At 43.6% G+C, this 132,234-nt stretch overlaps 3 protein-coding genes across 3 annotated transcripts in view; 1 reads left to right on the top strand and 2 right to left on the bottom strand.

Moving 5' to 3' along the window:
• The window catches only part of LOC307230804 (cytochrome c oxidase subunit NDUFA4), a gene marked incomplete at both ends in the record, with an annotated part of 5,807 nt that extends 3,127 nt beyond the window's left edge, over window positions 1-2,680 (top strand). Inside the window, 3 exons of the mRNA XM_080001248.1 lie at window positions 101-186; window positions 1,506-1,569; window positions 2,624-2,680. Of these exons, the coding sequence (XP_079857374.1) occupies window positions 101-186; window positions 1,506-1,569; window positions 2,624-2,680 (207 nt within the window). The remainder of the gene's footprint in view (window positions 1-100; window positions 187-1,505; window positions 1,570-2,623) is intronic.
• Window positions 2,681-11,311: 8,631 nt separating this feature from the next.
• Window positions 11,312-54,248, bottom strand: shmt2 (serine hydroxymethyltransferase 2 (mitochondrial)). The gene is made up of 12 exons (XM_080001430.1): window positions 54,147-54,248; window positions 30,277-30,450; window positions 26,854-26,933; window positions 26,023-26,223; window positions 25,750-25,831; window positions 23,455-23,577; window positions 19,873-20,012; window positions 17,317-17,479; window positions 16,389-16,488; window positions 15,907-16,062; window positions 13,734-13,841; window positions 11,312-13,390 (listed from the first exon to the last, which is right to left on the bottom strand). The coding sequence occupies exons 1-12, from the start codon at window positions 54,177-54,179 to the stop codon at window positions 13,263-13,265; spliced, it is 1,488 nt and encodes a 495-aa protein (XP_079857556.1). The 5' UTR covers window positions 54,180-54,248; the 3' UTR covers window positions 11,312-13,262.
• A 3,724-nt stretch (window positions 54,249-57,972) lies between these two features.
• nxph4 (neurexophilin 4) lies at window positions 57,973-102,158 on the bottom strand (the record flags this gene model as incomplete). Its single annotated transcript, XM_080001261.1, has 2 exons — window positions 57,973-58,776; window positions 102,105-102,158. The coding sequence occupies 2 exons, from the start codon at window positions 102,156-102,158 to the stop codon at window positions 57,973-57,975; spliced, it is 858 nt and encodes a 285-aa protein (XP_079857387.1).
• Window positions 102,159-132,234: the final 30,076 nt, after the last annotated feature.

Genomic DNA, 132,234 nt, shown 5'->3' with positions numbered 1-132,234 from the left:
GCTGACCACTTATACATACACATAATTGTTTACCTTTGTGTGTCTCTCCGTGGTCCAGGGCTAACACACTCTTGTTCTCCCCCTCTTCTTCCCCTCTCAGTTAATTCCTCAGTTCTTCTTCACGGCGCTGGGATTAACCGGAGCCTCGCTCTACCTGCTCCGTCTGGCCCGAGGACCTCACGTCACGTAGGCCCCTCCACTGTTTCCACGACTTCTTACGCCGACCCGAATAGAATGTCCTCAACACACACTGTAAAACTGGTGCAATCCAGTTATTTCGACTCGGAACTGGAGAATTAGAGCAACAGTTGTGCAGCCACTGAAGCAAAGTACAAACGACGTTGTCGCTTTGAGCGTTTTCCATTCTGTGAATGTAAAAATGTAATGGTCTAAATTCAGAGTAATGGATGGGGTTTATTTAAGTACTTAAGTACAGATTATGATCCGTGTATATTTATTTTAAAAAGGCAATAGCTTTTAACAGAATTTTAATATTTTAACAAAATAATCTCGGCCTTTTTCTTCATGACAAACGTAATCAGGATCACCGCAAATTTCTGAGACTGAAAAATCGGGAGTTTGGCATGAGCGGTGGTAAGGTAACATTTTTTTTCTCTCATTGTAGAGAACAGTGGAGAGAGACAGGAAACGAGGGATGGAGAGGGAGAGACACGCAGCAAATGACCGCAGGCTGGATTCAAACCCGGGTCCCTGCAGGCGCCCGGGGTTACATTTTTTATTTACATCTTATATTCAGACGTACGCGCCTAGAAAACGGGTTTACTTAAACTCTGGACTGGACTCTACCCGCCGGTCACACATGCTTACACTCAAATTGAGTTGTTTGTTTTTCGAGTCGCAGGGGAGTATATTCCAAGGATTTCTAGAATCCGCCGAACACATAACGTCGCAGACCGAACCGTGGCGCATGCACGGAGCACGCGATCCAGGCCAGGAGGGTAATTTCCAAGGTCTGTATTAAGTCAGTCTGGATAATGTTGAGAGTTTACATAAAGTAGACTATGCAGTATGTGACATATTTGTATGATGTCGCCGCAAAGGAATTAAAAACAGCCAAAGCTGTGGTAAACCTCATGAGAAGTTGTCCTCTCAAACATACGATGACGAAAACGTCCCCATGTGCTCCTTGCTGATCGTCCAAACGTGTTCTGTGCAAGCGACGTTGTTGTTCTGCAAACCATTTGTTGACGACTTCGACACCTGACCCCGTGGTGACTCTCCGTGGCACATTGTCCGAAGTGCGAGAGAGAGAGAGAGAGAGGGATGGTGTGTTCACCCCTTCCCCCTCTTCGCTCTCTTTTTGTTTGTCTCTCCGCCGGCGCTGCTCGGGCCAGCAGGAGGGTGGAGGGGTGGGGCAGCGTAGACAGTCTCCCTCGCTCTCCCTCTCCTTCTCCCCACCTCCCCCGGTCTAGCAGACACAACATACGTGCACATTTCTAATTCACAATCCATTTCCTTTCGCTCTCTCCTTTCTGACCTGGCAGCTTGCTGGACAGGAAGAACAACCCGGAGCCCTGGAACAAGCTTGATCCAACTTATCAATACAAGGTGACTGTTCCCGAAATGCCACGAGGCTGATCACACAAACGAGTCTCAACGTTGGCCCCCCCATAGTGTAAATAACAATCAACACAACGACACAATTGAGGAGAGTTAAAACTATTTATGGTTTAAACAGTTATTGGAAACATAAGCAACAGTCTTCCTCACGCACGCACGCGCGCACACACACACACAGTATTACATTTACTCACCTATACATTTTATCATCATTTTACGTGATCAGCTTGAAAGACCTCCCAGGACAAAAACGTTTATGTCCAACCAATCAACCAATCAGCCAATCAACCAACCATCCAATCAGAATTATGACTGATGCTGTCATATGGTTTGTTTTTCCTCACGTGTTCAAAATAAGCATCTTTACTAAAACACTGAGGGCAAAAAAAAAAAAAAGAATTGGCCTTCACCATCAGGAGCTCTCCTCAACATAGACAGATGTCCGGACGCACTAATGAGAACATTATCGATGCTGACCATTAAAACCTGACAGGCCCCAAGAGAAGGGATCTGAACGAGGCGGGGATTATTATAATTTTTTTTTTTTCTCGTATTTTCGGAGCTTTTCAAGGCTCTGTGGCTTCGCCAGCGGAGCGAGAGTCACTTGCAGACAAAAGGTCAGGACATGGCATGTTTAATTCTTGATCGCAAGACAAAGGTCTTGCATCAATATTCTGCTGTGGTCCAAGCAATGATCATAATGGAGGGCGGGGGGCGGGGGGAAGAATGCGGAGAGGGTTTGACAGTAGAACCAATCAAGACATACAGTATGTTCCCTGAGAAAATCCGAGGGATGGACGGAAAACATGCTGGAGGGTGGCATCGCATATGAATATTTATGCAGCCGCTGACACATACACTGTATATATGTATTCATATTGACTCCAGTATACATTTGTGTGTATTTGTGTATGGACTATTTCCCAGAACCTCCACTCAATGTGTTTCATCGCTCGCCGTAAACGACTTTTGTGAAGACGCAAACCGATGATTTTTAATTTAAGCAAAACATATTTAAATGAATTCATCTCGCCTCCCACAGTTTGTGGCCGTCAACACGGACTACAAGCGCCTCAAGAGAGAGGGCCCTGACTTCTAAAGGTCCTCCACGCAACTCCAAGGGCCCTAATTTTGGCAGTGCCTCCCGCTGTTGTGGCGAAAACACTCCCCCTCTACGTTCCTCCGCGTCTGGCGCCGCAACCCTCGGCACGCTGGCTGTAACTCTGTAACCGCGACGGCAAACAAGCTATTAAAGATCATAAGAATACACCTGAGATTCTGTCGGTGGCGTATTTGTGTGTGGTCAGCTGTTGTCTGCCTGGGAACCAGGTATAGCGCAATTATTTATTGTATTGGAGAACCATGTCATACATGTAACCTGATCTACATGTCCTCGGACACGTAGAATGTTAGATGCATCTAGTGGAGAAAAAGATGGAATTTAAGTCGATCCATGTTCCTGTGTTCTGCAAGCATCAGTCAAAGTGAAGGATCGTATCGGTTCTCAGTAAGGGCCAACGCCCAGAGTTTTTGGAGTGAAAAAGAGACAATGGGGCCTCGCTGTATTTTTGGACACACACTCCCATATGTTAATCTATGGGACACCTGCTCGTCAGTGGTAGACATTCCAGGTTCAAGAAAGTCAAAGTCCTCTTCAGTACACAGCTAATAAGTGAAATCAGCCGTCTCTATGCACGAGTGGAGCAAGAAAATGGCCGGATGGGAATTGTGCACCGATCTTAACAACGGTAATTAAACGATCCTAAATGACTTTCAAGACGTCAAGACGTGAATGACTGTTTGCACATTGAAATACAACTTTCTTAACGTTCTTTTAAAGTAAAACGGAATTACGTGTAAACAACTGACACTAAAGGAAATGCACGTCATACCAGACCTGGCCACGAGGGGGTCAAACCATAACGACATCTATTCAGTGTCCTAGAATGAACCAACTTTGTACCTGCTTCTACTTAAATGTAATGATGCGACTCAAATTCTCATTTCATCATTTTTTTTAAAAATATACTTTGGCTCCAACAATACTTGTGAAACGGTTGTCGAAATCGGTGAGCGTCGAAACCAACAAGGAAGGAACCGAAGCAGAGTTGTTGCTTAAAAGCAGGTTAAAATATGGTCCCCAACTGAATCGGTTGACATAACTGTGGGCACCCAGTGAAGATCCCAAGCGTTTATGACTTGTTCATTTTCTACAAAAGGAAAGCGTTTCCTGTATTTATTAGGCTTCATATCACATCATCGCAAATTCAGTGTTCGGGCCAATATGTCACACGCAAACTCCCGTGCTGAGATATGAATTTGAAGATGAAGAGGACAAAAATAGAGAGTCAGTCATCAGAGATGAATATGTATGTGGGTCACAGAGCTCCTTCAAACCAGTTTCCAGCCCCTCAGAGAGCAGACGACACGCAGTCCAGAGAAACAGCTCATTGAAATGTTTGATCGCTGTTTGTCTGCGAGGACCAAAACAATATTTTAACCTGGGCAGAGCTTTTCCAGTAAAATGACAGACCCACAATCAATAACTTCCCCAAATACGCTTCCCGGTGGCACAATGCACCTGTGATAGAGTCCATTTAGTAATGAATGATGAATGTGGGGTTTTCTTACGTGTGTGTGTGTGTGTGTGTGTGTGTGTGTGTGTGTGTGTGTGTACATGTACCCGTGTTTATATCCAAGTCTTTGAATTGACATTTTCCACATCATCTGTGTATATCTATACAATCTCCCTGTGTCTATATTGTCGTGCTGCTGCCACAATGATTGCAATTTCACCCCACTGACAATAAAATGGCGTCTAAAACAAATATAAGCATTTGTACGAGTGTGTGGATCTAAGTGTGTACACGCGCCGGTGTGCGATTGGACACAGTCGGCATCACACCACACCTAAAAACAAGCCTAACTCCTCAATAATGGCAAACACATTGCAGCGATGTCGTATTGTCTCCTCCTAATTCACTCCTTAATAGACAATCTTTGTAGGAAGCATCCAGCAGTTTATCTGTCGCCCCCTACCACACACACACACACACACACACACACACACACACACACACACACGGCAGGAATGAACCACTGGCATGGCAGGTCGAGGTGGGCTGGGTGGCTGGGAACACTGTTCTCTTTAAACAGCAATATTCCTCCCTCAGCTATGGGGTGCACTGCCCTGTGGGTAGCGTGTTTGGCTGGATGATGTGTGTGTGTGTGTGTGTGTGTGTGTGTGTGTGTGTGTGTGTGTGTGTGTGTGTGTGTGTGTATGTAATGTCAGATGCCCAGAACCTGCTGACAGGTAATCAACTGGGCTAAAGCATCACACTAGGGCATAATCACAAGGGCACATACTTAGGTGTACGTACGTACACACACACACACACACACACACACACACACACACACACACACACACACCACACACACACACGAGGAGTTGGGCAGTTATTATCATACCTGAACAGCTTCGTATGTCATTGTGATATCCTGCCTCCAATTGTTAGTCTTTGTGTGCGCATACATCAGTGGCACCGCAGGGACAATTTACCAGTGGGCCGCAGCGCACACGCACGCACGCACACACGCGCACGCACGCGCACGCACGCAAAGAAGATTTTGGGAGGATGAAGGAGGAATGCGTTTTATGATTTTTGTGCCTCACCTCACCGTGACGACACCGACGACACATTTTCAGGAACACATGAGAAAAACGTACATGTCAGTTTGTTATTAAAGCTTCTTGTTTAAAGAGACAATAGACAGATGTTTGCCTTTTACTTATCATCATGAAGTTAATGTTGATGGAACAGTTGAATGGCTGTAGAATAATGACACCATCTGTGTTTAGATCGGTTCCCTATAAGCCTCCATATCACTATACATTCACATTGCCAGCGGGTACGAACTCCCAGGAAAATGATGGATTTACGGCGGAGCGCCACAGAAAGTGCGTCAACCAACGCACATCCAGTAGCAGAGAATGGCGGCGGTGGAGCAATGTTCTCCAGGTAGATCATAACCCCTTGAATATGAAAACGACTCATTGAAATCGGTTGAGAAATGTAAACGTTACAGTGCTTTTCATCCAGAAAAAACGTAGCTCCCCCGTTTACAGGCAAGTCGCTCCGATATGGTTGTGACGTTGACTTATCGCAGCAATGTCCAACGCAGTTGATGTGGCGTATGTTTGCGTCAGTGTGTATACACCGATCAGCCATAACAGTATCTGGCACCAAGACCTTAGCAGCAGATCCTTTAAGTCCTGGAAGTTGCGAGGTGGAGCCCCCATGGACCAGGCTTGTTGTTCCAGCACATCCCACAGATGCTCGATGGGATTCAGGCAGGGCGCATGTGGCCATTGCCATGAAGGGCTGTACTGTGCCCGGACCCAAGAACATTGTTCAGAGGATCACACTGCCTCGCCTTCTTCCCATAGTGCATCCTGATGCCATCTCAGGTAAACTACACTCCACATGATAAATGGAAACGGTAAATGCACTGCATTTATATAGCACTTTTCTTTTCTAGCGATCACTCAAAGCACTTTACAGTACATGCCTCACATTCACATTCATACATTGAAGGTGCACACCAGCTCATCGAGAGCACTTGCTGCCAGGAGGAACCGGGGATCGAACCAGGAACCACTGATTACTGGACGACCCGCTCAACTGCCTCTAAGATCAGACCAGGCCACCTTCTTCCACTGCTTCATTGTGTCGTTCTGATGCTCACCTGCCCATCGTGGGGGCTTTTGGCACAGCAAGCTGTGATGCACTGTGTGTTCTCACTCCTTTCTATCATCGCAGGATTTACCTTTTTCAGCAATTTGTGCTACAGTAGCTCTTCTGTGGGATCGGACCCTCGGGCTAGACTTCACTCCCCATGTGCATCAATGAGCCTTGGTTGCCCATGGCCCTGACGCCGGTTCATCGGTTGTCTTTCCCTGGACCACTTTTGGTATGTACTAACCACTGCATACCGGGAGCACAACACAAGACCTGCTGTTTAGGAGATGCTCTGATCCAGTCGTCCAGCCATCACAATTTGACCCTTGTCAAAGTGGCTCAGATCCTTACGCTTGCCCATTTTTCCTGCTTCCAAACACATCAACTTCAAGAACTGACTGTTGACTTGCTGCCTAATGTATCCCACCCCTTGACAGGTGCCGATGGAACGAGATGAGCAATGTTATTCACTTCACCTGTCAGTGGTTTCAATGTTGTGGCTGATTGGTGTGTACTAAAATTGTGACAATTTCAATTTTCCTCTTCGGTGAACATGCTTCTTTCTTCTTTATTTCCAAAGTGGTGTTGATCATTTCCACGGTGCGCTCTGAGGAAAACGTAAAGCGATCCGGTTGTCTTTGCAACAGCGGCGCAAATATAATAATAATAATAATACCACTTGGAAACGGGGGGAGGGGGGGGTTGAAAAGATGTCTATTGGACCTTTAAACTCGAAATCAATTTTAACACTAAATGTCACACGGCGGATCTGAATTGTCACACTGCCGCCAAAGCTCCTCGTACGTCACACATCGACACCTCGCCGTCTCGGGTAAGTGTTTTGGGTACGGCGCCGAGGAATCTTAATTCCTGTTTCACTTTCAAAGACATCCCCCCCACTGAGGAAGCCTTTCAGTCCAAAGGCTCTTTATACCTTAAAGATATATATATATATATTTCTCATCCACAGATTTCTTAAGCCCACGGGACCGAGACAGACAAAGAGATAGAGGAGAAAAAGACACAGAGAGAAAGTCACCGTTACGACGACGTCCTCCTCGAAAAGCAAGAGCAGATATTTTCAGATAAGGGTTCATTTTAATGGATGAGATAATCACCTAAGTTGCTGTCGGAGGTGGAGGAAGGATAAATAAGTAAATAGGACATGGTGCGACAGGAGGCAGATCCGGGGTTCCGCCCTGGGCAGATCCACTGATCCGTGGGAGATAGCGGCAGCGCTGCGGCCTTTCATCCTCACTTCCTTGTTCTAGAGGAGCTCGTCATCCTTCCAGCCGCCGCTGCCGCCGCCGCGCACGCACCACAACAGCTGGGAGGGTGACCCGGCACTGCGGCGACATCAGGCACCATCCACATGTTTTTTATTTATTTTATTATTATTTTACATTGTTTTGTTTGTTCGCTCTTCTCCAGATCTGGAACTCCCCACCAACAAACCGGTCTTAAAACTTCTTCTTTGCCTTGGTGTCGTCCACTCGGGGCGCCAGTGGGAACGGGTTCCACGTCGGCCACGTCGTTATTAATTGTTCGTAAAGATTAACGGAGCTTCCAAATGAACGGCATTTCATTTGGGATCTTCTCACTGTGTGGTTTGTTTTTTTTCTGACGACGTCAACAGTTTCGCCGGCACAAACCTGAGCAGTCGCCAAAGAAGAGCCTTTTCATGAACTATGAAGGTTTTGCTGGTTATGTACAGATAAGCGACGGCCGCCCGGCGAAATTCCGGCGACGCACTGAGTCGACCGGAGAGTGAAATCACGATGCTTATGCAGCCAAACGTGAGGGTATGGAAATATTTTCCACTTGTTTTTCTCCGGATTTTGTTTTGTGTTCCTTCGGGGGGAGATTTTGAAAGTGTATTAAGGGATATCTGCAATGCAAATCAATTAATCAGTCTTCATCGCTATTACGTTTCAATTGAAAACCCTTCGATTGTCAGTGTCGGAAATAAGCTCGAGAGAGAGAGAGAGAGAGAGAGAGATCGACTCCACGAGGAAACTTTTAATCTCAAATTAAATCTCCGTCTGCAATACTCTTCCACAGACTCCCCGCCCAGTTCGCTTTCCAATAAAAGACGTTTAACCTGTAAGACATACAAGCCACTTCCTGAACACGACACAAAGAAGCCATTCGGCTGCAAATACGACCCAAATAAAAATATCTCTGCGTACCAACTCTGTTTCTCTTTTTCTTTTCCCCCTCCTCCGGGGTTTCCATGTTTACAGTACAGCACGAGAATTGCTCATAGGGCGCCGAGAAGCAGGACAAAAGATTTGTGCTGCGTCGGCAAACCTCGTCCCATAGCATCCCTGTTATTGTTCCTGGATCGCCGAGACTTCCCTAATGGAGAGAAGAGGAGGAGGAGGAGGAGGAGGAAGAGGAGGTGAAGACGGCTGCTTTTGAGAGTTTAGCGGGAGGCTTATTGTGGGAGGACGGGAGCCGGTGCAGAGAATGGGTTTTTACCTCTGCCTTTACCAGACACGTTGTGCATGCAGAGAAATATGCAGATGGCCAGATTGACTGACACACACGCACGCACGCACGCACGCACGCACGCACGCACGCACACACACACACAGGATTTCAGACAATACGGGGGCTTTTTGTTTTGTACGATTTTTTTTTTTCTATTTTCAAGGACTTCATGCAAAACAAATATAATACAATTTCAATCTGATCATTATGAATTCAAATATAATATAATCTCAATGTCATTGTTTATTATTTATATAAGTAAATCTGTTTTATTGTCATCTACTATATCTGTGTATTTCCGACCATGCTGAATTAAATGTACATTTCCCTGGCATAATGCCCGCCACCAAGCTGTGATTGGACTGTTGATTCCATTTCGGCACAAAATTCAATTTGGTCCCATTCAACGCGTCCCCCTACCAGACCACAGGGAAATGCAATAGGCCTGTTTGTTTTCCTCGCTTCTGATTTGGCACAAACATTTCATGTCACAATGAAAAACAATGCAATCAAAATAAATAAAAAACACAGTAAGCAAAGTGTATGGTATTTTACGATACGTTTTGCATTTAGTTATAACACAGTGAATGGGCATAAATGTGTATATATATATATCCTCATAATCATGTTTTCACATAATTCCCATGCTTGATTTGTATTTCATTTAGGTGTAGATCTGCTTCCATATAAACTGTCGTAAAAGCGGTTATGGAAATGTTTTATTATGTTACGATTTGAATGACAAAACCAGGGGGAATATTCCAGGTTTTCAGTGATCATGTTTTGTTTTGCCCCCAAGGACCTTTCAAGCACTTCAGCACAAAATGGGCTATTCTCAAGGTATTCCATTACCTACATTTCTAAGGAGAAAATTCAAGCACCTCAAGGACCTGGTAAGAACCATGACTGACTGACTGACACACAGACAGACAGACAGACATACAGACACAGGCTCCCGTTTAGTGGCTCTGAGCCGGGACTGTGAATTGATGAGGGAGCGATTTCATGTTCCCCATCAATCAAATCTCATCAATCCAGCGTGGATGCATAGAAAAATATGGACAGACAGATAATACACTCAGTCACTCACTCTCGTTCCCTCTCTCTCTCTCTCTCTCACACACACACCGATGACAGAAAGGGACTGCAATTCCCCAATGAGGACCACTTAGGTTTCATTATGGGATAATTACTGCACATGAGCGAGGCTTGGATGTTCAAACAGGACCTGGAATGTTGTCGGAACCCAGACGGTGGAGGCTCCTGTGTGTGGATGGAGATAATACCACATCATGCCGCGTTCCACCACCGCTGGAATTCGTGGAACGCGCGTGGGCATGAGCGCACGCATGCCCACGCGCGAGTACACTGCTTTGACAAACTGAGTACATGAATCCAATTAATGCTGACAATGTCATTTATTGCTCTCCTCATTAAAGAGACATGATTTATTGTCAAATCAGCCGCCGAGGGAATGGGGTTGTGCGTGTGAACGCTTGCGTGTAGAACAGTAGGGGGCACAATAGCGGGAAGTTCCTGAAGCTTTGAAACATTGACGACATTACCCGGAAACGTACCAGATGGGCAATTATACTTGCAATAACATTTTTGAAACATACTTTTTCATTCTACTTTTTTTGTTTGTTTGCTCAGATTTGACGGATTTTGCTCGTAACAGATATGTGCTATCCAAACACACATTCATTTGAATTGAGGATAAATGGAGAAAAAAACCCCAATCACTCCCAGAATCATAACTAATTTTCTGAGAGTTCCCTTTGAATGCACTCCTGCATCATGATCTGTCTTTCACGCAGAGGAATTCTGATATTGACATAAATCACACCGTTCAGATTATTTAGTCTTTCGCTGTAATCAAACTCCCTCTGAATGGATGCTGCTAAGTATTACAGCTGTCAGTGATGAATTTCCTTCAATGGAGACAGATGGAGAGGGCAAATACAATTACAAAATGAAACAAAATCAATTTCGATGACATTATGTGCTATATTGACTGTTTCATAGCAATCATGGGGCGGGGTGAGGCATATATATAGACAGACAGATATAGATAGACAAAGTGCTTGTAATCTCTCTCTGTGCAAAGTGCTTTGGGTACATGGTCAGGATTTTATTTTTTATGAAGTTGTTTTCTACCAGACTTCTTGTTGCTGCTTCACTAGGTACAGCAACCGACACCGACGCCTCCCGTCCACACCCTCATAGATAAGCTGCAGCCGGACAGATGCGACGCCCAAAAGCCGCACCCACATCCCAACAAAACGAGCACCGCGCTCCTTAACCATCTGTTCCTGCGACAAATACATCAATGCGCCCGTGCCAGATATTTCACGATACCTGTGTAAACATCACCACATTTCTGACAGAATGACATCTTCCTACACAGTAATTATCAACAGCCTTGTTCAAACCGCGTGGAAAATGTGGAAAAAAATTGACAAAGATTCACATAAATAACTTGAGCCAAAGTGCGATGAAAGTACTGCATAAGGTTTATTGGGATTAATCTATTTTCTGTCAAAACAAAGTAAAATCCAAATTTGCGCCGATGAATGTACTTTATGCAGATGATGCTTCAGAGAGATGATGAAACAGAAAGGCGTTCTGAGAACAATGCAGAACAGCAGTAGGATTTTGGCAACAGGTCGTCTGGCTGAGAAGAGCTGTAGAGCGGAAGATATTAGTGCGGTTTGGATTCTTCAAAAGACCCACTTTAACTGTGCTGTACTCTGACGTACCGAAGGTTCATCACATTAATGGAACAGACATTGTTCCCCTCACTGATGCAGTGATAAAAAACACCAACTACCTCCCGAGTTCTGAACCACATAGCAAAAAAAAAAGAGGAAAAACCATCATATGGAACCAAGCTGTCCGAGTATTTGGCAATCAAAACCAACTGTACGGAATATTTGATTTGAATGCGTTATTCTTTTAAGGTGAACAAACGCAGGGGTTTCAAAGGCCCCAGCGACAGGTAACACTGGCAGAAATGACAGGTGGATTTGTTTCAAGAAGACATATAAAAGTATATTCTCTTTACAGACATATGTTGACGACAGGGTTATTTGTTTAGTTATTTGCCATTTACTATAACATTTAGCTATTTTTCTGTCAAAAAAGGTGTATAATAAAATAAATATATGCTAATCAGTGGGTATTAAAAGTCTAATCTACCAGATGCAGAGGAAGAGAGAGGTGCGCACAGGGGGAAGAGACACCTCCCGTTGTGGCTTCTCACACTATTTATTCAAAGCCTTCGAGTTGGACCCTTCAAGTTGGGAGGAGTGTTCCAGAAAGCACCATTCACACATCTGACACCGACTTGAAACCTCAGTCATTTTAAAACTAAGCACGTTTCCATCTGTAATTTGTAAAGCGCTGTGGTTGATGTTCAGGTGGTTGTTGATGCTTTGTGTTCAGGTAGCATGGATCCACTAACTTTACACACATTCTGAATGAATCACCCAATGAAATAAATCTAAGGTTTATTTTGAACATCGAGTTAACTTTAAAGAGCTGCTTTGTGGAACACACCTCCATCAGCGCACACACACACACACACACACACACACACACACACACACACACACACACACACACACACACACACACACACACACACACACACACACACACACACACACACACACACAGAGTCAACATGTGTACCAAGTCAATACAACCTACAGTACGCAAGTGATTAGTTGAGATGTTCTTTTAAAGCGGTAAGATTCTCTGGTATAATCAACTCAAGTCAAATTATAAAGCGACTACGTCTTCCAGGTTTGGCCAGACAGGGAAAACTGGAGCTGGGTGCTGACGTGCAACAAATGTAAATACTGTGAAGAAACTGAAATACGTTTCCGACATTTTATCTCAACTCTACGCGAAGAGACATGACTTGTACATAAACGGAGGAATTGGTAAAAGTAGAAAAGTAAAAAAAAAATGTTCTCTTGGACCTGAGTCCTTGTGACGCCAGTGTTCCCTGTCAAACCACCAACCGCCGCTGTTCCCCCTTCCTCTCTCTCATGGTATCCACATTTCTATGACTCCGCCTCTTCAACCATGAACCCCGTTTACACCCGGCATTACCATGAATCCCGGCTAATCTGTTGTGATAGGACAGCAAAGCAAAACGAAAATGGAAACGAATAAATGAAAAGTGATGATAATGTGATCACTCGAGACTGCCAACCTCACGCGGTTTGAGACGCAGTGGAGCTTGCTTTACAGTTATCAACCAATTATGAACGTGTTGACGTGTCAAATGACGTCGGCTTACTCATCTCCAGCCCAACTCCCCGGTCTTTACAGAACAACAATGTTCTGAAACGCATTTTAACTCCAACTCTAAGTTTCACGAGGCCGATGCTCATCTTGGGTCGGATCTAAACGGGGCGACGGGGTTCTGAGGGCGGTCTAGTGGTCGTGGAAGCCGGGCATGGGGAAGGGCCTGGCGAAGGCCTCGACGCGTCGCCGCAACTCGGCCATGCGCGCCACGGTCTCCGGATCCTCCAGCAGGAAGTCCTTGAACTCCTGGAGCTTCCCTGTTGCAGGCGACAGAGGGGAAGGGAAGAAAATAGACGGAGAGGAATGGGCAGAGCTTTGTGTCGGGCAATTCCTTTGTTTTTACTCCCAACGTGTTTTGCTTCCGCTCATGTTGCCGGGGCCTGATAATTTAATCATGTTGCGAGGGCAGGTATGTGCTTGTTGGCCTAAAGTTATGTGTAGTCGTTGGCAATAAAGTAAAACTTTGTTTTGCTGAGGGAACAATGCGCATGCAAGTGTACTGCATTCAAGAAACAGGCATGGGTCATATACATATTTCTTTCCTCGTAATCAGGCAATATTGTGCAAAGACAACATTTTCTTTGCCCACCAGGGACTCACCAGTCTTTTTCTTGACATCCATGGCAATCTTGAAGCCTTCATCCATGAGTTCCACGACTTGCAAAAAGTCAGATTCTTTGAACTGCCTGGAGGTCAGAGCTGGAGCGCCTTGGGAGGAAAAAAATGAGACGCTGCACATTAAAACTCAATGCAAAGGATTATGTAAACATCAGAGGCTAATTGGTTCAGCACAGTGGCTGAACAGTCGAATTTTATGAACCAGCTTCATTGGCTGTTTCATAAAATGTGAAGTTAGATTACAATGTCATTTAAGAGACACCTATGTCCAAGCAGCATGGATTAAGAACATTTGTATGTAGCAGTAACACCTTTAATAAGAACATGTGATATTAGTGTTGAGTATGGTGCTTTTGATGAGTTGAAGAGAAAAATGTATTAAGGTTAAAAGGGGAGAACATTGGACAATGACTTCTGACTGGTTCAGATGTTGAAGTCACCCGGACGCATATACGTATATACAGGAATATCTGTGTATCATTCCATCATTTCATATCCCAGTTAGAACCCAAAATCAGAAGTTATTGACTTTTTTTGCCCGCATGGGGGCCGTGAAATGTTTGAAGTGTGGGGATGGCTCCTTGGAGAGCACAGCGGAGAACCCAAACGCACCACGCCGGGATCCGAGCCACTCCAGCACCGCCCAAAGCCGGGCTCCGAACCGGAGGAGCGTCTCCGCTCACCATCGCCGTAGGACTGGTGTCTGCACCGGCGGCATGGATACTCTGTGCTGCTTCTACTGTCGTGTTGGGTTGTTCGTGAACGATCCGAACGGCTCAAAATAACTCTCGTGTTTTGTTCCCAATCACACCGACACTCTGACATGGCCCTTTTCCGGTGTGTTTGTGACATGGAACGTGACCCACCAGGAAAAAAGCGGCATTTCTCCTGGCAATAGGAAAGGCGTCGATCGCCTAAAATAAGCGTGTTTATAAAAAAAACAAAAACTAAAAAAACAACCCTGGGTAAAGCTGCAAATTTTGGTGTAAAAAGGGTATAAGTGTAATGGAGCTCTCCCTCAGCCGGGTGGGAGAGGACGGTGGGGATGTGAGAAAAGCAGCAGAAAGAGTTCTCTGGTGTGATCCTCATCTCAGCGCAGTCATACAAGGAAATTGGAGGAGGGGGATGAGTTTCCTCTGGTCATTAAAAACCTATTCCTGCATTATTTGGAAAAAACCGCAGTGTTCCACAATAAAGGACAATTTTTCTATCGGCATTGTGAAGAAAAATGTTGCCGCATTCAATTCTGACCATTAGCAGTAGTTGAATTAAGTGCTTCCATGAGAAAGAAAAACTGCAGAATTTTCCTCAATTGTAACGGTTTCAAACAGATTTGACTGAAGCTGGTGTTACTGCGGAACGCTGAAGAACATAGATGGATTCAAATAGGCAGAAATTATACATATGAGAAAGTAAAACATTTCAGATTAATGATGGTGAGGTATGGCAAGCCTAAAGGAAGAGTGTAATCGCTTCCTGGAAGAGTGACTAAATCAAACAGATTAATTAATTATAATGTACTCAGTGCTTGTGGCTTGATTGGTTGCTTGCTCATTTGCATAGATAAGCCACATATTTGAATTCCAAGTAAAAGTGTGTTTGTATTTCTTTCACTTTGGTGGTAACTGCAAGATGAGTGTGACATAAAAACCTCCTATTTGCTAAATACACGATAGAAGTAAGCGACTCGAGAATCAAGAATCGCAAATTAAGCAAAATAGGTCACCTACATACGTCTCGACATGTTTTATTCCTTTTCTTTTGGGAGACAAGTCCTCTTTCATTTTGAATATAATATTGCCTTGTAGAAGCAGATCATGGAGTAGTTGGATCTTATAACCCCTCCCTAATCTGAAGTCTGTCTGCTCTGAGCCAGCCAACCCCTGGCCAATTTCTAACCTTCCCTTTCTCTGTACGAAAAACCCCGAAAAACTCCCCCTCATACTATACTGTGACTTTGCTGACACGACTTGTTTTTATTAGAGGCTTTGCTGACGATAACTACAGGGTACAGTGGGGATGAATATCACTGACAGTACTAAATCACTTTGGAAAATAGGCGTCGGCAAAGTGGAAATGTGGTTGTGAAACAAGGCCTGGTCTGTAATCCCTGCTACCAGGCATGGATTTTGGGCTGTGAGGAGTCGTGCTGTACCTAGCCTGAGGCCTCCAGGAGTCAGAGCGCTCCTGTCCCCTGGGCACGTGTTCTTATTGGCGGTGATTGACACAAGCTCCAGCACGCGCTCTGCCCGGGCACCGTCGATGCCCTTAGGCCGCAGGTCCACCAGGACCAAGTGGTTGTCTGTCCCACCTGAAATATTCAATATAAGTTAGAAAAATTACATTTCTACAGATAGAAAGGTGGTCTTTCATTATGGATGCTTTTTTTTTTAAACCAAGTCCCCTATATCAGATACAGTAAGCGCTGGCATGGTAAAGTTGGAATAGTGACAATTGTGCAGGTTTCTTTTGGTATTCGCTGACATAAACTGTCCTTGTGAAAAAGTACACAATGTAGTTTGTCTTGTGCCAACAGTAGGCTGAGATGTTTCAAAACTCAAATAATGATATGATGATACTGGTAATGAGAATGTAGGGACTGAAGGAAAATAAACCGTTTAGTTGAAGCGCCATTACCTGAAACCAGGGTGTAGCCTTTGCTGATGAGAGCGGTGGCCATGGCCTTGGAATTCTTCAAGACCTGGCCAATGTACTCTTTGAACATAGGAGACTGAGCCTGACGAACAACAAACAAGCAACATTAATTTGCGGTGGTTACGACTGCCCAGGTCAGCTACTTCCAAAATAAAAAACTGCGCAAAAAGCAGCAGTGTGTCGAAGTGGGGCATGAGCCGGTGAGCTAGACAGTGTTCACAAAGCATCTTATTGAAACTCACAAATCAGAAAGGATAAAGGCTTAAAAATAATGGGTGTCATCATTATAAAACGCCGAAATGTTTTGGCTAAGAGTAGCCTGATTCATAAAGCATTTCAGCTCTTAAACCAGTAAAAAGTGAAAAGCTGGATTTGAATATGGCCACATGATTGTTGCCTCCCACTACTGTATATTTGTGATGAATTTGCAGACTGGTTCCATACTGTATCCACCAATCACTGTGGACATAAGTACAGCAAGTAAGGCGTGTTAATGAAATGCCATGTCGTGCATAGCAACAGGGTCAGATTTCTGAAACACAAATGATCACATCACCACACCAAAAACCATATTATGGCTACCACCCTTTTGTCACAACCGATTCTTTTGACTTTCACTTGTGTTAACTGTTAATCAAGATTCAAGATTTTTTTATTTGTCACATACATATACATACTTTCATACATATATGCAGTGAAATGTAATAATCGTGTGGACTGTTGTAGATACTGCCATAAAGTCTATTTATTTTAGGGAACTGCAGACAGTTGATAGAATATATTTTCAAAGGGAAAGTATCATCATGATTTGATCTCCCCCCCCCCCAATGTTTTCTTCTACTTAAAAGCAAAATTCTTTCCTATTTTCCCCAGCAGCACAAGTCTTTATTTTTTAATTCTGTGTCCTGACCTGTTTGAGTGCCACAGCCACACCAGCGATGGCGTGGTTGTGCGGTCCTCCCTGCAGTGAAGGGAAGACGGAGAAGTTGACCCTGTCCTCCAGGTCGTACGCGATCTCTTTGCCCTTCTTGTCCACAGAGCGCACGCCCTTACGGAAAAAGATGAGCCCCGCCCTGGAAGAGGCAGAGCCAGGGAGAACATTTCACTCATCACATCTCTGGTTTTCCTAAAAAACGATCTGTTTTCGAGCCAAGTCTATAAGCATGCACATGCTGAGTAACAGGTGGTTTTATATATCAGAGTCTGTGATTGGAGTCTCATTAAATCAATTCTGTTAGTTACCTCAGTTCTGTTTTAATACCATAATAATTTGAATAACTAAAGAATGCTCTTGGGCAATGATTAAATATAGTGTGGCATCCTGTTACAATTATTTTGAGGCCCATTGAAAACTTTTGAGACTATGATTAAGTATTGTTTTTTAATATATTGGCCACTGCTGGTTCAATGTCAAGGCATTAATGTTTCACTAAACAATGCTTTCAAACCCTGAGATCAAGTTAAGTTTTATTCGTTTATTAACATTATTAATAGTAGTAATAACAGCATCATAATGAAAGAAGATAGATTAGAAATTATTTGCAACAAGCTGCTTGACTGGTAAAGTGGACAATATACAAGACAAAGTCAATATGTTTTCATGACTGCAAGTCCAGAGTATCAAAGACAATTTTTATAATTTATCTATTTAACCAGGATATTCAATTTGACTTCTGTAGTAATTTCCAAAATGTCTTGAATCAACAATAAATTTATAAATGTAATTAACATGTGTACTAAAACAATATTATCAGCGTTTCCACTGGTAATGTGGTGTAGCTGTGTCTGGATCCCAATATTCAATGCTACGATCAAATGTTTTGACCTATTCACACGGTCTGACATAAAAACGTGAGATGATCAAAGATTCAACATTTTATTTGGTTCTGCAACAGTTGGAAGAAGGCAGAAAAAATGTGTTACCTTACTCTAAATCAAGTTCTATGATCTTAGGCAAAGCCCTCTAGCGACGTCCTTATTGGCTGCCCCTGCGCACCTTGCTGAACAAAATGAATGGACCATTAGCCTATCATCTGTGGCCTGCTGCTATAAAAGGGCCTTTCACCCGCCGCTCCGTTCCCCGGGGACCTTCAGCGACCGTAGGAAGACAGCAGGGATGGAAAAGCTAGAGGGTTCACCTATTTCACATAGGTTCTGCCCTCTAGCACCGCCCTGTCGGTTGATACAAGCCGCTTGGTTGTCTATCTTGAAGAGAACGTGGCGGTTCCTTAAAAAGGAGACACTGTTGTAGCACCAGAAGGACTGTGTTGAGTTCCAACATGTTTATGTGTTCGGACGGAGGACTCAGCCCCACCCCCCCCGACTGCAAAGGGGTGGCATCTCCCCACCCCGTCAGAGATGCATCTGTGAATAGATAGTCACATGACTGGGCGTCCTTCCCAGGGGCATGGTGAGGGACAAAATGCCAATGCTTTAGATCGGCACCAATCGTGGCTGGGCCCGTCAACAAATGTGTTCTGTGGTGCACAGAATCCACTTTGAGGCGAATGAACCATCTCTGGATGGGTCTAGTGTGTAGTCTGTCCATGGAATTAGCTGTTAGCTCTATTAGCCAAACACACCACAGAGCTCTGATTCTCACCGTAACTATAGTAAAAGCATGAGAAGACGCGCTACGTTGTAGTCAGCGCTGGGTTCAGTTTGTCATTTGCAAAACGATCGTTATACATACAGTACATCATCATCATCCTGGGGAAGATCTCTGTTCTTCCCAAACACGTTATCTATCATCCTCGGGGCGACGGGACGCCGTCACTCTCGAGCCCTGTCGGTGGCCGGTCCGGTTGGTCCTAGCACGTGGGGGACGGCGATACTGAGGGGGACCAGACCATTTTTCAGGCGCCTAGGGAGGGGAACGGAGGATGCCCTTCCTCACTGCCGCTAAGCGAATAAGCGGCAGGAAGTCGTTGCTGAACCGTCAAACCGTGGCCACGGCAACTTCCAACGCCAGTGAGATTACTGAGGCTCTGCGTGAACAAGCCTCCTTGTACTCATCCGTGGGGTAACCCATCTGGGTTACGATAGATGAGCTGGCGGGGGGGGGGGGGGGGGGAAGAGAAGGACGGGGGCAGATCCAACTCCCCCTCCCCTGCCCACAAAATACGAGGGCGTCCTCCAGTGGAACAGTGTTGTTGAAGTAGAAGTGAGTGAGACGGTGGTCTCGCTCACCCTTCAGCAGGGCTGCGCATGCTGCTCAGACCGCTGGATCTTTGGCTCCCTGTTTGGCGTGGAGGGTGCCCAGGCAAACTAATCTTCACTTGTTATCGTCGTTCTTTAGCGAATGGTTGGCGGCACACAGCTGACAGGCTGATGGGCACATAAAATTAATTCCGTCAACGGTTCACATGGGAGGCCAATGAGGACGAGGGCAGAGCCTATTTGAAATAGAACACTGTTAAAGATACAACAAAACACATTTGATATTCTCTAAACACTTTGTTTCTACCTGGCGCCTCGCAGAGACTTGTGTGTGGTGGTGGTGACCATGTCAGAGTGCTCGAAGGGAGAGGGAATCGCCTTGGCTGCCACCAGGCCGCTGATGTGCGCCATGTCAGCGAGCAGGTAGGCCTTTACCTGGGTGCAAAGCTGGAGGAAGAAGAGAGAGGGCAAATGGCAGAATTTCTTACAGGTACAGGAAAACAAATGTACTTTCTGATACATGTGGCACGCAGCTGGAGGATAGTGCCGCTGCAGTAACAAGGGAACAATTACCTGAAATAGGGTACAATATAATTTTTTCCATTAAACCAATTTTGCTTGTTTGCCTTTTTTATTATTATTACTACAGTGGTACCTCAACTTACGACTGTAATTCCTTCTATAAGAACGGTCGTATGTTAAAACAGTCGTATGTCGAAGCAGTTTTTCTCATATGAATTATGAAATCATGAAGGGTGAAAATAAACTAAATACACAGCACAAACACAGTAAATATGAAAAAAATATCGATAAGCCACGAACTACGTGCACACACGATGTAGGTCGCCCGCTGACTGACTGCCGACTGTCGTAAGTAGATGCAGTCGTAAGTCGAGGTACCACTGTATTGCTACTACTACATGATTGCCTTCTATAAAACTATTTCTAGACACTGAAGCCGCACAGTACGTGTGTCATCTGTTACGTTACCATTCCTCAGTTGGTAATCTGTAGTACCCATTAGGGCTGCCCCCAAAATGTCAAAAGTTAGTCGATGAGAAGAGTCTTAGTTGACAAGTTTTTCCATTGGTCCGTTGGTCGCAGGAAAAAAAAATCAACTCTAGTCGGGAGTTGCGCCATGTGAAAATTAACCTTCAAACCTAGCTGGCTGGTTGAAATAATTTATTAAAAACAAATGTTCAGTCCCTTTGCCGTTTGTTCCGACACATTCGGAATCATTACAGCTTTAAATGAGCAGCTTTTGCCGGTGAAATTAACAAGCGGCTCACTTCGTGCACGCGGCACTTGTAAATAAAATTTTGATTTTAAAGGCTGGTTATTAGGTTTTGTATTTATCCATACTGTAGCACAGTGTTTACAATTTTGGTTATAACATTCTTTCTCAGCCCTGGCTAAAACCATTTTGTGATGCCCCAAAATAAACAGTATATTTAAATAATTAAATAAAAACCATAAACGCACTGCAGCATTGAAAGTCCCAGAATATTACCACAAAATTCAATAAATCGCACACACACTAACCAGCTTCCTAACATGCAAATGAATGCAATACAAATAAAAAGGATCGGAGCAGTAACTCGTTTTTTCAGAGCTCTAATAAACCACACATGAACCGGATCAGCACATTTATTGGATTAAAAGACAAGGAGTGGCAGGTTGACTTGAGGGGGTATGGAAGGCACGGCAGCAGCATGCGGCAGTTCACGGGATGTAGATAGAGGTTTAGAGAGCGGAAAACTAGTCAAGAAGCGCGGCTCTAATTTAGGTGTACCTGACCCTGAAAAACCGGTTGGGAGCCCAGCTCCGGCAGCCTACGCCATTAAACAGTGAACAGTTCCCCAAACACGTGCCGGGGGAGGAAATATGGCCGCACTTCAGGCCTAGCAACGGAGCGGTTAGGGCGTTTGATAAGCACGTGGCTCCGCAGCGACGCGGCACTTGACTGGACGCCGTCGGCTAAAGTGAAACGGGGCAACAATGAGGGAGGGAATCGCTGCTGCACAAAACAGACGCGCCGGTGTGCCCTTGTTGGTGCATGGTTGCATGGAGGATTCAGTTGAATAGGTGGGGTGAAAAAATGTGTGTGTGTGTGAGAGAGAGAGAGAGAGAGAGAGTTTGGGATAATGTAAAGAACTGAGACGATAAAGGAGAGGGTGTATTTGACTGCAAAACATCAAAAGAGAGAGACTTCAATATAGAATAAAAATGCTGTGAGATATCGCAGAATGTAGTCCTGACTAAAACCATCTTTTCTGGCTCGTGGCATTATGTTTTAATCGGTTATTTAAGTTATCCCTATCGTAAAACATGACATATTTCACAAGATAAGATAGAGTACAATACGTGTAAAGTAACTTAGTCATAGTAAGTAAAATACATTTGAGGAATTCTGTATTCTGTCCCTGTTTGCAACAGGTCTGTGAGAACAGATAAGTGCAGGAAAAAAATGCATAAAATAACCCAAGACATCATGGGTTTTTTAGCTTTCTTCATTTTAAGCTTCCTTTCAAGTCATGCCCAATTTATCAGAATCCTGACAGATCTTTTGTCTACCTGTCTCTCTCTCCAGAAAGACTTCTGCTCTCAATCTCTTTCCTGTTATCAGATCCGACAAACTGACAAGTGAAAATCTACCTTCGCCCGTTGACGTATAGGTGATAACATTAGTTTCGTCATGCCAGCACAAGGTTACCATTTATCAGTTATGGCTGTCTTAGCTGTATTGGTTCCTTCGCATTAAAATAGTTGACACACTCACGCTTCTCCACTTGACTGTAAGGGACTCTATTTACGTTTTAACAGTCCAAGAAAATGTTTTGAAATCAATGTCTCTCTACAGTTTTTTCCTCAGGGTTGTCTTTAGTGTTTTTCAAGGTTAATTGATCAGTGACCAACTGTAAATGCTTGCTTGATATGGAAAAAAAAAAAAAGGAAATTTGAAATTGAAATTTAGGTGATCACAATTTCCTAGCAGTCAGAAATCAAGTGATTACAAATTGACGTATGAAACTTTGGTGCGGACAGTTCAACTTTTTTTCCCCTCAAACAATTTAACAGGTTGAGATTGAGTTCTTCATAGCTTTAAATGTATGGGTAGTTGGCAGAGACTAGTTTAATTTGTCAGCGTCACTGGCTGGATCGGGCATGCTAGCCGCCTAGTAACCATGGTTGCTCCATGGTTACTAGGCGGCTAACATGCCCTAATTGAGACAATTCAGAAAAAAATATTCTACTTTGTGCCCATAAAGCAATCAGTTGTAGCTGCAGCACTGCTCTACATTAACACTGCCAGGGCAAGTCCCCAAAAAAACCCCAATGATTAAACACAATACAGACTAAATTTAAAGATACAATTTTTCTATTTTGTTCTGCACTGCGTTTGATTTTTATACTTTATGCCTTTTATCCTTGTCAATTTTAATGTATCTATCGCTTTTAATTTGTTTTATCGTTTTTTTTGTTGAATTGTCTTTTATGCATTTAATTCTGAAAGTCGTTCATGCACTATGTAAAGCACCTTGAATTACCTTTGTGTAGGAAAATGGGCTATATAAATAAAGTCGCCTTGCCTCCCTTGGCTTAAATGAAATAACCAGCCGTAAAACAACCTGGGCAGCCGACTTCTAATTCTCGGTGCAGGATGAAGTCTGGTTAAGGCTAAACTAGCAGCACAGGAACAGGTGTGCATGACAGCCCGGCAGTAAAGGTTGACTGGCTTTTATAAACGGGAAAAGAGACATTTCTGACCTTCCCACTACCAGAAAAGGAAAGGGGAATTGGGAGGACAGGCGGGGGGGGTAAGCGGGAGATAGAGTGAGAATGTCAAGGTTGGCTGAGTTTTGAATAAGAAGAGGGGGGCTCTATGCACCTTCTTGATGCGGGCGTAGTCAATGAGGCGGGCGTAGGCACTGGTGCCAGCGATGATGAGCTTGGGCCGGAACAGTGTGGCAGTCATTTCCAGCTGGTCGTAGTCGATGAGTCCTGTCGCAGGCTAGAGAGAGAGTGAGAGAGAGCAAGAGACGGAATGTGTGTTAGAACATAATATACTGTATAAGAGAGCAAAGGATTTATGCGTGAGAAAAATGACGAAAAGGTTAAAAAATGTGAATAAATGGCAACGACAGAGATGAGAGCTAAGTGTTTCCACTATATCTGCTTAGATTTACTTCAGCTGCCTTAAAAAGGAAAGGCAATGTTTGTAGTTGCGCATCAAGAATTGTTGCAACAGTGCTCCACTGCTGATGCCAATTTAATCTTTTAATCTTGCCAAGATAATTAGAAAAGGAAGTAACTGATCTGGAGTTGGTTGGGGACTGCTGGTATTTTCTTCAAATAAGCGAACTTAAAAACGGCGTTGGAAAGTGAATTGTTTGTTGGACGTGCTCCAAGCAACATGAAGCTGAAGTCATTGCGCTGCGAGTCAGGCAACCCGCTGGTGTTGAGCCAATGCTGCCTGCATTCCTCAGAGCCCGCTGCAGACACCATGTCAAAGTTTTATGCGGCAGACAGACAGAGAGGACTAACGATGACTCGCACTGACCAAGATACAAGAGAAACAGAGAAACGGTGACAGGCACATAAGAGTAGGAAGCAGAAAGAGAGAGGAAGGTGGGAAAGCTTTATTTAGACAAGCAGATTATCTCCCTTCTCGAGAGCGCATCTCTGGATGGCCTCTCACTCCATCATGCCGCTCATTGTGAGGAGGGAACCGGTGGTTCTGGCCAGCCTGTCGATTTCCCATTATCTCCCTCCGAAGGGGTCCTGCCCGCCCATCCATCAGCGAGCCAGACACGCGAGGCATCGATCAGACACTGCTACTGCATCACCCGCCATAACACATGACCAGTGCCATAGAAACACCAACGTTCCTATGTTGCACGAGTGTACGTATGTGCATCGTATACAACTTTACAAGAAAAATGCTCAGTCTTACCACTGTGGGACTTCCACAAACTAGGACTAAATATTAGTTCAACGCTTTACTAAAGCGTCTAAAGACATCCGCTCTGCTGAGGGGCCTGGAACATACCTTTCAGAGGCATTCATGTTGAAAGACGTGAAATTCTCTTTGGTTTCCGTGATTAAAAATTGCTTCCATGTCGCCCAGCTCTACCTGGGTTAAAGCTTTATTGCAAAGACTCCAATCCACAGAAAACTAAGAAAAGACATTTAACTATACTGTAGCTGACCTCTTACTCTGCCCTCCAGATTCAGTGAGGCACAAGGAAGGACATAGAAAGGCTTCATTTCCTTCTTTCTGAACTATTCTCTTAGCATGTTGGCAAAATAATTTTCCAGTTACCGTCGCTTGGGAAATTCTTGGCAGGCCAACACAGATAACAGCATGGATGGTACGCAACGATGGCCACCAAACAAAACTTAAAAAAGTGTAAAAACGATCAATGCGGTCGGTGCAATCGGTCTGGGAATGGTTAAAAAAAAAAAAAAAAAAGTGCAACCTTTATCTAGACACCAACTTTAAACAGTTTCAACTCACAACTCCAGGATTGAGAACAGGTACAGAGTAACACAACATGTTCAAGGGAAGCAAAGGCTATAGCATGATGGTGGTAGACAGAACTGAGCGATAGACCCCGGTCTAGGGTGGGGGCTGAGGAAGAACACAACAGCGCTTTACAACAGCAGACGTCTGAGAAGAATATGGAGAGAAATGACTATCAGGCAACAATCTGAAACTATATAGACAGACAATTTATCCAACACCTGACAGAAAGAGCATTTGATTATTATAATTCCGTCGGGTCAAATCAACAAATAAAGACTACCGTTCTGCAACATGGAGTACAGGCAAAGTGGGGCATCTAACCCATTGTCAGGAAAGCTTTCAAACATTGCAAGTATTGACCAAGCAAGGCTCCCATTATAACGTTCCATGTTGCAGAACCTATCATTCAGGCATCTAGGGAGGATTAAATGAAAAACATTTTCCTATGCCAGGATACCATAACATTGATTTTGTACTTCTTGTTCAACTGCGCCACTTTTAAAGTGGTAGCCCGTTGGATTATTTTGGCGAACTAAATCCCATATTTGAGCCAGCCAACTCCTTTGAAAAGGTTCAGCACAGCCTTAAGAGAGTGGACCAGTGGCCAACAGATATCAGTGTCTGAGGAATACGGCAAAGCAGGGGGTCTCTACCTACATCAAGCTTGTAGGGCATGGACTCAAAATAGATGGAGGTGGCCGAGATCCTCTTCACGTCAGACATGTAGCCGTGGGTCAGACTGAGGAGACAAGATAGGGACACGTAAACAGATGAAAACTCAAAGAGGCACACACACACAATTAAACCCAGTTGTAATATATTATCTAATGTAATATCGACTGAAACATAAATAATCAAATAATTAATACTGGAAGACATGGAAGCAGCTTAAAAAAAAAAAAAAAAAAGTATATGATGTCAACAACTCACTGTCCCCCATCGGGTAAGTCCAGACCCATGATACGGTCATGGGGGTTTAGCACAGCTGTATAGGCGGCAAAGTTTGCTGGGGAGCCGGAATACGGCTGGACGTTGACCCCCCACAGTGCGGGGTCCAGATCGAAGGCGTCCAGGGCTCGCTTCTGACAGAGAAGTTCTATCTTGTCCACCACCTCAGCTCCACCATAGTACCTTCATATAAACAGATTAAAAAAATGATAATATTTTATCTGATCAAATATATTGTTTTTATAAACTTCCTTTAAGTATTAAAAAAAAACAAAAAAACAGGGACCGATGAGTGTTTAATAGGATAAGATTTACATGATGTTTTTGCAGAATTTAGCACAGTTCTACCAAGGTATAAGAACACAATCTAAGACCAAAACACCCACACCAGATTTGGGGCAGAAAATGCAGGAGAGTTTAAAAAGGAGAGGATTTTCTCTAAACCAGATACTCCGAACGACCAGCACCGTTTGAGCTACATTTTAAAACATGTCTGCACTGATTACCGCTGACAAATGAGAATTACTCAAAATGAAAATAATCCATAACAAAAAATTTAAAATGAGATGGGCATAAAAACAAAATCCCTCAGTGAGCGTTCACCTCAGAAGCCTTTTTTGATTGTCCAGACTCCAGATTAGTTACTCTGGTGCGTAGGATTCAGTAAATCTTTATGTGGGCTCAGATTTTGGGTGTGTGTGTGTACTTGCATGCTCATAGGCATGTGGAAACGGACCTTCTATAAACCCATTTTAAAACACAGAATATCAGCAGTGTTAATGCACCAGGGTGGCTTCGTGTACACCGACTCACCTTTTTCCTGGGTAACCTTCTGAGTACTTGTTGTTCAGACAGGAGCCCTGGGCTTCCAGGGCGGCTCGACTGCAGAAATTCTGTGCAAAGGACGCACGCGCACGCACACGCACACGCACACGCACACACACACACACACACACACGCACACACGACAATGACGGCAAATTAAAGTCTGGTAAGTGATAGTGAGAAGTTCCCCTCTGGCTAAAGGCAGTAATTACAGTATTGAACCCCTGAACTTCCATGCACTAACACCCTGCACTCCACAATGTATATTACCTCTGCTGCGGGAGGATACGAGATGCCGCCACAGTAAACATTACCGCCAAGGCCAAATTGTGCGATTGCACTACTCTGCTATAAATAAGCGGAGAAAGACAAAGTCAAAGCTCCTTGTTTTCACAGAGAACCTTTGCTTTTTTTTTGGTCTGCTTTCTGAATTCTTGCAAATTGGCGAAGAGGAAAGTCTTTCTGCAGAGGTGAACATAAAGCATACATTGACACCTTCAATGAATAGAGTTTAGCATCGTGTATTGTATTATCGTGTTTATCATATTTTACAATACATGGGGAGGCATGACTACATTTGAAGTTTATCTAGCTGAAAACATTTTTCCAAACTTCCGGAAATGTAATTTTGGCTCACAAAATGACAAGTTTGGCTCATGTCATCATCAATAATTTTGACAACCCCCCCCCCAAAAAAAAAAAAAAAAAAAACCCCACAAATAAAAACAACAACAATGTGGATTCCATGATATGACTTCATTAATTTTTTGACAACACAAGAACCACTGAACAGCAACAACGCCAGCATTACAGCATTGTTATGACTGGCATGAGGTACTTAATAAATTGTATTGTATACTGATATGCACATGTTATCCACTGACTTTTGACCATTGGCGGACCCAGACACTGTGTGTGTGTGTGTGTTTGTGTGTATGCGTGTGTCTCTCTCCAAGGGTTGAACGGTTGCCTCAATGTGCAGCAGCTTGGCGTGAACGACGAGTCCATGGATCCGGAGGACGGTCACCACGGGCTAAGTCACACAGTTTGCCCGTCCCCGTCCACTTTCCCAGGGAAAGGTCAAAGGTTTTACGAACCGTCAGTGTTATATAAATATAAAACTTAATAACTTAATAATTGTCAGTCCGCACAGCCAATGACCTCGGGGTCCCCCTTGTGAACCCCAGGGAGGCCCCCGTCACGTGGAGATTCACTACGGGGTCTCCACGTTAAGGGGTGGGGTGTGTATAAATTTACATTTTTTCCTCATTGAATCTTAATATTACAACTTAGATATGATGACAGTTGATTTAATATATTTCGCCCTACAAAGTTCCGGGCCCGGAAAAGGCCGGGGCCTGCGGATTGTACATGGGTACGATCCTTAGATCCGATGCCATCTGTGGTTCAATGCCAGTTTTGACCACTTTATCGCTATTCCCGACAACTTTTAGTTGCTTCTTTCGATATGTTTTGAGTAAAATTGGAATGATGGAACTGTTTTTGTCAACATTTGTAGCGCCTTAATTGTACAATAAATTATTCACCATTTCACCAAGTTGCTTTTGGAGTGCCGTTTTGAAAACCACCACGGACTGCTCGTTCTGCTGCCTTCTGATGCCGTGACACTAATAAGAATAATAATAAAGTCAAAATATAATTTCCAGATCACTGGAAAGTCTGGGCCTGACACCCCTTATAAATTTGCTTCAGTTGCACCAGCTCTCTGAAGACAGTCACAGTCACCCTAACCATGTGTGGCTATTGGCACGGTGTTTTTGAATTGGACGCTATTTGCAACGAGGCTCATTTGCATAGAAAGGGGACAATTTTGCACCAAATGCATGAATAATACCTAATTGAAATACACGCAAATAGCACTGGCGCACCAAGACGCCATTTTGTGTCGCAGCGCACTTAGCGGTGCATTTTAACGTTTGTGGCTGCTTTGTGAATTTGACGATTGCTTTTTCTGTTATTTGTGCCGGTTTAGGTGCCGCAAATGCCGGGCAATTGCTTTGTGAATTCGCCCGAGATCACCTTTTTCCTTGATTCCGACGGTTTATGTGAACATTGACTGTAAGCCACTGACCCGTATCTGCATGATTTTATTCGTTGCACTGCTCCCAGACGATTGGCTGATTAGATAATTGCAAGAAAAAGGAGGTGTACAGGTGTTCTTAATAAAGTGCTCAGTGGGTGTATATATCCAAGTGCTTTCAAATAGCGTTAAAACCCAGCTGAGCAATTCCACATCCCCTCCGTTTGGATGGTTCAGGATGCAAAACCATGAGGCATGCCACAAACCCTGACACTCACAGCTTTATTTTCAATGCCACACACCTCACTAGTCAGGGGAGTATGCTAATACTTCACCTGGGAGCCAAGGGGAGATCAGGGGAGATAACAGCTCCGGTAGCTCTCGATTATGCCCGTCTGCCATGCTGAGCACTGTGCATGCATTAGCATTGGAATGAGAATGTAGATATCATATATTTATATGGAGTGGATGCACATGTGCACAAAAACATATGGGGGACCTGCCTGGACTTTACTGCAATGTCCCCTGGCAGGGTGATGAGGGGAGAGGGAGAGAGAGAGCGCGTGTGAGTGAGTGAGTGTATAAAGAGGCAGTATGAAGTTATCAGCTTTATCTGGCACAGGAGCAGTCAGGCTTTGTATTGAGAGAGCAGCGATATACTCCACTGAACAACTACTGTGGCCAAGAAGACGCGAGAGCAGAGGAGGGTGGGTGGCCTGTTGGGGTGGGGGTGTCAACACAGGATGAAAAATCCTCTTTTTGAAAGAAAAGAAAAACATTTCAAATAATACAGCCTTGAAGTGAACATGTCTTTGTAAAAACTCTTTAATCTATTAGCTGGTTGATTGATGGGTCTATTGTCCAAGCTTAGTCATTGGGCCAACATTGCATTGATGGTCTATATATATATATATATATATATATATATATATATATAAAATCTTTTTTTATAATAAAAGTATGATTTCTGACGGAATTCCTCAGTTCCCCGTCCTACAAATAAAACAAACTAAAAACACACTCTTTTGGAGGAACTGGGCTTATTTATAATTCCTCATTGAAAGGTAACCCTGTGCATTTCTGTAAGCTTCTGACTTGATTTATACTGTAATGCACACTGACTGGAAAAAATAAAAAATAAAACACTATTCCACTTGAAGAATCCCAGTCGATTTGACAGGTCTCCGACGGCGACAATTTGATTCGTCGACGGCAGCCCTAGAAACTAATGCCACTAATCAAAAGGGCAGCTCAACCTGAATGCATTTCAATGGGAGAAAAACTAGACAAACCATTAAAATATCCACACAATTTTTGGAACGCAAAATAATTTAATCTAAAAATTACTTCACCCGCCCCAGCCCCCTTACCTCTGAAGCAATGAGCTCTAAGCCGCGGCACTGCCTGTCCTTCTCCTTCAGCAGCAGATCCCACATCTCTGGGTCGTCCTGGGAGAGGCTCTCCTGCCCGGTCCACGCACGCTCCTCGTCTAGGGTACGGGTGGCGGCGTGTTGCCTGCGCACACTCAGCGCCAGTGGGGCACGCTGGCGAGAGAGGAGGAAGGAACAGCGAGAAAATAATTGAAACCCGAGGCCCGTTACTAGTGGAATGTTAATCACAATGTTTTGCGATATTGAAATTGCGATAGTGATTCTCACCCACGTTTGAGACATAGATTTGTAAAATCTAAATATATTTATTTTGGTCTTCGGCATATCAGCAAATGAATTGACTAAAATTACTTGCCATATAAAAATATTTACAATAACAAAATCCTCTTGTTTTTACAATAATAACGCTTTAACAGCTTAGTGCTCTGAAATAGAAAAACATATGTAGAGTCTTAAATGGATGACTGAAATTCATTATTTATGCAGGGAAAACTCACCGAGAACAATCTATTTTTCAGGAGTGCGCATCAACAGGGTTACACAGTGGTACAGCAGGATGAACAACTAAAAACAATCCCATTCAATATTTGGTAATGGTGCAATGAGTGAGGATGCAAGTGCCAGATGTACAGGAGTTTATTCCAATTTATATGCCACAGAGGCAGATTTCCTTTAGTTTTTAATCAGAGTACCAAGCGTGGTGTAATGAATTTCGGCTCTGAAGGAGAATAGCAACATATGCCATTTTCCTATGATGTAAGGCCTGTCTAGGCAGGTGATGCAGGATATTAACCCAAGCACATGGTTAAGTAGAATGAGTATATTAATAAATATACACCAATCAGCCACAACATTAAAACCATTTCCCAGTGAAGTGAATAACATTGCTCATCTCATTTCATTGGCACCTGTTAATGGGTGGGATATATTCGGCAGCAAGTGAACAGTCAGTTCTTGAAGTTGATGTGTTTGAAAAAGGAAAAATGGGAATACGTAAAGATCGAGCGACTTTGACAAGAGCCTAGTGATGGCTAGACAACTAAGTCAGAGAATCTCCAAATCGGAAGGTGTTGTGGGGTATTCCTGGTATACAGTGGTTAGTATCTACCAAAAGTGGTCCAAGGAAGGACAACCGGTGAACCAGTGACAGGGTCATGGGCGCCCATGGCTCATTGATGCACGTGAGGAGGGAAGTCTAGCTTGTCCGGTCCAATCCCACAGAAGAGCTACTGTAGTAGAAATTGCTGAAAAGGTAAATGCTACTATGATAGAAAGGAGTCAGAACACACAGTGCATCACAGCTTGCTGTGTATGGGGCTGCATAGCTGCAGACCGGTCAGAGTGCCCATGCTGACCCCTGTCCACCGACAAAAGCGCCTACAATGGGCACGTGAGTGTCAGAACTGGATAAAGGAGCAATGGAAGGAGGTGGCTTGGTCTGATGGGGAGAGATGGCACCAGGATGCACTATGGGAAGAAGGCAAGCTGGCGGGGGCAGTGTGACACTCTGGGCAATGTTCTGCTGGGAAACCTTGGGTCCTGACATTCATGTGGATGTTACTTTGACATGTACCACTTACTTAAACATTGTTGCAGACCAAGTACAACCCTTCAGGGCAACGGTATTCCCTGGCGGCAGTGGTCTCTTTTAGCAGGACAATGCTCCCTGCCACACTGCAAGAAGTGTTCAGGCATGGTATGAGGAACATGACAGAGTTCAAGGTGTTGACGTAGCCTTCAAATTCCCGAGATCTCAATCCAATCGAGCATCTGTGCAATGTGCTTGAACAACAAGCCCGATCCATGGAGGCCTCACCTCGCATCTTATGGTGTTTTCCGTCGCATGGAATTGGCTCAACTCCACTGTACTCACCTTGGTACAGACCACTTTGGTACCAGGTAATTTTCCACTGCAGATAATAATCATGGCGACGCCGCAGGAAACTGCTGTGACACCGTCTTCAACGCAACCCACAGAGGGACAATGGAAGCTGTCGACTGGATGGTGTTCTTGATTCTCGGTGTGTTGCTAGATAAGCTTTTCTGGTTTTCTCTGCGTTCCTTTTTTTGAAGACCCCGAGGATGATAACTACCATAACTAACCATTAACCTTCAGAGAAAAAAAATAAAAATAAAAATCCCCACTCTTTAATCTCTCTACTCAGTGATGTCTGAGCGATCCTGTGTGTCCCCGTTCCCTGTTTCTCCAAACAAAACAAATAACAGTGTTTTTTGTATATTTATTATTATTATTATACATATATTTTTTTTTACATCATAGATGTATTTATTTTCCTTATTGAATGAAAAGCCCCATGTGGGGAGACGTCTCGTTCTCAGTCCTGTTCTAAGTCACTCTCTTACCCATGTCACGCAAAGATGACACAGACGCAGTTACTATTCTCTCTGACCAATGAGTAGTCTACTTAGAAGTAGTAGTAGTAGTAGTTTTTCCACATGACATTTTAGTACTGCCTCAGGTCACTTGGCAGTACCAAAATAACTACCGGGTACTAGCCACAACTTTTGCCAGATGGAAAACCAAAAAGGCAAGGTGAGTGGAGTTGAGACGGTTCCATGTGGTGGAAAAGCGCCATTAACAGGACTTAAAGGATCTGCTGCAAACGTCTTGGTGCCAGATACCACAGGGCACCTTCAGAGGTCTTATGGAGTCCATGCCTTGACACGGCGGAGCTGTTATGGCGGCACGAGGGAGACCTACACAATATTAGGGGGGGATGGTAGCTCAGGAGGTAGAGCTGCTCGTCTAGTAATCTAAAGGTTGCTGGTTCGATCTCAGGCTCCTCCTGCTAGCATGCTGTAGTGTCCTTGAGCAAGACACTTAACCCCTAATTGCTCCTGATGGCTGCGTCCGTCTGTGTTTGAATAATTGTAAGTCGCTTTGGATAAAAGCGTCTGCTAAATGCAATGTAATGTAAACTAGGACGGTGGTTTTAATGTTGTGGCTGACTGGCTGATCGGTCAATGTATATATAAAGTAACCAAATAAATATGCCAATATATTGAAGATTATGTGTGTGATGACTTGCAGTGTCCCTCACATGTTGCATCTAGAGCCCAATCGAGAGGGTAAACCCCCCCCCAAAAAAAACAAGCTTGATTCGTGGGCTCTAATGTTGCTTCCATGGGCGACTTCCCAGCTGAGCATATTTTAAAGGGGACCTATCATACAAAACTTACGGTTTCAGTACTTGTGGACACAGACAAATGCACAGACATCTGGATCACTGATGGGTTCACTAACACACAAATGGTGAAATAAGACAACCCAGTCAGTGTTTTGTGAGCTGTCGATTTCAGAAAACATGTCCTGAAACACCCTGTTCAGATTTTTGATCCCTTCATATGTCACAGGTAGGGATGTAACGGTATGAAATTTCTCAGTACAGTATCTAGCAAAATACCGCAGTATTCGGTATTTCACAGAATTAATGTTTCCCCCTTAGTTTTCTATACACTCAATTAAAAAATATTTTATATTAAAAAAGAAAACCCCAACTTATTTGCAAAACTGAAGATGTACATTTTAATTGACCTTATGTCGCTACTTTGCAGTAGCAATTTTGGTGGGCACGGTATTACAGGGGAAGGCAAACTGTTCAGAACCATGGTTGGTGGACACCGCGGTATACCTTAAAACGGTATACCGTTACATCCCTAGTCGTAGGGCCAACAGTAGAATTAGAACCGCCCTCCATCTGAGACCAACTCCACCCACGGCTGGAGAAATAACACGGAGAAAAAGAAGCGCCACTGGGAAGCACTGCACAAACATTTTAAAATAAAGAGGAATTAATACCAACTGTCCGTAAAGAAACTGCAGACAATGTAAGTGTAAGTATTTAAAAATAATTCTGTTTCTTTTTCCTTTCCAAAAAAATAAAAAATAAAATTAAAATAAACTAAAAATAAATAATAAAAAAGGTATGTGGTAAATAGATTGTAGGCTGCGGCGCGCTATCCGCTGTGCCTTTCTCCAAACAAAATCAAACAAAAGTAGTGTTTTTATTGTCGATGTATTTATTTTATTTTCCAACATTTACATCTCACAAATTATGCCTGCGGTGTCCCGATGCGGTGTCCCCTCACAAGCTTGCAGAACAACAATGCGAGTCGGAACAAACTCTTAAATTAGCCCTTGTAGATAATATCTGAAGATTGACTAACTGGATTGCTTATTTCTCGCCTCATTTGTTCAGATGGTAAAGAGGCATGGCTGGCACAGGGAATGGCTAGAATGCATAACCTGAGTGGTATTATCAAAAAAACTTCAAAAACATTTTGGGGGCTTCCGAGAACTATATTAACTTGTGTAAGAAGGAGCATAATCCACTTTGGGTCCACTTTAAGACATTTGATGCTGCAGAAGATTGACTTTTTAAATTTCTCTTCCACACCGTGGCGCTGGTGATGATACGGTGGTGGTGCGGCAGAGGCACAGGATTAGGTCGGGTTTTTGTTAGGATTAAAAATCATATTCAGTTAGGTATTCTTAAAAAAGGGGGGGGGGGGTGGTAAAATATTGCAATTATTTCTGAAAATGCTGGTCCTTAGATAAAGTTTGACAGCTGGTGTGGGAATGTGGAGTGGATGTGTCTGTCATCTGTGGAGGGAGGGAAATTAATTGAGGCTCCAGACGTAAATGAGAGCTAAAAGATATGCAAGACATGTTCGATAGAATGCGACTCCTCGGTGTGTCTGATGATTTGTCACAGTCAAACAAACACTCAGTGCTACTACCAATTTGTCCAACATAAATAAGGCAGCATTTCAAGTGTCTTCCCCTCCTCGTCCTCCTTTCATGCACTCCAACATGTCGCCGGTTATAATTACAAGCTGGCGTGTTTGTCTGATATCAATAATCAGCGTGGTTGTTCAATTATGGCTCTATCAGCAGTTCCACCAGCGGAGGGACTGGCTTTTACAGCCTAAGTGTTCTGAGGAAGGCACAGAGAGAACAGACTGAGCTCTTCTTGCTTATCTAATCTGGACGGGGGCTGGAGAGTTCTGCTCTTTCCCAACTGTGTGATTATGTGACTGTGCAGAGTGCATTACATTTCTCTTTAATATTTTAATGTTTTATTATTGTTTTGTTTTGTTTTTTTAAACAACAGCTCGGAAATGAATCCCATGATTATTTTTTTGGATGATTATTTTAATGGTTCTGCGCTAGGTTGCTATTCTACGTGTTTTTTTAGGTTGATACATATTTCATAATCTTTTATTTTAAAAGGTTGTCATTTTTATATTATAAATAAAAGCTGAGTTGGACGCTGGCTTTGATATGCACAGAGAAAAAAAGAAAAAAAGGCTGAGATTTACGCAATTCGCTTTCATCTGTTCCCCATCAAACTGTAACACTCCCAGGCAGTAAATTGGTGGGTAACAAGACAAGACTTCTATTTTAATGGCAGGGCTCAAGACTGCGACCAAAATGGTCGCATATGAGAGCGTGCGAGTTAAAATTTCGCATAAGTTCCAGCCGCCAGCCAAACAGCCAACTACTCATTTAAGTCCAGCCGGGTACTTTATTATATTAATTTTTGATTCTAATAAAATAGTTTTGATCAACAAGTTGCGATGCGTGAACATTTAAAAACCACCTGCCTACGCTTCAAAACATTGCGTGCAGGATGATAGAGAAATGTGCCCGTCTGCCGAGTAGGGCGCAGAGAGCCGTCTTCAGTGAGTGCTACATGCCACAGACGTTTATTCGCTTAGTGGGGACCTCTTATGAAAATCTCTCTTTTCCAGTTCTTGTGCAAATACATTTGGGCAACTGATTGGCCTAAAATAAGGAAAAAACTGTAAAATAAGACAACCCAGTCTTTTTGTGGGCGGTGTTTGTAAGAAAACATGTCTTCAAAGACCCCGTTCACAATTTTAATCCCTTTGTACGTCACAGAGCCCTTTGGACATTTGCACAAAATGTTTTCGATAAAATTAAACAAATACAAAATATAATAATAATGATAGCTACAGGCAGCAATACACAGGGTTCAGTTTAGTCGTGTTAGGTACGTTTTCGTTTTCCGAGATTCCATCAAAAACATAGTTTTATATCCACATCAATTTCAAATTGACAAATTTTTCAATCTCAAATCTTTTTTTTTTGCAAAATACAAAAGTTGGCCAAAACATCAAAACAAAATATCACAGTATTTATAAAGATCACATGACCGGTACTAACTTAGTAGTAAAAATATTTAATTTAATTAAATTTAGAAAAAACAAACAAAAAAAGGCAATCTTCAGAAATTCAAGGAAACAGTTTCCGACAAACAAAGTTGTCAAATAAAACAATATTTATAAAGATCACCAGATATGTAATTGTTTTAGTAAAAAAACAAGGCCATCTTCAGGAAGGAATAAAATAATCTGTCATTCATCTTAATTTCTTTTGCTTCTTAACTTTTTCAGCTTTCGTAATATTAGTCATCATCCTCCAAAGGTTCTTTAGAACTTTCTGCAGTGCGAAACAGCCTTCTGTGACCGATTATGGTTTCAGGGTTTTGCAAAACACAGCACGGGTTACAGTTTTCCGAGTTTCCTTTAAACGGAGCATCAGGTTGTCTGTGAACGCTATGCAATCCACAAGGCGCAAGTACCTGGATGCGAATGACTTCCAAGAGACGAAGCTTGGACTTATAAAACTTCCGATGATTATGTCACAAAGCGTCCCCCTCCTGAAACTAAACTCAAATTGCGACAACATTCTTCTACTTCTGGTAAATTTACAATGTTTCTTTACTAATTTCCAGTTGCAGCAGTTGCAATACTGTGGAAAAAGGGCAAAAAACGGAAATAAACGATAACTAACGTACTACTACACAACATAAACTAGAACCCCCCCCCCATTAACCACAAATATGTTCACTTCAAACTCTTGCAAAGTTTCCACATCCTCACACACCACATCCTAAATGTGAAATTATATTATTGCTAATCTATATTGCGATAAGCCTGCACTGTTCCTTTAAGAGTTTAAGTCACCTGTTGTGGTGGTAACCCGGACACAGAAGACAGCGCAGGAAATTAACAGGTGTGCCACCAGACCAGACCAGTTATTTATGACGTTACGGTGTTTATGAATCCTACGAAAGAACAAGTAAAAAATGTAAGACCTTTGTAAACAAAACTCAATACTTTTAAGGCCTTATGTTGAGAATATTAAATTCAGGGCTTGAATAACTTTAAGACCCCGCGGGTACCCTGTTAATAGCTATTTACAGACTGTGTGCGCTAAAACGCAAAAGAGGCCTAATTCTCCTTTACAATAATTCACAACATGTTTATAATCAGTTCAGCAAAACTCATCAAAATATGCAATAGTTAAGATCAGTGTATATGATGGGATAGTGGCATTACAATATGCCAGAGGCCACCAAATTTGGGCTTTTACGGCCACAATTGTTCTCACAACTGTTGGATAGCGGCAAAAGAAAAAAACCTTTTCCAGCTTAAGACGCTTCTACTTACACGCCAACCAGCGCAACGCAGTAAAAACTGCATAACTGACAAATTCTCTTTGTGAACTGAACAAATTCTCTTTGTGAACTGAACACAAATGTGTGGCAATTAGTCCATTTTGCTGATGTCATGACTTATGTCTTTGGAGGCTCCAACTTTGTAATCATTAAGGAGGTTTTCATTGAAAACCAATTTGAGTCCTCCATCTCTTCAATATGAATATAGTCTGATGTTGCTTGTAATCCTGTAACTGCAGGAGGCGCACAGTTCTTCCTCGTCTCCTTTGTTTTTGACGACTAAGAGTTACAGCTAAATCATTAACTAACAGTATTATCAGTTGTGTAAATTCAGGACACACAAGGATTGAGATGTACAGCACCACATATTTCGAACCATCTCGATCGTCTGCGTTTTCGACCTGGAACATAGATTTACACATGGGAAATCTATCGAAATAATGTGAATACTCGGGTGGCGATAGCGGCGCCGCCCCTTGCGGTCGCCTGTGCCGGCGCTCCGGTCGTCTAGGACATATTGTGTGTAATCACCCGGTGCGTTGCATTACATTTCACTGCATATATGTATGAAAGTATGTATATTTATGTGACGAATAAACCTCTTGAATCTTGAGTACCCAAAGTTATAATCCCCATTGATGGAATAAACATTATTCTTCAGTGTTCAAGGATTCCTAAGTTAAAAAGTAAAGTAAAAAGAATTACTATCATGAATGTATCATCATGAATTAATAAAATGTAACGATTTTAGTTTTACAGTAGAGAGACTGGCTGCCTACAGCAAATCCGGGGAACCTGGCATTAGAACAGAAGTATCAGCCAATAACTCTGAAAATGACGGGGAACCCCGGAACCTTAAGATGCCTTTGGTACGTATTCAGCCGCGGAGCTAAATGAACAGCCTACATGGCAAACTCACCCAAGAGCGTGTGAATATGCTTGGGTTTCCTGATAAAAATGCCTCAATATCATGTGTGCTATGCAGATCAAAAAAGAAATAAAATAAAAAAAGAATTGTATCTATACACTGCGTTCCAAATTATTATGCAAATGATATTTTTCTCTGATTTTCCTAAATAGTCGATGCAAATGACAGTCAGTATAATTTTCAGGTCATCAACCGTTAGGGTATAATTTGAATGTTATTGAACAGACCTCCCAATGATAACAATATTTTTTTCAAAAATAAAAAACTCAAAATGCACTGTTCCAAATTATTATGCAAAACAGAGTTTCAAAACAATTTATACGTTGTAAAGAACTAAAAATGGTCATTTGTTGAATTTGCAGTATTAGGAGGTCATATTTACTGAAATCAAAAGCTATTCCAATCAAAAACATCTTAACAGGCCAAGTGACATGTTAACATAGGAGCCTTTTTTGATATCACCTTCACAATTGAAGTGACATTCACAACCAACACATCCATTGAACTTGTGAGCTTTTGGAGTTTCTGTTTGAATTTCTTTGCAGGATGTCACAATAGCCTCCCAGAGCTGCTGTTTTCATGCAAACTGCCTCCCACCCTCATAGATCTATTGCTTGAGGATGCTCCAAAGGTTCTCAATAGGGTTGAGGTCAGGGGAGGATGGGGGCCACACCATGAGTTTCTCTCCTTTTATGCCCATAGCAGCCAATGACACAGAGGTATTCTTTGCAGCATGAGATGGTGCATTGTCATGCATGAAGTTGATTTTGCTACGTAAGACACGGTTCTTATTTTTGTACCATGGAAGAAAGTGGTCAGTCAGAAACTCTGTATACTTTGCCGAGGTCATTTTCGCACCTTCAGGGACCCTAAAGGGGCCTAGCAGCTCTCTCCCCATGATTCCGGCCCAAAACATGACTCTGCCACCTCCTGCTGACGTCGCAGCCTTGTTGGGACATGGTGGCCATCCACCAACCATCCACTACTCTATCCATCTGCACCATCCAGGGTTGCACAGCACTCATCAGTAAACAAGACTGTTTAAAAATGAGTCTTCGTGTATTTCTGGGCCCACTGTAACCGTTTCTGCTTGTGAGCTTTGGTTAGGAGTGGCCCAATAGTAGGTTTATGCACAACTGCAAGCCTCTGGAAGACCCTACATCTTGAGGTTCGCGGGACTCCAGAGGCACCAGCAGCTTCAAATACCTGTTTGCAGCTTTGTAATGTCATTTTAGCAGCTGCTCTCTTAATCCCATGAATTTGACTTGCAGAAACCTTCCTCATTATGCCTTTATCTGCACCAACCTGTCTGTGCTCTGAATCAGCCTCTTCACAGTACGATGATCACGCTTAAGTTTTCCTGAAATATCGAATGCTTTCATACCTTGTCCAAGGCATTGCATTATTTGAGGCTTTTCGGCAGCAGAGAGATCCTTTTTCTTTCCCATATTACTTGAAACCTGTGGCCTGCTTATTAATGTGGAACGTCCTTCTTAAGTAGTTTTCCTTTAATTGGGCTCACCTGGCAAACTAATTATCACAGGTGTCTGACATTGAATTCAGTGATCCAAAGAGCCCTGAGACACAATACCATCCATGAGTTTAATTGAAAAACAAAAAATTGAATGTTTAGGACTCTTAAATCCAATTGGCATAATAATTTGGAACGCAGTGTGTGTGTGTGTGTGTGTGTGTGTGTGTGTGTGTGTGTGTGTGTGTGTGTGTGTGTGTGTGTATATATATATATATATATATATATAAAAATACTTCCTCAGTGGTACAAGTAAATTAGCAATTTATATTTCCACAGCCCTAGAGTTGAAGCAATTTATTTTTGAGAGAATAATGTTTTCAAAAGCTGAGCCCTCTTTCTTTTTGTTTAAGTAACTGGGTTATAATAAAGTTGACGACTTTCATTGACTGTCATTTTCTTTCATTTATTGAGCTGTTAGGCAATTAGCCAATCCATTTTATCAAATGCAGTGAGGCTATGATGGTTTTTAAAATAAATAATCAGGCCCATCTATTTCTATCTACTTGGCCTAGGTTGTTTAAATGCCTTCACTGGGTGAGAAAACTAGCTATGACGGAATTACTTTTAATAACTATTGATTATAAATGTGTTAATTTAAACCAGCAAATCCCTAGATGAAATTTGAATATCTAGTGACTGCACCTTACCGTTAACTTGTTTACATTCACACTCATGATACTTACCGTTAACCTGTTACATTTCTAGTATTTGTACATTTGGTTGCACCTTACAGATAATCTTTCATTTATGACTGGTACTGTAACTGCTACTTTTGGCATTGTGTGTATTGGAATTGCACACTACTGTTTAACTTTTGTTTTTTTTAATGATACCTACCATTAGCTTGTGACACTTCTGGCTGCACATATAGCTATTGCATCTCACTGCTACCTTTTTAACACTTATATTGTTTATTTGGGGTATTTGCACACTATATATTTGCACTCCTTTCCTACTTTATACTGCAACTGCTACACAATAATTTCCCTAGGGATAAAATACCTTATCTTATGTTATCTTATCTTACAACCAGCACAAACAACTCAGTGAAATGAAATTACAGAATAAAAAAACGCATGGATTCTCTTGGCTGTCACAACTGCATATGATTGAAGACCAGTGTTTAAGACCCTATAAGAGTTCAAACAATGAATGGTGGTATCCATTTAGAAGAAAACACTAATGAAGGAATTCACACCATGTGATAACAAGCAAGTAGCCATTCCAAGCTTACATTTGCATTAGGGAATTTGCAATACAAAGAGAGACCATTATTCTGGCCGTGTTCTACAGTTCAAATGTATTCACTATTGAAAGATGCTATAGTGCCTGCAACCTGCCTCTGAAGGTGAGGAATTGCATTACATTATAGGCACATTCAGCATTTAGACATTATGGTGGAGAGAAATCCATTTGGTCTGGCTGCAAATGGTTTCCCTTACCACTAACCAGCTTTACAGGCTGCCAGGGCAAGACCAACCCCACCCTGCTGACAGAGTTCTTACAAAAAATGAATCTTCGACTGAAGTCAACATAATGTGTTCAACATAATGGGCTTAGCGCGTTCAAATGATTACCGCTAAAGAGGCAGCTCCCTGCATCAAATCATTATGTGTGAAATAGGGCCTGAGACATTACATGTTTGCCACGATTGGCAATACAGGTGACAATCAGTTAATAAACAATATATAAGTACATTCTTTCATCTATATTCAGCTCAAGAAAAAAACAACAACAACCAAACAAACAAACCAAAATAATATGCTGAAAATAATAACGACCTTCTTCTTACCACTGCATAAACAATATTATGCTTGCGTTCTCTATGTCAAGATCTCACTGCCTGACCATTAAAGGAGAGCCACCATCTGTACTGGTGTGCAAGGGTGTGAGGAACAACCCCCCTATAGTAGCAACATTAAAAAGCGATTAATGCTCATGGCTGGTTGAGGTCACTCAGATGAGCTAATGCAATAAAGCTTATCCTAAAATCAAGCCCATTAGAGAAAAACAATAATAATAATAATTTTATATATATATAAAAATCTAACTTTCATTTCATAATCTCTCATAATCTTTCATTATTTCTTGATTGCAGTGGAATTATAGTTTAGCTTTAGGTAGAAATCAGGATTGTGCAACCCCTATTTCATTTATGTATGTTTATGTAATCGCCATTGAAATGATCGTGCCAAATAGGATGCCGAATTGAAATCTGGATTGGAATGACAGGATGATGCATTTAAACATATTATTAATACACAGGATTTGATATCACTTGTGCTGATAATAAGGGGGCTAAACACAGAAGCCCAGTTTAGCCAAACAACTTCCCACACTTGTCCCTACACTTAAGGAGACCTCAGACAGTGGCATAATAGATCTCCATAAACCACCTCCAAATGGTTAAGTTTGCTACCGAGCTGTGACAACCACTATGAGGGCCATCTTGACTATTTCACTGATATTATCAATGAAATAAGTAAATAGATGAAACAGTGTACCGCTTTCATCACTGTTTCAAGAAATTCATCCACATGACACCTCCAGATGGCTCAACGGTGAGCTGTGACGTCCCGCATCCTCTTCACACCACTATTCTAGATACTGGATACTAGATAATCCTTAACTAGCGCCACTGGAAAGGTGTACCCAGTAACTGCCCTCCATCCTCCACTCCCGCCGCCTGCCCAGTCACTAATCCCATTGGTACTGCCAATGCATACTCATTGGCACCGATTCTGTCTTGTGGCCATCATCTTCTATCCCTTACTATCATAACGGACTGGTTTCCCATTCCTCATCCACAGCCACTGACTAGCGCTTTCAGTTGTTTCAGAAAAATCCTTTACAGCTGATCTCAGAATGACCTTGAATACCAAATTACATTTCACTGCATATATGTACGAAAGTATTGTTTGTTGGGTTAAGAGTTGTTTACCCTTATTATAGAACCCAGAATCGCGATTGTGGCGCCGCCCCTTGCGGCCGCCTGCACGAGCACCACGTGTCGATTACGCACATTTGAGTATTTTTCGAGCTTATAGAGCTTGTGCGTAATCACCGGGTGTCATGACATTTCACTGCATATATGTACGACCGTATGTGTATGTATGTGACAAATAATCTCTTGAACTTGAACTTGAATGTATAAGACGAATAAACCTCTTGAATCTTGAAATTCTAAAATAAATGACATAGTTCCTTAAGTTCGGAAGTCACATAAGAGAAAAATGACTGTATTCAATCGAAAAACATAAGTATGTAACAATTTCAGTGAATTTTTTTATTATGTATCCTTTAATTCAAATTCCAATTCCGCATTTGGTTTGCTACCTCTCTTCAAATTCAAGGATTTAATTGGAATCAGCATTCAGCAAATAAATTCCGAGAGGCGCCGAATCCCAAAGTAAACCCTTCCAGGATTTCAGTCAGCGCACAAAACCATTGCATTTCGGTCCATCGTCCCCGCTCTCTCCTATTCCTACGACCATCCCTGCAGCAGCTGAAGGGATAGGGGGTGGCGTGCCAAGGGAAAACGTTGGCACATAAGTGGCTAAATTTGAGAAGCCTCTTCCCCTGCCTTCTGTCACCGTTGGCAGTGGGCAGAGAGGCATCTCCCTAAGGTTCCGGGACAGACGAGGGCCTGCGGAGACAGGTCGTCCCGCCTCTGAGAAATCACACGGGTCATTAGACCCTGACGGGAAGCGTCCTTCGCTGTCGGCAGGAACACACCGAGAGCAGAGGTAGGAAAGTCAAACACCGCTGCAATGCTTATACGGATACTGATGACTGCGGAACAGACAAGGGTCACCGTCCAATTGGGGAGCGGGGGGACCTCCATCTTTACCTCCACCTTTGTCCTTTCTTTTCCACTGAGCCCCCCGCCCCCCCCCCCAACTTTTCTCCTTTCATCCCCCCCTCATGTCAACATAAGCTGTTGAGCAGGTGCGGTCGTGTGGCACTTGTGCAGAGTTTTTTTTTTTTTTTGTCCCCAAGATCCGTTCCATATCTGCAACGATGACAGCGTTGTACCCTGCAGCCTTGTTTACCCAGCGTTGTACCCTGTCGCCTTGCAGGTAGAAAACTAGGCTTTCTACCTGCCCGGCTGTGTCCCATCCCAGCCTACGTCCCTATGGGAGATTAATTAATAAACACATGATTAATTGATCCCAAGAAAAGTGAGACTGTCAACCACGGGACTATTTTTAGGCAACAGATTAGGGCGTCTTTTGAAGGTGAACTAGATGAAAACCTCGCAGCGAGAACGGCGGCATCAACCTGGGCGCGGCGCACAAAAAGGAATGCACCGTCACAGATGGGCCGCCACGCGACATTGATGAGGTCGCACGCTGCGGTCTGTCATTCTTGTCAAACATCTGTGACCGTGGAACAATGAAAGAGAAAAATAAAAAATAAATTATAATAAAAGGACAAGAAAGAGGAAATCATTTAATTTGTCCTAACTGTGTATTATTTTTGGCCATTTCCTGTATCGGCTGCCAAAGGGAGTCGAATTTACAGACGACTCATGTCCATCAGTTGCTTTCTAAAATAACAGTCTGCCTTGTAACACAAAGGAAATCAAAAAAAAAATAAAAAAGAACGAAGCAGGGATACAGAATGAGGGGGGGGGGGGGGGGGGGGAGAACCATGAAGTCAGGTTGCTGGAAAAAAAGGAGAGAAGTGTCAACAGGGCAACGGCATCTGTCAGTCTGACACGCTGCTGCACCCTCTCGCTGTCACTGACTAATAGGAGCACTGACCGTTACAAATTGCTCTGTGATTCAGTCTGGATGAAACCAGGATAAGAAATGTGGCCCCGGAGAAGCCCAGGGGTGAGGGCTGTGTCCAAAACCACTTCACTTCATTCAGATCAAGAGGTTTTCCCGACAATCAAAAAGTAAAGCGTTGTCCGCGACAAAGCCAATCTCAAGGGGAAGTAGGATTTTGAAGCGGTTATCTTTCCACACAGAGATCAGGAGTGGAGTCTTTTTGATGTCAAGGAAATTGACTCTACTCAGTAATTTGGGCAGCTCATGGGGCTAGGGATTATGCATACTATTTTCAATGTTTACCTTTACACAGGTGAGCTGAGAACTCTGCATAATGATGAAGGCTTCATGGCTAAAATGTCCATATGTAGTGAGAGACTTCCGAGTACTGGTTTCCTTCATTCAGATTTGAACTTATTGGGAATTGATCAGCTCAACCACTTTTTAATCCACAAAACATGATGAACCCAGCACTTATATATTTCACTCTAAGTAGTTATTGTTTCAAAAGGCAGCTAAAATATTACTTCCACCATAATGTTTCATAATAAATTACCTGTGACAGTGACATCCATAGTGCAAAGCAAGACAGAGAATTTAAATATAGTAAGACTGAAATGTAAATACATATTTAAAATGCTACCCAAATTAGATATTAACTAGTTGCATAGCAACTACATGAGGTGAGTGACCAGTGCTGCCCACATTAATCTGTTTAGAGAACGAGAACTGCACTTTTAAGAAAAACCGCTGGAATTAACAGTCTCATAGATTGACTAGACCTTAGTTCCGTCCACACGTATATGGGTGTTTTTAAAAGTGGTCTTCCGTCCACACTGAAACAGCGTTTCAGGTCACTGGAAAACTAAGCTTTTGAAAAACTCCTTCTAGGGTGGAGATTTTTCAAAACTGAGTTTTCTGCGTATTTGTGCGGACGGGTGAAATGGAGGCTTCACCAGACGATGACGACGTGCCCTTGATTGACACATGGGAAATTGTTGTTTCACACACTGAGCATGCACCACAAACCTACAGACAACGGCGGACTACCAGTGTGTTTATGTGTGGCCAGTACCGTTAGGTCTAATGTTGGGCATTTTCCCATAAATATCCCGTATTTTTAAACCTTTCTAAAAAAAAATAATAATAATGAAAAAAAAGCAGCACCGTGATCTCTGTGTGGGCGATCCGCTCTGCGTCCCCGCTTCTCCAAACACAACCAATAATAGTGTAACAACAAACAAGCGTAACAGGAAGCTTGAAACCGGAACAATCCCGGACAACGTCTAGTAACCGTAGTTTAATTCTACTTGTTTACAAGTAGCGTTAGTTCATCATTACACCGCCGTGCCAACGCGTATAAATACACTGCCCAAAGTACGGCAATGCCATGCTGGGTTGTGTTGTTGTTGTATTCGCCGCTCAAGAAGAAGCCCATCAATGTCCACGCTCCCAATGTTCTTCTGTGGTGTTTGACATAAAGTATTATCGCCACCACTGGCCTGGCATGTTTATCGGAGCATTATCAATTGTTTTTGGGTTCTCTTGTGCACAGAGATGTTTTCAAAAAACACTGTTGGCGTGGACAGGAATTATTTTGAAAACGGAGGGGGAAAAATATGTTTTTAAAAATACCCATATACGTGTGGACGACATTGAGTTTGACTTAACTTCAAAATATATATTTAGAGGAAAATCGGAATAAAACAATGATATTGTGGGTGGGAGACCGGCGGGTGATGGACAACATAATCTCACTGGTCAGAAATTAAATGTTTTCACAGGAATATCTTAAAGGTGACCTATTATGCAGAACACACTTTTTCAGTGCTTGTGCACATACATTTTGGTCTCTGATAGGTCTACAAACAAACTGTGACATAAGACAAACCAGTCAGTTTTTGTGAGATGTCCGTTTCAGAAAACATGTCGTAAGACAATCCGTTCAGCTGTGTCTCGGTACTACGTAGCATTGAGACACGTTAGAATTAGAACCGCCCTCCATCAGAGTAACTCCACCCACAGCTGGAGCGTGAAAGGACACGCTAGCATCAAAGCTAAGAGCTAAGCAAGGGAAGTGCTCTGTTGGCTTACAGACCAGCACAAATCTTGTATAAGAAAGAAGAATTAATACCAAGTGTTTATGACAAAACTGCAGAGGAGGGAAATACAAGTATCTGCTGTGTGTTTCTTTCTGTGTGTGTCCAAGGTAGGTTGACTGTACTGTGGGCTGCGGCGCGTCATCCGCTCTGCGTTTCTCCAAACAAAACCGAAAATCAGTTTTTTACTTTACGACGTTTCGGTAACGGAATCAAACAAAAAAGCCCCAAGCCCTGCCGTATTCCACGCTGCTCAGTTAAAGACTAAACTTTAATATCAGGCCTTGTAGATCTAATATGAGTGAATATTCAGCAACTGGATTGCTTATTCCTCCCCTCAAATTTGTTCAGAAGAGATTTTGGTGTATTGATGAGGTGAAATCAGCAAATGTTTACAGAATAAATAAAACGGAGCCCAGACTAAAGCTCAAACCCCATTGCTCAGAGAACTAGGGGCCTGGCAGCTCATTTACATTTAAAGCTACACACATAGAAACGGCCCGTTTTGGAACACTTTGGTTTTTGAGGCATGTTACAATGGCTGGAATGCATAATCTGAGTGGTATTTCTCAGCAAAAAACTTGAGTTTTAGTTTAAGTTTAACTCCAAGAGATTATTTGTCACATACATATACATACGGTCATACATATATGCAGTGAAGTGACATGACACCCGGTGATTAAGCACAATAAGCTCTAAAAATACAAAAATGTGCGTAATCAACACGAGGTGCTCGCGCAAGGGGTGGCGCCACAATCGCGATTCTGGGTTCTAGAATTATATAATAGAATATATTTTGGGGACCTCAGAGACCATATATTATTTACCATTATTACCATATATTAACTTGTTGAAAAGGAGCATAATAGGTCCCTTTTAAGACAGCAATTCATAACGATATAGAAATATATGATAGCCATTTAATAACTTAGATGTTCTGCTATTCCCATTTGACAGTAAAAGTTGCATGTGTTTTCTTTCTTTCCAGCCGACATTGAAGAAAATGTGGCCAATGGTGCTCATACATAGTACAACCCGATCAGTTTATCTATTCGGTCAACATGAATTTATAAACTCCACTGGTAAGCCAAAGGGATGATATTGGCAAAGAAAGCTGAGAAATAATTGCCACGTAACTAGGGAAGCTAATTTAGGATGAACCTCATTAACCGATCATTAACCCACAATATAAAAACATCAGGCCACTGTCCCTCAAAAAAAAAAAAAAAAAAAAAAAAAAACGGGACATGGAGAAACTCGTGCCCCCTCCCGTCAAATATTCGCATTGAACAGCGGAATCAGATTCAACTGACAAAATTCTGAGTTGGGTACAGCCCTAGAAATAATAATAATGGGACACACACAAAAGAAACCTGCTATATGTTTAATGGACTGTGCCTTTCAGTGACGAGCGGAGCGACTGAAAAGTTTCTCCACAAGTGCTTGAACATAGGATGGAAGACAGTCAATGACATAACTTAACAATGACTGTATTTCAAATCCTCCGATAACTTTCACCAGCAAAAAATGAAAAAAATAAAATAAAAATAAAATAGTAAACAGTATATATATTTTTTTGCGGTGGTGACGTTATTGAGCCCTATTTGCACATGTCGCCACCATGAGTGGTATTTAAGAAAAATATTGTACAGCCTATTATTCTTTTACCATGCAACAGACTCTTTAAATTTTTATTTTTTTTAACCGTTAGTATTAATCGGTCAAAATTCTTATTGTACACGTAACACAGGTTTTTTGTGTCCTGTGAATTCAAATTGACTGCAATCCCCTAGTAATCTATACTTAATTTAAAGATTGGATAAGGAGTGCCTCACTGTTAGTAATTAGGTTGTACTTCTGCATGACTGTACCAATTTTGGCTCTTTTAAAATTGTTAGTACATTATTAATAATAATTACATTGAAAGATTGTAAACTGCATAACAAAAAGATTATTAATATAATTCAGGATTTATCAGTCGAATCAGATTCGTCTGTTCAATGTGAATATTCGACTATTGGGCGGGGGCCTAATCCGTTAAGAATAACGGAGGAACAGGGCACGAGTGGTGCCGTTCCTCTATGGCTTGTTCCTCCAAATAAAACAACTTAACTCAACAACAATTTTTTGTTTTATTTAGAGGAAAGGGCCTCGGCTCTCCGTGATTGGGACGCACGGAGAGCCGTGTTCGCGTACAACACGGACAATTCACACATAAAAATATATTTATGATTGACTTTATTTATAATTTATCGTTCAAATGTTATCCCTGTGCATTTTGCAAGCTTCTACCATCTGTAAACTGAGGGAGTGTTCATTTCCCACTGCTCTCATTGGCTGCAGTCAACGACTGCACTCGCTAAACATCAACCCATGTTGAGCAATCAGTGACGGAAAACAACTTCAGACTGGGCCGTAAGTAAGACAGGCTCACTGTACATCACATCAGGGTTTTTACAAGAGGGGTCTCAGCCAAACATGGAAGACATTGAGTTGCGTTGCACGCTGTTCTTAATCTGTTAATATTTAGATGTGTTATGTTGCGTAAGCATTTTAAAGTAATTTTAGTGTATTATAGGCTCTGTAAAGGTAGGGATTAAAATTGACAGGAACCTTCAAATTCACTTTTAAATAAAAATCTAACTTCCAATTCTCTACTCTTATTCTCTGTGATTTTGTGAGATTGTGATAATGAATATAACTATTACGGAAAATGAAGGCAGATAACTTCAATGTGATAGTAGACTATGCCTAGCTCCTCATTCTGGGTAAGCAATTCAAACTGAGATTGTAGACTTAAGAGACAAAATACGAAAAATCAAAAACAATCTAGCAGACAAAATTAACTTTTTGCGAGTCATGGTGAATGAAGTTGTGGACACCGCTTTGAAATTTGATTTTCATCACCCATACCAAACTTTTGAAACTATAATAATAATAATAACAATAATATAGCTGCAGGCAGCAATTCACGGGGTACAAGTTAGTCATGTCTGTTACGAATTACAGTTTTCAGAGTTCCCGTGAAACGCAGCATTAGTTCCTACCGACAGCAATTCAACACCTGGATTCCCATGGATCACAGCATAAGTTTGTGCTGTCACTCATCTTTAACCGGGGCTGTTACATTTGACAAAATAATGACTTCACATAATGACGAATACTTTGACTAGAATGTATTAAGAATAATGTTATAAATAATTTACTAATTCAAGATGACATATAGCCAACCTATACAATTCACCATGACATGACCAAAATAATTGTCTGTAACGGAATACAAAGTTATAATGGCAAGAAACTGGCTTTGACTATGAAATATAACGTTAATGTAGACTACCATTACTTCAGAATTTGACTTTCTATCGAAGGACTAATATAAGCTTATGTAACCGCCTTCACAAATGTGTTTTTCCATGTAATTCTCCTCCCTGTCCCCACTCTTAAATGCCTCCTGCCTTTTCAAAAGAAGCTGTCTGCGTATGGCTGTAAACCAGGGCTTGTCATTGTTATAACTCCCCGTGGTACATGTGGGAAAAGAGCTGTGCTCTCAGGAGGCTGATACATAACGAGTCCGCCTCGGTGATCCAGACTGTGATATGAGTTGTGGAGGTAGGTGTAGCAGTGATCCACTGTGTTCTCCTCTCTGAAGACAGTTAACAAACTGCTTGTATATCAGGAGTTTGCGTCTTATATCCCCTTGTGTGCCATGTCGGACAATGATAACGCAGTGATGCAATGACGAGTCTTGAAAAATTACAGTTCTCCGAGTAATGGTGACCCGCAGCGAGTGTTGCCAGGTCCGCGGTTTCAGGCTACTTTTGAAATGTTGCTGTGGGTTAAATTTTTTGTCCGCTGGTTGGGTAGAACCATTTTGCATGCAAATTACATTAATAATATATATTAATAAAATGCATACTATCACTTTGATAATTTATTCATACCCAAATCCTACTAAACTGACTCAAGATCAGCAAAAACACATGTGTTCCGCCTGGCCGGCGCCCGCCTGCCTCTCATCATGACACCCGGTAAGTGGATAAAATACAGGAAGAAATACACAAAGAAATGAGAAACGATGATGCAAACAAGGCTTTTAAATGACAAACATTCATATATTTTCATAAATTATGTGGTGTCAATTGATTGGGGGAAAGAGCAACAAATAGAAAACAGTGTAGGTGCAGATGAGTCAGATTAGAATATGTAGATGTATTAACTTCTGTTGAGCTTCAGTCTAGGGGGATTGTTGTTCTATCTGGTAAAGCAAATAGCCTAGATATTTGTATTGAGACACTTTATCTAACACACTATCAGTTATTTGGGAGTGAATGCATTCTTTAGTTTTGTTGTAATTAAATGTATTGGGCTGGTTTTGATTGGCCACTGGTTGTGTCATACAGACCTGGCAACACTGCACGCAGCATTAGTACGAACACAAGGTACAATTTTCTGAGACCCATGGATTGCATCATCAGCTTCTAGAGTCTGTATGTTACAACTGGCTCAAATGCCACAAAATAAGGAGGGACACGACACCGGCATAGATGTGAACAGAATGCGTTTTATTAACAAAAAAGGCAGAAGAGATAGTAGTATCAAACGAAAAGCTGGGTGTTGTCAGGTTGTCTTGCAAATCCTGCACGAAGCAAACACTACGAACCGATGGAGCCTACACCGCGTCCCATGCGAAAGCCCCCCCAAGAGCAACAACCTGCACAAATTGGATGATGTTACAAAGCGCCTTTGCTCCACAAACTCATCCTTCTCCATCACCTTACCAGAAGTTGTAGAACAGTGTATATCAGCGATACACAACTCCCAGTGGTTTTGCAGCATTTTTTCCACTAATTCCTGCTCCAAATGTAGGTCAATGTGCATCATACTTGTTCAACAAGATGTCTGAAACGCCCAAAATCCAATGACACCTCATTCAGGTTTGGCGGTTGCTGTGGGCCAGACACTTTTTGCCGGAAAAATGCCAAGAAGAAAGAATAAAAAAAATCAGACCAAAAGCAAGAGTTCCAGTCTTGCGGGCTGGATCCCTAATAATAAATCAATATTACTATTTCCCAACTGAAACCAAATCAGAAACCTTACCTTTAGGGAAAGAAAATCTGCACCTTGACCTTGCCTTTCATTATCAAAGCATGTGACTGCTGGCAAAAAGATAAGATAACAAAAAAAGTTATTAATCCCTGGGAGGGAAATTCAGGAAAAGATTAACTGTTGAATAAAAGCTAGGGTGTCATTCCTCCTATAAGCACTTAGTTACCCTTATTGCAATATAAAAAATAAAAAATAAATGACTTAAATAATAAGCCGCTAAAAATAGTAAGTCACTGGAATAACTTGCTTAAAATACCAACTGACAAATAAACCAAATCCTCTGTAAAACTCTGGATTCTATCAGTGCACCCAAAGAGGTTTAAAATAATAAGGTTTCATGCAGCCAACTGGAAATTAGGCCTAATCAAAATGTGCAATAGGAAACACGTGGAAGCATGTGAATCTCTCTACTTAATAGGAAACCTCAAAGACACTTCACTAATTGTTTGAAAACTTTATAATAAAATGGCAGAAGGTTTTAGCACAAACCAACTCCACTTTTTAAAAACAACTTTTTAAACCTTTCTTACTTTATGCAACATTTGTCAACTTGTGTATCAACTTTATATCAATCAAACCAATTGATTATAAGAAAGCAACATCTTGATGTGTGTAACAACTGATGCATGTTGTGTTAAGTGAAATAGTTTTAGAAACTACTTAAAAAAACAAACACCTAACACATTTATGGAACAGATAAATGTTAAAAAGATTGCTGTGTTCAGGGAGTCATGGAGTCTTGACACCATGACTCTCCTTATCACAAGTCAAAAGACTGTTTATTGTTTTTATAGGTTATCTATTCATACAGGTACATTTCGATTGAGATCAGCATCTCTGAAAGGAAGACGATGTCCACACACACACACACAAACACACTCACAAAATGAAGTTTAAGTTCAAAACCACTTGCTTGATGAATACTTTTAAATACATTAAATTGCTGTGCAAAAGTCCAACCATGTAACTGCTACCTTAACAAAACACGTTAATACACGTCCATGTTCTTACTCTATTAGAGTACAAAGTAATTGAAGTTGTAATTCGAACTTGTGACTGATAATGCCATATCACACACATATATATATATATATATATATATAGATATAGATATAGATATAGATATAGATATAGATAGAGGAGAGGAGAGCGAGAGAGAGAGATAGAAATAGAGATCATAACCTTTACCTCATTATTTAATCAGTGGTTTAACCCAAATTATTGCATGGCATTGTGGAATAGTTATATAGACATATTGTTCAATAGTGCAATCAGTTATTGCTGATGACCGCGTCTATTAATGGCGTCCGTTGCCAGGGGCAACCACTCCAGCGATTGGTTTCTCGTCCCTCGTCAAACTATCGCTCCTCTCTGGAACTAGTCATGGTAGTTATAAAAACAAATCCAACTCTTCAAATATATATTCCGGCTCAATGCATCGTTGTACCAAGCGCGTATAGCCGCCCCGATCGCCCTGTCGGCGGGTTAGCTTGGCTCAAAATGACCGTGTGGCTGCACCTTATCGTCCCATTATCCCCGCCACGTAACTCCTCGGAGCTGCACATGACGAAACACAGCCAGCGCTCTTGCATCATTGCAGGGGCTGACAGGGCAACATGGACTAGCTGCCCTGCTAGCTAACGCGCTACCAGCTGTTGACCCGGCGAAACGTTCCCGACACCCGCAGCCTAAACGCGAACGCGGACGGCCGCGGTGCCCGTGGGACTCCGCGTCCCGGCAACAACCGTTTAAGTGGAACACGCTCCCATTGACGAACACCCGCGCAGCGGCGTGAACTAGCTAACCGGCCGGGTCGCTGCCGCCTCACACCGAGACCCTTATTGCTCGTCTAAAACAAGAGGGACGGCGCTAATACACCCCCCGCGACGAACTCACCCGTGCGAGGTGTCTGAACGTGAACGGCAGCATGGCTCCTGGTCTGCGGACGAGGCTGGAGCGCGGTGGGGTGAGCCGCGGCTGCACGGCGGAGGGACTGGCGCGGGGAGGCGGGGCGCACGTCGGAGCGCTCAGGCGGTTCGCGTCCGGGGCAACTGAGGCGTCGGTCGCGAACGAGTCGACCAGCCGAGCGCAGATGTAATCCGCGCGACGGCGAAACGACATAGCGTCTTTGAACAGAGCAGAACATTTATTTTTGTTTGTTTGTTTTGTTTTATGTTATATCGTGCAAATTCAGTCGGGATGCACGCGTCTGTGCAGAGCCGTGCGATAATTTATGAACCATGCTATTTCATTAGTCGGGCGTTGTTTTGGTTGTAGAGCCAGGGACGTTGTTCTTTCACCAGCAATATGACGGGAAATGTAAAAAGCGCTGTTTCGCATTATTTAAGGTTTTAATACCAGACGTGATGTACCAACGTGGTGTTCTGGACATTAAGACGCGTAGTATAACGACATTGAACAATCGAAGTGATATGTGTGCACGCGTAACAATCAGGGGTCGAAACATTGCGAAGTTTGGCCAAAGTATAAAAGCCAGTAATGGAACAAAACGAAGGGGCCGAGGGGGCCGGCTCTTTATGCTGAGCTGATCCAAATGATCCCACTCAATTAAAAGAGCCGGACTTCCCATTACCAGTCTTTAGCCCGAAGTGCATTCTGGGACTTGAACCGCTCCGGCTCGGTGCGCTCTTAATGTCGCTCTATTAAGTAAAACATACGAATAAAACAGATAGATAAGATATAAAACGTATATCTTGTTGCGATCTGTGAAATAACGTTTACACTTCACATCCAGGGTACAAACAACAAATTGGGGCTAAACAAGAACATGTCTCACTGTACTTTGATCCCAGGCAGCTGTTATAATAACCCAGAGCAGGGGGCTCCACGTGGATTATATAGAAGTGATGATGCATTTAAAACCTTTTATCCCCCATAAATAAAAAAACAAACAATCAATCAATTACAGCGGTGGAGGAACGACTCCAAGCTTTTACTAATATAACAATGGATGTCATTACTTAAATAAATGAAAAAAAATACCCTGGCACAAAATCCCTCTAGTAAAAGTGGAATCACCAGATTGACCTTTGTACTTAAGAAAAAGTTTTGAAGTATTTGCTCCTAAATGTACTTTAAGTATTATGTCAAAGGGTTGCATGATGATGAATTTCAAAACATATTAAAGCAGATCTTTTATTGAAATAAATAAATTAAAAGTAAAAACGAATCATTCAGGAACTACAACGTGCTTTCAAAACATATTTATCCGTCAACATTATTTCCAGGAATTCCGAGTGTCCTAAATAATCTTGTTTAAAGAAGAAGAAGAAGAAGAAGAAGATGAATTTTATCTATCTTCGAGGTGCAATTGCAATTCACACACACACACACACACACACAAACACACACACACAGGGACTAGTGACTGAACAAATGTAGCTTCTACATTTTTCCCATTCCTGCTTTCCTCCCTCCAGGGGCAGCTGGTAGCAGTGAGGGAGCAGGAGCAGCCCTCACTTCGTCGACCAATTCCAGATGATGGATCCATGTCGTGGTCAGGGACAGGACAGGGAAGCGTCCTGAGAACATGTAACATGCAACATGCAAAACTCACCGAAAGGCCCCTAATCGGGCGGTAACGCACCTGAGGGCGGTGTCAACAGTGCCCCAGGCTGGAAATCGAACCCAGGACCTTTTTTGCCGTGAAGCAGCAGTACAAGCACCGTGCCACTCTTGGTTATTGCTCATAATCATTTTTGTATTTCCCCACTAAAGACCTTTAATGGATGCTCTACATTGCTCACGCAAAATAGTCTAATGGATGTCATTGTTTATCAATCATACATTTGCTGTGGATATCAGGCAGGTAAACTCACACTGTAGGCGTTGGTCAAAACATGTAGGGCACATGGACACGCACTCACAAAAACCCAAGATCAGCAAAACACGGGCACACGCACACACGCACGCACACACACACACACACACACACACACACACGCACACACATGCACACACACACACACAGGGATAAACAATGAGTCACAATATCAGGTGATTCTTTACTCAACCGCTCGAGTGAGTCTGTGTGATAAAGAGGGAATCTCTAGAGAATGTGGGTTGCAGCGAGTCCATCAATCTCTGTGTCCTGAATGTCCACGGCCACTTCCAGAAGATGCATGGACCTCCCTGAGCCTCCATCTGAATGCCATTGATCAACAACATAATAGGGTATCGAGCCAGGGCGAGATGAAGATTCAATTAGCATCAAATGTATCGTGTCTAATTAAATTCTCGCTACCGTTATGTTTATATCAGAGGTGCAGAGAGAAAAGAGCCGACGGGGACACGTGAGGAACAAAGGAAGACAGAGAGAAAGAGAGAAGGTGAAAACCGAGCCGAGGTGAGACACCGGAAGGGAAGATGGAGTGTGCGTAATGGGCAGTGTTAGTGTTAAAGTTCACAAAATGTGCTTCTGGCAGTTATGTTCCAGGTGAAGCCATGTAATGAAGGAGGAATTTAACCCCAGAGATCCGCCGTATTGTTCCCTGCTTCCTCGTAATTATCCCGGAATTGCGTGCATTTAATAACACATTTCTCGTGTCTCCATTTCTTATTGTCTTCCATATATAATTATGATGTGCGTTCAAAAGAAAATGACGCTGAGGTAAATACCATTCGGGCAGAGAAGAGGTGCCTTGGGTGCCAATGCAAATGGGGTTTTGAAAATGAGAGAAAGACATCTGGAGCATTCAGACGCAACACAACTCAGCTGTGCAAACGCTCGGTTCATTTGCATCATCAAACACACACAAAACATAATTCATATAATTTCAAATCATTGTCATATTCACTTAAAAATATATTGGAGAGTATAAGCTTACTCTTTCAGAAGATGTATTACCAATAGTAACAGTGTCCATGTTTTTTTGGGTGATAAACAGCGTCCTATTTCCTGCGTAAGACACCACCATTTACTTAATTTAATGCCTTGAAAATCAATTCTATGCCATGAAATTGTATTTTTCACTATATATATATATATATAAAGACGGGTTATGAAATGAGCGTAGGAACTCTGCACAGAAAGCTTAGCATCTGTTAAATGACAAAAAATAATTTTCCTAGTAAGAGACAGACAGCCAAAACAGTTAAAGAGATTTTAATGTGCTTTTTCATACAGTATATTGTATGCATATCTAGCATAGCATTTCTCAGACATATAACTTTCTTATATCCGGGGTTTGAAACGTAGAGCTGAGGGGATGATTAACAGTCAGTCTACCATAACATAATGTCTGCCATACCGCAGTGGCATAGTGCAGCCGTTCCAGAGGTTTGCTTTGAACTCGGAGGGCATACTAAAATACCAAAATGACTTTTTTTTTTTTTGCAGTTTTTTCAAAGAATTCTCCAACTGACAAAAGTAATAACACTGTGAATCCAATGTCTAAAAGCAATAGTTGTTTAAAGTATTTACAGGAAAATAAATAAAAGTGAACATATACAAATTTGGAAAAAAGTTAAGGATGTCACCCATATCCGAACCCATCCGAACCCATTAAGTTGATTATACTTGTTTTTTATTTCTTTTCTTTTTTTCATATCCACATCTCAACAGCAGTTGAGAGCGGCAAAAACTGTCCCCTTCTTCACCCTAATAATCAATATCATCACCAATATCAGAAGAATAATTTTTAATAATTTCCCTGCTCATTTCTCTCTCCTTTTATTTTTTTGCAGTTCAGTCTCGCTTACTTTATCCAAAGTAAGGGTGGTCACTTTGGAAGTTATAGTCCGGGCACACTTTCTGAACCAGCTTGTAATCAATACTAAAGAAGGAGATGAAGATGCAAATGACCTTGAAGGGTTTGGCACAGAGCCAGGCGGCGTGGGACTGGGTGTGCTCCGTGAAGCAGGTCTGGGAGGGATCATACAGGCAGGGCTTGGGCTTCTTGGACCTGTTGGTTTTCTCGTACTCCACCCGGCAGTTGAAGGTCTTGACCTCTTTGGGATCCATGGTGGACTGCTGGGTCTGCTGGACCTGCACATCTGGCTGGGCGTGGGGGTGGATCTGCTGCTGCAGGACCTCAAACTCAACCACCTTAGTCGGCGGCACGATGCTGACCGACACGTTCCCCAAGCTGGAGGAGTTGTGGCGGAAGTACACGGTGAACGTCCCGTTGATGTGGTCCACGATCTTCCCCGTCACCAGCAGGCTGAACTTCATGGTCTTGACGTTGAAGTAGAAGTCCCCCCAACCAAAGATCTTCTTGGTCTTCATGGCTGTCTTTAGCGAGGGCTTGCGCTTGGAGCGGTAGCCTGTCTGGTCCAGGAGCAGGGACTGGTTCCGGGCCAAGTCGTACGGGTTGAAGAAGCTGTACGTGGGCGGCTTGGTCTTCATGGGCGTCTGGTCGATGGAGGTGGAGTAGATACGGGTTTGGTACGGAGGCTTGACCATCCCCCCTGTCGTCCCCCCGGCCGCGCCGTACGGGAGCGTCTTCATCACCGACCCGACTTGGCCCACGTCTGAGAAGCCCCCCTGCTTCTCCAACCCCTGGACCTGGATGGACAGAGAAGGAGAGGAAACAGACAAGAGGGCGAGATGAAGGGAGGAGGTGGTTGAGACTACATTCCACACAAATGTCCAATCCAATCACGCATTAAAACCAGTGTTCTGTCCGCGTGTCAATTATAACCATTACAGGAATAATCTTTAAAATTCAGCAGGATTTTTTTTTTTTTAAATTATATTTTATTTTTCGATAATGCACTTTCATATTCTTGTCATACGTGGTTCACAGCAAAGCAGTGATGGATGTGAGGTACTGGATGCGAGGCTTGAAATCGCAATCCCGTGACCTTCACCCTCTTGCTCACACTCATGTAGGCACACAAACATGTATGTATGCGCACACACACACACACACACACACACACACACACACACACACACAGACACGCATGCGCGCACACACGCACGCATGCACGCACGCACGTACACACACATGTATGCACACACACACGCGCGCGAGACTTTCAAGACTGAGCTGGGAGCTGTCATGTGGAGTTGAAAGTGAGAGGCATTACAGCCGTTCCAAAAGGTTACCAAATGCCCTCCCCGTGGACGCATTTGGAGGAAGCTTAAAACTATCCCGCAAATAAATAAACGAAACGAGAAAATGTGTGGAAGCAAAAAAATAAATAAACCAACGTGATTAGATTGCACTCTTGGCGTCCACTCCGGCAAAAAAACAGTTTCTGTCTTGTTGAATTCCTATCTATTACGCGGGGACAGACAGTTTAGGCCTGAAGCCCTCCTCAACTTCATCAATCATTGAAGCCGATAACAAGTCGATGTTGCTATTTGTTGAGGCTCCAGCGCCGTGCTCGAAACACCCCCTCACACATTCACTCATCCAATTAACGCATCTGTTTCTTTTGGCCATTCATTAACTTAGCCGCAGAGGTTATTTCTAGGTGGATTGATCTTAGGTAAATATGATTGAAAGTTTATCGACCGCCAGAGGAATAAATTAAAGCTGTTGATTCATGACCGATAACCGGATAATGACCAAGTCTGAATTTTCTGCAACCGGCCCAGTTTACCCTCGATTCTGACAGTTCTGCGCAGCAGTCTTCAAATTAGTCTACATGCTTATTGCATAATTTTCAAAGTATATAAAATGAAAGCATCATACCGGCGTCATATCTATTTTCAGCGCGTTCGCCAGTTAGCACACATCACATTATTTGTCGTAACCGCTGACCAATTTCTTCTTTAGTTGTGTCCAAATTAAAAATCGAAAAAAAAAAAAAGTGAGCTATCATCAGGAAAATAAGAGAAAATCAAATTTGGTAATGAGGTAAAGTGTCAGGGGTAATATAAAATTAGTAAACCGTCTAAAACCCGATTTGACAACAGTCAAGTCCTATAAATGTGCCACGCTACTCTTATCATATATATTACAAAAAAATAGAATGTGAACTAAGATAGAACTGATTTCCTGTAGATAATACTGTCCTTAGTCCTGTAAGCTCACTCTACATAATGCCATCTGTCGAGCTGCCCCTGTTATATTTCCTCTATCTGACGGTACTGAGCGTGAACATGCAGCATCATCATAATAATTATGACCATCGTCGCCTTCATCATCACCTTGCCCCGGGGCTGTGACCTGTGACCCTTGACTGAAAGTGAAACTTGCGCGTAAGAAACAAACTAATTTTGCATGGTGACCCGTGGGTCAGCACGGCATCGGTCTCCATGAGGCTGGAAACGCCGCCGTACAGAGTCAGCGTATTTGCCAAACGTCAGTATAATGGAAACGGGCGACGGCTGCTTTTTCCCCGAACGAGGGATGTAATAAAATGCCAACAGGAACCGATAAATAGATGGGCTTTGCGATTAGCATAAATATCCCTTTTTTTCACTTGACAGTAAATCAATTGCAAGGGTGTGGATTTGTTAGAATAAACATCAAATATTTCCTCCTGACGTGAAATCCATAAAGTTGAGACTTTTTGCAGTGGAGCAGATGTTTCCTGGAAGGTCACATCAGGCGGCTGCGACTGGCCAAAGATTGATGGTTTGAAAAATACAGCTTCTGCCTTCTGTTGTTTCTTACCGTTTGTTAAATCAGGCAACATGCTAAGACACACTCACACTCAGACACACACACACACACACACACACACACACACACACACACACACACACACACACACACACACACACACACACACACACACACACACACACACACACAGGATGGATACACAAATGAAATGTCCAAAAGGAGTTTTGTAACAGGTATGAGTTTCACTTTTTGAAAGAATTTGTAGTCTTAATTATATTTTGTGTAAATTTATTATTAAGTATATTTGGCAGTTTCGCCTAGCAGCCACCACACGGAAAGACACAGACGACGGGGTTTCAGACACACAGTTGATGGTAGAGAGTGGGCTAGGTGGAACAAGCCCTGGAGCAGATGGACACGTGTCATGACAAGGGCTCCTCCTCCCGTCGTACGGTATATCATCAATAAACATATTTCTACACCACGACAAACCATGAAGACAACTTTGATGATTTATTTGAGCCTGTTTCGGTCTATTTGGACTTAACACAGAAATTAAACAACTAAATATATCGGTAGTAGTAAGTAGGAAGTCAAAACTTGCTTTTGATTGGCGGAGCTGGTAACAGAAGTAACAGCAACCAACAGGAGTATAATACAGTAGAATATCAGTGAGGCTTTAGAGCAAGTGATGCAAATTGGCTTTGGACCGGGTTTACTGTACATTAACAAACACCAGATGCTGGCTACATTTCTTATGTTGACAAGCAGTGCAGATGGCCCATAGCTGCCAAGCCCCACGTATGAAACCAAACTGTGCTTTACTTCACATCTACCTAACTGGTACATTTCAAAGAAATCACAGACAGAAAAAAGTTGCAATGATTTAAAAGCAACTAATGCCCCTTAAAAAAATGTGAAACAGTGAAGAGACTACCTGGCTGAAACCCCCCCCCCCAAAAAAAACCCTTCGCTTACATATATAAAGACATAATCACATACACACTTTATTTACATTCACTTTACTGCACATATCTGTATCTACAAATAGCCTATCCCATATACACAACTATATTCCCTTTACTTCTATTTCGTATCCCCACTCTGTTTTACCTTTTTTGAGTCTTATTTTATTTTTATTTCATTTTATTTATATTTATATTCACTAACTGCATAACGTTTTAGGAATCAATTAATTTCAGTTAGCTTAGTAGGAATTAGGTTAGTTATGTTCGATTTAGAACTTATTGTGCATAATCTGCGAGTGCGTTGCAAAGACATTTCACTGCATATATGTGTGAACGTATGTATATGTATGTGATAAATAAACCTCTTGAATCTTGAATATGACTTGAAAAACAATGAAATGAAACATAAACAAAACTAAATTCAACAATTAAAGCTCTACAATCAACCAACTTCCGAGTTTCTTTGCATTTAATTCCGATAACAAAGTAAGTAATCCGGCGAAGAGCACTATGATGCAACATATTTACCCACAAAGGCTTAGTTAATACCAAAGCTGAGCGAAATTACATTCACAATGATGAATGTTCTGCCATTTCACAATGAACCTGAAAGGCACTTAACAGATACGGTCAGCCGGGCTTTGCCGTTGTCTCCGCCGAGCTGTTTGGTTCCTGTGCGGCGGAGCGGCGGCGGGGACGCCGGACGAAGAGCGGGAATACGAGGCAACGACATTACGGAGCACGGGAGATGGCAGGAGATCGCAAGGCAAACGTTATCAGAGGAGAACTGAGATGAGAGGAGAAGAGAGTAAAGGAGAGCGCGCGTACGTCTTCTAAGGCACCGGGCGTCTTCATCGCCTTTAGCTTGGATTTTTTTTTTTTCTTCCGTGCCGGCGAAACGCGTCCCGGGTTGCCGGGTTGCCAAACGTGTCCCGGGTTGCCGACGACCCAGCCGAGCGCGAGCGCAAAGCTGAAGCGGGCCGGATGAGGGGAGCAGAACGGCAACTTAGTGGAAAAAGAGAACGAGAGAGAGAACGGATAAAGAGAGGGACGCCCGGGCACGGGCGCGCGGAGGGTTAAAGCGGCCCCGCACTAACTCATCCACCGCGGGAAGGTCAAGTGTGCGCTGGAATTGACTCCTAAATCCCGAAATGTCACTTGCCACAACAATGAAGATCTCTTGTCATCATTAAGGAAGCCTTAGATCAATAGTGCTATCTCGCTCTCTTTTTCTTTTTTTTTTTTTTGGCGCTCACGGTCCCCCACTTTTTCTCCCGCTAATGGATTTCTGATCCCCCGCCGCCCCCACGCTCCCCGGACTCACCTTCACCCGCTTCCCTCAGGGGGAGAGAGCGAGAGAGAGAGAGAGAGAGACAGAGAGAGAGAGAGACAGATAGGAGTATTCAGAAGAGAAGGCGTCTCACCCGCCGCGCCCCCCTCGCCTCCCTCTCTCTCTCCCCCAGGGCTGATGAGAAAATGAGCGCCGCTTGTCTCCGCGCTCCCCTCCGAAGGCCTGTTCCTTTATTTAATTGGTGTTTTATTGGTGACAATCAATTCATTTCAGTCGGTGCTCCCGGCCGCATTGATCCGCCGTCGCCGGGAAGAGCCAGACGCGCGGCTTCCCTCCCGCGGCCGGGGAGTTATTATTTATTTTCGGCTTACACATTTCCCCGCCGCTTTTACGTCTCAGCTCGCGCACGCAAAGTTTGATTCCCCCGCCAGAAGAGCGGCGAGAGGCGAATATTTTTGGGCTAACTATTTGTGTTGGCTCCGGAGATGAAGTGAGTGGAGATAAAACGGCGTGCGGCCGAATACACACATCGGGGTGTACTTTGAAGTCGGGGCTTTACTTTTTTCGAGCGAGCGGTAAGTGGCACAGAGTTTGCGGGTCGGCCCGCGGTGCCGAGGGAAATGTCTAAAGGAAATGATCTAATTTCACCACGGCGCCCAACATCAAAGATCCGCGTCGCGGGATTACAGGTAGTCCGTTGGAGCGCCGGCGGCGTCACGAACGCCGGGGTTTTTCATGAGGTGCGACGGGGAAAATCTACGGCCATCATTTCAATCATCCCGGGACATTCACAGTCCACGCCCGCGTGTAATCCTCTTACCGGAAAAGCTGCGGACAATAAGTCGGCGGGTCATGTCTCGTTCAAAAAGATAAATAAATAAATAAATAAAAACCCAAACCGGATCTGCGGCTGGGATAAACACACGCCGGCCGGTACCGCACCGTGGGAAGATCGAAGGCGTGACCTTTTTTTGGTAACGGGACTTTTTTTTTTCTCCCGGCAATCCAGCCGTCCAAAATATTGAGCGCTTGTGTTCGTGTTTGCCACGTTTGTTCGTAGGTTTCTCCGGAAATCCAAAATCCAAAAAGGCAAGAGGGACGGAAGCTATACATACGGTATTTAACTATTTTTGAATGTTCCTGCGCTTCGACAACGACATGTTTCATTTCACCGGCAGGCACAGAAACGGGGGCCGGGAACCCTGCTCTGTTTTGACAATGATCACACAATATATATATATTATAAAAAAAAAAAAAAAAAAAAAAAAGAGGAGAATTTTCTTCCCAAAAAACGCAGAGTTGAAAATGACATTTAATTACAGAGAGCAAAATAAAGCCCGAAGGAGAAAGATAAACCAGTAGGAAGGGAGGGGTTGGGGGGTGAAATATGGAAGAGAATGGGGGAGTTGGGTGGCAGAGAGAGAGAGAGAGAGAGAGGGAGAGAGATCGAGAGAGAGAGAGAGAGAGAGCGAGAGAAAGAGAGAGGGGGGGGGGTAAAAATGATTTTGCAGTCCAGTGGCGTCGCTGGATTATCATGAAAATGAAAGCTACTGAGTCAGGGAGTATCAGAGAGCAAAGAAATGAAGCCGAGGCAGATAACTTGTTAAGGGAGGAGGAGAAATGAAGGAAAAAAGGGGGAAGACTGTGGAGAAAAGTAGGAGAGTCTGTAAGACAATATGAAGTGAAGGAGCGAAGAAGGACAGAAGAGGTAAAAAGACAATATATATACAACACGCACTGAGATTATGAGTGCGCTGACACACAAAAAAAAAAAAGACTCACTTCACCCCATGGAGTATAATCAGGGGCTTGGTGAGAAGTAATATCTACATTATTGTTTCAAGAGGACCAGCTCAGACTCTGTCCAGTGCCAGATTACATTATATTTTCATAAAATAGACCAAATTAAAAAATATTCCAGTCACACTTTCAATGAATCTACACGGGGGAAAGTAGTTTGTATAGTAGACTATGCACTGCTGTTGCTTCCTTGTAAGAAGGAAAGCCAGAGAGAGAGGGAGAAAGAAAGAAAGAAAGAAAGACAGAAAGAAAGAAAGACAGGAAGGAAAAAAAATAAGAAAATGCGCTCTGCGCTCACGTTGGCCCTTCGAAGCATTTGAAACAGGATTCATGATGATATTGTGAACGGGCTTAAAAGTAATACACCGACAATATTGCAGAATATTGCAGATGCCACTAATATTGGAGAGAGAGGAAAGGTAGAAATCCCTTGTTCGCGGCTGTGAGGCCTGGAATATCGATTAGCTGTATAAGACTGTCTCCAATAAATAATTGACTGTGCAGGCGTTCGATGTGAAAAAGAAACATCAAATCATCTCAAAGAATACACCCCGATGTACATCACATCCACAGTGCGTTTCTTCCGATTCACAATTCAAAAGGGGTGTGGTACCTACTAATAGATTAAATAGCACACTGTTGAAAACAACCTTGTTGGTGGCTCCTATTTCTCTAACATGGCCGTGGAGGGATTCCCAGTCAAACGATAGTTTTAAGATAAGATGATGGCAGATAGTTTGGCGCTCCGTAGCACCGATGGGATGAGATGAGATGAGATAACATGAGATAACATGAGATAACATGAGATAACATGAGATTAAGAGATGACATGCGATGAGAGGACATGACATGAGATAACATGAGATTACATGAGATTACATGAGATTATTTGAGATTACTTGAGATAACATGCGATGAGAGGACATGACATGACATGAGATAACATGAGATGACATGCCATGAGGTGACATGACATGAGGTGACATGACATGAAATGACATGACATGACCATGACATGCCAAGACCATGACCATGACATGACCATGACATGACCATGACATGACCATGACATGACCATGACATGACATGACATGAGGGTCATCACGGATATGACAAGACACGATGCAAGACAACAGGAGGCGACATGACATGGCACAGCACAACACGAGATGAGACGAGATGAATTTCCACTGGAAACAATGCAACGTCAAACGTGATTGATGGCTCCTGCAGCGGCAACAACAGCGTCGAGGGGATGTATATACATTCAAACATGTCATCTCAGTCCTTAAACAACTGCTAAGCAAAGTGTTTTGTTGTCATATTTACTGCTATTCTTGTGTATTAACAAACTAAACATTTGCAAATGAAAAGACGATGCCTGCATCATTTCATGGACTGTAAACCCAAAAGGGAGTTTAAAGGACTATACCAGTCTCAAAATGAGTTTTAGGCTTTACATTCAACACATTTTACCCCTGATCATAGCTGATATTTATTTACGTTCTGAAAATTTTGAATTATGTAGTGAGATTTCCCACTGCCATTTACAATAACGCATTTAAACAAAAAAAATCAAAGTTACATTTTGTATTTTGTTAATTCCATGTTAATTCCATTCCAAGAAATGGAGCTTCTGCCTTTTGAAATGGAATTAACAAATACAAAATACAGCAAAATTAAATACAAAAAACACATGGGACCAGAAGATGATGTTGAGGGGTTATTTTCTCACCATGTTGTTCAAATAACCCTAAAAAATGATCAAGATTTACCAGGAAAATGGTAAAGGGTAATGTAGAATGTGTGCGCTAACTAGTAAACAGGCTAAAACTCCATTTGACACCGGCTGAAAACCTGGTATTGAAGAATAGGTATTGAAGTGGGTCTTTGTCTCTAATCCATGTGATTTAGTAAGTACATTATCTCTACTACAGCAGTACTATTTGTCTGAGATATAGGACATACTACTTTAAAAAGACAGCAAAGTCAATAGTGGAAGAACTGGTCTAGACAGTAGGATAAAGCATCTTTATCTTCTCAAGTCATCCCATCTGTTTCGGTCAAAACATCCCATAAGCATCCCACTTACTGTTTTTTTGGCATCTTAGAGGGGATGAGAAGAAGAAATTCTAGCTATGGTGGATCTTAATCCAGCAGCTATATGCTGAAATTTAAAATGCTGACGTCTCAACCACAAACATTCTCTCCACAGTATTACTTAAAATATTAATTTGTATACCCTGGGCTTTAAGGGGAGAACAAGGCATTCTCATAAAAAGTGCCAATAAAATTGGAATTGAAAAATCTGACCTTAAGAAAAGCAATAATGCTAAATCCTGCATTGGACGGAGTGTGCCATAAAGTGATTAAAAATCCCATTATTGTGCTTTGCAGCTTTTGTCTACTATAAAGTCCTTGTCTGATATTGTGAATAGGTATAGAATGATTAAAGTGTTAACTTTTAAAAACTGTAGTTGTTTAAATATCAAAAATATCTTGTTTGGGGTCCCCGAAGGGTGGGATTACTGTTGTTAATGAAAAACTGTGGTCTATGGATATCATGTATCCGCCGCACACACAGACATGATGAATAAAATGTATATTGGGGGCAGTCCCAATATGCCGTCATCCAAGCTTGATCCATATTGGTCCATTATTGTTGAATAATTTGGTAAAAAAAATTTTCATCATTTCTGCAACGCACGCGCATGCACAAATGACAGCTTGCACAGGCCACATGATAGCATTGCAGTCTAGTGATTGGCCAACAACCTCATCCTCACCAAGATGACAGCACGTGCAGATGTAGCTCACGTCGGACCTTTATGGATGTCATGGATCCCACGAACCCACAGACGGTCTGAATAAGATTTGTATTCTGGGCCGTTCCAACATGGCGTCGTTCGAGTTTCATCCAGATCGATTCGGGATTGCGGGAGAAGTGATCAATTATCGTAACCTCACCAAGATGGCGCCACGCACAGCACTCATGCAGAAGTTGACGGAGCTATTTTGTGCGACCGTGCCACCATAGTGGCACAGTCGCACAATATAGCAGTGCATTGCACTGCTGCCTCACAGCAAGAAGGTCCTGGGTTCGATTCCCACCTGGGGAGCTGTTGCTCCGGCGGGTTATCTCACAAATAAGAGCCTTTCTGTGTGGAGTTTGCATGTTCTCCCCGTGCTCACATGGGGTTTCCTCCACCAAACGTCAGTAAGGACCCCCCCCCCCCCCCAAAAACATGCACACCTGGCTGTGCCCCCGGAGGAAGGACAAGCCAGGATGGGTTAAACGCAGAGGCCTCATTTCACCGCCACCATCCAAAGCATATGCATGTATGTGTGTGTGTGTGTGTGCGTGCCTGTGTTGTGGTGTGGTGTGTGACAAATAAAGATTGTTCTTCTTCTTCTATTGTTTTATTACTATTGACCCTCATTATGTTTGAAAAAAATTCTGTTTAAGTATTAAGTATTAGTATTAAGTATTACCAAAAGACTATTGGATTAAACAAAGCGCAGGAACACACTGGAACAGAGAGCCAAAGCGCACTCGTCCATTGAATTTTAACCAAGTGCCGACTACCCTGGACCCCGCGTATTGCTGCGTGGAGCTATATTTTAATCTATTTTCATTGTCCTATTGCTGCAAACAAATGTAGAACACATTGCATGTGTATAATCTATATAAACTAGAGAAGTCAAAAGCTTTGACGGTTTTGACATCACTGATATTGATGCAACGTGCGCTGCCAGCTGATCATATGTCTTGTCGAAAATGGAAAGACAGTGATGTCTGGTATTGCGTGGCAGCTCTTTCAGAACAGTATTCCAGGTGGGGGATGGTTTATATGCATGATCCAGCGCTGGTATCGGTTTCTCTAACAGGTGGGCAGTCTGGCACATAGTCCGGTCGACTACGTGGTTCTCTGATTTACACTGATCCAAAGCTGGTCGTTTTAAAGTTCGTTGTTCCTCACCAATCGCACCTCCCTTGGAATACACCAAACCAAAAGTGACTATGTGAGTTGGCATTTAATAGATGCTCTTTGAAGGAAAATGTGAGGTTTGAAGCAGGGTCAACAAGGTTATTCGGCGTCTCTCCTCAAAGGGTCATTTTTGGGAGCGTCTTTGTTGACAGAACTATGACGTCTTGGAGGGCATCAAACAGAGATTCGCTGGATGAACCAATCCGTGCATTGTCGATGACCGGAGGAAAATGGTGCAATTCACCCTGTCTGTGATCGTCCGCCGCCCATGGACTTGAAGACAACCTGAGGAAACCTGGCGCTGTGTCTATCGAGAAGCATGTTTCAGCCGTGGGACGGGGCCCGCACACCGGCTCCTAACGTCCAACCCCATCAAAAACATTTTTTTGTTTGTTTCTGCTCTCAGGAGGGTCGCTTGAGTAGCCCAAATGCAACGTTGAGCGGCGATCATATCTTTCCCGAGCACATCAGATGGGCATTCGTGAGGCGCGGCTCCCCAGCTGGCTCGGAGGGAGGGGGGCACCACCTCCACACCCCCCACCCGTGCCACTTCACCTGATCAATCACCAGGCTGCACCCCTCAGGGAGAGACCAAGGGGAACGGCTGGAGAGAGGGAGAGAGGGCGAAGGGGACAGAGAGAGATTGTATTTGTGGCACCGGTGGTGGAAGGGCAACTCTTTTGCATGTGAGGTGGCCGGCGATGCATCAGAGGATGACATATATACCATTATTCCTTAAAGAAGAGTGGCAACACTTGAATCATTCATCGAAATTACTGCTGCAGAACGCCTGGCGGAGGGGGGTGGGGGTACACCAGGCACAATATGAGAACGTTCGCTCTCCCGAATTTTTACATTTCTTAACATGTAAACATATGTTGACCAAGATTGCCCACGCGCAGATGTGTCGGCCCCCCTCCGCCCCACCTTTTTTCTTCGGAAGATTTATGTATTGAAAAAAGCTTTAAATTCAGCGGTTAGGGGAGGCGGGCGGGGGGGGGGCTACGGGACGAGAGGCGGGGGGAGGGAAGAGAACGGCGGCTTTCTTTCTGGGCGCGGCGGGATGAGCGACGCCCTGAGCCTCTAAGTGACAGTGATTGATGCCCTCTGTGTTTCCCCAACTTATTGAGCGCATATACTCGCAACCCGCCACCAGAGATAGACGGCGAAAACATCGGCGATAAAAACAGAAGGGATTGGGATACAAATGGGGGAAAAAAATGAAAAGAGAAACACCGTATAACAACAAAAAAAAAAACGCAGACCTATCTGCATAATGAATAGTTGAGAAAGAGGAGAATGACAGAGAAGTGAGAGGAAGAGACGTTCCCAGCGGACGGAGAGGAGGGCGGGGCGGCGTGAGCTCGGAGGGATAAAGGGACGCGCGGGCCTCTGACGACGCCGACAAGTCACCCAGGCGGCAAAATAAAGCCCGGCTTCCTCAGATGTGTTTCCTCCGCTCATCAGTAGGAGAGTGAGGTGAGGGATGGAGCGGCGCTGGGCGCCACGGTAACGTGTCAGAGTCACTCTCCGTAATAAAGACCGGAGCGTCTCCTGCGCTTCCCTTGTTTGCCTTCTTTCCCGTGTGATGACAATATGCCTGAATTAACTTGTTCTTTCAGGTGACAGACTCTTTCCATCTTTCTTTCTTTCATTTATTCTTTCTTTCATTCTTTCTTTCTTTCCTTACTTCTTTCTTTCTTTCTTTCTTTCTTTCTTTCTTTCTTTCTTCCTGTGTGCCCTTCCTTCAAAGGTTCCGCAATATATCAATATACATAGCATCGATATTGATACCAGACTAGATAATCTGTCTTTTAAAAGAACTTTGCAATATTTCATTTTGTCTATATCGTCCAGCCCTACTTCCATCCCTCCTTCTTGGTCTCATCCCTCCCCCACTCCCTTTGTCCGTTCCTTCCTCCCTTCCTCCCCCCTTCTTTCGGTCATTTATTCGTTCATTTGTTCGTTCCTTCGTTCCTCCCCTCCTTCCTTTCCTTCCCCCCTCCCTCCCTTCTTTCGGTTCCTTGTTCGTTCGTTTGTTCGTTTGTTCCTTCCTTCCTCCCTCCCTTCCTTCCTTCCTTTCGTCCTCCCCGACTTCCTTCTGTCCTGTCTTGCTGCTTTCTTCTCCACACCTGCATCCCCTCTCCCTCTCCTCACCTGGTCCTTCCCATTCCCGACCCCGTAAAGCGTCACGTGAGAATTAAAATTGTTTTTTTTCCCGCCAGGCGGCTGGTGAGCGGTGGCGGGATGTAATTAGAAAAAGATTGGATGATTAGAAAAAGATGAAGAGACAAAACCTGTTTAAGCCTCCTCCCTTCCCACGGCGAAGGGAGGAGTTTCGGAGACCGGGCCGAGCCGGGTCGGGGCGGGGGAGGAGACGGGGCGGTGGTGCGAGGCCCCGCCGCCCAGGGCGAACGGGGCGGGGCGGCCGAGGCGGAGCCGATCGCTGAGTTAATTGGAGGCGAAGCGATGGGTGGTGCTGATGAGTATAACCCTCTGAAGTGCGGGCGGCTCGGCGCGGGCACATTCCTCCTTGCTCTTTGAGGTCCTTCACATACGCGCCCGTGCGCACTTAAATGGGGCATCTGTCATTTCGTTTCTTCCTATTATCTACAGTACACACAGAGTCACACACTCTGACACTGCGGCTGACAGGGCTTCATCGCTGTTTCGAGAAGCAAAAACAAAATTCAACGACAGCCTTAAGATTAATTAGGCAAAACCTGTAGGACAGGAACGCAAGCCAATATGCCATGTGTATTAGCGTGCATGCACACACACACACGCACGCGCACGCACACGCACGCACGCACACACACACACACACACACACACACACACACAGAAACACACACTCTTTCTCCCTTCCTGCTTGCCTTTTGGATGCCTTTGCCAGTGTATAAATCACTAGGCTTCAAGGACACTGCGCTGGGACCCCTAACTGGGATCTTTCACATGCACCATCTGGACATGGAAAGCCAGAACGCTGACCAGCACCTCCCGCTCTCTCCCCGCTTCTTGGGAAAAGCCAGGCGACGGGGAGGGGGAGGGCGCAGTGCGGGGATAGAAACCTAATCAATCCAACAACTGAATAGTGTACTTGGCTTCATAAAGATTGTCTCTGGAGATAGACGGTGAGAAGAAGAAGAACAGTAATGGTATTTCAGAGGGAGAGAGAGAGAGATAGAAAGAGAGGGAGAGAGAGAGAGAGAGAGAGAGAGAGAGAGAGGAAATCTGTCAGTGTCTTTACTCATCCAGAACTGTCCGCAGCACTTGCTCACTCATGTACTCCCCCTCTCCACCCCTCCCTCTCCCCCTCTCTCTCTCTCTCTCTCTCTCTCTCTCTCTCTCTCTCTCTCTCTCTCTCTCTCTCTCTCCTCGGGAGAGCCTGGTCTTCCATCATTCCACTTGGTTTCACACTCCGAGACCCAATATCAAACTAGATATGAACAGAAATGAGAAACACAAAATTGTCTCTCCACAGACAATTGTGTCCAACGTGGTTTTTATGTCCTTCTATCCGCCCTCGTAAGAAGACCTTTCACTCTAGCAGAGTCCCTGTCTGCCTGCCGCTCTTTCTGTCTGTCTCTGTCTGTCTGTCTTTGACTGCTATTTGGTCTGTCCGTCCATCTGTTTGTCTGTCTCTGTCTGATATTTGGTCTCTCTGTCTGTCTGTTTCTCTTTTTCATTCATCATTTTCATTTTCTTCTAGTTACAGCATTTTTATTACTCTATTTATTGAACTTTTTTATTCATTTTATTTTCTTCGCCTGTTGCTCTGCGTCCACTGGGGTAATTGCACCTGTAGGGGGCGCTGGTCAGGAGTCACCGCTCCGTCCTCCTACGGATGTGTGCCCCAGCGGATATCTGTATTCTCTGTTCTTCTCTAAAGAAGGACTTTCTGGCTCTAAAAGTCACAGACACTCATGCGCAGACATCTGTAGTGAGATCCAGGCAAGCATACAAACATACAGGAAGTAGGATCCATCACATCCCAGAAATCACCTGTTCGTGCTTTGTGGTCGATTCCACATAGGGCACATTGCCGGCGTGTCGACACACTATCTGTCAAAAGACACTCCAAAACAATTTCCGCTCGCCTTGAATACAAACAGGACATAGAATGGATGGAGATAATATAAAATTTAATGCAACAGAATATAACAGGACCCAACCACACAGTGCAGTACAGAACTACCCTAGAAGAAAACAGAATAGAAAAAATAGAACAGAATGGAATTGAATAGAATAGAATTGAATTGAATACACTAGAATACAATAAATGAATGGAATAAAAATGATATAATAATAATATAATATAATATAATATAATATAATATAATATAATAAATAATCAAAATAAAAATAAATATAATATAATATAATATAATAACAAGGAGCATGTTAGAATAGAGTGAACAGAAATTAATTGAACATAATTCAATCTAACAGAACATAATACAGTAGGAACGAATAGAACAGGAGCAAATAGAACACAGTGGAATAGGATAGAACAGAATATAATAAAAGAGAACAGAATACAAAATAATAGAAGAGAATAGGAGCGAAAAGAATAGAATGGAACATAACTGAATACAATGGAACAGAACAGAATTGAATCGGAATAGGAGCGAATAGAACACAATATAATATAACAGATTTGGATACAACAGAATAGAATTTAAGAGAACAGAATAGACGTGAACAGAATATGATGCAACACAAGACAATAGAATTGAACACGATTGAATACAACAGAACAGAATAGAATAGAATAGGAGTTACTAGAATAGGGGCGAATAGAGCACAATAGAATTTAGTAGTAACATATTTTGATAGAATAGAATAGAATAGAATAGAATAGAAGAGGAGCGAATAGAACACAGTAAAATATAATATAACAGAATTGAACAGAATGGAATAGACGTAGGAAAGAATAGGATGAAAGGTGCAGCGCTGCTACATCTGTATTACAAAGCCGCTCTCAGACAAACTGCTTGTTTTGATACAACAGCGATAAAAGGCTGTGGACAGAGCGAGACTTGTGACTAATGGTCCAGCAGAATCTGGGCTTCAATTACTGTGTGGGGGAGTTCTGCTCTGGCCCAGGGCGAGACGCTTAGCTAGAGTAGTTTCAGTGCACGCAAAACGCACGCACCCATGCACGCACGCATACACACACACACATACACACACGGACACACAGACACACAGACACACACACACACACACACACACACACACACACACACACACACACACACACACACACACACACACACACACACACACACACACACACACACACACACACACACCCATCCATCCTCATGCACAGTCTTTTATAAATCTGATGCCACTGACCAAAGGATATCAACAGAGATACATTTCTCTTCCTCCTTCTCCTTAAAGATATGTCCAGAAGAAATGTATTGGGAGATTGGATATTGGTGCTATCTAAATGAATGTTTTCGGGTCCCGGGGAGCCGGGACCCGCTGTACCTTCTAGATCTTTAAAATTCAGGGGACAGCTGATGAAAAGGTTGGGCCGTGGCAGTTTGTCCACAATGCCAAACGACCAACAACAACAACAAAGCACACAGGAAATGAATCATGACCCCTGGAAGTTAATTCCGGCCTTTCCAGGAAACTATGCTGATTGTGAGAGAATGTTAATGGATCTCAACTGAATTGATAAAGTCTCACTCAGTTTGTGAAGCGGCTTTGTGTCTAGGGTGGAATTCAAGGACTACTAAAGTATGTTTTCCATTTGCTTTATGCATAGATGTGTGTCTTTGAGCAGTGGGAAAAGCACAATACACATAAAAGGTTTTATTATTTGGGTTATTATTATTATTATTATTATTATTATTATTATTATTATTATTATTATTATAGCAGTATAATTTTGTCAATAATATATAATTCTCTAGTTATGTTATTACATTACATATTACATTAAACCAGGGGTTCTCAAAGTGGGGTCTGTGTAACCCCACCCCTTCAAGAGGTTCCCAGCAAAATGATTACGTTCAACTTAAACGTTATTTTATTTACAAGACTTTACATAACACTATTAGAGAATGTACCATCATGACTGTTTTGATCCTGGTTCACTTTTCATAGATCACTGTTATCCCCCTAACTGTAGTCAAGACCAGTATGGAAGTCATTTATTCACAGTACGAATCTTCTCAGGTTGGGCTCCAGAGATTAAAGCTTATCAAATGCTGTCCGTGGCTTAATGCACGAGAATCACTGCGTTAAACCCAGAACCAAATAAAAAGGTACGTCAAGTAAATAAAAAGGAAAAAGACGGATTAATGACATTAACCGCAGTAAAACGTGTGATAAAACAGCTAAATCAACCAAAGACGCTTGACCTCATAAATACTGCCAAAAAAAATACAGATCCAAGTACAAACATAAATGGCTGTGGAAAAAGGATTCTTTTTAAGCTTTCCTAAGTCATCAGACCCATTCCACACAAGCACAGTTTGAACACCGGAAAGTGCGCATACACACACACACACACACACACTCACACACACACACACACACACGCACAAGCACGCACGCACTCATGCACACACACACACACACACACACGCCCATATCTTAAGGCTCATTTACAGAAAATGAGCCTTAAGATGTGGCATGTAGCCAGAGCAGATGGATGTGCTGTGTGTGTATGTGTTTTGTGAGTGTGTGTGTGTGTGTGTGTGTGTGTGTGTGTGTGTGTGTGTGTGTGTGTGTGTGTGTGTGTGTGTGTGTGTGTGTGTGTGTGTCTGTAGGGATTTGGGGGGGTGTATCTGTCATTTCTCAACAAGCTGGGAGACTGGGTGTCAGGGCAGGTCGGAGACATGGACAGACAGGCACGCACACGCGACGCCTACTCCTCGGCCTCGCGCAGCCGTCACATTCCAACTGTGGTGTTGCTGTTAATTAGAGGAAAAATTAACGATCCGGGCGAGGGAGAGGCAGTGTGCGGCTCCCCAGTCAGCACTCCAACGCTTCGCAGTCCTATCCCCCTTTTGCCCCCTCCCTCCCTTTTCGGCTTTTTCATTTTTTCTTTCCATTCTATCTCCCTCTAGTCAGTAACTAAGTAAAACTTTGTTTATGTGGTACTGTTGTTGTTACAAAGCTCTTGACAAACAATAAAATAAGGAGGGAAACTAAAAATACTGCACAGCGCCAGATAGGAAAACGGGAGGTAAAAGAAAAATGGAAGCTATGTGAAGTTAAAACACCAGGTAAATTAAACATAGCAACAAAAAAAAATCGACAGCCAATTATAGAAATATCTTCCTAAACTGGTAGGTTTTTCCAAACAATGTTGGGGGCAAAAACAGTTAAAGCACGCGCCCCCGTTCTTTTGAACCTAGACAGTGTGCAAAATACCCTACGGCCCTGATTCTCCTTGCTCCCACCACACACACACGCGCGCGCACACACGCGCAGGCACGCATGCACATACACACACACACACACACCTAAAAAATATTAAAGGTAAATGTCTGCAGCAGCAACTTTAACATCAGTCTAAGTCTGAAACAACATCCTCTTGATGCTGCTTCATTGTAGATAAGTATCATCATGACAAAGAGTCTCGTAGATCAATGTGTTGATAAATGATTTGTGTTTTTTTCTCCTGAATTGGTTATTCTCAGCAGACGAGTGGGGATGAACTTATCAAGGAAGTAAATGGCAGGCACCATTTTGTTTTTTAATTGGGAGGAGTTATATGGTAAATGTTTTGGCCACGGCGGATTCCAAACATTTTTCCTCAGAGACCCCCTTAACCAAACCAAATTCACCCTGAGACATCCCCCATTTCGACATTTTAGGCGCTTTTGACATTTTATTTTTCATGTATTTAATTGTGGTCAGCGGCCGTTTTTGTCCGAATTGGTTTCTATTTTCAGGGTAGAGAGAGCAAGGTTTTTAGTGCATACAACACATTAGAACATTTAGTCATGGGTTTTGTAAGCATTTAAATATGAACTCATGGATTTTTGAACCATTCCAACCGTTATTTGACAACTGGTAAACAGATTCCTCAAAATCGTCTGAGGCCCTGTGACCTCTCTGGCGACCCCCTGTGGATGTCTGGCACCCCAGGTTGGGAACCACTGGCCTAGGAACTCCTGTGTTTCGACCTCTCTTCTTCTCTCCGCCCTGTATGTCTTTCGGTCACCGTAGGATATAACCAGAAAAAAATATCCAGGTCACATTTTCTGGGTGAATAAATCCACCCTGCTCATCAATTCACAGTCGAACGCGGTTAGTCCTGATGACTGACAGAACATATGCCGAGCCCTCCGCCAAAATCGAAACAATACAGACTGAATTTTAGGTGCTGTGTTTTCAGGCTGAGCAGAATTCCTGATTTTCCCAATTGTATGTAAAATTAAAAACGTGAACATAACTCAGAGAGTTAGAGTTTTTTCTCCTCTAGTCAGTCTAGTCTAGTTTTCCTGTGCTTTTATTTGAGATGTATTTGGTTTCCGAATGATATGCAACAATAATTTTTTCTTAAACAACTGAGTTAAAGGACTGTCCCGATCCAGTCCCTTAACTCAGTTGTTTTTAAAGATTTTGAGGAGAGGGAGCCTGCGTCTCCAAACGAAACAAATAAAAACAGTGCGTTTTTATTTCAGATGTATTTATTTTGGTTCGTTTCCTCCTTGTATGTAACTACATTTGGGTGTGTTTCCTGCGTGCTCCATCCAGGAGAGTCCATTTGCCTGTCCTTGTGGCTTCTTGTTGTATCGCACTTTAATATGTCGCCTCTGGCGTGCGCGATGAGTACGTACTTCCGTGTCCTCAATTGGGTTGTGGTGCGTTGACACCTGTACTTGGAGCTGTGTACTTGGAATCGGATCGCCAAAGACGCATGTCATGCCGGGTGTAAACAGGGTCTTGCGTGTCTCTGCGCTGCTGGCAGCCTTGGTCTTGCCGCCGGCATTTGAGTTAAGCGCTGCTGCAAATTATCAGTGCATAACTTGAAGTAACCACGGGGGATCAGAGTCGTAACGCGGCGCATCCCCTCGCGCTCATTCCCTCTGAGTTGTACCTGAGAATGAGTTGCTTTGTTCTGTGATTTTATCTGTTAATGTTTCACAAGGCGCGGCGATGAATTCCGGATAAAAAGCCACAGAAAACAAAAACAAACTGGCACTGGCAGCGCCTCCTATGCGGTCCGAGACATCTTGCCCTCAATGCATCGGTGCAGAGAGCTGACCTTGGGAACCAGGCCTAAGGTCATCATGAAGCACCATCGCTCCTAGTTCCGATACCACCAGGCTAAGAATAGGAACAAGGCCCCCAACACAATCACTCACATCCAGGTACCTCTAGCCTTCTCTCTCTCTCTCTCTCTCTCTCTCCCTCTTTCTCCCTCAAAAACTCTTAAAATTAGGACAGAATGCTTATTTTTTTTGCTATTTGACAAACTACAGAACAGTGACAAAATAAACCTTGTATTTACCATATCAAGAGAGAATGCACCAAATTTAGGTTTCATTGTGAAATTGAAAAAACATGTATATTAAAAAATATAATTTTCTTTCATCCTGCATCCACTCTCTGTATTCTAGATTCCTTTCTGTTACTGGTGTTGGCTTGGGCACACATAGAAATATAATATAAATAAATGTACTTTTTACCTTTATTTCATTAGGTTGTCCTGTTGAGATAAAAATCTATTTTAATGGAAAGACCTGAGAACAAATTGCTTAAAAAAAAAATAAAAATAAGCCTTCTCTGTAACTATCTGCTATTGGAAAATCAAGCAAAACACACTAAAACCGTTGTGACTGACAACAGATAAGCGGTAGAGGGTAATTTGCGAAAGAAAATTGTATTAATGTTTTTATTGAATAAATGACTAATGTGGTTTTGAGGGAATCACAATCGAGGACATTTAGTAGTGATGTTGTTCTGCATGTAACCCAGAGAAAGACAAAGAGGGAAAAAAGAGAGGAAGAGAGAGGGATGGATTGAGAGAGAGAGAGAGAGATAAACTGCAAAAGAGAGGGAGACACAGAGGACGCGTTAAAATCCTCCGTCTCTGTTTCCTTCACTTGAGTATGAGCCAAGGGGTTCTGGCCGGTAATCAATACCTTTCACCACTAAGCCAATCTGCAATAATAAAGGCATTACAGGCAGAGAAAAATAACACAAAATCATATTAAATATAGGAGATCTCTTCCTGTCTCCTGTTGCCTTGGTAAGCAGCGAGGCGTTTCATTGGACGGGGAGGTGCGGGGGACTTGATCCTTGGGCACTGTTCCGTCTGTGGGACGACACGGTCGGATTCAGGGGGAGGGTGGAACCTTACTGCCGCGAAGAAAAGCAACCAAACTTGAAATTGGGAGTGACCCGTTCCCTCTGGGTGATTTTAAGGTTGCAAGTGCACTCACACTCCTTTCCACTCGTGTTTCTATGTCGTGTTACCATGGATTCTGAATAGTATAATTTGTGATTTTATATATATATATATATATATACAGTATATACAGTATATATCTAGGTCTCCTACAGAACAGTTTTGATCTCGATCCGTGCATTTACATGCACACTTAAGTTCAGATTCTCTTCCTAAAAATTGTCCTGTGAAACTGTCCTGTAAACATTGTATTTGTAATATCAGGATGTGAATACTGTATACATATTCTACACGTGAACTAAAACAGCGATTTGCACCACCCGAATTTAACCCCAGAACAGCGGATTCACAAGTTGAACCAGAGCATGACGCAAACGCGCGTAAACACCTCAAAATACCCTCTTATTAAAATGTGTTAATGTAAATGTACCTAATGACACTACCTGACGCAATGAATAATTTAAATATTGCATGTCACAGTGAAAGATGCAGCTAAGAATTGTCTTTCCCTCCTCTGCTTTATATATTTAATAATATTGTCTATTAGATTATTATTAATATACTTATATTTATTATATTTTTGTATTTCTATTATATTTGGGCAGCTGCTCAATTGGCTAGTTTCACGGGATGACGTGTGTCTATAGTGTGGGGTACACGTCCAGCCCAGAGATGCAAGATACAAGAGAGAAGACGGCTATGTTTTAAATGGTCTCACGCATTTTTGTGCTCCTAGTCGCAGAAAATTAATCAATTGAATCGTGTCCCTGAGCACGATTGTAAGACTTTTTACACGCTACACATCACAAAATGTAAACCAATGCATTTCAATTGGGAGATTTTCTTCGACTTTGGGGGGGGGGGCTAACATATAATTCAGGGATTTGCAAGTTACATATGTAAATTCTGACAACACAAGTATATTCCCCCACCAAATTAACCCATTTTTCACCAATAACTTGCAGTTTATAATAATATAACTACTTTGCGCATGAGACAATTGCATCAAGATGCACGGAATTGTAGTTTTCGTAGTTGGCAAGGGTTAGGGTCTGAAAGGTTTACAAATAATTGCGTAAATATTATGCAATGTATATAATAATTTGTTTTTGCTCCTGTAGAAGCCACAAGCCCGTATGATATCTTGTTTTGAGAAAAACATTTTTTATTTGTGATGGCATGGAGAAGAACACTACCCACAATCCTAAATTGTAACAGCAACGTCTCTGATTAGTGGAGCTCGCTGTTAACATGGAAATGTTTACCGCACTAGCTGATGGGTACATTCAAATTTCCAAGGCGCACATTTGAGCTATAAATACATTATATCATAAATAAATGCTGACATTTCGATCCAGTTAAATTGTATCTATGAATGAATTCATACTGAGGGTATGACCCTATATCCCTATTCTCACCCAACATTGAATTGAATAGACCATTCAATAGAGAAAAAGCGAAACCAGTATCCTGCTTTAATTTTGTGCAAGTCAGAAGAAAATATAAACCCATGCATTTTAGATGTGTTAGCAGTGGTTTAAATGTTGTTCAGTCCAGCATGAAAAAAGTCTGAGGAAATCTCCCAATTAAAATGCATTGGTTTACATTTCGTTCTGTGTAGCACGGAAAAAGTCGGACAATCATATTCCGGGACATGATTCAATAGATTAATTTTCGCGACTATGAGCACGAAAAAGCGTAAGACCAGGTTGGAAGATACCATCAGCGATGTACATCGACTAGTACAAGCAGCAAGCTCAGCCCCGATGAGCAAAAGGTAAAAAGGGTTCAAGATGTATATATTTAGTTACATCGACAACTATGAGGGTAAGTTATACAACTCTGGTGACTAGCTTACTTTGACAACTTGACAGGCTATTTGATCCAGTGTAAAATGTTTTAATGGTGTACAATTAAGTGTATGCACAACATGAATGACGTCCAATTCCCCACAGTTTCAAAAAAAGACTCGCGTGGGGCCGCCTGTTACAGGTCGGTGGGAAAGAGTGACAAGCCTCACAACCTCAGATGAGGGAGGAAAGATAGAGTGTTTATTGGTTCAAAGCCTCCATTTCGTTTCTTCCTCAAGTTCATGTTCTGAGGTTTTGATGTGGCTAGGGGAGGTAACGTGAGATTTAGGATTCAAATAAGCCAAGCGAGCTGACGTTGTGCAACAGGTTGCATAGTTAAAACAACTGGTTGTGACGGATGCTGTTCTTTACTGTATGTTTAGTATAATCCATGCAGGGTCCAATTCTCTTCATGGTTCATTGGCCAGTGAAGTGCTAATTTTGTACCCTGCGCCTATCTTATGCTGTTCAACCTTCACTTGTTCAACATTCCCTGTTTTACTAACACTATTTGAAAGTGAGTAAATCGAGATCGGTGATAAAGGCTACTCAAGCTTACAGTATCTATTTGGATGTCCTTAGATTAAATTAATCCAAACAGAGAGCGGAACTAGCTCCTAACCTGACATGGTTTAGCCAATTCCCATACCCACTACATATCTGGTCAGCCTGCTCTCACCTTTCTCATGTTCTGTGTTGCATTGAAGTAGTGTCCTAGATGTGACATGACTGACATTTTGTTTAAATGTCGAGATTGTCTTTGAGGGCTACTCCCTCAGGGACATTTCGGTGGCAGAGTGTTGTGTGGCTGGAAAAGCAACGCTGCAACCACGATGTTGCACTGCTGTTCCAAGCCGCATACTGCTCCATACCGAACCTGGCTGCTGTACCGCTGTCCTTAGCTGCACAGAAACAGAGCCAAGAACCATGGTAAGTATGTATTCATAACCAAACCACAGTTTGATGAGGATTTCCTCCATGCCAGGAGCTGATCGAGTATGTTGCATCAACGACCATGTAAATTAATTTTTCTGCGTAATTAATAGGGCGTGACACCAGGCCGAGTGAGTGACATGGTGTTCATTTCCACTAAGCCCAGGCAGTTTAAGGTTGCTGACGGTGTAGGGTAATATCTGTAGTCCTATGTAATTGTATAGGCTACTATATAACTTTGTGATTGTTGTTTGAGTGTAAAATTGTTCTTAAGTCGTAATTGTGAAATTCAATTCTTCAAAGGAGTACACATTACAAGATAGTGGTAGCTGCCAGATCCAGATGTCCTCAAAGTTTAACAAGTGTACAAGGACTTCTCGGCAGACATTGCTCCACTCATCGCTACCATGGCGATAAGTGCGGACGTCCCACTGGTTGACTCACCTTTGGGAAAGTCCAGGAAGGTAGTCCCATCTCCTACCAGCATCCATTAACAATGAGCCGGGTTGTAGTACACCACCGGGATGCCCCTCCACCACCACCTCTACCTGTAGATGGCTAAGGGTGGAGCCTACCAACTCTACAGTCACTTGTCACTACATTAGACATGGTAAGGAAAGTAGAGGTTGCCACCAGGGAGCAGAGCAACACTGTGGATTCACACATGTGTCAGGAGGCGAAGCATAACAAGTTCCTGATTCAGGGAAATACAGTATGCCACGTCAGAGGTCAGAGTTCTGCTGAAAACCTGGCACAAAGAATTTGAAAGGGAGTGGCTCAAACGGCTGCAATGACAAGGGACCTGGCACTGGAACCAGTTTCCATGGCCTTGTGGGTTTCCACCCAGATGCCCCTTGGTTAGGGTCATCTGCTTACGGTCTGGTGTTTGACCCGACTGAGAGCCCACCCTTCGGACTGCTGGAAAGTAAATGCCCAACTTAAAGAGCTATGTGGACTGTTGAGCTGCTTGATAATGCAGAGTGCTACATTGAAATGAAATGGAAACTCAGAGCTACTACTGGCAGGTGCAAGGCCAGCTCCTACTTACAGGGGTGGAATGGTCTGATTTTGTTGTTTTTGCAGAGGAGAATATTGTCATACAATGCATCTACAGAGACTGTGCGGTGGCTGCAACTATTAGGGAGAAGGGAGATTTTTGTTTTAAATGTTACACGACAGTTTGAAGATGGTTCTCGACCACTTTGTATTATTTAGATTCCCCATAGACTGATATTCACTCAATTTTTCTTTGAATAACCACTATACTGATACTTAGTATTGATTCTTAATAAATATCATATATATATTGCACATTTAGTGCACATCTATATGCACATTTAAGGTACTATTATTACCTTAAATGTGCATCCTGTACGTGTGGCCTCTTCTTAATGCTCACCATGCCTTGAGCCAGGTGTGAAAAACAATGCAGAACTCAAAACTTCCCTTAGTTGTAACGAATAACTGCTTCCTCTTCACCAGTGGTGAAGGAAGAGATTTAAAGAGGTCATATAATTACTTATAATTACCTAATTAAAAAACATTGCCTTTTTTAATTCTTTATTTTGGGATAGCAGTTTATGTTACAAAACATACATACAGTAAAGCAGTTTTATTTCCTCTACCGTCCACAGATTTCTTCAAAATGTAATGACTTGTACATTTTGGGAGAGGTAAAGTGTGCAAACAAGAGCAATGAAAAGTGGATCAGGGGGGACTTGAGAGAAAATAAAATAAAAATCAATGAGGTTTGCTAGAATAAAACAACATTAGAGGGTCGTTAATTTGATACCTCTACAAAATCTGGCCTTAAAGGCCTTACATATTTGACCCACTTGGTCCAGAATGTAATGAACACATTTTTCTGAAGACGAAGAGAGTCCAGAGTTATTCATCGTCGAGTTGCCCATGCCTTTACCAGTGGTCTGTTCTGGTAGATGACCAGGTACAGCAGCAAGCCACATTGAATAGCTCCTCAATTCTTCCACACACAGAAAGTGGTATGTCTGTCAAAAAGATTGTTCTCTTTCAACCTCCTGATGTACCTCTCCACATGGACTTGCACTCAGGTATGCAATGGATTGAGTTGCCTGATATCCTCCCTACTCATTTGGGTGTTTCTTGAGAGAAACGCAGGCCGGTAAACCTTGCACGGAGCCAGATTGTCCACAAGAAACCCTTTGTTAACCATAATTGCCATGTCTGGTGCGAGCGGGTTTGCTTGAAGAGCTAACGGTCACTCATGGATCCTGCATAAAGGCCAGACACAAATGAAATGGTTCCATTCCAATCATAGCCTTGAATGCAGCATGACATTTGTATGTGGAAAACACCTCCCTCTGAGGTGTGAGGTACAGGAGAGATACAGGAGAGAGGATGGAGTCTGGCAAAATATTTCAGTGCAGTCAAGCACCACTTGTGTGTCAGGGAAAGCTGAAAACTCTGGTTGAAGGTGAGCTCTGACAGCTTCATGCGGTATCCGCAGATGTTTGCTTACAAGCAGGTTGTATAGAAAGTGCGTCCAGGTGGCCACAATTCTCCTGGCTGTGGTGCAGTGAATGCCAAACCATTCTTCTAGATCCCCGAGAGGCAAGCCCAGTCTGCAGTCAAGCCCGGGGTAGGGCTCTCTTCCCTCGGCCGACCCTCCCAAAAATTAGGTCTTGGTGTGGGTAGCGCAGTCATTCCATGAAAAGAGAACCAGCAGAGCTCCTTTTTGCTGAAGTTGATCTTGATTGTATCTATGGGAAGCGGGTGAAAACTTATTTCTGAGTTCTAGCGCGACAAATTGCTACAAAGGAGCGCACAACAATGTAATGCCGACTCTCTCACCCGCTGGAAGGCCAATCGCCTTCCTTTAATGTTGAATCCACTCATCTTTATTTACTAGCTAGCTCTTCATGTCAACATCAAAACTCTTTTATAACAACAGCCGTGGAAAAATGCTCAAACCAAAAGTACTCATCCGCACCCTCATAACTTTCATCCTGAAAGTTGATGTGCACGGAGCCAGCAGAGCTTACAGTAGCAGAATTTCTCTCTACCCTCTCTGACAATGCCGTCCTCTGAGCGAATCTGTGAAGAAATTATGCATTTCATTCGACGTGTGATTCACACCAGAAAAGCAGCTCAACCAGTCGAAGGTAAAAGTACAAGTGTACGCCAATTCTGTCCACACCTTCCGCTCCTCTCACACATTAAAAAAATAAAATGTACATACATCCATTGTGAGAACTGTGTCCCATTGTGTAAAAGTTGAAAAAGCAGTTACTAGAAGAAAAAACAATCCCGACTGAGGAGAAAAAACAGATATTTAATATAAAAGGCGATAATTTGAAGCAATGTAATACATTTCTTTAAATTTACGACAAGGAACAAAAAGGAGTGGTCCAGTTTTAAAATAAAGTCCAAGCATATACCATCAAGACAAATGCATACCACTCCACTCCTTTTTGTCAGTGCCTCCGCCTCCAAACCCTACAACATGGCTGGTCTCACTACCGTCCTGTAAGACCTTCCCCTTCACTCTTGCTGGAACCCTTCTGTCACAGATCACTCCCGACACTCTCCTCCACCCACTCCACCCTGCCCGTACTCTCTTCTTCACCTCTCCCCCGCACTCTCCGCTGCTTTAGATGGTCGACCCCAAGTACTTGAACTCATCTTCCCTCTCCACCTCCACTCCTTGCATTCTCAGCTTTTTGCCGCCCTCCCTCCCATTTAGGCACATGTATTCTGTCTTACTCCTGCTGACTTTCATTCCTCTTCTCAAATGCATGCCTCCACTTCTCCAGGCTCTCCTCAACCTGCTTCCTACTCCTGCTAAAGAGCACAATGTCATCTGCGAACATCATAGTCCACGGAGACTCCTGCCTGATTTCATCTGTTAACCTGTCCATCACCATGCAAACAAGAAAAGGCTCAGAGATGATCCTTGATGCAATCCCACCTCCACTTTGAATGCACACCTTACTACTGTCTGACTGCCCTCATACATATCCTGTACCACTCTTACGTACTTCTCTGCCACCCCCAACTTCCTCCTGCAATACCACACTTCCTCTCTCATCACCCTATCAAACGCTTTCTCTAAATCCACAAAGACGCAGTGCAACTCTCTCTGGCCTTCCCTGTACTTTTCCATCAGCATTCCTAAAGCAAACATTGCATCTGTAGTACTCTTTCCTGGCATGAAATCTCTCCTCTTAACCTAGCCTCCACTACCCTTTCCCATGGCTTCATGCTGTGGCTGATCAACTTTATTCCCCTGTATTTACTACATCTCTGTATGTCTCCCTTATTCTTGAAGATGGGTACCAGTAAACTTCTTCTCCACTCCTCCACCATCCTCTCCCTTTCCAGGAAGGTGTTAAACAGCCTCGTGAGGAACGCCACTGCCATCTCACCTCAACATTTCCATGCTTCCCCAGGTATGTCATCTGGGCCAACTGCCTTACTGCTCTTCATCTTCTTTAATGCTGTTCTCACTTCATCCTTGCTAATTTGCTGCACTTCTTGATCCACTATCATCATCATCATCTCATCATATCATCAACTCCTCAAAGTACTCCTTTCACCTACTCAACACACTCTCCTCAGTAGTCAGCATATTACAATCATTATCCTTCATCACCCTAACCTGCTGTACATCCTTCCCAGCTTGGTCCCTTTGTCTTCCAATTGGTACCAGTCCTTTTATCCTTCCTTACTGTCCAACCTATCATTCAACTCGTCGTATGGCTTTTCCTTTGCCTTTTCTGCCTACCTTGTACCCCTGTCTACTCTCTTCATTTCTGACTATCCCATTTCCTCTTTGTTAACCCCTTCTGCTCTATGCTCTCCTGTACTTTCTCATTCCACCACTGAGAGTCCTTGTCTTCCTTCCTCTTCCCGCATGATACACAGAGTACCTTCTTGGTCGTCTCCCTCACCACTCTGCAGTTGTTTACCAGTAACCTGGTAACCGTTCATTCCCACCTATTGCCTGCGTTACCTCTTCCCTAAATTGCATGCAACACTCCTACTTTTTTAACTTCCACCATTTTATCTTTGGCTCCTCGTTCACTCTCTTCCTCTACTTGGCCTCCAGAGTCATCCTACAGACCACCATCCGATGCTGCCTAGCAACACACTCCCCTACAACTACTTTGCAGTCACTAATCTCTTTCAGATTGCACCTCCTGCATAAGATAATGTCCACCTGTGTTCACCTTCCGCCACTCTTGAATGTCACGCTGTGTCCCTCCCTCTTCTTGAAATATGTATTCACAACAGCCAATTCCATCCTTTTGGAGAAATCCACCACCATCTGTCCTTCCACATTCTTCTCCTTGACACCATACCTACCCATCACCTTCTCGTAACCTCTGTCTCTGATCCCTTTGCCAATGGGCCTTTGCCCATTGAGATCTGCTCCAACGACCACTCTCTCTCCCTTGGGGACGCTTTCCACCACTACATCAAATTGACAAAACAATTCTTCTTTCTCTTCCATCTCACACCCAACTTGGGGAGCATATGCACTGACCACATTCATTATCACCCCATCAATTTCCAGCTTAATGCTCATCACTCTGTCCGACACTCTCATCACCTCCAAAACACTCTTGACATATTCTTCCTTCAAGACTATCCCTACCCCATTTCTCCTGCCGTCCACTCCATGGTAGAACAGTTTGTACACTGCTCCGATACTCCTGGCCTTACTCCTCTTCCACCTGGTCTCTTGTACACATAGTGCTTCTACCTTCCTTCTCTCCATCATGTCAGCCAGCTCTCTCGCGGCGGCTAGATTAAAGGAAATTAACTGTTTTGAAATACATCAATGCATTCATATTGTTTATTATTGATTTTTTGCAATCACTGTGTATTTGCAATTATTTCTTGTTTATGGTATGATTACGTTTCCTTTTTGTTTACATTGTTCTTGTCTTAGGCTTATTTTTAGGTTTATTGTATATTGCCAAATCTTTATATATATATATTTTTTTCTTTATATTATTTATATGTTTAATTGTATTATTTATTGCCAGGTTTTCTATTTTAATTCTGTTACTTTTGTATTTCTTTATGTCGGCTGCTGTAACAATTGAAATTACAATGCAACAATATAACAATTTCCCCAGGGGATGAATCTATCTATCAGTCAATCTATTGTATCTATCCACCCACCTCTCGCTCTCTCTCTCATATCCATCTATCTATCCATGTATCCATCTATCTATCATGGTGGCATTCCAGCGACTGTTGACGGACTAAGCTAACCTTTTAAAATGTCATTACATGAGATTTTCTTCCTCTCTCGGGGATAGTTAAGCCACGAGCACCATCACCCGGTCTCACTGTGCCCACTACGTCCATAGACCCTAGAGCCAACACTGCCACTAACTCTTCATTTACACATTTGTTTGTGGCCTCAGTAATGCTGTTTACAGGTTCCCAGCCCACCTAATCTAGCCTTTATCTCTAACTGAATTATCCAGACACTTTCGGAATTATTAACAACTACATATAAAAAAAATGCTTTTTGATTTTTTTTAAATATATTGATTTACAAAAGCTTCTTTTTCCTCCAAAAGCTCCAACATCAATTGCACCACCTCTTTGTAAGTGTTCCATTGATGTTATATAACGGCTAAATCTGTCCACAGATCTGCTGAAAATCGTTTCTGTATCTTAGAATGCATCTTATGTATAAATAGACTTGTGTATACATACATACAGTACTGTATATAAATAGACTACAAGTCATCAACAGTATTATTGCACACAAGAATACAAAATCAAGCCACCGCCACCATCTTCAACTCTTCAATCCTCTAACTTCAACAGTGCAAAGGTAATTGGGCAAAGTTTAAAGAATAAAAATAGAAGGGAAAATAGACAGCGACAGGACAAATACACATGAAAATGAAATACCTCTCAACACCACAAACGTGAGCAACAAAAGGAACATGTAAAGAACAACCGTCATTTCAAATGAAAATTCTCATCACGGTATAAATGTCCGCTAGGCTTCATTATAAAGACCTTGAAAATTGTAAGGCAAAAAAATGCATCAACAAAAAGAAAAATATTATGGAACAAAATGCATATTGCTTCTTGTGATCCAAAATGTTATATTCTACTCCTATCCTGTATCAAACAACAAAATACAAATAATAATCCTATTTTATTGATTGAATTGTATTGTGAAGAATAAACCACCCGATGGGCCCGCGCTACATATCAACTATATACAAATGTACAATATTTACACACCCCTGAACAGGCAGGACAGCCGGACGTTGTCTGCTGCCGCTTTATGCTCAGGCACTACCTAAAGCCTCACTGGCCCCGCAAGATGCAGAGGCCGGTGACTACAGGGGTGAAGTGGCCCATTGCACTGCTGCCTCACAGCAAGAAGATCCTAGGTTCGATTCCCGCCTGGGGCGCTGTTGGCACCTTGCTCTGGCGGGTTATCTTCCAAGTAGGGACCTTTCTGTGTGGAGTTTGCATGTTCTCCCCGTGCTCACATGGGGTTTCCTCCATGTAACATCAGTAAGGACCCCCACCAAAAACATGCAGAACATCATTGTGTGACCAGCAATGGACATATGTAACCAAGTACCTGGGCGCGTCGTTGAACACTGCACATTGCTCCTGGCTGACCCCCTCCAGAGAAAGGACAAGCCAGGATGGGTTAAATGCAGAGGACCCATTTCACCAGCCACCATCCAAAGCATGTCTGTGTGTTTGCATGAATGCACGTGTTGAAGTGGCGTGCTGTGTGACGATTCAAGATTCTTCTTCTCTTGTCTTTGCAGGCAAACCTTAGGAACCACCTGTGACCCTCCCAGATGGGAATCTGAAAATAGGCATCCTTGAGGTCTATGGTGGCAAAACAATCGCCTGCCTGGATCGCCTGCTTCACCCTGGGATTTGTCAACATTCTGAACTTCAGGGGCCACAGGAACCGGTTGACACCCCTGGGGTCTAAGATTGGTCTTAGTCTCCCATCCCTTTTGGGGATGAGAAGATAGAAAATGGTTAGGGAGGCATGATGCCTGTTTCCATCTCTTTTTTTTTGTTTTAATACTCTATATCTATATATGTATTTATCGTCCACACACACACACACACACACACACACACACACACACACACACACACACACACACACACACACACACACACACACACACACACACACACACACACACACACACACACACATATATATGATCCAACAGCTCGTCTCTTTTAATTTTTGTTTTAACTGAAGTGGAAATGCGAAGAGAAGCACAATCCGTGGTTTCACAGTAAACAACGCCAGATTCCACCCTGGAGTTATACCCAGACACGGAAGCCGTCACCACCGCGCAATACGCCCGTATGGTGCGCTTCAATCACCCCTGGCAGACCCAGCGCACCCGTTGCTTCGCAATGACAATGCCGGATTCCACAACGGGGCTATACCTGAGTGCGTCAGCCGGCCTTTCCGCGCAATACGCCTTTGGTATGCTTGTTGACTGCCAGAGCCTCGGTTCCCCGCAAATGAGAGGCGACAGCAATCCCGAGAGGAGCCACACGCCAGCTCTCATCTACACCGGGCAGTGGATATACTGTCTGTCTGTCTCGTGAGTAGATCCCTTCTATTATTTTCGCAAATTCTCGCTATCTGTCTTGGTTTTCCCCTACACTCACGCTTGGACCCACGTCGGCTCAGTAAAGATTTAAAAAAAAAAATCTGAGTGATCACGCACACCTTTGCTTTCTATACCGTGCGTGCTAGTACAACTGGTGTGTCTTAAATAATTATCCATGTCATCAGTCAGGTGCCCCTCCCCACAATTCATTTTTTTAAAGATGCGGTAATCCTCCGTGTACATTTTTGGGGGAGCAACATTCGTGTTGACATCCTTTTGATGAAACACTAAGGTTCAACCCTCAGCCAGTAAAATACGCCATCAATTGCGGTTAAACACGGTGCTTGATGTTACTGACGGTTATTGATTCAAGGTTTAAAGAAGGATTTTGATGCAGGAGCAACACATATATGTTGCTGTAGTGCAGCCTTGGTCTGGTATTTAACGTGGCAATTCTGTTTTACAAGGCAACAGGGCAGTTAATCTCTCACAGATATCGTTTTTAATCTTTCTCTGTCTGTCCTTGCGTGTGTGTGTGTGTGTGTGTGTGTGTGTGTGTGTGTGTGTGTGTGTGCGTGTGCGTGTGCGTGTGTGTGTGTGCGTGTGTGTGTGTGATTAATATTGCTCAAAAAGCTATCAAGGACAGGATTCTGGCCTCTCAACGGCCAACAGTCTGATGGACGCAGAGATGATATCACATTGGTTTCAACTGCAAAGAAAAATACATTGAATACAGATAGAAAAAAACAAAAACAGTCGAGGAAAATGCACCCTGGAGTCAAGGCTTGTTTGGTTACAGTCAAATGTTTGTTTGGTTCCTTTATAGTAGGGGCTTGTACTTGGCGATATGTCACTATATTTTTGACTGATACCACTATGTTGATTATTTGACAGTAATTTAGGGATGACTATTGGTGCTTATTTATACAGTAGAAATATTAGTAATGTAGATATTATCTATCTATCAATCAATCTATCCATCTACCCATCTACCTATCTTTCTATCTGTCTATCTGTCTGTCTGTCTGTCTATCTATCAATCAATGTCTATCCATCTATCTATTAATTTATCCATCCATCCATTCATCTGTCCATCCGTCCGTCCGTCCGTCCGTCCGTCCATTCATCTATCTATCTATCTATCTATCTATCTATCTAAAGTCACTGTGACTGGGTTCTGCTCCAAGTGTTTGGAGAGTGACATCGGGCATCTGAGACTGACTGCGGTGCCCAGCCAGAGTACACACACACACAAGCAGACGCACACACACACACACACACACACACACACACACACACACACACACACACACACACACACACACACACACACACACACACACACACACAGACACACACACACACACACACACACACACACACACACACACACACAGAAATAGCAATTTTTAGAAACAGGATTGAGTGAGTGAGTGAGTTGATTGAACAGACAAATAGTGACAAACGGGGTATGTGTAATTTCTTATTGAAAAAGTGTTCCTGGAAGGAACGTCAGATTGACGGTACTTACTAATAGGCCGGTTTTCACATTTCCACTTACCGTTGCATAACATAAAACCTAGACGTAAACAAGACAAAACAGATCTCCATGAGGCAGGACAGGTATTGACAGCTTTATTAGTATCTACTGAGTGCAATATCCATCCACTGGTTAACACAACCGGGTAACTCCAAATTGGGTAAAATCCATGCCAAGTTGAATGAACACATCCTGAGAATCCAGCCGCACCAGAGCAACATAATTAAGTTTTCAGGCATTAAAACCATTGGATATGTGAGATGCTTTTTAGATTCCTCCCCCCACTGCCAAAACAGCCTTCAGTTAAGTTATCTCCACACTCAGTCCACACCATCTCAGAACCTGACCTCGGCTCGTCTGCCCGATAACCTCCTCTGGGCAAACTCGGACCAAGGTAAAGACGAGAGCCTTTACACAAGCTAATTAAGTAAAAAAAAATATATATATATATATATTATATATATATATATATATATATATAAATAAATAAAGAGATTATTTTTTATAATTCGGTGGTGAGAACTGGCCTCACATATTTTATTTCTGCTGGGCTACATTTTAATCTGACACAATGGTCAACAAAAAAAACAAAACCCAGCAGTGACGAAGAAGGCGAGAGGACCAGAGGACACGAGGGAGAGAAAGAGGAATAGTAAAAAAAAAGGATGGACGTGGAAGATAGAGGCTCAATTGTGACAGTTTGAGAGGCAGGTGTGGTGGATGAGAGAGGCGTAAGATAAAAGACAGCGGGAGAGCGAGAGAGAGAGAGAGAGAGAGAAAGAGGGGAAGAGGAAGGGAGATGGTCGGTCGGGGAGAGTGGAAGTAAAAGAGGCAGGAAGGGCGCGGGATCTGTGACCAAATGCCTCTGTGGACAGTGTGGAGTGCTGCCCACTCCGCTGAATTCCCCACGTCTCTCCAACGTTAAGCCCGGGTGCCGTGAAGCAATATAGAAAGACAGGCTTCAGATGGGGAATCAGCTCAAAGGAAACAAAACAAAAGAAAGAAACAAACAAATCCATTATTGCATGGCTTGATGAAAAATAAAAAGATCTTGTATGTCCAGTAGATCTGTTGTTTATTACGTTTCGTCGGTTTCTGAGGTGGCTCAGCACCGGGGGAAGGGGGGTTGTCCCAGCGAGGTCGCCATTTCTCCCTTTATCTCACCCGGCGTTGGTCTTCCAATAAATTCAATGCATGTCTGAATTAATGCCTACAAGCCTTGCTGAAGATATTAAAAAAATGATAAAAACTAATCCCCCCGCCACATACACACACACACAATCATACACGTGCACACTCGCACACGCAAACACTCACATACACAGACACACTCAGCATTGTGTTCACGCTGAGCTGACCCTGAGCATCGCCTGCCGTCTGCACAGTGAGTTATGATATTTGGTGTCTCTTGGATTACACTTTAATATTTCATTACATGCACAAAAATCCCGTTCTATATATCTCTCCCAGGTGTGTCACTATTAATCACAGACATTTTGAAAACCCAAGGCTGTCTAATAACTCACTGCACTGCACAGAGTATACTGGAGACACAATACTCAGAAACGTAGCACACCTAGGTCTGTGTGTGCGTGTGTGTGTGTGTGAGTGTGTCTGTGTGTGTGTGTTTGTGTGTTTGTGTGTTTGTGTGTGTGTGTGCCGAAACATCTACAAACAGATGTAAGGACACGTGCACACTCATCCACAAAACACAGACAGACAAACAAACAAACAAACAAACAAACAAACAAACACTGTGTGTGGGTGTGTGTGCGTGTGTGTGGAGTCGTCATCCCTCACAAAGGTAAACATATGTGAACACACACCGCCATATCAGAACACACACACACACACACACACACACACACACACACACACACACACACACACACACACACACACACACTGCCATATCAAATAGGAAAATCCTGAACCACACCATGTTCCTCGCAGTGGGACACGGTACTCGGCACTACATTGACCACGGGTGGTGGCGCTATGCCATAACCACCCCGCACCCCCACCCACCCACTCAACCCAACACCCCCACACCCCCACCCACTGAGAGTTGAGCCGCTCGTCATGCATGAATGAAACAAACACAGTGCCCGTCATCAGGCGCCAAGTGTCCCCTCAGATGTGATCTATTTCCAAAAAATCTCAACTCTACTGTGTCGCTCATAGCCAGAGAGAGGGAGAGGGAGAGAGAGAGAGAGAGAAAGAGACAGAAAACGAGAATATTGAAAAACAGAGCAAAAGAAAATAAAAGAGGAAGCGAGAGGGGGAGAGAAAGAAGAAGGGAAGGCGTGGAGGGTGAGGCAGAGGGGGAAATGTGTTCTCGCCTTGGCGCTCACATGGCGGCTTTGACTGGGGACCTCTGGCAAAGTGGAGCAACAGCAGCAGTGCCATCGAAAGTAGGATTGACCACATCGAATTCAGTTCGGAGCCCTCCCCTCCTTGAATTATTCCTTCGTTAAAATACGTTGAAGAGGACAAAGAAACACTGGAGTGCGCACGCACGCATGCACGCACACACACACACACACACACACACACACAGAGCTAAAGACACAAAAACACACAAAAACTCTAGAAGCAACATGTTAATTTGCAGGTTTTTTTGACGCGTTTCCACAGTCACTCAGGGGAACCTCAACCCAGTGTAGATAAGAATTCACGCTTTGGATTAAAGCAACCATTAAAGGTGTGAGAGGACGGATGGAAATGTAAAGGTGGGGGTCTCTTTCCCCCCTGCATTCACCCCGCCTCTCTCGCTTTAGGTCAGCCTGTAATGATGGATGCCTGCCCTCTCGGCGGAGGGTGTTAGGGGGCCACGGCAAAAGCAGCTGTAATGTCCCTTTATCGGTTCTCACTGAGGGTCCATTCGCTCTGCGCTGCCATCAGCGCTGCACTGCCTCTCGTGTAATTGCGGAATCATAAATAAGCTCTTTGTCTACCCCACGTTGGTCATGACTACAGGGGAGCTATAGGGAAACAATGTCCCCTGCACTGATTCATTTTCCACAGTGTGTGTGTGTGTCTGTGTGTATTTTTGTGTGTGTGTGTGTGTGTTTGTGTGTGTGTGTGTGGATGCATGGGATGGAAGAAACAGAATGGAAGAGATGGTGGTGGTGGTGGGGTGTGTGTGTATGTATTTGTGTGTGTGTGTGTGTGTGTGTGTGTGTGTGTGTGCGCGCGCGTGTGAGACGAGTGGTATTTCTCCGCTTCACAATGTATTTCAACACAGCAAATACCACGATGCAAGGACTTATGTCTCTGTGTTCTTATTGCACACACATGGCATTCCTATTCAGAGATGATCATCTACTTAGACATTTGTGTTTTTGTTATTTTTTCAAACCAACACAGGGAGCAATTTTCCATAAGGTTGTTGGTGAGTCAGGCACAATAGCGTTGCAATAATGGTTGGTCATCCATCGAAGCAGGAAAGGATGCATTAAAATGCTGTGAGTGTTTGTGTGTGTGTGTGTGTGTGTGTGTGTTGTGCGTGTGTGTGTGTCTTTCTTTCCAGCGTGGGCTGAGCTAGCACAAGACGGATCAGGTGTGGTTATCTTGACCTGGACCTCCGTACGCACTCTGCCTGCTATCACTTCCCCTGTTCCCTCTCAGGGTACCAGGGGAGGCAGGGGGTTGGCGGGGGGAGGCGGGGGGGGGCGGTGGAGGGGGGTATTCGAGGAAAAAGGAAGAAAGGGAGGGAGAGAGAGGAGAGAGAAGAGGCGACAGAAGGAGAGAAAATGAGACTGAGATGGAGAGAGCAAAAAAAAAATGCAATATTTGGAGTGGGTGAAAACCAAACGGGATAATTTAGAGAGAGAGAGAGAGAGAGAGAGAGAGAGAGCGAGAGAGAGAGAGAGGGAGGGAAAATGAGACCTCCACCACATCATCCTCCTCTCCCACCTTCGGTCTTAAGGCTGGCAGCCGCACAGAGAGCGCTGGTTGGACAGCGGCTCCAGCGTGTGGCCCTCCTGGGGCCCCGGGCAGCAGCTGTCCACGGCCCCTCTCCTCCAGATCGAACTGGCAGAGACCCCCAGCGCTCCCCGGGGTCTGATATGGAGCCCATATCATCTGATATGGCTCAGTTTTCACTCACACCTTTAAAACCTAGCGGTAGATGCGGCATTGGTTTGTGCGGTCAGATTTATTCTCAAACCTTCCACCGAGGCCCTCCAGTGAGGACCGTTCCCTTTCTTGTCGCCTTTGTGTGAATGATTTCGTGTGCGAAGGGTCTTTCCTTTTCCAGAGGGAAAGGCTTGATGAGTTAGTTTTACTGCTGTGAGTAACGTGTATTCCAACCCATCCATCCATGGTGGGATGTGATATTTTCAAGCTTCATCCCCGTAATAAAACTATTTCGACGCAAATTCAGATGTTCACTTTGAAACCCAGAGACAAACTTAGAGACCTTCCTCGAAATTCTAATTCTAAATTGAAAGGTACAAAAAGATTCACATGTGCACCTCATCCTCCGACCAATAATGATTGACAGCAACTTCAGTCTGTAAAGTATTCTCCCGTCCCCCAATTTGAGTTTTTGGAAGCCATCAGATCAACACCAAAATAGGTCACAGGCCTGTTTTTCTCCCCGTGCTGGGCACTATGCAGCACTCCCACGGTCCCACTCGTTTTTTTTTTAATCGTAAAACTTAAAATAAAAAAAAAATAAAAAAGATAGAATTTCACATTTCCATGGCCGTGTGTGTTTTTGGAAACCAATTTAAAAGTTGGATGACAAGATCAGTGGCATCATAAGACCAGAGCCTCTGGTCGTAAGCGTCACGGAGGGCCACTTCATTTGAAAGAGGGGGAGACGTGCATGCACTGCTTCATTTTGGAAACAAGCCGGTTGTGGGTATTTAAAATCAAGTGACCGGTTGGTCCTCGATGACCCGCTCCCTATGTGACCCTCGGCCTCTGATTGTCATTCACCGCTCTGCCGCTCGCTCTCGGCCGAGCCGCCAATTCAATTTCTCCTTGTCTCTGTGTCACTCCGGGGGCCCGGACCTCGGGTTACTTTCGATAGGGCTCCTTGGGAGAGGGATGAGGAGAGGAATGGCCTCTCCTTTGAATGGAGGGGACTCGGTGGGAGGGATGACATAAACAAAAATTGGGTTTCCCTGACATGTGCCGCAACGTGTTTTTTATTCTTTTTTTTCCCGCTGCAATTGAAAGAAATTTAAAAAAAGAGAGCGGAGAAAACCCATAATGAATTCAGCAGGAGTCATGTTTTTTTTTTTTGTTTGTTTTTTTTAGTTGAGAATATCCCATTAAATTTAGGAGAAATTGTGCTGTGGAAATACAAAAACATCAAAAAAAAAAAACAAAAAAAAAACATGAAAGAAACGCTCCCGATCAATGAAGAAACACAGACATTAGAAAGACGTCTCCATCAACCCCCTGACTGATTGTTTAATTAACCTCGGGGTGGAGCTGGAGTTTGGAGGATTCATTGTGAAAATGCAATTGTGATTCAGAACAATGAAAATAATAAAAATAAACGGATAGGTGCACGCTAACGTTCACACACACACACACACACACACACACGCACGCACGCACGCACGCACGCACACAAATAAATAAGTGAGTTCTCCACAAATACAAACACAAAAGATAATAAATCTATTATGCATTACTGGTAGTTGGATTTTTGACCCGGCACCATCTTTAACATCAGCATATCAAACACAAACAGGTGGCTCCGGCAGGAAGGAGCCAGCTTCACACTCTGCTTCATAGTTTCTGTGCAAAAGGCTCTTTTCCAGCAGCGCCGTCCATGGCCCTGAATATTTTCTCGGCGTCTCTTCCTCTCCGCCGTAAAAATAATAACAGGGCCTTATCAATAATTTTAGACATAACGCTCGCCTGCTTGGAACTCCAGGCAGAGCCGAGCTGTCAGTCAAAGCGGAGGTGCGGCACGTTGTTTCGCCGGGACGTATTTCGGCGACTCAGCTCTGGGTTTTTTGCGGCCGCCGGCGTGTGTCCCCGACGCGACGCCGGCAGGCAGATCCGGAGACAAGCCGGGAAATTATATTTGGGTTACCATGCACACAAGCAACTATTAATATAAAGGTATTTATATTCACAATTATGTATAAAATGTCTCCTACATCAACGCTGGCTTAACACTGTCGCCGACTCCCCTTGACACATGTGGCTTTCAGCGACGTTTGTCTCTGAAATGAGGGCTTACTTTACATTAGTCAGAAATATGTGACAGCTTCATACTTTAAAATGGAATTTAGTCTCAGGAAAGCGCATGTGAACCCTGAGGTGTATTCGCTACACTGACAGGCAGGACATAGGGTGGAGGGTGGGGAGAGACACACACAACAAATAAAAATAAAATCTTTGTTTAACCTCATCAGACACTGTGTAAAACACCACATTCAATGACTGTATGTGAATCTGTGACGCTTTTTTTTTTTGGGGGGGGGGGAGTTGAGGTAAGTACGCTTCCATCCACAGGAACATGTCCGGAGGAGATAGATTGCATTAATGTGATTGCTTTTCATCGCGATTCAACAGATTACGCGTCTAATCGGTTTGTGAGCAGGGGATATAATTTCCACAGATTACAGACCAATTGCGCCGCACGCCCGCTGAGGCCGGGCGCGCGCCGCGGCCGACGCACGCACGCACGCGCGCAGGCACACGGCGGGGCCGCGACGACTTGGACCAAAACCATCTGGAGGCGATCCGCGAGAGCGGGCGTCTGACGCCGCCGTCGACGTCAGGCTGGCGAGACCGCACGCCTGCTGCGTGTGAAAACAAACACGGAGCGCGTAAACACACAAATGCGTGCGTATTTATATCCGTCGCTGACTGCAGCCGGGCTTTGCCCTCGAATGCAAAGCCGTGGCAAAATATGACGCACAGATGCAAAAAAGAACGCAGACCTATCATGAAATTAAAGTGACCCAGCGCCGGTAATATCCCCAGGGTGTGTAGCGAGTTGTTTTATGGGGGGAAGATAAGAGGATTTTGTCAGGTTGAGATCCTGGCTAATGCTATTGTTTCGACCGGGAGCACAAAACGGGAAAGCAGCTTTTCACACATCTTTTTGTGCCGTTGCTTTCCCTCCAAACATCCCTGCACGACATAAGACGGAGAAACAAAACAGAAACGTGTTGCAACAGTGGACTCCATTCGCAGCAGACCATTTTTTAAAACAGCGGCACGGTGTCATTATGATGACACTCGACCCTAATGCGGAACAGAGTGTGAAGAGTTTTGGGGGTTTTTTCGGGTATGAGTCTCTTTCCCACCGTCTTTACGTCATTAAATCGCGTACCACATTTTATGAGTCACCAGATTTTATGCACTTGTGCACGTAATGGACTGATGCTCATAACGGAGCTTCCAGCCGCGGTAAATCGCAGCCAAGGATACACTGGGTTTATGGAGAGCGCCAAATGAAGTTAGAGGTGAATAATTCCGCCATTTCTGTCGCACGTTCCTCCCTTCCACTCTGTTCCATTTTTTAACCCGTCCCCTCTGCTTCTATTCCGCTCCATCCCATTCTATTCCATTCATCCCGTCGCTCTATCATCTGTTCCCTCGTCCTCCCTCCACCGTGCTCAACCCCTCCCTGCTGTCCTCCTCTCGCTCAGCGCCTCCTCTACTTCCTCAAACACATATCTCTTCATATTATCTCCCACCAATCAGTACCGACTGCTCTGGGACACGACTGCACTGCACTGTACTTAAAAGCAAAGTACCCGCACCCCACCGCCGCCGCCTCCCCATCTCCCCACCCCCTCAGGAAAAAAAAAAAAAAAAAAAAAAGCGATTAAAACAGAAAGAGAAACAACAAAACAAGCCAATGTATCCTCTGATGGCACATTCCTGAATAGCGTGGCCATTGTAATTTAATGCCGAGTCAATCCCGACACTTGAACCCGGGCTGCACTCCCACGTGGACGCAGGCGCAGCGGCTCCACTTTGGCAGCCAAACGATTTGCATTCAATCTTCAAAACAGAGCGTAGGTGTTATTACCTGTCACAATGGAGCCTAACCCCAATCTGCCAGCAGCCAACGGGGCGCTCTTATAAAATCACACACTAAACGCAGCCGTCACAACTCATGTGTAGAACGGATGTTAGCTACTGTAGGCCACCCAGTGAATGCGGTTGCAGTGAAGGGCCCCCCCAACCCCCACCCGCCCACCAGCAAATCCTCCACCCGCCGACCACCCATCCTCCACCCATCTAAACTCACGCCGTACCGTCCCAGCAACGCAGTTTGTCACTCGAATCAACTGATGTTCCGCTTCTAAAAGGGGCTTGTTTTACACATCGCAGGGGGGCTCTTCAAGCGAGTGTAAAAATAACTTTTGTAAAAGCTCCACGGTGCTTGGACTGTGTCACAAGGGTTTTTGTTGTTGTTTTTTTTTTTTGTGTGTTTTTTTGCACCTAAAAAAGTACTTACGCTGTTGCGCAAGAAGAATCAAGAAAAATCGCACAGAGGAATCACGGCGGCGGAGAAAGAGGACCGGTTAGAATCGGAGGACAAAACATGCCGAGGGGACCAAAATGGGATGATTTGAAAGAGAGGATCTCTTTGTTCATTCCCGAGCGCACACAAACAAACGCATAGCGGCTGCTGATCATCTGAAAAGATCGTCTGGTCATGATTTCGGTCAGGTGTCTTTAAACCTCAAACCATTGCTCCTCAAACCTGGCATCAACTGGGATTTTTAGGGATGTTTGCTCTGTGAATGATACAGTATGTAGAGCCAAATGAATCATTTCATCATCATCCCTTTAAAGTCCAATAGCAGTGTTGGGGGCTTAGTGGTCAAGCCTCTCAGAGGAGAATGAAACCACTGGCTTTGATGGAGGCTCAAAGTGGATATTTGGTGTCTCATCTTGCAATAATAATAATAATAATTATTATTATTATTATTATTACTATGATTATCATTATTATCATCATTATTATTATTATTATTATAAAGCAAACAAGCAAAATGCGTCTAATAAAAATAGCTAAATATCATACTCAGTTACAGTTTTGGGTCATCAATTTATACCTTGAGGGATCTCTGAAAGCTCTTGTGCACGCACACACACACACACGCACACACACACACACACACACACAAACACACACACACACAGACACACACACACACACACAGACACACACACATATATCCAGCCTATAATTAAAAGAAGCAGCGAGAGCCAAACTAGGCTGCAACAAACTGCCATGGCGATGCGGAGATAATAAAACGAGCCAGGGGCGCGTTTAACTTCAGAAGGAAAATGAGGAAGTTGCTGCGAGCAAAAAGATAAATAGATAAATAGATAAGAGGGTTGGGGGGAGGGGGTCTAAGTGAGTCAGAGAGATGGTTGGAGATCAGCCAGAAAGTCTGAAATCCAGCATCCAGCGCGTCCTTTGGGCAGTCCTCTCGCATAAAACACACAGGATGCTTCTGTATAGGAATTGATTTTAAAATATGGTCTGAATTATGCATCGTTCACTCATCATTCTTATATTTGGGAGCGGTGGTGCGGATGAATCTCCATAACTTTGAACCAACTTACAGCATGTATACGCTGTACTGTGCGCGCTTTACTAGGGAACCCAGAGCACACCGGCGGAAGTAAGACACTATCAAATAATAATAATAATAATAATAATAATAATAATAATGATGAAAAAATATAAATAAAATATAAATAAAAACATTTAAGCTCAGCAAAGATTCTGTGCTTGGCTAAAATGTTTTTTTTCATTGTATTTATTTGGGGTTTTTTTAACTGAGACACCGGAATGCTTCTTACAAGCGCACCTCTCTCTCAAAAAAAAAAACAAAAAACAAAAACAACAAAAAAAAAAAACAGACCACGTCCCTAAGTTATAACGATGCGTCAAACTTTGATATGAAAGTTAAATGTACCTTCCGTAGAATCCACTGGCCGATGACGACTATGGTCCAAGCGAGCAGCTTCATCTCACCAGCCTGGAACTAAGAGTCTCCCCGGCTCAACATAGAAAGACGCAGCGACGCCAAAGGAATCCAAGAAGCGGAGGAAGACAAACGCCACACAAAAAAAAAAAAAAAAAAAAAAAAAAAAGTAAGTAAAAAAGAGACGAATGCGACCCCAAAAAAAAAATAAAAAAAAAAAAACACAAAAAAAAAAAACTTTACACTGGTGCGTTTCTCGGTCAGCGTCTGGAAACAAAACTTTTCCCTTTTCTCCACCGCGTCAGTTGGTCCGAGCCGCCTCGCGGGGAGGAGGATCCACCCTCATCACGGCTCCACCGGTGCTGCTGCTGTGGGATGGAGAGAAGTTTGGAGAGAGAGGGAGCGAGAGAGCGAGAGAGCGAGAGAATAAAAGGTGTGTGTGTGTGTGTGTGTGTGTGTGTGTGTGGGAGGGGGGGGGAGAGGAGAGATGAGGGTGGAGGATCAGCTCAACATGTTCTGCTGCACCACCCAGGACGGAGGCGTTGGTTTGGGAGAGGATGAGTTTCTGGAGTTGCGTCCCCCCCCCCCCCCCCCTCTCTCTCTCTCTCTCTCGCTCTCTCCCTCTCCCTCTCTCCCTCCCCCCCCTCTCCCTTTCCCTCTCTCTCCGTCTCTCTCCCTCTCCCTCTCTCCCTCCCCCCCTCTCCCTTTCCCTCTCTCTCCGTCTCTCTCCCTCCTCCCAACTCTCTCTCCCTCCCTTCTGCGTAAAGACGCGCTCGACGCTCTCCAACCGGAATCCAAGCGAAACTCCCCAAACATCCGCCTACAGTGCTGTTACTCTTTTTTTTTTTTTTTTTTGGTTTGTTTGTTTGTTTTGGTTTTTTTTTTTCTAAATATCATAACCATAAAATATATCACACCATAAACAACATTCAACTCTACAAAATATTTATCTTATAGCAGTGGTCTGCGGACCCTCTGGGGTCCTTCAAGAGGCTCCGGGAGGTCCCCAGCAAAATGATAAATAGCCAAACTCCGAACCATTAGAGGATGTACAATGACACCTGTTTTGATCATACTTTCATTGATATCCCTCTAAATATAGTATAGCCCGGTTTGGAAGTTTGGAATTAATCATATATAACAATAAAAAAATATCTCCGATTGGGCTCCCAGAGTCAAAATCTTATCAAATAGGGGTCTGTAAGCTTAACGCAGGTGAAAATGGGTGTCCTTGATATGAAACAGATAGAGAAACACTGGTTCATAATGTGGCGCGATTAATACACCAAAGAATGAAAGGATGGACGTGGTCACTATGAGCTTCTATGGGCTGTATCTGCTCTTCCCAGTCACATGGTTTCAGTCAGCTGATGGAACACACATAACACACCTGCCACTGCCACTGTCACAATTACAACAAACATTCCGCCCGTCCTGAAAATCAAATTAGAAAATGTACTTTTGTTGCCTAAGTAGAGGCAACATCACACCTCCTGGAGGAGGAGAGCCTACACTTGGAATCTAGTGAACTGCAAATAATAACTGGCATGAACAATTGCGGGTTCTGTTTTCACTTTCAACTGAGGATTCAGTCACAGTCAGTTCCTCTCTTGCAGTTCTCTTTTTGGCTCGTTCATATGGCGACTAAGAGCTAAAGAAAGTCAAATACGTGAAACAAATAACGTTTTTTTTCCTTCTTCTTAATGAAGGGATGAAAGCAAAAAAAGTGCCAGACGCCAACAAAACAGGATAGACAACCCCATAGCTGAGAAAACGCTTTAAAGATGAATCTTTTGTACATACGTATATTAGTTTAACGGGCCTTCTTATACTGACTATCTCTCAGTCCTTCTGATGGTGCTTCAGATAATAATATCCTCTAATTCCATCTCCTCTGGGACACATTGTTTCTGCACGAGTGATAAATATGTCCAGGAATATGGCTGGATATTTTTGATTTCCTATTTGTGTCTTTGAGTCTGTGTGTTTATTATGGTTTTGATGTTTTTGTCTCTCGGCGTATTTCCATTAGGTTTGAATGGGCCTGAAAATAATAATAATAATAATAATAATAATAATAATAATAATAATACTCAAAGTTTATATTCTTGGCTACAAAGAATTGACCTGTCAATAAAAGGCAGACTGCAACACTTCACAGTTTTCTCCCCTAGTTTACCTGTGGCGCGCTGTCATACGGGACAAATGTCTACAATTAAGAACTGCTTCATCACCTCATCAATTCATCTAACACATTACTGTAGTTGTGATGAAAACACAGCTTCACAGTGACAAGGTCATTTGTATCGTCTCCTGGCTGAAGTGCTCATGGTGATTGGCTGAGGGACAAGCCCCCCGACCCCCCCCAAAAAAGTTGATTATCTACCGCTCTCTGACAGTCGGTAACGGATGAATGGGAGTGCCAGGGTAAAAATTAGTTGATTCTTCTAGTTATATGACGTCCTATATAATGCATATTAGCAAGCTGTCACTTGTTGGAATGTGGAGTTATTGCAGTCAGGCTGCGGCCGCACAATATGAGAAATTACACAGCACTGCCCTCCTGTGAGGCACAGAATCACTGCATGCAGAGACAAGCCCGCTTTGAACAGGGCGCTGTGCTGCCGGCGATACGGAGGATGAAGACGAGGGAGGAGGCGAAGGGAGGTGAGGACAGTGATGTCGGGGCCTGATCGTTTCACCTTTGCGAGTATTGGAATGCTTTAATGGACCTGGAGTACGGGGGAAGCAAGAATTTATTCAATCGGTAATTTTCCATACATGGGATTCTCAGGTGTAGCCACCTGACTGTTGGAGTGCGTTGCCACATTCTTATTAAGGGACAAGTGTGAAAGGGAATGGGGATATCATCTAAATCATTAACACGGTGCTCACGATTCATAGATCACCACGCGTTGAAATTAAATTGTTATGCTAAAATCTACACATTTACATATGGAGTATAAGCATGCAACAATATACAGGGCATGACAAAGGAGGCTAGTCTAAAAATGACTGTTATTAGGTAATATACTGTATGAATACAACAACATCTTGTCTACGATTGGGATGAGATGAACGTTCCTTTGAACGTGAAAGTTTACTTCCTCGTTGGAACTTCGAATCCGGGATATTTTGTCCTTAAATTCAGCAAGATATTGCTTTTAGTTTCTCTCACACCCAGTTTGGTGGCTGCAACCTCGCCATGACACTTAAGCCCGCCTCTCCCCCACTGCCCCCATGCCTCTCCCCCACTGCCCCCATGCCTCTCCCCCACTGCCCCCATGCCTCTCCCCCACTGCCCCATGCCTCTTCCCCCACTGCCCCCATGTCACTTCCCCCACTGCCTCATGCCTCTTCACCCACTGCCCCAAGCCTCCTTCCCACTGCCCCCATGCCTCTCCCTCACCGCCCCCATGCCTCTCCCCCACTGCCCCCATGTCACTTCCCCCACTGCCCCATGCCTCTCTCCCACTGCTCCATGCCTCTCTCCCACTGCTCCATGCCTCTCTCCCACTGCCCCATGCCTCTCTCCCACTGCTCCATGCCTCTCTCCCACTGCCCCCATGCCTCTCCCCCACTGCCCCCATGCCACTTCCCCCACTGCCCCATGCCTCTCCCCCACTGCCCCCATGCCTCTCCCTCACCGCCCCCATGCCTCTCCCCCACTGCCCCATGCCTCTCTCCCACTGCCCCCAAGCCTCTCCCTCACCGCCCCCATGCCTCTCCCCCACTGCCGTGCATCCCGAAATCCTCTCTATCAAACACAGCAGGTATAAAATTTTGTGTCCATTTCCCATTTCCATCACCACCATCCATTCCAACCACTGTTTATTCATAGGGCCAGAGCAAACTCAGCCACCCCCGGTCCACCAGGTCCCGTCTCCACTGTTGGTGGGCAGGGGGTGTAGGGGGGTGTAGCTGGTGTGAGTGCAATTTCTGATCCACATTGGAAGTGGCAGGCAAATTCCACCTAGCTGCTCCCCTTCTCTGTTCCACTTAGTGGCGGCGCGGCGCCTCCAAGTCGCCCTGTCGCCGCATTGTTACAGCAAATGAATGAACATGCTGCGGTGGGGGGTGGGCGGTGCGGGGGGGGGGGGGTGCAACCACTTTCACAAATATCATCCTCACATAATTCCGTCCTAATTTTCCCTGTCTCATCTCCTCGCCTCTAAACCTTCAGGCCCCCCTCCTTAACCCGGAGAGCTCGCCTCAGCCGCTGGCGAGCAATGGAAAAGGAATTTTGAAATGGACAAGTTGAGAAACATTTCGTCAGCGGCATATCGATGATAGTAATGTACCAGAGTACTGACACAAAAAAAGGGACAAGTCAGGGCTGCTGCGCCCTTGATCGATAAACGTGAACCAACCCACTTGCATTTCATTTACCATCAGATATTTACAGACAATCTGTGAGCGCAGCTTCTAGTCTTGGTCGTCTGCCGGGCTCTGGGTGATCAAGCCCGTCATGCACGTGGTTGTGCTGTCGTACGTTCCTTCAAAGGGTGGAGCCTGGAGGGAGAGGAAGAGAAGGTGGAGATGTTGGGTCACAGAGGAAAGGGCACAAAAAAGAGACACTGATATACGCGTGTGAAGGAGCAGGAAGAAGGTGGAAATGAAAAAGGGGGGGGGGGAGACTAGCGAGAGGGGACTGAACGGGAGAAATCATGGGAGGAGGGGAGGAGATGGAGAAGTAGCAGCAACTCGGAGGTGGATGAAGATTTACCAAAGCTATACCGCGTCCATCGCAATGGAAACAATGTTTTAAATGTTAAGCGTTTGTAGACGGAGTTGTGCTCTATCTGCCCAATTAACTGCACTATTTAAACTTTCAGCAAGACACAGGCAAAATGATTTATTGAGATGGAGGAATTGACCTTGGCTGTGATATTTAAATCCGCCGTCCCAAGGTGAACAATATTGTGACATACAATTTTTTGGCATTCTGCCCACCGCAAAGCAGAGGCGCGAGAGAGTGGAGGGATGGAGGCCAGAAGGCAGCAGGTACAGTAGAAGGTGGGGATGGCACGGAGGAGGTCAGATTGTGAGGATATAGAAGGTGGAGAGCAGAGGATGGAGGAGGCGTGCGCCAGTAAATCACCCTGACAAGGTCGACCCGGAAACACCCCTAATTGCGCCAAGCAAATTTGAGTCCCGTATTGAAACACACACACACACACACACACACACACACACACACACACACACACACACACACACACACACACACACTCTCATACTGTTTATATGCTCTCCCATACATTCCAAAAATTCATCTGGAAATACAGACGCATTCAATTTCGATACGCATGCATGATTAAGAGAAATTACACATACTCTAATAGCGTAGCAAAACAGAAAAAAAAAAAAGTGGTTTCAAAGCCAAATATGGTAGTGTGTAATATACATTTTCAGATCATTTATTACCAAAGATGAAAAAAGTACTAGAATAAAAATCCCAATTATAATAAACAACGACGTTTAACCATTAATGTCAGTTTTTTCACAAGTGGACGTTAGGCAGCGTATACATTTGTATGTATAACTGAACGGCTCATTCACAAATGCATGCAGGTACACATGTACAAAACACACATCTGCATACAGTATACACAAAAACACACATATATACACACTTGCACACACACACACACACACACACACACACACACACACACACACACACACACTGTAGCGCCCACTGCAGGGTGGCCTGCTCAGGGGCTCAGGGACACAAAAGGACGAGGTCACCTGCTTGTAATGGAGCCTTTTGTCTGTGGAAATATCCATTTCCCTCTGTAGTCAAAGGGTATCTCAGAGCTGATATGAAACCCCATCATTTGTTTTCCTTCTGATCGATTTCCAAAAGCAGAACCTGGGGGAAGGAGGGCGGAGGAGGGAGGAGAGGAGAAAAGCGAGCGGGAGCGGTCTGCTTGTTGCGATTTTGTAGGATTGCAATTGTCATTCAAATTCAGTGTTGTTGTGGGAAGGGAATTTGAGGGGTGAGAATGGGAGATGAGCACTAATGGGGAGCAAAGGGAGAAAGCCAATGCTGGGATTTGATTGTATCTGTCTCTCAGAACAGAATATGGCATGATACGCTGCGAGAATGGTTTCCAATGGTCACACAGTCGGGACGATTTTCTCCGTCAAGTCGCCGTGTAAATATCGGTGAATTCTCTCCTCTATACGTTGCTGTTGTAGTTGTGCATTATGCTGTCATTCCCTGAAGTGTAGTGCAACTCTGAGGCCCTGTCCACATGTGCTGTATACGGATATTCTTAAAAACGGATAAAAAAAAGTATTTTCTCTGCGCTTTGGCTTCCTGTCCGCACGAAAAGAGCATTTCAGCAACTGAAAACGAAGCTTTTGGAAAAGGGGTTCGTCAGGCCAAATCTCCAGGATGGAGATTTTTCAAAACTCTGTTTTCCATATATCCATGTAGACAGGGAAAACGGAGCTTACCGAAAACTTTGAAGTCGTGATCCCAACCTTAGGAACCTCAGGAAGTCAGGAACCTATGAGCGACGGTGGAATCTTCTTCTTGTCGTGTCCACAAAACAGTCAGTTACAAGGCTTGGCTAGATGTGGTTCAGCCACAGCTGAACACATTGCTGTCCCTTCTCATTAAACTCTGCTAAGTCCGATGCTGTGCAGGGCTGTTCCAGCAGGGGACATATCAGGAGGTGCTGCATGGTCTGTGGTCCAGTTCCACAGTCACATGGTGGAATAATATGGGATATTATCACCCCCTCCTACTGGCCTGGAATGCTTATGCGAGCGCTTTAAAGTCAAGTTGCAGAGACTCAAAACTCTTATTGAGGTTTCAGCATGACTGTTGACTTAAACCCATATATTAATGTGCTGTCCAAGGGGCGTGGTTAAGCCGCGGCTGCAGACGGCAGCATGGCTTCCTTCCCGCGGCCGCCCACCTGCCCCAAATCGGCCCAAATTTGGGTCTATAAACAACTAATCACTACTCCAAGAGGGAGTGAATGACCACGGGTGAGACAAATAAACATAGAACCAAACAACAACATGTACATGGAAAAACATAAACATAGAAACAAACAACAACATGTACATGGGGAAACATAAACATAGAACCAAACAACAACATGTACACAGAAAAACATAAACATAGAAACAAACAACAACATGAACATGGAAAAACATAAACATAGAAACAAACAACAACATAAACATGGAAAAAGAAAAACATAGAAACAAACAACAATATGTACACAGAAAAACATAAAGATGGAACCAAACAACAACATGTACACGGAAAAACATAAATAAGAACCAAACAACAACATGTACACAGAAAAACATAAACATAGAAACAAACAACAACATGAACATGGAAAAACATAAACATAGAAACAAACAACAACATAAACATGGAAAAAGAAAAACATAGAAACAAACAACAATATGTACACAGAAAAACATAAACATAGAAACAAACAACAACATGTACACGGAAAAACATAAACATAGAAACAAACAACAACATGAACATGGAAAAACATAAACATAGAAACAAACAACAACATAAACATGGAAAAAGAAAAACATAGAAACAAACAACAACATGAACACGGAAAAACATAAACATAGAAACAAACAACAACATGTACACGGAAAAACATAAACATAGAAAAAAACAACAACATGTACACGGAAAAACAGGGAGAGAGGAGAGGGATGTAACCAGGACAGTGTTGGGTTGTGTTCAAAGCAGGTGTCGGTGGTGTGTGTGTGCCCACGATGAGACCGCCTTTACGTGTGTTTGTGTGTGTGCGTGTGTGTGAAGTATCCACCGGTGAGTGTGCAGGACTTATCCCAATTGGCAGGGAGTTTTCTTAATGTTTGCCCGTCTTGCAGAGAGGGATGTGTGCACAGGTTCGTCGGCCGTAATGAGCCAGACTGGAGCGTCGTTCCTCCTGCGTCCAAACTCATTATTGTTCATTATTTATCCTTTTGGTCAGCGAACCTTTCTGTTCAGGTTTATAATCAAAACTCACGCCATGTCGGCAACCCACTGCCAGAAAGACTCCGTCTCCCTCCCTGAAACCATACATGTGGGTAGGGACTCCTACATTTACTTTGCAAATGGACGTGCGGCCATATTATGCATTGCACGGTCATCCTATCCCCCGGTCGCTCTGAAAAGCTAATCTTGAGAGTTAGGCTCGAGAGCATGTGCGAAGAGAATAACCTGGGGCAAATTATCCTGTATCTTTAAGCAAAGTTCGGTCAAATGGTTGTTTGCTTCCTCTCTTATCTATCTATTTGATATGCTTAAGACATCATACTGTCTGTCAGCCATTTTCACACCACCGTTCGTGCCCAAACAAAGGAGCTGCGAGGAGCGAAACCTTTACTTTTACTTTTTTTTTTAATATGGGGAAAAATGTGCTATCTTAATCAAAATTTAAATTGTCACTTTGGATGATGAAGATAGCACTGGCTAAAAAATTTACTTTAAAAAAATAAGTACTTTGGTAAAACTTTACCAACTTACCCATATTCAATTTTGGCAAATATATTTAAGCACATATATAAATATACTCAAAAATAGTACACTGACACCTACACTTATTGAATATAGTAAAGTATATCTTAATTTTAGTAGATGTTTGAATATGGTTTTTACATGTGTAAACTACATAAACTATTAATGGACTATCTTACTAAAACGATACTTTGGATTAGTACATGCAGCACACATGAAATTTTAAAAATACACTCAAAATACAAACATTATACTAATTAGTAAATATACTTGGACCAACTTTTAACATATTTCATACACCAAAAATGTACATTAAATATGGAAAAAATACTGTAAGTATGGAAAATATATATTCAGAATTGACGAGGATAGCGCAAGTTTAGTGAACCGCAGCGTCAATCGCAAGATACTCAAATGAAAATGACTCTAAGACACTGTACACACAGGGAAAGAGGGATTACTCCATTGAGGCTGTGAGACATCTATCATTCCCTCACACTGTCCTTGAACACAAAATACACATTCACATGTTTACACACACACACCACAACACACAACACATGCACTCAGACAAGGCCACATACAGTAGGCACAGCATGGACAAAGCCGGCCAGTGCAGCCAGTGTCACTGATTGTTGTGATGTCAGCAGCTGTTGGAGGGTCCTTTAAGCAACAATGGTTATATATTACCAAAAATAATCTGGCAGCCAGGAAGCATGGAGGGCCTGTCAGCACGCTGCATCTCCCCATCTGTCACACACACACACACACACACACACACACACGCACACGCACACACGCACACGCACGCACACACACACGCACGCACATGCACACCAAAACAGCAGCAGCATGCTGCACCCCCCCTCCCCCCACCTTATTAAGATTCATATCCCCAAAAGGTGACTTCTCACTTGGGCAAAATGACAACCCCACCCCACCCAACCCCACCCACCCACTCTGCACCCCCCTCCCCCGCCACAAGCTGCCTGGAGGCGGAGGCAGTGACAGGTAGCTGTTCTCTCCCCTGAGCCCTGGGCAGGGGCGTGGGGGTGAAGGGAACGAAGATAGGAGGCGGTAAGGAGGAGGGGAGGCATGGACGGAGGGAGGGAGGGAGGGAGGGAGGGAGGGAGGGGTCAGGGTGGTATAGGTGACAAGAAGCAGGATTATCAAGTCAAAGATGCCGTAGATAAGAGGTCTCCAGGGATGATTGTCTGTCGGAGAGCTCTGGAAAGTCAAGCCCTTTCTCCCTTACCCTTCTCTCTCCTTTACCTGGTTCCCTCGCTCTGCCTCGCTCTCGCTCTCTTTCCGTTCCTCTTCGTCTCTGTCGTCACTCTCTGTCACTCTTTTTCCTCCTCCCCTCCGCCGCTCTCTCTCTCTCTCTCTCTCTATCCCCGTCTTTCCGCTCCTGTCTCTTCCTCCTTGTCCACAGTCTTCCCCCTCCTCGCATGCTGCGATGCTCTTCATCTGCTGGCACTCACTCATTCTGCCCCCTCTTTGTGGCCCTCAAAACTCATAGAGCTCCCTTTGTACTAAAAAAAGGAATCCATCCACTTGACTCCCGACCCGGCATGCAGTTAGAACAAATACCAAGCCTCCCACGGCAGCCGTACCGGGGGCCAGAGAGTGCACAGCCTCTTATTCCCCTCAGATTGGACCATTTCAGGAGATGGAAAGTAACATCTCTGTCGACTCTCCGTGGGGGAGTGCCGGTGGCCAGGGGGGTCAGCTGCCTCGGTATGTGTTTTCTCAAGCTGCGCTTCTTTGAGCCTTTGACATCATAGTTAAACATGGTGTTCACAAATGGCAGACGGACACAAAAATAGTAACGGAAGTTTGTTCACTTCCCTCACCTGCTAGTGATTATATTGTATTATAAACCTGGTCATTATCATATCATATGGTCGTGCCTAGTTTACTGTGTACCATATGTAATACAAGAGGATAGAGCAGTTTTTACAACAGTTTTCTGTCATCTTCAAATTGAACCTGAGACAATCATCAAGCAAAAAAACAAAAGCGGAATTCCCAGGCATTGACGCGTGCGCTTTAGGCTTTACGTGGCAGCTGAATAACATTTTACTTGTTGTGACGAGATGATCCCAATAGAGAACCTACAGGACCGTTGTCAGAAAAAACCTTCAAAAAGTAAACTTTTTCAACATTATCGCTCTGGTTAGCTATAATGCATCATACAGTATGAACATATAGCGTCTCAGACTTAACCAATTTTTGATAAAAGCCATATCTTGCTGTACTATCTAAACTGATAGTGAGGTAATACCCCCTGTAGTACAACATGTCCTTCAGGTTCAAAACAAACCAGATGCTCTGCCCCCCGCCTCCCAACACCCCCGGCTCCCACCTGTCAAACCACCTCCCTTCTCCGGCAATAATTGCAATTTAAATCTTGGCAGTGGGGTAGGTAGAGGCTGGTGTTTGTCACCAAGGTTTTAAAGGGAATGAACATCCGCAAAACCAACCCACCACCACCGGGTACTCATACTTGTGGGCAAGGCAGCGTTTCCACCGTTCCTCTGCATGGCATTAATCTCCATTTAGGCAAAAATATTGGACAAGACATCTGAAATACTTGCTATAATATTGTACTTGGCAGTAGTGGTTAGTTATAACTACAAGCAAACTTGGCAAGAGATGATTTCCAACTCAAGCACTGACGTATTTCCCTCAAACTTCACTAACAGGAAAGTGCATAAAAGCAAATAAAAGAGAGAAGTCCATAAAACTGGTCCCGAGCAAGCACTGAACGGGCATTAAAGAAAAAATAAAATACAATCTGTGCATACAGTATATTGCGTGCACCAAGGTATTGCAAAATGTGTTAACATCTGTTAACTTTATCACCATATAAATAGTGATAAAAATATAATATTATTAACAATATCATATTTTTTATATAATATATTTTGTCATAATTCAGTATATGTTTCATATATTTGACCATTTCTGATTTGTATATTTTGTACGTTTGTATATTTGTCAATTTCTTTTTTAATTTTATTATTATTATTATTATTATTATTTATTATTATTTTTTAACTGTTTTTAATGCAAATTGTCCATAGAGAAACATACCATCCACACCACAAGAAATTCCTCGTATACGCAAATGAATTTGGGCTCGTCTTGGTCACAGTTGAGAAGGTCTGGACTACACGGTGGTCTAGTCAACAGGGCTCTGAACAAGGGCACTTTGGGAAAGAGCATCCAACCTCAGTCATCATATCTCTGGCACTAGATCCTCTGAACGGTGTCATGGGAGTTTCTCTTGTCAGGGATGGTCAGAGCGGAGTGTCGGCACCGGGGGACTGGAGCTCAGGGAGCGGCTGGTGGCCGCTGTCAGGTGAGGTGTTTAATGAGGCAGACAGGCCAGGATAATACCTTCACACTGCGCTGATTAGTGTGAACCTTCCCTAGGCCGCCTACTTGAGGCACCTCCGGGTGCCACCCTGGCATCATTATTATCCCTCAAGTCGGAGAGACTCTATTGCTTTTTTATTTTGCACAAATACGAAGTCTAAATGTATAGACACAGCATACACACACTGTGGGATCATGTTTAGGTTGTTAAAAATGATCGTAGTGAAGGAGAAGTAGAAGAAATTGAAGTATACAAGTAATGCTTTCTGACTGTCAAATGTCATATTCACGATTCTATAGACCCTTATCAAGGCTATCTTTTAAATACTATTGTATATAATTAATGAAATATCTATATCTTTATTCTATATCATTCATTCATTCATAATTCAAGATTATTGCCAATATTATATCTTCCCATGACTATGAGTGATGAAAACACGTTGCTAGTTGATAGGTCAGCAGTTTGGGTTTTTGCGATTAACAAACAAACAAACAAACAAACAAACAAACAAACAAACAAACAAAATAAAACTAAAAATGTGTATTTTCCTGAGTCTATAGGCGATACAGTAGATAACAAATCTGTCCCTAGCTAAAAAAAAAACCAACTGCAGCAGCTTCTAATGCAGCATTTCTGTAAAGCTTCCTCTGAAACCACCTCCCTTCCTCCACGAAACAGAAAACAGTCACACAAAAGGGAAAAGGAATTTTTCCAGACGCTCCACATTTCCAGACTTGACCATAATGTTTTAGTAAGAAAGGCGCATCCTACCCTCAGCATCCCTTCAATATAATATGTTATCCATTGTCTCCTTGCCATGTTAAATGTTTTATCTCCTGTTTTTACCACAAGTGAAGTGCAGAGGTCGGCGATGCAGATGAGTGCGCGGCTGCTGTAAAGAGCTAATTCCACGCAAGAACAGAGTGAAATAGTGGTTTGACTTCACACATTGGTACTGTTGTCATGTGCTGTTGCTCGGACTAATAAGCAGCTCGAGAGAGAGAGGCAACGCCGGCTCCTGCCTCCCCGCCTTAGAGGACCAAGTGATAACGACTATGTGATGATATATAAGGAACCTCGGCTGCCATGCTCAGCAGGGAAGGAAAGGGGGGGCTTCATCTCAAACTCTCGCATATTAACAACCCCACTGGAGCTAATGATGGCCGATGTTTTTCTATTCACCACTTAACGTACAGTTTTTGACAATTCAACATCAAAAGGCGAAAGCAATTAAATGTGTTGGTGGGCAACGAGTTGAAAAATACTTTAATTGGAAAAGAATGTCTTTTTGGGGTGGAAAATGCCAGATAGAGGAGCAAAAACAAAGAAAGAAAGAAAGAAAGGAAGAAAGAAAGAAAGAAGAAAGAAAGAGGAGCTACCCATCAACAGCAATCTAAAAGCAATTTAGTCATAAGATGATTAAACGAGTAGCCCACCAAACGTTCCTTGGCTCTTGGACGAGCAGAGGCCACCAAGCTTTCTATGGACAAAGCAATCAAACAAATAGAGCCGGACACCTGAAGCACACACGCTTCATTAGCATTCATTTTCCAAACTAGGATGCAATTTTCAGTTCCCGTCCTTCAGTGGATGACAGGAGCTGGCAGGTCAGCGGGGTTTGGGCTGTTGCTGGTAATGAGCTCCTTGGTGCCTCTCTACCTCCACCCGGCTGGGCCCCCTCCACCTGACAACCTGGGATCTTGTTAGGGAACCTTCCTCTTAAAACAATCATCCTCGTGCCTTCACTCTTATTACCCTACCCACACCTGTGTCCATATATTGACAGACCATGATTAAAGTAATTATAACTCCACAAACACGCACGCACATACACCCAGCCCTCCTCTCCTATCTGTTCAACATTCCCTCACCTTGCCTCACCCCTTTCCACTCTCCCAAAATCCTCCTCCTCCGTGGTTGTTTAGGTATTTCTTTATGTATTCAGATTCCTCCCGGAGCGCCATCAGCGGGTGGCGGCTGCGGTGATGGCATCCCAAGGGAGCAGTTCCCGAGTCTGACATGTTTGAGAAGATGGAATCAGAATGACAGGAGAGGGGAAGAGAAGAGGAAGTAAGGTGAGAAGCAGCCAGAGGTGTGTATGCATCTCCACCGCTAAGCGATAAGGGTGGGGGTAATAGAGAGCAGAGTGGAGGATAATGGGGAAAGAGAGGTACAGAGACAGAGAGAGAGACATATAGATGGACAAATAAAGATAAATGAGTGGCAGCCAACAGTAAATGTATATGTAATTGACAGGAGGGATAAGTATGGGATTGGGGGTGATTAAGGGGATGTGGGGAGGAAAGTGAGTGCAAAACTCTTTAGCTTAAAGAGTTATAAATAGAAAGACCAGATAGGGAAGAAGGGAACGAGAAGGGGAATGGAGGAGGCCTAGGGAAGAAGAGAACGAGAAGGGGAATGGAGGAGGCACATTAAACCCTTCTCACGCCAACGTGTGAAACCTCTGCATCAAATCACAGCCGGGCTCATAGACCAACTGTGGACATTTTAGTAGGTGCCACTGTCGCCACAGCAGTTGGTTACACAGAAAATGTTATCCTGGATCAAACACACCAGAAATGTTCATCGCCCGAGTATTTCCTTTCCAGGCTGCCATTTTGGACACAGCTTTGCAGTTGTCTTGACCGGAATTATATCACACGTTGACCTCTCCTCGTCCATCCTGCCTGTTGGACCGACAGACAGAAGCTTCCAGGGGTCGGTGGTCCTGACGTCTGAAAAGCCGCTGAAACGTTGCGGGAGTCACAGTGTTTTAAATGGGATACAAGCATGTACGAAAAGCATGATATGTTGATATGATGATAGTATGTGAAAAATATGCAACATCCTCATCAAAGTGCTGAAAGGAAGTGGAGCAGCAGTATGCGGGAGGATAGTACACACATGTAGTGTGTAGTGCATAATACGCCATTTCGGACACATGGTGTGTCTCAGGTAGAAACAGGAGAAGCATCAATGCACGCTGACACAGATGTGTCGACAGATGTGTGTCCACGATTATGATAGATGCGCTAATTGTTTTTCATGCAATGTGGATTGAAGCAGCCACCTGGACGCTGCCACCATCTCAAATGTAGTGCAGGATGAATGAAGTTGTGTTCCAATCAAGCTTACCTAGTTGCAGATGAAACCACTAGAAAACACGTCGTCTTTGTGGCGTGAAATGTCTATAAAGGAATATGTATTGATGTTCAAGGTAGGAGGAAGATTGAAGTGCCCATGACTGAGTTCATGGAATCAGAGAGGTTTCTCTAGCTAAGCTGAATTACAAGTGCAGAAATGTTGGATGTGCTCCATGACCAGCAATGGAAAACCACAGCAGGAGAGGTAGAACATGATACAGTGAAGCTATTGTAGCAGCTATACTTAGCTATGGCAGAGAAGGAAGGAGGTGGAGACCATTTTCCCAAGGGGTACCCCCTTCTTATTATCACGGACCATGGACTGATGGGGGCGGGGTTGACTGAGTGCTGGCCAGTCTCCGGGGGTGAGGGTGTATAGGCACCCCCCAGGGGGCACCCTGGACTCCTTTTGTTCGCACCGAGCTGCCGGGGTACCTGTTCTCTGGAGCTCTCGGTTCGTGGGGCACTCATCGCTGGGGAACCGGGCTGTGAGTGGGAGGGCCGTCTACTGCCCTCTGTTCTGCGGCTTCTCTGTGGTGTGTGCCCCGGGTAGTGGAGGGCCTATATATCTGGCGGGTGGGTGGGGCTGACATTCGGGTGCCCTGCACTGAGCACGCTATGTGGACGGGCACTCGGGGCTCGCGGCTGGATGGGTCTCTGGTCAGCTGTGGTGGGGCGGGCCTCACCCTTGCGCCCTTTGTCGGCACGAGGCCTAGCTCCTGGCTTGCGGTTTGTGCCTGCCGCCTGCGGCTCAGGTGCCCCGCCTGCAGCTGTGTCCTAACACTAACCACATGGGGGTGGGTTGTATGTGTGCGCCTCGGGGGCGCGGGGTCTCCTCGTGCTCTCTGGGACTGGGTTATGCTCCTCGGGGCCGGGCGTGGGGGTTGGTCCGTGGGGTTCCTGCTTCCCTGGGGTCCGGGGGCTCTTCTGTGGCTGCAGGGCGGGATGCTCAGGGCTTTTCTGCAGCCGTGGGACTGCTTGGAGGCACCATGACATAATACCGACCTTATACAACAGAACAATTTGGATAATTTGTGTACACTCACCAGTGGACAGCTTTGTGTGTGAAGGGGCATCGTCCCACACACACACACACACACACACACACACACACACACACACACACACACACACACACACACACACTACCAGCATCTACTTTTAACACAACCCAACACCCTCCTGGTTGCATCCCTCTTCTTTTCTTCCTCATTTGTTGCCATAACTATGACAGGAAGAGGCCACGTGTCCAATTGCTGTTCCAGTTTTCCTGGACTTAATTAACTCTGTTTTGTCGATACACGTTGTCGTCCGATGTTTTTCCATGTACATGTTGTTGTTTGCTTCTATGTTTATGTTTTTCAACGTACATGTTGTTTGTTTCTATGTTTATGTTTTTCCACGTACATGTTGTTTGTTTCTATGTTTATGCTTTTCTATGTACATGTAGTTGTTTGGTTCTGTGTTTATGTTTTTGCGTTGACAAAAAAAAGTATCCCTGTGTTTTGAGAACAAACTTGTAATTCTGCCCCCGACTTTGGGACCGGCAGGCAGAGCAAGGCGCACCATGGCACCTCCACCTGCAACGCGGCCGCCAGCCACTGTTGGGCAGCGTTTACAGTGCGGGGAGGGAAAATAAATATTAGATAGTTAAATAGATACGAAAGAAAAGCATTTACAATAAAAACACACTGTTCGCCTGCTTGTTTTTGATTTGAGATTTGCCCGGTGGCTCGGTGGTTTGGAACCGCTGTTTTAGACTTTATGGGTTGCATGTGAGAGCCAGAGAAGCAAAGGAAACGTGAAGAGTTAATTTGCCAGAGGCTCAAAAAAGACGTGTTTCTTTATTGTGAGTTGAAATGTGTTTTGCAAATATTAGTGCTGTGGTCGATAATCGGGATAAAAAGAAAGAACCGGAAGCAAAAGAGAGAGAGACAGAGTAAACATTGGAGAGCTGATAGACAACATTAGCATGAGCAAAGCCAATCTGTGTGTATGTGGTGCGATGCGTCCAAGTGGCCACTACGGTGGGAAGGAGCACCTGTTTAATGAGGCACTAATGGCAACGCTAATTAAAGTCGGATAATTTCATGTCATCATGAGCTCGTCACATTCCGAGCCAAAGGAATTGGATTCATGGCACAGAAAATATTCTCAGATAGCTTGTGGTCTGATAGGCCCCTCATTCACCTCCATGAATGAATCAGTTACACACAAGAGTGCATGTACATTCACATTCAAACAACCTTCATAAAATTGTATATATATTATTTTCTATTTTGTGTCAATATCTGGGCGATTAAATTAAAATCTTGTTTGTTTCAGCAAACTTTAGGACACATTACTGCGGTAATGCGTGTGCGGTTTTGCAGCTTGGATGGAGGTTTCAGGGGATGCTCTGAAGGATTGCGGGGCGTCGGACAGTGGAGAGTTGTAGCTGGAGTGAGGACACAATCCTCCCATACCCCCGGGCTTTTCCATTACCCCTTGCTTTCTGGATCATCTAGCACAGAGGTTCATGTGTGTGTGTGTGTGTGTGTGTGTGCGTGTGTGTGTGTGTGTGCGTGTGTGTGTGTGTGTGTTCACTGAGCCCATGTGAATTGTTTTAACTGTCCCCCCACTCACATCCTATTATCCGGTTTTCTCCTATAGCATTCATTCCATTACTGGTAATATTTGCTTTGCACTACCAACTGGGGCAGATGACAAGCAGGTGGTTGATATCAATTTGCTCAACGCCTCAGGTCCTTGGCACCTTCAGTGAATGAAAGGCAGAGCAGAAGAGAGGAGGGAGAGCAGGGGAAGAAGGAGTGGGGCTAAATGAGAGAGATAAAGAAAGCCCTTTGTTTCATTGTCTGACGGCAGATTTCGCCTCCCTGTTACCACACCCTTTCTCTCTTTGCACAAAGGCACCATCACAGTTGGGCAAGTACATAAAGAAGCAAAAGGAGGCAGACGCACACACACACACACACGCACACGCACATACACATCCTGAAAACACACAATACTTATGGGGGACAATTTTGAAATGCTGCTCACACACGCTCACATGAAGAAACAACGCCGCTCCCGTATGATTTTGCTTCATCACCGTGAGAATGATGCTTGTGCGGAGTCCAGGAGCGCTCTACATGTTTTTCCCTTCGCTTCTACTATTTCCCCTCTAAGCTTCCCTCTGTGCAGCAAAGCCCTCTGTACTCCCACTGTTGATAGACACGCCGTGGCAGCTCCTGTGCCCCGGGTCAGTGTACGGCTGCTCTCTCTTACCCACCACACAGCCGCGTGGCTGTCTGCAGCCTTACAAAGCAATGAAGTAATGAGTCCCACGACAGTCGGACAGAGGAGGCTCTGAATAGGTAATGATGGAGCCTGACGGCAGTGGATGAATCTGACCAGGTTTCTTTTTTTTTTTTTACAATGCAGTTGCGTGGCATCCTCCCCCTCCTGCTTGTCATTCAGAGCCGTGCCAGCTCACTACCTGCAATTGAATATTGACTGCATAACACGCGGCTGTGTTGAATCAGTGTCTGACATGCACTGTCCGTCAAGCCCGGCGTGATCCCCGTCTCTCCTTAATGATCTATACATGCGGCAGCCACACACACACACACACACACACACACACACACACACACACACACACACACACACACACTCCAATTTTTACATATACCTACTGTACAGAGTAGTGGAATTGTAATATTGGGGGATAAGGGGGTTCGACAGACAGCCTCCACGGCGGTGCTTTGTATGCGATAACGGTAGAAGACCAGACAATGACTAACTGACTGGCTGGCCGAGAGGCTTGTTTCTAGGACCCTGGGACCGCCGCTGACACCTCCTGCGCTCCATTCAAATGACTTGTGTTAAAGCAGCGCTCTGTGGAGCTCTGGGATGGCCATTGTGTTGCGTGTGTGGTGACGGATGCAGTTTGTGGACGTGAATGCATGATGCAAACATGATTGTGTGGGTTTGTGTGCATTATGCTTATGCGTGTGCGGCCTATATGGACCTGTCGCCGGCGTCGGTCCGTCCAGGCAATCCGTCTGTCTGTCTGCCTATCAGTCTCTCATCCCGCGGCTGCATATGTATGCAGGGAGGCGGCCCGTCTGGTAGCGCCGAAGGCATATTAAAGCCGGGGAGGAGGTCTGGGAGGTGAATCACAAGCAGAGCAGTGACAGGCAGATGCTGATGATAGCACTGGTAGGTCATTCTTGTCCCTCCCTGCTCTGGAGACATGGGACCCATAATACTGTACGCCTCCATCCCCCCCGCAGAACCAGACGAAAAAGATAGGCGGCCACATTCCAATTCCTAGCTTATCTTATCTACATCTCTCACCCGATTTCTTTCCCTCAATTTACCACGGCGGAGATTAAACCATTGTTGTACAAAACTATTAATAAAGGTGGGTAGAATTACATTATTTACATTATTTAATTTGGTTCACGGGTAAAGAAATGAGAATGCAAGTGTAGGGAGATAGAAGAGGGAGGTTCAATCGGGTGACAGAGGTTTTATTAACTGCATGCAGGTATCCACATTTTTTTCTGTCAAACTAAATTCCCTCAGATCAGATCGCTTGCTTTCACTTGGGCAGGTTGGTCCACGTTCTGACTTTACTTTCTATCTTTTGCTCGGTCTTTGCGAATTCACGGTCACATGGAAACGACTGCTCTGCCGTGGCCGGGGAGGTGAATGTTGTTTTTTATTCAATTATGCCCATTTCAGCGAACCTTTAACGGCTTCCTTCTAAGTGTCCTTCAAGTGCCCTTCAAGGCAAAGCAAAGACTACGTGCACAGCGCAACCACTTTGCAGGGCTATTTTCATCAACTGTAAATCGCCAAAAACAGATAAGTGCAAACCAATTGAACCACGGTCATAAATGAATGCATTGTGTTGCACAAGGCACCAAATTACAAATATGACTTGTGCTTATTTATTATTATTAAAAATATATATTTTTGTAATCAAAAGGTAACTGGGTTGTTCAATTAACACAAACATTCACACACAAAAACGTTTTTTGTTTTCTCTTTGTCCAAACTAAAAATTATATTCCACAAATAATATTTGTCTGAAGGTCTCTGACCAAAATGTTCATTGTCCTTCATTCCCCAATGCATATTTTGGTTTAAGTTAAACAATGTACAGGAGTCTCTTTTGTATATAGTGTACTTAGAGTGTTGGGGCTTCCAGTTCTTCTCCTGCACATCCCTCTGTATAGGCGTGCAAAAAAATCTAGTTTTATTGGATTTTCAGTCAAAGGTGAAGCTTTATCAAAAGCTTAATCATGTCACGTCAAGCCTCGGAGATGAGCAACAACTTGAAACCGGTAAACGACCTTGTAAAGCATCGTATTTCTACGTTTACTATAACGTTGTTTTGCTTTTTAAACAATTTTAAAGGTGTTTTGTATGAAATGTCTGGTTCCCGTCCGCACCTCCCTGTTGCAGTCGCTATGTTGACCTATTTTGACCATCAGACTCTCCGACTTAGAGTGGGTATGGTCAAGGTCTTTAAAATAATTGATCTGCGAGTAAACAGGGCCGGAAATTCATCATGGATCATGATTAACAAACTGGGGGACTTGATTTGGAAGACGGTTTCATGGCATTTTCTGTTTTCGAGGCAATTTTACATCCAAATTACTAGTTGATACAGCTCAAAATGAGCCCCATAACATACATGTTCTGAAGTAAAACACATTCCAAGTCTAGTGAAGTGGAGGCGAATCACGTTGTGGAAGAATGAGAGAACGTCAGCACACGTGTATCTGTGTGTGTTCCTACTTAATCACCTTTATCACTCCTGCACACTCCAAAGCTAAACAACGTGTGTTCCCGCTTCAATCGACGTCCTGGAACCTCAACAATACAGACAAGCATTTCCGCTGGTGGAATAAATTACACATCAAAAAACAGCACCTCATGCTTACTCAGCACTTTATGTGGCAGATTTGTTGGAGGCCACATGTCTATTTTTCACATGCTGTCCCCCAATGTAAAAATACATGAGTTGATTTTCCCCAAGCCCACAAGCTGTGCACTTTATTAGAACTGAAATCATTGGGATGCATGATATAGCAGGATGGAAACAAAAGCTTTACACACACACACACACACACACACACACACACACACACACACACACACACACACACACACACACACACACACACACACACACACACACACACACCCCTCTACAAACGCCAAGACGTCCAGACTGATACACATACACAAATAATTATACGCTATTTATTTTTGTGAATATGGGTTTATGTTTATTGAAGCCCAAGAGACCGTTGTGTTTAATTTGGTAGAGTGTTTCCACCGAATACTTTGAAAATAGACTCTGTAAAAAAGACTTAAAGGAACTTCCAAAATCCAGCTTTCCTCCTCCTGGATGGGTTTGGCTAGAGGTCACCAGTCCCTTGTGAGGGGGGAGTTTAATCAGAGCAGCACATAGACTGGGAGAGAGCAATGAGGTTTTTCAGTTTATGTCAGCATAATCAACACAAGGTAGAGCAAATGAGGGGAGAAAGAAGAAAAGAGGGATGGTGAATGAATGCATAAAAAACACCAGGACGAGGCTGTCAGCCATAAATCTTACGCCTCCTTCCCAAATCAGCTCTCTGCCGACTCTGGGTGTGCAGGGGGCTTTACCCCCTTTACTCCCCATCTGTTAGCGGTCTGGGGTTGTGGGAGAGGTATGAAAGTGTTTGTGTAAGACTGTCTGTGAGTGTGTATTTTCATTGCTGTGCATGTCTGAAAACATGTGCTCCTGCATTTATGTATGTGTGTGTGTGTGTGTGTGTGTGTGTGTGTGTGTGTGTGTGTGTGTGTGTGTGTGTGTGTGTGTGTGTGTGTGTGTGCATGTGTGAGTATGTGTGTGAGTGTGTGCGCGTGTCAATCTGTCTTGGGTGGGCTTGCGAGGGCCAGCTGGTGAGGGGACCCTGACTGGCCCCCGAACACACTGCGCAGGGACCCGTCCTGACACCGGACGCAATTAATCAAGGATAACAGAGGCAGAGCGCTGGCGCGCCGGACACGCTCGCTGTTTCCGCTGCGAATACCCCAGTATGACACAATCAACTCAGCAGACTCGCCGTAAGTGGGGTAAAATATAATTTAAATTGGTTTATGCACGCTAATATCCATTGTGGTTGAGTTTGGTTGCTTTTTGCATTCTCGGTGGATCAAATCCAAAAGGCTGTGGCTCTTCCTCATCCTCTCCTTTTGTCTCTTCATTTTCTGTTTCCTACAAACCCGTGCAGGATTCTTGGCTGAGAGGAAATGGGCATTTTTCATTGTCAAGAACAGGCTCCAGTGAAAACATCAATGGCAAGGTCTGCTGATTTCAGCAGAATAGAAATAAAGGCATCTTACCTGCACGGCAATTGTTTCAGCCAGAGTGCCTTTGCTGTGCTCAATACAGTCAATGGTAGGAATGAAATCCCTGTTCCTCTTCCTGGGTTTGTTGGACTTACAGTGTAGCGCAGTAACACAAGGCAGAGAGCAGTGAGTGTTTTTGAGCTCCCTGTAACTTGAAGGATAGGTTTGTTATTTTTCAGGCCAGGCCTCCTCAGAATGTTGGCTCCTATCATTTACAACCGTTCACGGGCGCAATCTCGCTTCACCGCTGGGAAACCTACCACTGCTGCAGCTTCTTACTGCGCTTGAATGCAGTCCAATGGGGCAAGTGCTTGAGACCTGCTAATGTGTTACAACTCCTTTTCGAAAACTGGAAACTGAGTAATATCACATTTGACAGTGTTTAGAACAACTTTTTGCAAATTCCGCAGTACATTACCAGAGCGTAACGTTGGCTACAGAAGGTTGCCAGTTTCTAGTCCCTTACATTAGTACAGATGTAGCCAAATATTTCAATAAGTTAAATAATGGCAAAAAAAATAAAAAATGCCTGTTATTGAAAAAATCTTTTAAATAACAGCCTGACAAATAGATGCCAGTCCATAATTCTGATTGTTTGGCGTATCCGGAACGGTAAATTCATTGAGACAGCTATACTCAGTAATTATTTGAAAAAACAACAAAAGACAAGAAAAAAATTATGTAAATTATTATTATTATAAATTATGTCAAATGTATGTCTGCAGCCACTAAACCTTTGAAGATACGCCAAAATAAAAGCGTGTAATTCTCAAAGCATCCACAAAGAGTGGAATGCCCCCCTAACTGCGGTGCCAAACAAATAGTGTCCTGGTGCTCCGGTGCTATTTGCAGGTATCTAAATTAGGTATTATGTATACAAAATTGGCCCCTTTCTATGCAAATGAGCCTTGTTGCAAAAAAAATTCCAATTCACACACACAGTCCGTGGTGGTTTTCAAAACACATTCCAAAAGTAACTTGTTGAAACTCCGAATAATGTATAATGTATAAAAAAAAGGCATTACAAATGTTGACAAAAACAATTTCATAATTCCTATTAAACTCAAAAGACATTGAAAAAACAACTTAATTTTATAAGGAATAGCGAGGTCAAAGAGGTCAAAATTGGCATTGAACCACGGCCTCAACCCTTTCAAAACTGACGCATTTTGGCCTAAAGCCTCAGGACCACGGACTGCTCCGAGCAAAGCCTTTTTTTTTATTGGACTTAATTTTTTTTTTAACTAAAAAATAAGGTTGTTATCTACGGATTATTAGATCATTAGGGCCACACAAAAACAAAATTACCCCTGTGTTTCAAAAGTAAACTCGAAATGCGGATGTGGGAGCGATCAGAGCGGAGTGTCCGCTCCGCTCCGATCGCTCCCACATCGGCATTTCGAGTTTGCTTTTCGCTCCCTCTCCATCAGGCTTTTGGGTGGGGGTGGGGGGGCACGAGGTGCACCATGGGGGGGCATCGCACCCCAATGCCCCCAAATGCGTGACGGAGAGGGAGCGATCGGAGCACTCCGCTCCATGCACTCCCTTCTCCACTACAGATTCGGGCTTGCTCGAATCCGTAGTTGATCCCTGTTTTCAAAACAAAACAAATATAAACAGTATTATTATTTTACATTTATTTATTTTCCTACGCTTCAGTGCCCTGTGTCGAGACCACAGAGCCATTGATACAAATGTTTCCCCTTCTCCCTGCCATTGTCCTGCGTACTGTGTTCTTGGCCCAAAGCCACCATTTATACTTTGCTGCATGGATAAATGAAATCAGACGCAAAACAAGGGCAAATTGCACTCAGCTGCAAACCTTTATGGGCGTGTTTGCGCTGGCATATCATCTTTACCGTGATTCGCCTGTTTATGGCAACATATAAGTCTGTGCCGTCCCTGACGTCCAACAGAGCTTGACTAATTATTTTGCTTCCCTTTCATTGTTTGGAAAAAAAGAAGACCTTGCACAATTGTGTACATGTGCCCTTTTTCCGGGCTTGTAGTCTACGGAGAGCTTTTCTCCCACTAACCTTTATCCGGTGATGTATGAGCCGTGCGGAATGGTCACAGCACCGTGCATCCATAACGTGGGAGGCAAGTGGCAGGCGGGGCAGGAGGAACCGAGTGAGAGAATGGTGCACAGGTGTGTGATCACTCTTATCTCTCCATGCTCTGATCATAGATTTGTTCATGTGGCTTCCTCTCGGGTGAGACGCCCACAGTGTCCCCCCCCCCTTGCCGCATACCCACAGTAAGACGGGACCCTGAACAGGAAGGAGCTAGTAAAAAAAAAGGGGTGGTAGTGTATGTACACTGCACATTAATGATACCGTTTTCATGTGGTTCTTTATCATTTGCATTGCAACACAACATTGTTATCAGTGTAAATTGAAATAATGTTATTTTCTTTTGGATTACTGCAGATACCGTGACTGATTGTCACTCTAGGGTTAATTTGACAATATTTCTGGGATGACCTTCGGTGCTTTCATGAGATATTTACACATAAAACATTTTGAAAAATATATCCTTGTAACCACGCAGGCAGGGGCACTGATTAGAGCCGTTAGAAAAGTATATGAAGTTCAGAAAATTGCAATAACTGTAATGCAGCCTTAAAAACAACATTTACATAACTAGCATCACGCTATTATGATATGATGATCAAATGTCACCAAATTGCCAGACGAAATCTCACCTCATATCACGCTATAAATATTATATTAGTATATTGCACGGCCCAATACCAGTCTCTGTAAACATACAGTGGACTGCTGAGATCCTCCGTCTGAAAAAATAACACCCATATTTGACACACTTTCCAACTTTCACAATGCACCACATCTATAACGCTTGTTTTGTAACAATCCCGAGGACGCGTGCACCAGCGCTGACACCGCGACAAATGTTGTTGGTTTTTCTGTAATGCACAGCAACTCGCCTAGCGGGCCAGTGTACGTCCACAGCCCGTAATAGCGGCTTATTGTTTGGAGGCAATTTCACACCATTCCGCCCCTACATGTAATTGAACAGTCTGTTTGTTACATTCTATTTTCCTCCTCTCCACTCGCTCGCCCTCTCAGCGAGCGAGTGGGACAGGGCTGAGAAATGACACTCTCTGCGTCTCATTGAGCATCCTCCAGCTCAAACAATGCTCACAGATCAGCACGCAGGAGCCACGCATGGCTGCCCGGACCCATCGCTTCTCCACCGTCTGCATGTGAGGGAACACGGCAGTCGGAGGGAGGGAGGGACAAGAGGTGGGTGGGGGCTAAAGCGAGGTTTACGCTTGCCACAGGCAAAATGGCAACGTCGCAAATGACGTCGTCAGGCGCTGGCGCCGTGGTGCTTTGGACCTGCACAGCCTTGCGGCGCAAGGTTGCGCGCCCTCCAGATTTTGTGACCTGGAGCGAGGGGCATAAGGGCCGCTCTCTGTCCAGAATGGAGGAATTGCATTGGAGGCGATGGAAGATGACTGTTCTGCTGTTGTTATTTCTGACAAGTCGGACGTGAAATTCAAAGTCTACCAATTACTTTTTGACGCAGGGACAAAATAGCATGAGCAAACATCTCACTCCGGTTTGGTGATTCTATCGTAAATGAACGGGGTCGTTGTTCTGCGCAGTTTACAACTAGAAGGTAATGTTTTTATTGGTGTTTATGTGCAATTTCTTTTTAGAGAATCTCACACAGGCGTTGTGACAGAGTTTCCATCGTTCAGTTAAAAATGCTGAGCAGGACATCAGTTCAAACCCCTCCCCTCTCTGCACGGAGCGGGCCGACAAACCAGCTCCTTTTCATTTTTTTCACACGTTTGTCGGTTCTTGCATCATAATCATATCAATTTTCTTCTCGGCATAGACCAGCCCCAATGTCCATAGCAGCCATGTAATACTCCCTGCTTCACGGGGTACTTTCTCTCTACCGCCCCCTGTCGTTTCAGCGAATACTGCAGAGGAGAAAAGCGCCGAATGTGCGAATACTGCAGAGGAGAAAAGCGCCGTCTGTGAAGGACCCCGGGTGGTGGTATAACCAGCCCTTAAGCGAGGATCTACTGTGGGGGAGATTCTTGAGATCTGGCAACACAGTTTTTATTTTTCATGTGCACTTATCAAACAGATAAGCACAAAAAAAAAAAAATGTTAATGGGTGCTCCACACACTCAACCGTCTTCCACCCGCCGACGGGTGGTATATTTACTGTTGAATTTTGTGTGGGCGATGCGGCTACTAGCGTGGGTTGGGCCCGATGGCAGGCGTGCATTCGGTGACCCCTTGTTCGTTAGTTTTAATTAATGTCCTTCTAATTGGGAGGTGGCTGAGTGGTCGTCAGCCACGGAAAACAGAGGCAGGAAGTCACATAAATACTTAATTGGGCTGCTGATTGGCCGCTGCTAATTGAAGACATGCATGGAGAGACACGGGGAGCGAAGAAGAGGAACACGGGGAAGTGAGAGGGGATACAGAGGGCTGGTGCTGACGGGAACGCTACGACACTTCTGTATCCAATTAATGCCTCTGAGTCTGTCTTTCTCACCACTGCTCCCTCTCTCTCTCTCTCTCATCCTCTCACTGATTGTTAATTTCAGCAAATTCTTTGCTCCCACGGAGCAATGCCAATACAAGCACGGAAGCGTCATAAATTCAGTGACAATCTTCTTTTGTCCCCCCACCACCATCGTGAACAAGAATTCAACAAGACGCCAACTAGTCTGCTAATTCTCTAGAATAGTTTCACGCTGAATTATCATTGTTTCATGCTTCCTGTAGGGAACTCTTGTGTGGCCATTAGTGCATTGTCAGCCACTTCAACATACTGCCACTTATGGAAGCCCACAGGTGTGGAAATGTGTGGGAGTGTCATGCACCAGCCTCAGCCCACGTAGGTACTTTTTGTTCTCTTGGTAGTACTGACATGGATACACCTGCATTTCTGGCCTTGTCTTTGGCCTCCAAGCAAAACTGATCAAAACTGCCCCTAAAATGTCTAATGTTGGTTTTTAGATATACAATGGTCAATGCTCTTTGTTTTAAACTAAGGGAACTGGATTACAACACTGTGTTTGTGGCATCAATATCAAAAAACAGCTTGAGTAGGAAATGCATAAAAATTACTGTGAATTTTCCCAGTCTCGAGTGAAATCCATTTGCTCTGGCTCCAAATTCTGTGGTATGGCTGATGAGGACATCAGCCATCATTCCAAAACAGTCCCTCAGTTCACTGTGTCAGTTTCGGTTCATGCATTCAGCTGATTTCAATGCTCAATCTAGTTGGCGTGAATGGATGAAGGTTCAACGTTTCTATCTCACCTTTTAAAATTTGGTACTAACACATTTTGGTGATGCATATCTGGCATTTCCTCGAGGAACAATAGCTTGGTGCATTAGACACAAAATCCTTCTCCACTAAATTTAGTAACTGAGCCATGCAGTTCTCAAACATTGGTCATGTCTAAATTTATTTGAATTGAGCCTGGACACCATTGCATTTTCCTGCTACATTACATTACAACACGTATTAAACGTATTAAATGTCAACTTTAAATAATTGTTAGTAACTATCTACATTTAAATAAGCAGATGATTACTACTTCACAGTTTAACAAACTTGTTTGTAATAATTTGTATTATTTGTCACATCACATTACGGCCAGTGGTGTAGTGGTGCCTGGAGTAGTGGGTATACTCATAATTTTTGCCCAAAAAGTTTCTTTTAAGCGGCCCGTCATGCAGAGGACAAACACCCTGTGTTATAAACAGTGACATGTAAGACGGCTCTTGCATAGTATTTAGTGCAAAAATGGGCCAGTAGTATTTGAAGACTGTCGTGTAACTTTTGCTGCTTTACTTCAGGGAGTCAGGATCATTAAATGGAATTAACATTAACCACAGAAGACCAATCACTCAATACTGTCCCACAGACTGTAGGGTGAGACAACTACATAATTATCCACTGTGTATGTGAAGATCATCTCTTAAGTTGGTGTTTTTAAGGGAACATTTATGCGCGCCGGAACGTATTTTCTTTGAGGGTTGCTACCGAATGTACATTCACGCGCAGGGTAGCATGAATGCACATGCCCACATATGAACTCCTAAAGCCGAAAAACTGTCCATCCGAAGGTTACATACAAAATCCACTCCCTGTCAGCAACAAAAAGCACTAACGTGCCGTGAGCTCTCAGTCTGGGTAGGCAGCAGAATAAAATAAAAATAATAATATGGATAAAAAGATAAATAATAATAAAAATAATGATTATTAATATTATATATATATATATATATATATATATATATATACACTATATATACAGTACATATTTAATATATGTAGTTTATTTAGTTATGCAGCATCACAGTCCAAACACTCCCAATTCATCATTAAATAAACAATGCAAACGTGACCAGAAGACCAGGAGCAGTCTGGTGTAGAGGTTTTCCGGGGTCGACCAGCAACTGACCACCAGAACCCGACCCAGGACCCGCATACTTCAGGTCCACGTTTTATTATCACCTTGCTGATACATTGGGTTGGTTCTGTAATATCTAGGGAAAAAGGGTATTAACACATTTTTAATGGTTGGTTCTAATCAGATCTCAGGACAAATGTCCCAGGTCCTATGGGTTCAGGTCTGAATTTTGGGACCCGTGAGGACCTCTAGTCTGGTGCGAGGCACCAAAAATAGCAACAACAATGTAGTATGTACGTCACCCACAGCAGCCGATCCTTCTTGGTGTTCCACTCAGTGGAAAAACTTCTGCCCCTTCGTTTGGTAAAGAAGCCCAGGTGTTTCCATCACTTAGAAGCACTAGAAGTTTTATTCAAATGAAAGCCTCGCAAAGTTTAGAAGACGCTGAAAGCTGCCATCTTGTAAGCGGTCACTCAAAGTATTGAGTTGACGTGATGACCTCAAGTGACGTGGACACGCTTGTTCAATCCACAAAGCACTTACGTAATGATACGTAGTCTCCATTCACAATGTAAAGCCCCTTTCCCACTTGCACTGAAAGCCGTAAATCTGCCGGCAATGTTCCATATTGGCATCATGTGGAAACAGGAGCCGGTCTTGGTGTTCCGTAAAAGTCCTTCCGTAAATTTACCCACTCTCGAGGTAGTATAATTTCCGGCAAACTTCCGCAACGGCTGTGAAAGTAAGTATGTAGGAATGGAAGCAGTAACATACAGTATCTGTAAAATAGGGGCGGAGCCGAATCCAAATAAAGCACAAATAGTGTTTATTTTTTTGGTATTTATTTTGTACAAATATTTAAAAAACGATTGGTTTTGGGGAAGAAAAAAAAACCTGAAAGTTTTTTATCCAGCAGTGTTATGAATTCCATTTGGGAAAGGGGCTTACATTTACACAGAAAGCCAGTGGAGCCCCGTGCCTTTCCAGGTAGATGTTGAACGGACTGCGCATGTGCCCTGTGACATCTACTACTGAATGATGCGTATCAGAGGGGATTTAGAAGTGTGTATATGCAATGCTGACTGAAGAAGAAGTAGATATATGCCGTTTACCTGCCTATACCCTGCACCACACCACTGGTTACGCGGTGACATCACTTATCGTTTAGTCACTTCCAGACATTGGACATTTTAAAGAACATTAATCAGTAGCGGTTTAGTTAAAAAAAAAAAACTATTTGATAAATATATATGTAG

Source organism: Zeus faber (assembly GCF_960531495.2).
Source record: "Zeus faber genome assembly, chromosome: 5".
NCBI classification, from domain to species: Eukaryota; Metazoa; Chordata; class Actinopteri; order Zeiformes; family Zeidae; genus Zeus; species Zeus faber.
Note: the sequence above shows the minus strand (reverse complement) of the source record. Positions and strands in the feature narration are given on the sequence as shown.

Coding starts and splice junctions, on each gene's coding strand:
- shmt2 (XM_080001430.1), bottom strand. CDS start 54,179: ATGCTGCCGTTCACGTTCAGACACCTCGCACGG. Junction 26,934..30,276: donor TAGAGCTCATTGCTTCAGAG/GTAAGGGGGCTG, acceptor TCCTTTGCACAG/AATTTCTGCAGTCGAGCCGC. Junction 16,063..16,388: donor AGGCTACACCCTGGTTTCAG/GTAATGGCGCTT, acceptor TGAATATTTCAG/GTGGGACAGACAACCACTTG.